Source organism: Diabrotica virgifera, chromosome 2 (assembly GCF_917563875.1).
Source record: "Diabrotica virgifera virgifera chromosome 2, PGI_DIABVI_V3a".
Taxonomy (NCBI): Eukaryota; Metazoa; Arthropoda; class Insecta; order Coleoptera; family Chrysomelidae; genus Diabrotica; species Diabrotica virgifera.
In genome coordinates, this window is record NC_065444.1 from 95,013,158 (window position 1) to 95,157,336 (window position 144,179).

A 144,179-nucleotide genomic window follows, 5' to 3' on the forward strand; every position below is an offset into this window, starting at 1 on the left:
AGTCGATAGTACTCAGTTTTTGCTACCACAAGGCGAGAAAAGCCAAAATTCATGAAAAAGTGACATTCCTTGTTTTTTCCCTGTACTCTTCAAATTGTAGACCTTTTAATTTCCTACAACTTTCTATTTGAAATTTTATTTCTAAAATGAGTACCTATCCTAAGCTGCAGAATTAAAAATCTCTAAAAATTTCAAATTTTACAACTTCAAAACGTTATAAATAAATAAGTAGGCACCCAAAATTAGGTGTTGTTTAGAAGAAAATATACCATATTAGTAGAAAATACATCCTCCTAGACAATTCCCAACATGCATCGTCATTTACAACGCCTGATATTGATATGTTTCAAAAATTCCTAAATTATAACACGTTTTGTCACACACGGTCTGGCCTAATCCAAAAGATTTTGAAAGTTTGACGTTTTACGTAGGCAACCAGTAATGCACCTTCGTTCAGATTTTATTGACATTTCACTTCCTTCACATTTCCTTGACTTGAGCTTGAGTGAATTAGTGAATGTTATGGTCATAATTAAGCTAAATTTAACAACACGCTGAACAATGAATATTAAATAAAATTGTGAAAGAATCATGGCCGGTGTTGTACCAAAAAAATCAGCATCTGGTCGAAAACAATGGACATTACGTGGTAATTGTACATAATATAATTGTTATTTCATGTTTGGGGATATAATATCCATTGAAGAGACCTTGTGATTTACAGTGTAATTGGTCAAAATAAAACAAATGTAAATTAATTCGTTAGTTACGTTCAAGACAGTATTATTGTCTGATGGATATTGTAAACCCTTGACCTATATCAGTTCTTACAGGCTGTGAAGGCCCAAGACTGTTGACAATTCCTCTCCAGACTCTTATTCAGTGCTTTAGTTTCCTGGTCTCTTATCTTAAGTTTTTTTAGATCTATCCATTCTACCGCATCTATCCATTTTCTTCTAGACCTCCCCTTTCTCCTCTCAGCATTTGTTTGGTTGCTCTTGGTTCAGAAAGTCTTTTTACATGCCCCAGCTATTTTAGTCTCTGGGCTTGGATTTGAACTATTATTGATGGACTATCATAAAGTTTAAAGTTCCATTAAATCTATTAGTTCTTCTAACCCATATTTCTCCTGTTTTCTTTCCTGTGTATATTCTGTGTCAACATTTTTCGTTCCCATACTTCTAGCTTTAGTATTTCTGCTTTATTTAGCATCCACAGTTCACACTCATAGACCACAACTGGTCTTATGACAGTTCTGTAGAGCCTTTCGTTTGATTATAGTATCTTCGATTTTAACATGTCTCTGCTTTCTATGTTTTTATTGTTTACGTTCACTTCTAGAAAATGAAATTTTCTTTATTCTCAAATTTGTAGATTTTTTGTTCAGCACTGTTATTAATTTCATGGTCCTCTTCTGCTTCATTGCAATTTCCCATCACCATGTACCTAGTTTTTTCTTCATTTATTTCTAAACCATGTCTCTTTACAGCGTTTATGAGCTTTATTGTTTAACCAACGGTTTAACTTCTTTCTTTGTGCTCGTTATTATAGCCAGATCGTAAATCCTTGACCTATTATAACACCGTAACATTTCAGGTATTTGCCTAAAGTAAGTACATTTTTCAGACAATTCCCAATATTCACTCAAAAGATTAAGAAGTCAGCTAGCATCAGATGGTTGTCCCGAGTCCCAAGTTGTCTTAGCTAAACAACTGTTGGATGAAGAATGCGGTAAGAACCAAAATATAAAATTATTAGCTTGTCTTATTAGCCATAATTATAATAAGTTCTAAAAACAGAAGGGTGTCATAAGTGTAAAGATAAAACCAGACATAGATAGAAAGGATTCGAAACATCAAAAGTTACTTTGGTTTGTTTTTAAACCAGGAGGAGTAAACTAAAAAGACAGATTCACACCCAAGAAAGGTCCTAGGAAAATCATTAAATACATCTTTTTTTTGGTTGATCATGTCAGCCTTCCACGGTAATCCATAAATATTATATTATACTAATATGTTGCTAAAGAGTTCTAAAAACATTTGCTTTTTATATAAAAGCAGACTAAAAATCGAAAAATTAAAGGAATAACGCAGAAAACACAAAAAATGCTGATATAATTAATTAACTTATGAAATGCCAATACTGTAAAAATTTCATAAATGTCAATAGTGGCAAAATTTCAAAACACTGGAGTAAACTTGCCTGTGGTTGGACCATTTACAAACAAGCATTACAGTGCTTAAACAAGCATGGCGATGCATAACAAGCATTAAGTAAATTTGAATTAGCCCTTCTGGGTTAAAAAGAGAGCATAAAAGTCAAAGACCTCATCAGAAAAAACAAAATAGAAATACAATGTTGTGACATACACATATATATGAATGAGATGCACTCAGAATCCTAAAATGCAAAATTCTTTAAAGAACTTAAGTGAAATGAGAAAATATCTTCTTCTTGTCCTTCTATCGTTCATTTTTGGATATAGGCATTACCCAACTCATTCCGTGGATCTCTATCTAGAGCAACATAAGTACAGTAAAACCTCGATATAACGGACTTATTGGGGGGACGGGACGGATTCCGTTAAAGCCGAAAGTCCGTTATATAAAAATAGGTTTAAAATAAATAAAAAAACTTCTTTTGTGAAAATATGTACACTATATTTAAATATACATAAAAAACACAAACAAAATTCTATTTAATTATCTTCAGAAATTCGTTGTGAAGTGACGTTGTTTGATATCGACACGCTTGTTTTCGATAATCCTGCAGTTTCTAGGTAGGTGTAGCATTTGGGCTCCACGGGGATCCCGTTGGTATTCAATGTATCTTGGGATGTAACAGGTTAAGCATGTATCATCAACAGGACGTTTTTAATTTTTTTACATTTGACCGGATTTTTTGTCCATTATATCCGAAGTCTGTTATATACAGGGTGTACAGAAACTCTACCGACAAACGAAGACAGGAGATTCTTCAGATAATTTTAAGACAATTTAGCTCAATTCACCTAGTCCGAAAATGCTTCCTAAAGGAGCTAGAGCTCTTTGAAGATGGCTTGTAATTAGTTTTTCTTAAATACCTCCAGAACGCCTCAATTTAGAAAAACGAAAATCGGTAAGTATATTTATCTTTCAGAGATAAATCGATTCCATCCATTGCCAATTTCTAGTACCGATCATAGGCGTCCGTTTTGGGTAGGGCAACGGTTATTTTATCACATAACTTTTTTGTCTTTAATTTTTAAGCATTTTTGACACCGGATTATTAAATTGTGAGGTATTCTAGTACTAAAAGGTACTCTTGGTTTAAGTCCGTAGGACACACGGTTTTCTAGAAAAATCGAATTGAAAATTTTTCGTTTTTTGAATTTGAATAAAAATTGAAAAAAACATTCAAAAAAAACGGTGTATTTTATCAACTTAAAGCAAGAGTAACCTTTAGTATTAGAATACCTCATAACTTAATAATTTAGAGTCAAAAATGCTTAAAAATTAAAGACAAAAATGTTATGCGATAAAATAACCATTGACCTACCCAAAACGGACACATATGACCCGTACTAGAAATTCGCAGTTAATGAAATCGATTCATCTCTGAAATATAAATAAACATACCAGTTTTCAGATTTCTAAATAGTTTTTTTTTTATTTTTTTTGGAAATTCAAAAAGAAATTCTCAAATCGATTTTTCTAGAAAACGGTGTATCCTATCGACCTAAAACAAGAGTACCTTTTAGTTGCAGAATATCTCACAATTTAATACTCTAGAGTCAAAAATGCTCTAAAGTTAAAGATAAAAAAGTTATGCGATAAAATAATTGTTGCCCTACCCAAAACGGACGCCTATGACCGGTAGTAGAAATTCGCAATGCATGGAGTCGATTTATCTCTGGAAGATAAATATGTGTACCAATTTTCGTTTTTCTCAATAGAAGCGTCCTGGAGTTATTTAAGAAAAACTACTTACAAGACGCCATCTTCAAAGAGCTCTAGCTCCTTTAGGAAGCATTTTCGGACTAGGTGAATTGGGTTAAAATATCTTAAAATTATTTGAGGAATCTCCTGTCTTCGTTTGTCGGTAGAGTTTCTGGACACCCTGTAGAGGTCCGTTATATCGAGGTTTTACTGTACTTCCAATTTATTTCGGTTATTCTTTTTACATCATCTATCCATCTCGTCTGTGGTCTTCGTCTTGGTTGTCTGCCTTTGTAAGATTTCCAATGTTTATTTATTTATTATTTATTATTATTATACGGGATAACCCCATTAACAGAAAAATTACAGTTAAATATTAATACATTTCCAAAAGGTAATAATAAATTCAATGTGTTAAATATGACTTAATTAATCTAAAAAATAGAGAATTAGAAAAGTATAAAAACACTGAAAAATTTCATATGTCACGAAAATTAATATATAACATAAATATTGACTACAAAAAAATATACAACATACAAACATAACACTTAAGAGTATAAAAATAACATCACAGAGCAAGAGATCTTTTTAATTGATTTAGAGTTATATTAAATAAATCAAGTTCGTAATTATTTAACAATCCCATATACCTATCAAGTGGGTTGTGAACGCCATACAATGTTCTATGGAAAGGTATTTTAAACATATTATGGTAACGGAGAGCTTGATAAGGAACATTAAAATTAATCTGACTCAAAAGATTGGGAGAATCTATAAGTCCATTTACGATCCTAAAAATGAAAACAGCACCTGCTATGTCACGGCGTACCTTAAGTGGAGGTAGGGACAACTGTTGTTCAAGAAAAGAATAATCATGATTGACAATGATAGTTTGTATATAGTAAGCACATGATCTTAAGAATCTATGTTGTATTCTCTCGATAGTATCAATATGAGTCTGGAAATAGGGTGACCAAACCACAGAACTGTACTCCAAGAGGGACCTTACTAAGCTACAGTAAACAAGCCTAGTAGATTCAATAGAGAAGAATTTGCAATTTCTTGTAACAAATCCCAAAAGTTTAGATGCCTTCACAGATAAAGCATTTATATGCTCCACAAAAGAAAGCTTCTCATCCAAAACAACACCCAAATCCCTAACGGAAGATACATATTCAAGTGGCTGATTATTAATGATGTAACCTGATTCAATTCTTCTGACTTTCCGAAAGAAGCTTATAAAACAGCATTTCCTGGCATTCAAGAAAAGTTTGTTTCGAACACACCACTCCTGCAGTCTATCAAGATCCTCCTGCAACAACGCCTGGTCCAACAAACCATCCACAGGTCTCCAGAATTTCAGATCATCAGCTAGCATTAAGCATTTACTATTCAAAAAGCAATTATTTATATCATTAACAAAGATGATAAAAAGAAGCGGAGAAGTATGGCCACCCTGAGCAACTCCGGAGCTTACTGTAATAATGTCAGATAAATAGCTACCAATCTTCACTCGTTGAGTACGCCCCGATGAGGAGTTCTTAATCCACTCGACAAAGTTAACATCAAAACCCACAGACACCAGCTTTTCCAAGAGTATCTGGTGATCAACACGATCAAACGCTTTCGAAAAATCCGTGTATATGGCATCTATCTGTTTACGATCCTCCATTTGACACAATAAGTCAGACTGATACTCGACCAAGTTCGTCGCAGCAGACCTTTTTATGCGAAAGCCATGCTGCGAATCGGAAATTAATCCGTTACACAACCAAGAAAGCTGCTTGGCCACCAGGCGGTCAAAAAGCTTGGGTATTGCAGACTGAATGCATATGCTGCGATAATTTTCAATGTTATCCTTTTGCCCATTTTTATATACAGGTTGTATTGTGTTCCAACATTGGTCTTTTTCTCTAGCAGTGTGGGCTCCAAAGCTCCATTTGAGTTTTGCAATTTTTGATGTGATATCCTCGACATTCTTTTTTGATCGTACCCAGTAGGTTATCTTTTTATCTGACAGTGGTATACCTAACATTGCTCTTTCCATTGCCCTGTCTGTTGTGGCTAGTTTATTCATTTATGCCTTGGGTAGGGTTGGGATTTGACAGCTATATGATAGAAAGGATGCACTGGTTGAACACTGTATGTGTTTAAGTATTGTTTATGTTTAGTATAAGTAGGTAAACTTTAATAAATGATGGTTTTGCTTGTTTTCGATTCAGAGGGATGCACACCCGCTGGACGGGCTGTTTCTACCATTGCAGGCGTCATCAGCAGCGTTCGTTAGCGTGCACTCCTCTGAATCGAAAAACAGCCGGACCATCAATTTAAAGGGAAAATCCCCATTAGGACGCGATACAGCGACATCTCTTAACAAATTGAATAGTCTCAGATGCAGAATCCACCAAAATTGGTAAATAGTTATTTAAATCCGAGACTATTCGTGTTTAAAGTTCTTTCTGGTACATCCTTAATCTGCGACTTTTTCAATTAATAAGACCGCAGACGACGAATATAGAAAACGAAAAGGAAACGATCACATTCTGCTTTCATTCGTCTAGGAAAAAAGGACAGAAGAGGAACTTTCAGTACTCAAATCCGAGTAAAGATAGAAAAATAATAAATGATGGTTTTGCTTGTTTTCGATTCAGAGGGATGCACACCCGCTGGACAGGCTGTTTCTACCATTGCAGGCGTCATCAGCAGCGTTCGTTAGCGTGCACTCCTCTGAATCGAAAAACAGCCGGACCATCAATGGTACGCTGCTGAATGAACGCTGCTGACGACGCACAGTGGTTCCAAATGCTGAAAACGTGGTCATGAGGCGAAAAAAGGAGTCCCTATTTAGGGATTTTCATGTTTACAGTTGTTTTCTCATACTATCGTAGAGTCCTAACAGCAGATATGAGGATCAGACTGGGTGTAGTCTGGTTCACAACTCAGGAACAAGTGGGCCATGTCCGGGGTTATTTTGGCCGGCAGCGAAAGTGAAAAAGAACTCGTATATTGAAAACGCTGTAAAACGTTTTGTAGTTTATCAATTTTATCGCTGTAAAGCAGATTATTCTTTTGTAAGTATGTAGTAATGTAAGATGTAACTTAAATCAACATTTATTAACAATAAATGCCGTAAATTTGTTAATGCATAAATAGTGAAAATATGCTTGAAATAATTAAAAATTTGTGAAGATGCATTCCAAAAGTACAAAATTCTGCATAATTCTGCGACTAATGTTTATTAATCTTAAAATATATAGTAAGGAGATACAGAATCACTTTGGTTTAGCTGCCTATAACTGCCTATGTATTGCTGGTAGTTGTTTGAATACAAAAGTGGAAAATGACGCATATTACATGATTCTGGCGATTGTTGAGTATGTATGGGCAGTTGTACATAAGTAATAGGTTCTGAATATTGTACTTCATAAAGAAAATGTATTGGTAATCAGAAGCTTTAAAAGTCCCTTATAGGATAACATTTTAAACAAAAATGCGGCTAAAATAAAATTTTCGGATTTCTTTCGTCCATACTGGATCCGCCATTTTGTTTAAAAAAAAAGTAATGTTAGATTTGTAATCAGCTACCTTAACCTACCAAATATGACAAAAAAATTTTCTTTTTGATTGATATTTTTAATTTAAATCCGCCATGTTGGATTCGCCATTTTGTTTTTCAGAAAAAATAATGCCAGATTCGTAATCAGCGATGCCAAAAACCATTATGAACGAAAGTACAGTGGAACCCCGATAAGTCGGCCCCCGATAACCCGGAAGTCCGGCTAACCCGGACCGATTTTCATCAGACAAAAATTTAACAAATAAACAATTTAACAATTTTATCAAATAAAAATGTATGTAGGTCAAATAATATTTGAGAGATAATGTGTATTTGTGTAATTTGAACACATATAAGTATGTACAACAGTAAAAATGATTCATGCACACGGCGGCAGGCAGAGCGACCGTCTCAGCTTATCGGAAAGAACAGGCACCTGTCTGTATTCCTTTTCCGTTATTTATGTCAAACTGTCTTAGCATTGTTTAAAATAGACGTGACTATTTAAAAATTCTTTTTTAAAACAATGGCCTTAGTCTGTTCTTAAATAACAACATTGTTTTAATCACTTCCGTTCTGTAATCGTGCTTCAGATTGTGTTTGCCTGATTTTTGTCTACGTAATGGTAACAAAACTGTAATGTTAACAAAACGTAAAAATGTTGTGACAATGGAAAAGAAACTAGAAACATTAGGTAGGATTGATAAAGGCGAATCTTTAAAATAAATTTATTGCAGCATCATAATATGATATTATGATACCATAGGTCTGGATCCCGCGTATGAAAAAAAAGTTGATTAATAGCAAGCTAAAAATTTGTTAATAGCTTAAGGGTGTCTAGTCGGATAAACTTTGATATATGAGAACACTGGAACAGGGGCAGTTTTAATTGTGGAACAGGTAAAAAATCTGGAACGGTCAGAACACGAAAATGGCACATTTATTTTGTCCGACAGAACAGACATAAACTCTCCGAACAGAGATTAAACTCTAATGCAAAAATCAGACTGCTATTTATCACCTGTCATAATTCCTGTCATTTGACATATTCTACATGTTCCACTCATTAAAACGCCAATTTGGTGATAAATAGCAGTCTGATTTTTGCATGAGAGTTTAATCTCTGTTCGGAGAGTTTAAGTCTGTTCTGTCGGACAAAATACATGTGCCGTTTTCGTGGTCTGACCGTTCCAAATTTTTAGCCTGTTCCACAGTTAAAACTTCCCCTGTTCCAGTGTTCCCATAGATTAATGTTTGTCCGACTAGACACCCTTAAGCTAATAACAAATTTTCAGCTTGCTATTTATCAACTTTTTTTTCGTACGCGGGATCCAGACCTACCATATTATGGTGTCGGTACATCTCTACAGTATGACTGAGTTTTTTACCAAGAAATGAACAAAACTCTACACTCTATACAACTATACGTAATTTAGATGTGTACTGTGCATATGTGTTTCATGTTTTTGTAATTATAATGGAGGTTATTTATTAATTTTTACTATATTCTCCGGCTAACCCGGATTTTCGATAACCCGGATCGGCCGCGGTCCCGATTAATCCGGGTTATCGAGGTTCCACTGTAATTCCAAAATTTATAAAAAATATACGCTTTTAAAGGTTCATGACCACGTTTTCGGCATTTGGAACCACTGTGCGACGCCTGCAATCAGTGGTGTCATGGCAAAATTAGCAGTGCGAGAACGCACTGCTAATTTTTGTTTACAAAACCTAAATTCTCTATTATTTTTTTTTCTTTTCTTAACCAGTGCGGGAACGGCGTTCCCACGCGTTCCCACACGATGACACCACTGCCTGCAATGGTAGAAACAGCCTGTCCAGCGGGTGTGCATCCCTCTGAATCGAAAACAAGCAAAACCATCATTTATTATTTTTATTTCCTTTACTCGGATTTGAGTACTGAAAGTTCCTCTTCTGTCCTTTTTTCCTAGACGAATGAAAGCGGAATGTGATCGTTTCCTTTTCGTTTTCTATATTCGTCGTCTGCGGGCTTATTAATTGAAAAAGTCGCAGATTAAGGATGTACCAGTAAGAACTTTAAACACGAATAGTCTCGGATTTAAATAACTATTTACCAATTTTGGAGGATTCTGCATCTGAGACTCTTCAATTTGGTAGGTAAACTTTGTTTATGTGCGGGCAACGCTGCTCCAGTGTTGATCTCATGAGTCTAATATTCCTCTGGCATATTGAGACTAACATCTTATTGTGGGTGGCGGCAGTCAAAACGTTAAGTATCCAACTGAGTTTTCCAAATCCTTTTTTATGCCAGTCTTGCTCTTCTAGTGATTTCCCCATTTTGGTTCTCATTGTTTAGTTTCAGAATTGAGTTTAGTTTCAGAATATGTATACAGTGAGCACGTAAAGGTTGGAATAAATTCATTTTCTCGAGAATGGACGATTTTGGAAAAAGATCCCAAAACAGGTCAATTTTTATTTTAAAATTACGACTTACTGGCATATATATCATACTAGTGACGTCACCCATCTGGGCGTGATGGCGTCATCGATGATTTTTTTAAATATAAGAATAGGGGTCGTGTGATAGTTCATTTGAAAGGTAATTCAATTCTGTATTTAGTAATATAAACATTAACGTAATTATTTATACAGGGTGTCAAAAAAAAATTTTGAATTAAATTTATTTACATAAAAAGAAGAATGTGTGTAATTTATTTAATTCAAAATACTTTTTGCTTCTATCAGAAAACAGGAAAAAATGTTTATTTGGCAAATAAATATTGTTTTTTTTTTTGCTTAAATTCAATATTAAAGCCGCCACCCACCAGCCTCGTGACAGTTTGAACATTTAATTTAAGCGAAAAGCAATGATTATTTTTCAGTTTTCTGAGAGCAGTTAAATGTATTTTAAACTAAATATATTACATACATTCTTCTTTTTATGTCAATAAATTTAATCCAAAAAAAATTTTTTTAGACACCCTGTATAAATAATTATGCTAATGTTTATATTACTGAATAGAGAATTGAATTACCTTTCAAACGAGCTATCACACGACCCTTATTTTCGTTTAAAAAAATCATCGATGACGTCATCACGCCCAGCTGGGTGACGTCACTAGTATGATATATATCCCAAAAAATCGTAACATAAAAATAAAAATTGACCTGTTTCGGGATTTTTTTTCCAAAATCATCCATTCTCGAGAAAATGAATTTATTCCAACCTTTACGTGCTCACTGTATAGATATACAGAGTCGGTATTTTCTTATCGATGGTATGGGCTTTTAGTAAGAGCAACAAAGAGACATGCATTTATTATACATTTAAAACGGGTTAGAAGATATTGGGCGGCCGAAGTAGGAAGAGCCACCAAAAAATTTCGCGTTGTAGGTATGGCTTTGTCAGACAGCGTTGCCGAATTTGGAACTTATCAAAAGAAAATATTAAAGTAGAAAAAATAATATAGTTAACTTTTTGTAAACAGATATAATAAACAAATTATTTAAAAATAACAAAATATTGTTTTCATCCATTTTAAAAAAATGTGAAAACGTTGAATTATAATTCAACGTTTATTTTTTTACTTATATTTTTCTTTTAAATAAATTGTTTAGTAGATGTACTTATTTGTTCACAAAAAATAATATAGGTACAGTAATGAGTGCGCTATTAAGAACTGGCAAAATAACGCAAAAGATGGAAAGCATAATACGTTGTGAAATAAAAAGAGATGAAACTAATAGAGATGTAAAATTATCGATAGGAACCTATAAATTTACATAACATTACATAGTTTCGCACCTTTAGACATATCTGAGGAGTATAACAAATCTAACCGTGACAGGAGAATTTTATAAAATTCTAAATGTTTTCTGTCACAGACGTCTAAAGGAGGGAAACTATGTAGGTACCTGATGTAATGTAAACTTATAGGTTCCTATCGATAATTTTACACATCTACTAGTTTCATCTCTTTTTATTTCACAACGTATTAAGTTTTCCATCTTTTGCGTTATTTTGCCGGTTATTAGCGCGCTCATCACTGTATTTTTTTTTTCTACTTTGACACAACACAACTTTTCCGTCATTAGATAAGACAGGACAAATGAGCTGTCGAATGAAAGTTCATTACCCAACGATCTTATTAAGGTGAGAAATTTGACCTTGCACTTCCAGTTTTAGAGTTGAAACTTGAAGTACTATTTTAAAGTCGCCCAATAAATATTATAAACGACTTATTATTGGACGCGCTTTAGCAAGACGAAAACCATTATATTTTTCCGGCTTTGTGCAAGTCTGTCCGTCCGTCTGTCTATCGAATATAACTCCTACGTTATTAAAACACTCAACTCCGGTAGCAAGATAATATAGCAGGAGACCTGAAAGCTACGGGCGTGGAGAACTGGACAGAGATTGTCTAAGACAGAGAAGAGTGAAGGCATGCTGTTGAGTGGGCTAAAACCCACGAAGGGTTGTAACGCCACGTAGTACGTAGTAAGTATGAGGTGTCGAATTAAGGATGGTATTAAAGCTGAGAAATTGGACACACATTGGATTCACACTTCCGGTTGCAGAGTTGAAACTGGAAGTAGTGTTTTAAAGCCGCCGAAATAGTACAAGCGACATCTTATTCGATGCGCTTTAGCAATACGAAGACAAGGTATCAAATTAGATCTTATAACCCAAAGATGGTATCAGTTGCAACCGGAAGTACTGTTTTAAAATCACCGAAATAGTACAATACATTTGTTTTCGTCTTGCTAAAGCGTGTTAAATAATACATTGCTTGTATTAATTCGGCGTCATTAAAACCGTACTCCCGGTTGTAACTCTATAAACGGAAGTCCGAGTTCAAATGTCTTACTTCTAATGCCATCTTTGGGTTATAAGCTCTCATTCGACACATCATTTGTCATTCTATTTTTTTGTCGGACTTGACTAATACCGGAAGCATCTTGCTACGGCGCGTCGAATAATATGTCGCTTGTTCTATTTCGGCGACTTTAAAATAGTACTTGTGCGATCAAGTTTCTCACTTTAATAACATCCTTGGGTTAAGAGCTTTCACTCTTACACCTCATTTGTCCTTCTGTCTGATCTTATGACGGAAAAGTTGTGTTTACAAAGTCTCTGGGACAGAAAAACTTGCATAATTAAAGTAGAAAACATATTATATTAATTTTTGTTAACAAATAGTGTAGGTACTAACCAAATTATTTAAAAGAAAAAATTAATAAAAAAATTAACGTTGAAATATAATTCAACGTTTTCACATTTTTTAAAATTGGCGAAAACAATATTTTTTTACTTAAGTTTTTTTCTTTTAAATAATTTGTTTATTATATCTGTTTACAAAAAGTTAAATATATTATTTTTTCTATTTTAATATTTTCTTTCGATAATTTCCAACTTTGGCAACACTGTCTGACAAAGCCATTACCTACGACCCGAAATTTTTTGGTGACCCTTCCCAGTTCCGCCACGTTCGACCGTCCCACATCTTCTAACCCGTTTTAAATGTATAATAAATACATGTCTTTTTGTTGCTCTTATTAAATGCGCATACCATCGATAACAAAATACCGACTCTGTATACATATCATCGTCGTCACGGCAAAACTCACTAAGTCCACTTTTGTCAAAATTGCGTTAAGTATCCTGATCATTTCAAAATATCAATTTTCAAAGACTGGCAGAAATAACGAAGTCCTAGAAAGTACGTAGAGATGGTTGCCTAAGTCACTTGATATGCATAAGTCCAAAATTATCATTTTGTTGTCAGGCAGAAGTCACTAAATGTTCGTTTTCTCAAATTTGTTATTTTGATTATATGAGAAGGTGGGTGTATAAAGATTCAAAAGCTAGAATCGTGACCAGTTATGTACTTGCTGCACTAGTAACGATCTATGATACGTCCATCCCCGTTTTTTCTAGTAAATGGGTATTTATGAGAGTCTGTCCTATCACCTACTGGAATTTAGCATTACTCATCTTAGGCATCTTACTCACCAAAGTATATCAAGAACACAAATGTTTGTAAAAACTTAAAGCTTGTTTGGGATCTGCTCATTTGTACAAAATCATTTTAACCCTTTTCTACATCCCTATCAGCTCATCTATTGTTTGTCAATTACTACATAAGTACCAGATGGTACCAAGACATCCATTTGCTTATTGTTTTGATCATTCAGATGAAGGATTAAATGAACCCAATTGTTGTCCCAGATATGCATTCTAATAAGCAGTTTCGCAGGTTTTCCAAAAGTTTGCAGAAAAAATAGTAAATATGTAGTTAGTTATTTGTATAATGATTTTGCAAATTATATTCTTTACTAAAGCAGTGATGAAACATGAATTACCTCTTGGGAACCCCATTAATTTAAATAAAAGATTAGTAGGTAATTTAAAACATTTTTGGTAAATTATAAACAAATTTAATGTAAGAATATTTTGTTGATTACCACAAAAATTTGTTTGGTTAGTTGACATGATTTATTTTATAAAAAATTTTGGAATATTAATTTAATTTTTGAAACTACTTATGTACCTATTGTCATTACACGCAGAATTAAACATGAGATAATATACGGGAGATAATAAAAAAGTTCCAGGACTTATGCTTAAAATATTTATGTAAAAACGTAAATGAGTCAACATTATCTCGTTTGAGTAACTCCACTTGTTAACATATACACTTCTGCTTAGAACGTTGTTTCCACTCCTGGAAGAAAACTGAAAACTCGTATTATTATTTTGGTATGATATTTAGCTCCTCCAGTGATGTTTTTTAACATTTATTCTCAATCGAATCAAACCTAGATCAACTAATTGTTTGAGAACTAGTAAAAAATAATCAGTGGCTATATCTATTTATTTCTCAGTAGGAGAATTGAGTAACAACAAAAACTGGGAATGATTAACACAGAAAGAGTCCAGTCTCCACTTTGTCTTAGCTGCAGTATCTGCTTTTGCACAACTAATAACAAATAATATATGTTTTTAAATGCTAAATTAACATGTAGTTATTTAAAAAGTGGTAAAACCATGTCAACGGGGTAATTTTAAATATTTTTAAGGGTTTTTGATTTCTTTTGATGTTTGCTCCGTGTTACATAACTTCTCTGAAAGAAACCGTGCGACTGTCTCTTTTGTTTCCTTATAATTTAGTCTTCTCATATCGCATTTTTGTTACTACATATTCTTTTTTGTAACTAAAATATAAATTTACTAACAACAGGAAAATGATCTGATGATATATTTGCACCAAATATTTGCTTATTTTCAATAAAAACACTTTAATTTCTGATCACTACAGTTTAAATATTTATTGACTGTAAATGTTATTGGAAACCTTCTATGCCAATAAATGACATAAAAGAGAAGTATAAAAACGTCCTTGGACATACGTTTGGCTCACATATTTTGGTTTATTTCCTATAATATGCATGATAACGATGTGCAAAGAGAGAGTGGAAGAACTATATAAACTATTATGTATATTTAAATTTTTTTATTTCTCTAATTAATTCTCTAAGTTGTCCTGTTTTATGTTTTAGGGTTGTTTCGTTTTAAACATTTTGTTTTAAACAACTGTTTTAAACATGTTGTAAACATGTGTATATGTTTAAAACACTTAAATTAAACAAGCGGTTTTTTACTTTATCGTACTATATACGTAGTATAGTATAATAGATAAAGTTATAGGATCGTGCAAAAAAAAATTTTTCAGATTTCACTTTTTTTCGACGTTTTGAGTCCCGCTGAGTCTAAAAAGCAAATAAAAAAAACATGTCGGAAGTATGTACGTACGTACGTACGTATGTCGCCACCGCCCAGCAAAAACTACCGGACCGATTTTGATGAAATTCGGTATGAGTAAGTTTAAGAGAATTTTGTCGAGAAACTAAGCTTTTAAAAAAAACCTCTTAAAGGGGGGCCGAAATAGGGGGGTTATTTAGGGCCCATTTTTGCAAATTTTTACCGAAATGAATGAAATTCAACTCAAAGTAAGCTCATCTATAGGTAAATAAAAATACGGAATTTGACATTTCCAAATTCAAAATGGCGGCCAACATGGCCGACCGCCCACCCGACACATTTCGCTACCTATCTAAAAACTTGTTTAAGATAAGTTTAATTTGAAAACGTCGTTATATAGCTTAAAGATGGGGCTATAAGAAGAATGTTATCGTTTTTCAGAGAAAGTTACGGGTTGCCTATATTTAAGGGGTCAAAATTTGACATAAATTTGAACTAGATTTTCTCAAAAATGGCTCCAAGGAATTTTTTTATTTTTTGATATGTTTTTGATATCCTATCGCTAAATTGAATGACATTAGTCAGATTTCTTAACTCCCTATAGGAGGCGAGTTATGTATTTTTTATAAAAAAATGTTTGAGTGCCCGTAACTTCCTTCATAATAGAAACTTAAATTTTAAATTTTGCAGACATATATGGTACTTTATTATCTATTATCACAATAAATTTTACCAAAAATATGGCTTCCGGTTGAACCGGAAATGAATAAAAAATCTTAATCTTTTTAGATGCATGTATATGCATGTATATTTTTACATATTTTGAAAGAATGCAAAATTACTTTTCCAATGACAAAATTCGTTGCTGTACCTCAAAAACTCGAAAAGTTACGGTAAATAGAAATTTTGCTATAATTTTAAGTGTGTCCTCTCTCACGCGATCATAGCAGAGCATTATTGTAGGGCACTCAATGAGGGTATTTGGCTCCGAATTCTATCCTACTACATTGATGTACTTGATATTTTCACAGTAAGTAGGGAATAGCTCAAGAAACAAAATCTACCCTATATACTATGGCGCTTTTATCTTGGGGCGGTTCCCACTTCTTCAAGGGGGTGGAAAATTTGTTGGTCAAAATAAGCACGGAAGTGGCTAAAGAACCTATGTCTAAGCAAAAACTGGTCTATACTTTTTTTTGAGAACTCAATACTTTTTGAGTTATGCGTAGTTGAAAATTGGCCATTTTCATTGAAAAATGACACCTTTTCGGACTGATTTTTTGTGAATACCTTAAAAATTATGCATAGAAATAAAAACAATATATAAAATATTATTTAGATTATAAATAATAAAGAGATTCGTTCATTCGTAAATGTTGTATTTATAATACAAAAATAGATATGGTAGGTGAAAATAGTTTGTTTTTTGGTGCATGCTCAAATTGGTGTATTCAACTTAAAATAACAGAGGAACGGTAGGTTTTAGGTGTATAATGCTACCAACACCTTTTGTAGTGTTTGAAAAGAGCACCGTTAAATGTCGGTTTCATACAAATTAAGCGAGATATGGTGTAAAAAAATATAAGACTAATGTACTTTAAGGAAAAATGAAAAGTATATACATTTAACTCCCCATCCAACATAATTTAAATGTATTGTTTTTCTTTTGCAATACCTTTTAATATAGTGTTACTTCTACTTTCAAAAAGTTGAACGAGTTTAAAATGAATGGTTTTTGTAGAAAATGTGATCAAATTATAGAATGAATTTTTAAATTTTCTTAAAAATCTTCCTTTTTCTACATGTAATTCGAAAATAAAAATATTTCACCCCTGAGAATTGGTGGGAACCGCCCCCATGATAAAAGCGCCATAGTATATAGGATTGACTTTGAATTAGGAGATTGGACTACTCCCAAAATTTCCTTAAAATCCATGCAGTAGGATAGAATTCGGAGATAATATCTTGACTGGCATAATCGAAATAGAATGAAATGTAAATAATATAAGCTATTAATTTCTCAGAAAAATGAACTAATTTTAAATTCTAAAATATCAAAATAACGAGTAACTTTGTTATTTTTATAGAATGCCAGTATCTAGTACCATAACGATAATAGATCGGTACGATAAAGTTCTCGGGCGACCCTTCCGTCCAGCGTTTTTTCATTTTCTTTATAGTAGTTCCAAGATTACACAAAATCTAGGCATGGGATAAGAAAGTTTATTTGAAGAAAGTGTATTTTTTTGTCTTTCTTAATGGCGGTACAGGCTCCTTTTTTCAATATTTTATTTAGTTGTAGAGTAATTTCCACATACCAACATATTTCTGAAATTGGGCTCTGTACCGCCATTCTTTATTATATTACGAATATGTGTGCCAAATATCTCGACAGAATATTCAAAATTAGAGCCGCAATCTTGGAACGCGTTTGTTGCTACCTGTTGATCGCTACTGTTTCCTCTTAAAATAATAAATGAATATGAAAAAAATTCTCAAATACATATTATACAAACTTTTTAATATACATATTTAGGTATTTATTCATAACCGGAACTTAACAAAATTGGACAACTTAAAACATTTTGCATACAAGAGTTAATAAATTTCTCAAAACTGTTCCAGTCTCATAGTAATCTCGTAATCTAAAAGTATTAATCTGATATCTGATCAGCAGGGCCGCCGAGAGGGCGGTACAACTGGTACATTTTACCGGGGCCCGGCGATGTAAGGGGCCCGGCGTCGACCAGACCAAATACGTAATTTTTACTGTTTTTTTTCGCTCTTCACTTTATGTCCATAATACGTTTAATTAATCCTCGGCTATATTTAACATGATCTTTAGTTGATTTGGTGTAAAATTTTAACAGCAATAAATCACAGAAGTCAAATCCTGCAGTGCAGTCAGATAACTATGGATATGGAGATCAAAAATAATATATCAGGGCTTCTAAAAGATTTACAAAAAATCAGAAATTGATTGAAGAATATAAAGGATCAGAATCTAAAGGGATCAGGTCTTCCATTGTTGAAGAATCTAAATTAGTTACCAGCAATTAAGCCTGTGAGATTTTTCGATGATTGCCTGGGCCTAGTAGTGATGCGACTGATAATTTTGAGCCCGACGCAATATTTCGCTGTGAACTATTTAATATTGTCAAATAATAAGCAATTTAACCAGAATATTTAACGCGGCAAATGAAATGCATTCGCTATTTAACAGTTTGTGGTCATTCCGAGATGACGATGACGAGAATATTAAGAAAAAAATTGATATATTGCGCGAGTTTTATAAAGAAGACATTAGTAAAGAATTGATAGATGAAATTTTTCATTTGAGAGTGATATACAAGGATAATATTGGTAAATCTCAACTTTCTCCAATCTTCTTCTTTACGTGCCATCTCCGCGACGAAGGTTGGCAATCATCATTGATATTCTAACTGTTGACACTACTTTATAAATATTTTCACTATTATAAATCATAATATAATCAAAATTTAATAAAATTTATATTTGAAATGTTTCTTATTACATATTTTTACTATTGATAATTTTATTTCTATAAAATTTGAACAATTTTTTTGGCTCTTCACTTTTTGTCGGGGGCCCGTTCGTCACTTCTTGTCGGGCCCGCTCATCCCTCTCGGCGGCCCTGCTGATCAGTCTCGTCATCACTGATGCTATAAGCTCTTTAAAAATTGAAACCAACTTAGCAGCTTTGACATTGACTAGCCGATTAGTTTGGAATGGTAAACTGTATGTTGAGGAGATGAGTATTTCTATATTGGCTGACAATGCATTAGCTGTTGAACAAGTTCCAATCCTGTAGTATTTAATTTTTCATAGAACGCCACCATGTCTATAGTATTACATTCTCAATTAAATGTTTAGAGAACGTATATGGTTTAAAGGGTACACACTTTGCCTGGTAATTAATAATAATTGGCAATGCTCCTGGATGATAATTTGTAATTGATGGATGATAAGTTTATTTCCACTAAAGCGCTTATCAAGCAAATTTGCCAAAAAATGAGCTTGGGTCAAAGCCATTGCCATACGCTCCTTGAGCTCCTTCGTATCATGTACAAAAATTCGCCATTTACATGTTTCAAAAAAACACTAAACACCACAAAATAACTTACAGTAGGCGTTATTGCAATAGCTAACCTGCAATGCGAATTGATAAATAGTAAATAGTCTGGGATTCCCCCAAGCAATAGCTCCTAATTGCAATTGGTCTTCTTATTATTATTAAAATCAAAGTTATTAATATTATGTTTAAGAAAATATGATTTAAACAATGTTTTTTTCTAAGTTTTATTTGTTTAAAACATAAAATTTAAAACAAAAAACGCATGTTTAAAACAAAAAACATGTGTTTTAAACGTGTTTTATTTGTTCAAAACAAAAAATTGAAAAGCAAAATAAAACATGTTTAAAACAAAAAAAACGTTTAAAACAAAAAAACATGTGTTTTGTATAAAATAAAAAAAACATGTTTTTTTCAACCCTGTTTTATGTGTACCTCTTACAGTCTGTATACCAAGTTAGTTTTAATTTTCTTTATGTTTTTAATCCAAATTATTTCCTGTGTTTCATTTATCTTTGTTAATAACAATTTAGATGCTTAACGTTCAATATCTCATGCACTTTCAACTCTTAATATTGACTATTGTGTAATATTGATTGAATTTGCGTTCTTATTTTTTAACAAACTTTTTGAACTGCTGTACTCATTTCCTAATGTATCTTCATGATTTGTAGAAGTTGAACCTGATAAAAAGGAAAATGCTTGCCTGGGAGTTTATTGGTTAATCAAAGCATCGAAACAAGGCAACATCGAAGCAACTAATCTTCTAAAAGCATGCCTTCAAAGTGGGAAAGGCATTACAGAGCACAATTACATGGATGTAAAATCATGTATCAATATGACCCAGGATGAGAAATTGGCCCGAAAAGCTGCTAGAGAAATGTTTGCAAGGTAATACTTTTTTAATTTAATAAAGGACTAGATATTTAGGTATAGTATCAAGGGCTATGGTATGTTCGCAATGCATTATGTTTATGTATATTATTCTCGGGTATAATATCACAAGAGAGTGAGAATAAACTGACAATAATGCGACAGTTTTTCGAAAATTTGTTGTCTGGCAATAGACACGAGAGCCTGCAGGGCTCGAGTGGCTGTTGCCCAATGACAAAAAATTTGAGAAAAAATGAAGCATTATTTTCTTATTTTTATTCTTACTGTCGTGTGATATTCGTAAGATTATTTTTTAATACTTACATAAATTCAAGTCTTTATATAAAAACAGTCAGTGACATTGATCCCAATTAATATGACACACATTTTTCAACTTGTCAAAGTGAAAAGCACAGTTTAGCAAATATTTAGATGAATATATTAATAAAGTATTAGTTAATTTATTTATAAATACAGTTTTATTCATGAAATAATCTTACCGAAGTAAATCGAGCGTTTAAATTTGCCTATTTGTGTTCTCCTCGTGACAATTTGACATTAGATGCAGAACTAAAAGTATATTATGGATATTTTCTTAAATGTGACAGTTGTCAAAACTAGGAAACTGGTTGCAATTAAACAGAAACAATCTACTTAAAAAAATTCTCACTGTAATTTTCTACAGTAGAAAATTACCAATATAACAATAATCTGATTGGACAGAATTAAACACGTGATCAAAAATCTTACTATACGATTGGAAGTTAAAATCATTAAAAAATAATCGGTGAAAATTTTTAACAATTACGATATCAAAGACAAACCAAGAAAATCAAATATCAACGTCTTGGAACTAGCCATCTACTAATATTTCTTGTGGTTTTATCCATTACTGAACTTCTTCTTAACGTGCCCTATCAAGTCCCCTTGACGTTGGCGATTAACATGGCGAAACTGTCTCTGTCTCGATCTATTCTAAATAGGTGTTCTGCTTTCTTTATTCCTGTCCACTCCCTGATATTCTTCAACCAAGAGGCCTGCTTTCTACCAATTCCTCTGCGTCCTTCGATTTTACCCATCATAATAAGTTGAAGAATATTATACCGGTCTCCTCTTACTACGTGTCCAAAATAGGCCATCTTTCTATATTTGATGTTATCAAGCAGCTCGCAGGCAGCATTTGCTCTCTTAAGGACTGCCACATTTGTCAGCATAGCCGTCCATGGTATTTTCAGTGTACGTCTGTGCAGCCACATTTCAAATGCCTCCAAACGATTAATGGTGGATATTTTTAATGTCCATGCTTCGACACCATACAAGAGGACTGACCAAATGTAACATTTAATCATGCGCTTTCGAAGTTGAAGTTGCAAGTTATCATTACAGAAGAATGACCTCATTTTTAAAAATGTCGTGCATGCTATCTCGATTCTACATTTTATCTCTTTATCTGAACTACTCCTAAAAAAATTTCTCCATTCGTCGTTATCTTCAGCTGCTCTAAGGGTTTTTTAGAATGAGTGGCCCACCGAATTCTTAATTTGGTCGGACCATCTAGTTGGTAATCGTCCTCTTGCCCATTAATAACTTATTTATTTCTCTCGGACAGGTCGGACAGGTCGATTTTTAAAATAATCAAAGTATTGGGACCGTGCAAGTTCGGCAAAGCGACCTCTATTTCTACGCTCTGTACTTTTATTCGCACTTTTAATTATATTGGCCAATTATATTAGTCCTGGTTGCTGGATAATTGTCAAGGCCATAGTCCAAAAAAATAATAAGAAGCAAAAATAAGATTTAGGTTGTGCAGGTTATTTTATGCAAACGTAAACAATTGTATGTAGTAAATAAAATGAGTTATTAAAATGCAGTACTGCAGGCAAAATACAATTAATTAAATTTACCTTTACATAATAATTGCATATCATATCAATATTGTGGAGCAATATATAGTTTTTCTGCTTCAATGACAGAAGGTATGAAATATACGTCAATTTGACAATTTCAATTGATAATATGAATTAATTATTTAAGATAGTTGCAATATTTCGACTCGCGCACGGTCGTTTCTCGTTTCCCTTCCAAGTACTTGCACACCGCGAATATTATATAATATATGATACCATCAATGTTTCGAACTTTATGCGATCCCTCTTCAATTGACAGGCAAAACTTTGATATTTTCAAATGGGAAAGTACATCATATGATAGCTCATTTAAAAGCGTTTGAAATACTGATTACAAAAATGTATAATACTTTAATCCTTTTTAAGAGCATAGGCGCAAAATTTCGATCGAATTGTTTTTAAACGCGTTCATTCTTTTCGAATCCTGTGAAAACTAATAAGTATTTTTGAAAAATTTAAACGCAGAATAAAAGATTACATTATTACCGAGGGCTGAAAGCCCTTTAGAATAAACAAAAATTTCTTTTGAATGATATATTTGAAATTAAATTTTCTTTTTTTTACCCCTGTGACTTATTAAAATAATGATTATAGAAGTTCTCAGGGACTTTTGACCCTCGATAATACTGTAATATTTCATTCTGCGTTTAAATTTTTCAAAAATACTTATTAGTTTTCTCAGGATTCGAAAAAAAATGAATACATTTCATAATAATTCGACCGAAATTTTGCGCCTACGGTCTAAAAAAGGATTAGAGTATTTATACATTTTTTCGCTGTTTTTGTCAGATGTTCCTTGAAGGATATGGTTATGTCAAGTGCCACCCCAAGGTGCTTTGGTGTTTTATTGTAAGCGAGTGTGGGGTTTTCGAATTGGATATTGAATGCGGTCAAAAGTCCACACATAAGTGAATATGCTATGTTCCTACGGGGTCAAAGAATAGGTTCCTTCCAATCTTTCGTAATAAGAAAATCTAAGATTAGTGCAGTCACTGAAGGTGGATATGATCTATTACCTCCGATTTCGTTGAAACTCCATCGATTTGCATGAAAATTGGTGAGTGGTTAGAGGATATCCCAAGGAACAAAGGTAACATGGTGCCAACTTGCGCTTTTACCCTGGGGGTGGATACCACCCCTCCTCGGGGGTGAAAATCATTGTATTAAAAATAACCCCACAATTCGATAGAGGGACAAATTATAAGCAAGATTTGTTAGATAAAGTTATTAAAATAAATCAAAACTTTTTGAGTTATTAAAGATCAAAAATTTTAATTTTTCGTGAGAAAAATGCATGTTTTTAACCGATTTTTCATAAATAACTTAAAAACTATAAGTTTGTACAAAAAAGTTATTATTATCAAAATTGAGGCTAATAAAAAATCAAATAAACTTCTTACTAGAAAAACCATTCCATGTTAACTGAAAGTAAGTTTTAGGTAATTGAATGTATATTTCTTTCGTCGAGTACCCAAATCTAAGTATTCAAGCTTAAATACCGGCAAAGTGATGCATTTTATAACATAAACTTATTAAACATTTGTCAAAGTTCATAGAAATATCTATCAAATATGCCCTCGAACAAGTCGATAGCGTTAAAATTTATGCACCAAAAATGTTTCAAAATGTATCTTTTAAAAATTTTTCCAAAAAATGTTATTGTTTTTTTGTAAATAACTCTGTTAATTTCTAAGATATCAAGTTTACCTAAAAACTAGTTAAAAGCTGATTCCAAGAGCTATTAAAAAATGTCGAAATTAGTACTTTAAATCTCTCACTTTTTTAACAATAAAAGGTTAAATGGCCCCGGTTACATGGTTCTCGCAGCAAAATTGAAATTTTAAACGTTTCTATCTCGGTTATTTTTTAATCTACAAAAATAGTAAAACGGGTAAAGTATTTCAAACAGAAAAAGCTAAAATTTAGTTATATATAATTTTTTACGTATATTGAGTATTTTTGGAGTTATTATCAAAAGAAAATGAAAAGTACGATAATTTTAAAAATTCTGATTTTTTTAAATTGTATCTTTTTTTCAAAAATATGCATTCTAAACCGGTGAAAATTTTTAAAATCATTAAGTATGTTAACCTAAAGAAATTCTTGTGAGGATTACTACAAATTTTAATTTTTGTGGAAATGGCGTATGTTTTATTTTTCACTTTTTCCTAAAAAAAAATCGAAAGGGTTCTCTTATTTTCATCATAACTTGCTTAATTTTGATGCTATTAACTTCTACTGGAGCTCATTTGATAGATACTCCAAAGTACTTTGACAAATTCTTAACAAGTATATTCTATAAAATACATCGTTTTCCCGTTATGTAAGCTTGAATACTTAGATTTGAGTACTGTCGAAAAAAATATACATTCAATTACCCACAACTTACTTTGAAATAACATTAGTTTAGTTCTTTAAGTGGGGAGTGTATTGAATTTTTTATTATCTTTAATTTTGGTAAAAATAGTTGTTTTACAAAAGCTTATAGTTTTTGAGTAATACGTGAAAAACAGCTTTAAAACATGCATTTTTTTAAAAAAACATGAAATTTTTGATATTTAATAACTCAAAAAGTATTGATTTATGTTAATAACTTTATATAATAAATTTTGCTTAGAAGTTGCCCCTCTATCGATTTCTGGTATTTTTTTTATTAAAAAAAAATTCGCTTACGAGAAGGGGTGGCATTCACCCCCAGGGTAAAAGCGCAAGTTGGCATCATGTCACCTTTGTTCCCTGAAGTATCTTCTAACTACTCACCAATTTTCATGAAAATTGATGAAGGTTCAATGAAATCGGAGGTGAAAACCTTCAGTGACTCCACTAGATTCATTCTAGTCATTTTTTATGCTTTTTAAGGTCACGCTTGAACAAAATATAGAGCGTATACGTTATAAGGTTTGTGGGTTGATCAAGGAGACTAATTCGTATAGAATAGAATAGAATAGAATAGAAATATGCTTTATTCACCCCTGTGATTTATCAAACACGTTATAAATAACGTGCACGTTATCCTGCATTTACGTTAAATTCTACAAATTGATGTGATGTATGACAAATAACGTTTCTCAAAAACGTTATCTGGAAACATAACAGGTTCATTTTAACGGGACCTATTTAACCTCTTGTTAAAAAATAACGTGTAGTATAAAGAATAAATAAATATAAAAACTGGACAATTTAGTCCAGAATTTTGTCAGATTGTAAACGTCGGGTTATTAAAATAATTAGATGATGCTATTAGAAGGTTTGTTAAGTTATTTTTTAGAAATAGTGTATTATTTTTTGAGGTTATTTGTAAACAAAAACATTTTATTCATATAAATGAAGAAAACATACAGACTATAGAGACCAGTTTGGCCAGATTGGGTAAATCCATTTGAATGTTCGTTTTGTAGTTTATTTCAATTCTTGTTTTATAACAACACCACGAAAGCAAAAATTAAATAAAATGCACATGCACAATAGAAAGAACACCTCACGGACCGAGGACTGGCGAGGACCGAGAATTTCAAATAACATCTTGGTCTTGGTTTTGGTGCCAATGGTGCCAGTGCCAGACCAGATGTGCAAGTGCGATGAACAGATGAACAAGATGCGTACTTCGTTGCACGCTGCATGTTTATGTCTGTCTTCCTCTAACTTATTGAATTTCTGTATACTGTTATTCTTGTCGCGCAAGACGATACTTTAACGTTTTGAAAATAACATGCTGGATAACGTGCACGTTAAAAATATGATACATCACATCTAATTTTTGGCAACACGTTATACAGGCTGTTATAATCAAAAGTTATGTTAACATAACGTGTACACGTTATTTTAACGGGTTTGTTACATCACAGGGCTGATTGTCACTGAAAATTATACAATTTTATGGACAAAGCTTAACGAGTCAGGAAAAAAATACATATTAACAATAACAAATATTTAAATACAATTTTCTGAAATTTGATAAATCGTCAATATAAAAAAAATTACAAGTTAATAAAGTAAAGAAAAAACAAAACCGATATATTGCAAAATTAATATAAATTGCAAAATGAACATACAACAAAATAAAATACAGACATAGGAACTATACTCCATCTAATTTACTTACCGTTGCATATCATCCGTGTCATAGCCCGTGACGTCACATAATACCAACACGAAATATTTAGGCGGTAGGTGTGTTCTTTTTTAGAATCACTTTGCCGAGTACACTGGCATTACAGCCATTAGACATGTTTTATTTTATACGCGTAGAAATAATATTTAAAGATTTCAATTAATGTTAACTTAAAGAAATACACAATAACATGTTTCATTTAATTTGTATAAATGGATTATAAAGCGTTTTTATAAAGCACATTTGTTCGAAATACACTGTAACTATAATCGAACGAAGGTGGTATTTTGGCATATATTGGTAACATTTATTTGACAGTTGCAGTGATGACACTTCATATTTGTTTATATTCTTTACTATAAGTATTTGTTTCATTATATTTACTGTTTTTATTATGTATTTTAACATAAGATTATAACTTAATTCTTGTTTTCTATTTCTAAAGTTTTTATTTATTTACATTGAATATTAATTTGTTTTGCTGTATAATCCACTTCCGCAAAAATTGTGTGATGTATTTGATTTAAAATGAATGCAAGAATTTTTTGTAATTGGGCAACAATGTCAACTTAGATCTCTAACGTAGATAATGACGTGCAACGGTAAGTAAATTAGACGGACTGTATGTAATAAGTTTAAACTGCTGCATGTGACACCCAAATACAGATAAATTTAGTTACTTGTACCTTACTGTAATTTCTTAATTAGTCATTAAGAAACTCTTCTACTAAATAATATGGTCTTTTAGATAGATGGTATTTTGTCATTATACGGAACTTGGGGAAAGATGTTGCAGATTTGAGTTGTAAAGGGAGATGGTTGTATTGTTTTTTTACGGAATATAATATAGATTTCTTTACTAACTCAGAGGACGAGATCGGTCAATAGACATCAAAAGTTGAATTTCTGGAGGGGTAGTCATGATGAGGCCTTGCTGGAAAGACATGCATGTGTTTACAAATTAAGCAAACAGTTTCTAAAATATATAAAGATGGCTGGGTTAAAATTCCTTGATCTTGGAAGTAACTTCTACAATGTGTTGTTCTTCTGAGACCAAACAGATACCTTATTGCTCTCTTTTGTAATTTAAAAATAACATCTAATTGGGCAGCTGTACTAAAACCCCAAAAAGGAAGACCACATCGAAGATGAGACTCGAACAAGGAAAAATATGTTAGTTTAGAAGATGCTAAATTAAGTTCTTTCGAAACAGATCTTATAGCATAGCAGGCTGAGGCGAGTTTCTTACTTAACAAATCGATATTAAGGGACCATTTGAGGTTGCTGTCTAAAAAAAATACCAAGAAATTTTACAGAATCAACGGTAGAGATCTGGCTGTTATTAATAAGCAGGGGTTGAAGAGCACTTTTATAGGATAATTCTACTGTCTTATCTACGTTAAAAGAGAGTAAATTAGAGTCAGACCAGGTTTTTATCGTAAGCAAATCAGAAGTTATAGTTGCATGAAGAGATGCAATAGTTGCTCTAAGTGATACTGGTATCATCAGCAAAAAGAAAAATTTTCCCATCGATTTTTAAATTAGTGATGTCATTTATAAAGATAAAGAACAGTAGAGGACCCAATACTGAACCTTGTGGTAGTCCACACACAATGTTTTTGAGACTAGAGTCAGTATCATTTGCTCTAATTAGTTGTTTTCTATTATTCAAGTAATATTGGAACCAATTCAAAGAAATACCTCGAATTCCATAGAAATTTGACGTTTCACGTAACATGTAACGTCTCGCTTAAAATTTCACATTCAACGTTGTCAAAGTTGTTGTTTTACGTCAAAAGTTACATACTTCAAAACGCCGTGTACAATTACACATTTTTTGGTACGTTTCACCTAAAATGACCACATTACACGTTTTGATAGAACGTGAGACTTTAAGGGCACCCGAAGTCCCATTTAACGACAATTTTAACATTATATCCCATAGCTCTGTAACCAAAGCACTTAGAGACCTAATTTTTGTGTTATTTTGAAATTAGATGTATTTTTTAGAGCCGCGTAGATTTTTGTAAAGTTAGAGTGAAAGAAACAGTTACTTTAAAATTTTTTAAAATACTCTTACAAAAAAACCCAAAAAAGTTTAGATTATATTTTTTATTTTACTTGTTTTTGTATAATTTTCAATAAAACTTTACGCGGCACTTGATATTGTCTATCTACAACTACTGTAAAAATTTGAACCTTCTATCTTCTAAGGATCCAGAGATATTTGACATCAAAAATTAAAAAACTAGTAGGTATTCGGGAAATCGCAAAAACATAAAACACTCTTATACGCTATAAAGCTACCGGTACACGGTAAGTTGAGTGCAGCCGTTCAAAAAACAAATAATTTTGTAACCATGGATATTTTATACTATAATGTGTTATAATATATCGTTGGAAAGAGAAGATTTCATAGAATAATTTTCAATCATAACCCAAAAAAACTTAAAAAATTCAATTTTCGGACTTTGGGTGCCCTTAACAAAATGTGACATTTCACGTAAGGCGTGATTTCACACGCGACGTTCGACGTGGAAACTGGTATTTTACGTGAAGCGTGACGTTTTATCAGTTTTTACATAATTAGACTTCTTGGTCCCGTGTCTTTCCAACGAAGAGACAGCTTATATGCCCTTCAAACAATCTTGACCTTGTATGGCCCCGTATTTACTCATATAACCAACGTATGTTACATATTCAGATATTCGTATTGACTTGAATAAAAATTTTACTTTGCATTATTTTTAGCCTGTCAAATGGAGGAGAATACATTACGTCCTACCAATTGAAAAGGAAGATGTTAGCGATTGATCGTGGGGAAACGTGCTCAAAATCTACAGAGACTAATGACATAGACGAAGATAATTGGGGACTAGGTAAATTAACCAATGAGTATGAGGAGTTTAGTAGCGAATCGGAAGAAGAAACAGATTGGTCACAAAGATCCGATAGTACCAATGAAAAACTAACCGAGGATCATCTACTAGCAGCCGCTGTCGACTACTCACATGGCCAGTTACCGGAAGTGAATCGCATACTATGTTTGTCGAACCCGGACCTAAAAGCTTTAGACCATATTCCTTACGTTCATAGGTCAATACTACATCCTTTGTTGGTTTTAAAAATACTCTATTTCAAATTGATTCAATTTCTAGGACAGAAGACTTGGCCGCTCTTAGGTCCTCTAGTCAAATCCGAACTACAAATTTTGCTGTTACTGATAGTTTACGTATTTTTTAGTTCCGATAATGTTTTGTATATTTTACCAATGTTGTTGTATTACATTTCGTTTGCAGTAATGGTTTGTACGACGTTTCAAATGTTGCAGAACCAAAAAGAGTTCACTGATTTTCGATTGTGGTCTGGATTGTTCATTTGTTACTCCGGTGGTAACTTGAATTCCAGTGAAACCGAGTACCAATATATCAGAAACAACATGAAGCCTTACGGTCAGTTTTTTGTAAGCCTTCTGGTGAATTTGTTTGTGTATTCTTTTATTTCTGAGCAGTGGATTCTACAATCTGAGTTAACCATAATTTCATTCCTGCTAACGTTCATGACACTGTTGGGTTTCATGCCAAAAGTAAGATCCAAAATGGTGTTTGATATGTCAGTGTTGTTCAGCTTTGCTATAAACGTCTTAGCGAAGTATCCATATGATACGGACCCAGTCGTAACTCAAGGCTGGAGGTTTCTAGAGCTGAATGTCCCAACTTTTCCTAGTTACATTATCGGAAACGGTATAGAGTTCTGCATTAGTTTCAGGTTTATCCTTTATGCCTGCATACCGCTCATATTCTTGAAGATAGCTCACAAGCAACACTGGAGAGGCACTTACAAGACTCTGATACCTCATTGTGTAACTTTAAGTTGGTTGCAGATTTGCATCATCAGCTCACAAGGCGCCACTATGTTTGGTTTCTTAAGAGGAACTCTCGCTCTGGTCGGCGCAGTTCTATTCTTACCTTTGGTAGGCATAACTAGCGTTATTCTACCGGTAGCAGCTTTAACGAAGTGGATAATCACTTCTAATTTTATTTATACTATTTGTATATTTGTTATTTTAAGTACTTTAGGTCTGGGGATATGTTACGTGTGTGCTCAGACAAGATATAAGAAGTATACAGCTATAATACAGATCGTGCTGATGGTTTTGGCGTTCTTTATACTTATAAATTCTTCGAAAGAACACATAAGCTACTACGATGATGAAGAGAAGTCTGCACATGTAATGAGCTGGGAGATATACCAAACGTTCTGTCATCAGCCAGTTTGGCAAGAAGAAAACATTGCCTTGTCTCAAATAAAATGTGTTGATCTAGAAGGTGTTACCATACAGTGGAATGGCTACATTAGCGAAATTAAACTAAGGTCAGTATCAAATAGATACAAGAGTATATTCGACAAATTGCCAAAAAGTCTCTCAGAGTACCTTTATTGTATGTATGGCGAAGAAAACAAATCGGACTGTGATCGAGTACCAGAAATAGCTAGAGACAACTGCCTGGCATTCTACGACATCGTCAGCTCTGTAAATAAATGCACGTTGCAGAAATACAACAAATACACTTTTGAAATTACATTGAAGATGCACTCGGGCATTTGGGCCAAAGCCACGGAGCTCACTTTAGTCGTTAACGAGTACTTCCAAGACTTCGTACTAAAATTGAAACCCACCGACCATATCAGGTTCAAGGGCAAGTTGTTTAACAACGAGGCAGACAGTTCGGATGCTATTTTGGGTGGTTTGAAACCGCACGTGCAATTGGAAGAGTTGAGTTGTTCTTCCTGTCAGGACACTACGCTCGATGAAATGAAACTAACTTATGAATCTAGTATTAATATTTATAGTGTGATGAATTGTGCCCGTGTTGGCGTTAAGTTTATATTGAATGTTATTTTTAGGCCGTTTTTGATCTTTAAGTAATTCCAATAAATGTTATAAAAGACTAATATTAAGGCGGTGTTTTATTTCTTGAACCTATACCCTAAAAATTGGGAAAGGAAAGTAGAGAACTTGTGTTTAAAATAAAAGGGTTGGTGATGAATATTTAAGATCAGAATATATACAGTGATTAGACCGGTGAACATGTATGGGTGTGAGGCGTTGACCAAAGCAATTGAAAAAAAAACTTAGATGTTGAGAAAAATCCTCAGAAAGAATCTTTGGACATTATCACGACCCCAATAGCAACTAATACGGCGGAGGTCAAGTAGATCTATACGGCGAGCGACGTAGTCCAAAAAATTATATCTCAGCATTTAAGATGGGATGACCATGTCCATCATCATCATCATTCTCTTTGCCTTATCCCTATGCGGGGTCGGCTTCCCTAATTGCATTTCTCCACACAATTCTGTCTTGGGTCATATCAATGTTAATCCCCTTTACCAACATATCCTGCCTTATCGTCTCCCCCCAGGACTTCTTTGGTCGTCCTCTCCTACTCCTTCCAGGAATCTGCACTTCAGCTATTCTTCGTATTGGGTGATTAACGTCTCGACGTTGAACATGACCAAACATCTTAACCTATGCTCTCTCATTTTGGCATCAATTGGTGCCACACCTAGACTTCCCCTAATATACTAATTTCTAATTTTATCCTTCTTTGTCACCACTCAGCCATCTAAGCATTCTCATTTCCGCCACATGCATTCGTTGTTCCTTTTTCTTTTTCACTTTCCAACATTCAGTTCCGTACATCATAGCCTTTCTTATGGCTGTTTTATAGAATTTTCCCTTCAGCTTCATTGGAATTTTTCTGTCACAACACACCACTCGCTTCTTTCCACTTCATCCATCTAGTCCTAATCCTACTGCATGCATCTCCATCTATTTCTCCATTACTCTGTAATACCGATCCTAGGTACTTAAAACTATTGCTTTTCACAATCATTTCACCATCCAAAGATACCATTTTATTTGTAGTAACTCCCATCTTTAAATGAACATTCCAAATACTCTGTTTTGGTCCTACTAAGTTTTAAACCTTTTTCCTCCAGAGCTTGTCTCCACTGTTCCAATTTTTGTTCTAAGTCTCTTTCACTATTTCCTATTAACACTACATCATCAGCATACATTAGGCACCATGGAATACCACCCTGTAGTTTCGCTGTTATCTGGTCCAAAACTAATGAGAATAAATAAGGACTAAGCACCGAGCCTTGGTGCAATCCTACTTTCATCTGGTCCTACTGCTTTTCCTTTCTTTATTTTTTGAAGCGTTTGAGCCACTTCCTCGTTTGTTATTCTGATAGCCATTGCTGTTACTGTCTCAGTTAACTCCACAGGCTGTCTGTCAAATTCTTCATTTAATAAACTGTCAAAATACTTTCTCCATCTCTTTTTAACATTCTTTCGTGAATTAGTATATTATTATTTTCATCTCAAATACATCTAATCTGGTTAAAATCTCTTGCTTTCTTTGCTCTTTGTTTGGCTATTTTATATATCTTTGCTTCGCCTTCCCTGGTATCAAGTTGATCGTATAGGTTTGAATACGCTTCTACTTTAGCTTTTGCTACTGCTGCTTTCGCTTCCTTTTTGGCGACCATATAGTTTTGAAGATTTATGTCCTATCTGGTTTCTTGCCACTTTTTATATAATTTTCCCTTCTCTTTTATTTTTCCTTGTACATACTTCATTTGACCACCACCAAGTCTCTTTATCCTCAAACTTCTTTCCTGACGTTTTCCCAAGTATTTCAATAGCCGTCTCTCTAATAATGTTGGCCAGTTTTCTCCAAATTGTGTTAGGGCTTTCTTTCATGTTCCAACATATTTTTTCTACTATTCTTTCCCTGATAATAATAATAAAGGCGCATAGAATAAGATGGTTGGGACATGTGCAAAGATTGGAAAACCATAGAATGGCCAGGATGATATTGAACAGGAAACCAGTAGGGAAAAAAAGGAAAGGAAGACCCCGTAAAAGATGGTTTGACAGCGTTCAAGCAGATTTACGAGAATTAAAAATAGATAACTGGAGAAACAAGGTATTAGACAGAAAAGAATGGAGAGGAGTGGTAAGAAGAGCGCAAGAGAAATTGTAACAGAAGAATGTGCCATGAATTGTAAAATGAGAGCTATATATATATATATATGTATATATTTATATGATGTATTTTTTAAATAGACTAATTAATATTGTATATTGTAGATATGTATAGTAAAAAAAATGTAATTGTGTTTTTCACGCCCAGGGCCTACATGGCCTGTTGAGCAAAATAAATATAATATTCTTTCTCATCTTTTAGCATCCACCACTTGATTTTTTGTGGTCCTCTGATATTTTTGTTTAGTTTCGCTTTTTACTTCGATGTCCAGAACAAGCAGCTTATGTTGGTGGCTTACTGTCTCACTATTACCTTGCAGTCCTTACATTCACGTATGTCTTCTTTCCTTATCATGAAGTAGTCTATTTGGGATTGATGTTGTCCACTTTTGTAGGTAATAAGTTGAGTTCTCTCTTTTTGATGACCATGTCCATATACTCCCTAATATAATACTTACCAAGTTAATCTGGGAGGACGCCCACGAATGCGATACAGACACACTATATGGTCAAACTTAAGAACAATGGGGCTACCAACTGACCCAACTATCATGGGCGACCGTTCGAGATGGAATAGAGTTTTGTTTGTGTAGTCGGCGAAGACCCACCCCAGGTTGTATTGCTACGAGACGAAGAAGAAGTTGGTGATGAAACATTCAAGTAGAATAGATGCTGAAGAACTAAATGGAACGGAAAGTGAAACATACAATATGTGAAAATCAAAAAAAAACTATCAGATTGAAATAATGATACATTAGTTCCAAGGTTTATAGTCCGAAGTTTGGAACGGTTTAGTTCTCATGTCGTATCGAGCCATCAATGAGAAATCGCAGTAATTCACTCACTTTTTCATGTGCTCGTCCGTTAAGGACATTGGTTGGCGATATGTTAGCGATCATCATGAAGACATTCATGATGATCGCCGTTCATCATCATTCTGAAGAGTTCTATTATTGTTTTTCCACACTTTCGGCTGCTTTAAATTTTTTAACCCGAACGTGTATCGTCTACCCGGTCCTATTTCCCTTGTATGACCAAAGTAGTTAATTTTTCTTGTTACGTGTTGTGTCCATAATATTTTTCACATTCTTCGATAACATCACATCTCAAAGCTGGAAAATCTTTGTTTAGTTGCGTCCGTAATTGTCCAGACTGCAACTCCATATAAAAGGACAGAGAATACGTAATATCTCAATACTCTAGTTCTAATTGCTATTCCCAGTTTTCCATTGCATTAATACACTGTTTTTATCTTATTGAAAGAGCTTTTGCCCATCTCAATGCGTGGTTTTATATAAAGCTTTTCCTTTAACGTAGATTGTGTAGTCTTCAATCTTGTTCTTACTGACAATCATGATTTTTGTTTTCTTGTTATGTTCAGAGCCATTATACAGCACCACTGCACATCCTTTCTCTACTGTCCGCAGGGAGTATTGTATCATCTGCATATCTGAGATTATTCGCTAGTGTTCCATTAATTGATACGACATGTATTCGTTGATGTCTTCTAGTGCCTCTTTTATCATCTCTTGTGAGCACATTTTAAAAACAAGAGGGGAAAGTACACATCCTTGTCATACTCTCCTTCTTATTTTAATCTCTTTAGATTTTTGTTGGTCTACTCGAATTATGGCTTTCTGATATCGGTATAAATTTATAATTCTCACATCCTGATTATGTGTTTTTATGTTCCGTAATAATGTTTGCAAGCCTTCTGCATTATTTTGACGCAGGCTTTCTTAAAGTCAACCAAACATATGAATACGTCACAGTTGACATCTCGATGCCGTTCTATGAGTGTGAAATAGTGCTTCTCTAGTAAAGCCTTTTCTAAATCTCAGTTGGTTTGCTGTTATGCTATCGTCTGGTTTTTGTAGACACGTTCATGGATCACTCGCAAGAAAACTTAAAACATGGTTCCAAAAACTGACCATCCTATTTTCCTGACAATTTCATTGTGTTGGGTATTGGAATGAACTCTGTTATTAGCCATCCTTTCAGACATACTACACCAGAGATGAGAAATAATATATTAGTATAATTCCCTGTCAGTAACAAGCTTTAGGACTTCCTTTCATGTTCCAACAAATTGTTTGTACTATTATTTCCCTGAATAGACCTTTTTCTCATCTTTTAACATCTACCACTTGGTATTTTGAGAATTATTAAGTTTCACTTTTTACTTCGATATCCAGTACAAGCAGCTTTATGTTGTTGGTTACTGTCTCACTATTTACATTCATCCTCACATTCATGTATACCTTCCTCTCTTATCACGAAAATCCTCTTCTATGTAATCAGTCGAGCTTCTCTCTTTTGAAAAAATGTGTTACTAACTGTTAACAATAGCCACATCTAATTCTATGCTGTTGCTGCTAATTTTTTACATCGTTGATATTGGTTGACAAAATTATGCAACATGTATTACAAATCTTTGATTTGTCTATCTGCGTCAAGGTCACTTGTTTATGTCACGGATTGGTCATGAAATTTTAGACAAATGACAGGAATTGATGTATGACAAAATGACAATGACATTATAAAAATTGTGAGGTTAATTTGAATTTTTGTGGTTTGCACGTGTGTGGAAGATTTTTTATTTTCAAACATTAATGGAAAACCAAACAAAATGGTAAATATTTCTTATTTATTCGGTGAATTGTACCTTAGTAAGAACCTTACAATAGTTCAAAATGTAAGAATCCCTTTTAATCGCAACCTTTTTTCAGACGAAGCTTTATGTTTTATTTGAACATGCCGCGGGGTATGGGGTCTTCAAAGTTGAAGAGTTTGAAGAAATCGGAATGTTGCTTCCGCAATTGGAAGCCGCAGTGTACGATATAAGTCGATTTAATAGCATCGTGAAACTTGTTGGATTTTGTCCATTTAGGTCAGCTGTAACAGCCTTGGAAAATGTTAATGCTATTTCCGAGGGTATTCTTCCTGAAGAGCTACAACAATATTTAGACGTAACCATTCCCAAGGGCAGCAAAAAGGACAAAGTTACTTTGGGCGTGAGTGACCCAAAACTATCTGCTGCCATTACTGAAGCTCTGGGGATTAATTGTAGCCATATTGGTGTAGTTCCAGAAGTTATAAGAGGTAAGCTTTAAAAATTTTCCAAATTTTTTAATACTATGTACTAGCTGAGGGAAGCAGTCGTTATTTTATTAAGATACTCAGCCTAGATACTTGGATGTCAGCAGCATTTTTGATTATATAAGTGGAACAGTTAGTTTGGTAGGTACAAATATTTTTAGTCAAAAATAATAATATCATAAACTAAGGTAATGAAAACTTCGGATACAAACAAATCTAAATTATTAAAAGATACAAAAGGTAGTGAAGTACCTATTTATAAATCTATAAAAATAATATGAAATAAATTCAAGTGTTACAAGGATATACATGTGTATGAATTATAAAAATAAAAACAAAAAATAATAGAAACAAATATTTGAATAGTTTATTGTTGAAATGGGGTAAGCACCATTTTGACCTTTTTGAGTTATAGTAAAAAACCCTTCTTTCTATATGCACGTCATTTGCTGTTAAATGCAGTTTCGCAGTGTAAACTATGTCCATGCAGTGCATCAGTGCTTGCTTCCTGTCAACACCAAATGATGCAGATAAAGAAAGAGAGAAGGGTTTTTTACTATAACTAGAAAAGTAGAAAACAGCACTTATCCCCTTTCAACAATAATCAATTCAATTAACCATTGTTAAACTTCTGAACTGGATGTATTAAGTAAATGTTTTTGCAAATTTGTATTTCCAAAAAAATTTAATTCCTTTTTATAGAACGGTGATTATAATAGAATGGTTTTTCAACATCTGGTTAACATTGAGCCCTATACTATGGTGGAGTCTACAGTCAAGCCTATCAGCCTTGATCAGCATATATGTAATTTGTATTGTTTGTATATTTTAGTGTATTGTTAATATATTTTTTTTAATATGTGATTGTTAGTAATATTTTTTAATATGTGATTATTAGTAATGTGACGTTATTTGCTCAGTTATGTTAAAAGTTTATGCAAATAAAAATTTACTCTACTCTACTCTACTTATACAACATACACAAAACTATTTTATTTTTTTTTCATTTTTTTTTTTTTAAGTGATTCCCCATCCCACAAATGATTGTTTTCCTCCTGGATTCATATCGATGGCCTGGTTCCAAAAGTGGCTAACTACAAAATCATCATTTTCGATTAAACGAAATTTTAAGTTTAACCTTCCACAAGGAAAAAAGTTTTCCTGTAGTTGGCTGTATACCATGTGATACAAAAACAATAAATGCTGTATAAAAGGTATATTTAAAAAAAACCCTCAAAAGGGCCACATCAATTCACATAACTAGTTTTCGACTGGTTTACCAGTCATCATCAGTGCTTACGTGCAATGTACATGTTAGCCACCAAAATGCTATTTTACAAAAATATGTGGGTCAAAGCCCATTTCAAGTAGTCCGTTAAGGAAACATAAGTATAAAAAGCTACCTTAAGCCTTGATGTTTAAAATATAATTTAATTTGCCCTAGGTAACATCTGAAACTTGGATGTGACTTGTTCACATGTTGGAAGTTTGACGGCAAGTCAAGACTTGCCGTCAAACTTCCAACATGTGAACAAGTCACATCCAAGTTTCAGATGTTACCTAGGGCAAATTAAATTATATTTTAAACATCAAGGCTTAAGGTAGCTTTTTATACTTATGTTTCCTTAACGGACTACTTGAAATGGGCTTTGACCCACATATTTTTGTAAAATAGCATTTTGGTGGCTAACATGTACATTGCACGTAAGCACTGATGATGACTGGTAAACCAGTCGAAAACTAGTTATGTGAATTGATGTGGCCCTTTTGAGGGTTTTTTTTAAATATACCTTTTATACAGCATTTATTGTTTTTTTTTTTTTTAAGTTTAACCTTGTCGATCACATCAGGTCTTTCAAATCAAATTATTGTTTTTCTATAAAATATTAGGTAGTAATACTGGGAAACACTTTAGATACAAGAATAATAAATAGTTCTTTAAATTATTCGTCTGGGGAGGATTTTTCGTAATAAAATACACGTAGCTACATTTGGAACTTAACTTTATTTTAAATTGAAAAATGATTACTGGTTATCTACAATATTACAACTACAGTAAAATTTATAAAAATAAGTAATAAATAAACAAAGGTGTAAACTTCTTGTAAAATAAATGTTTCAAAAAAATCTTGCTCTTCCTGGTTATCTATATCTGGTAATACCGTCTCGTTTGCGGCACTACTGATTTCTTTTTAAGTTTTGAAGTTTTGCAGCCGATATTTTTCTTTTTTCTTCAAACAAAGGCTTTAAACAATTTTCCATGGTGGACATTGTAACTCTTCGACCCCTACAGGGCACAATCAATATTTTGTGAAATACTTCTTCATCTAAATGGGTTTTAACATGCATCACAAAAGGATTAGCTTTTTCATAACTAATCCACTTAATTTCACGCCAATTAATCACAGTTCCATCTTCATGCAGCTTTGTTTCGATTAACCATTATAAGTTTTGCAAGGGGTTTCCAGTCAATAAAGGTAAGGTCAGGTGTTATATTATAAACTTCATATTTTGGAGCATTTCATTTTGCGTTCTTTGCAATAGTTACCCATTCATGAGGCAAATATACAGGGATATTTTTGACCGCGGTTTCTATTATAGCATGCATTGAGTCACATTCCATTTGACTGTGACCAGAGGTAAGAAATTTTTGATTGATTACTTCAATAGGTAAAGCCTGAATAGAGTATAGAAACATGGCAACAACAAATTTATTTTTGTTCTGACCACCGCAAGTGTCATTGAATAGTCTAACACTTTAATTGTTTGGGGAAGGCTCCTAAGCTGGTGAAACAAGCAAGACGCTACTTCTGAAGGCCCACATCCACCCTCAATCTCAGTCCACATGAAACATTTACCAGTATTATTTCCAGTATTGAAAATCGTAAAATTATAAGTAGCGTTTCTTAAAATAGAACCGGATTTGTCAGATCTGTTAGAACGTACAGGACCTGTTGCAGGTCAAAATTACAGGCGTGTATGGTCGAGTCATTTAATACAGCAGCAATTTTATCAGAAATTTTTTCATCTCTTGCACTGTTCTTTCGTTGTATGTGGTAATCATAGTTCTGCTGTAGTGTGTGCTTGTCTACAGGATTTGCTTTTTCATAAGTAGTATATGTCACACACTGGTCTTTCTTTGGTGTATGAAATAATAAATTAAAATGATTATTAAATACTTGTCGGTAGTACAATTCTTTGAGACAAGTTTTATTGTTTACCATGCACTCTGATTCATAAAGTTTGAACATGATAGAAATATTCAATTTTGGATCTAAGTAAAATCTTTTTGAGTTTTTGCAGCAATAATGAGATGCCATAGTGGGAAACTTTGATACATTCTTTCAAAAATGTTAGTGATTCATCAGATTTTTTTGATATTCCATAGCCGCCCGTTTTATCATGTTCAGTACTAGTACTATTGGGGAAACGTTTTTTAATTGCAAAATTTAGTACTCCTTTTTTTATGCCTAGAGTTTGTATAACATTGTCCTACATACTCTTAGATGAATATTTTCAATAAAGTTTCATTATTACTTAAATCTGCTTTATAAAACAAATGGCGCTAACTTCACCTACATCGAAAGATGTCCATTCCAAAGGTGGCTATGTGTTAATAGCTACATATGGAATTGCGAACTACGTTCATTGTGTACATAGATACTAATGGTTCTATATATTCTGGCGCCAATTTTTAAATTATTGCAATTCGCCACATTTGGAACAAAACTTAAAATAATTATGCGTGTACTGTGTAAATAGCTCAAAAATGGAAAAATTGTAGTTAGCCACATTTGGAACCAAGCCATCGATATATTCACCTTTGAGTATATACACAATACAATTAACTAGGATTTGACAACTGATTGATGCTAATATTTATTTTTAATAGGATTCCTATTCTATATATTTATTTTTTTAATATGTATGCGAATTGGGGTGTTATGAATAGGATCGTATCCAACTTGGTGTCGATGCATTTTGACGTTGCGACCCTGACAGAAATTGTGAGGACATCTGGTGACTGTCTCAATTTGAATCAAACATATTTACCTATTGGGCTGACCAACTATCTCCCTATATAAACAATGCCTATATATTGCACTAACTATGGATTTAACAACTTGATATTAAGAACTGCCAGACTAATCAATATGATATAGATTTCTTTGCAACCTTCAACTCATTACTGCATTAGGTTTTGTGTACTCTTGGGCATGAGTAATAGATATACAGTAGACTCTCTTTATAACGATAATTCCTGCATTTAGCAAAAATTTGGTGGTTCAAATTTTAATGTTGTGTGCAGAAAGTTCAGTAACACGCTTTTATCGTTCAGGCATTGTGCCTTACTGTTTTCACACAGATGTTGTCATCTATTGACGAATTCTCACCTCCAGTTTCGGTTGTATCTCAGTCTGTGAACAGTCAACATGTTTTCAAAAAAGCATGTAGTACTTTCGGTTTAAGTACTTTACGTATTATTAAAAGTTAACCTATTTTAAATAAAAATGGGTTATTTAGTACAGTATTATTATTAGAATAATGAATTCTGTCTCTCTTTCTGGATAACAATCTCTCCTTATAATGATGAAAATTCCTGGTCCCTTGCATATTGTTATAGAGAGAGGACTGTAGATAACTTTTTGTATTGTATAATAATACAGATTAACTTTTTGTATTGTACCCATAGATATAGGTACATACTGTTATGAATTTATAGTTATTTAACATTAATTGTAACTGGGCCTGCCCGTTGATAAATAAAATAAATATTAAAAATAAAATCTAAATAAGTACAAAAATGCAATTGAATCGCTTATTTCAGAAACAACCTAATCATCAAATGTGACTTCGGTCACATTTGGCGATTTTGAGTTTATTAAACCAACATTATATTTCTGTGAGTTACACACAATATAATGCAGCATACACCTATGTCCCATAAGCATAGTTGATTTTATAACGATTTAAAATATTCGTATATATTTCCGAATCCACCTTATTCCCACAGAAAAACATGTTGTGTAATAAACTCAAAACTGCTAAATTGTGACTTGGTTGTTTCTGAATTAAGCGATTCAATTATTATATTCTACAATATAATAAATCTTTCTCTGATTTCAATTTATTCAAGACATTTTTTGCTAATCATTTGGATCCTGGAACTTTTTTTATCTTTTTTGTTTTAATTTTACCTGATATTGCTGGAGTACTCTTCCAATATTTTCATCATCTTTGGCAATGTGTTAGAATGTAACTTCAATCATACACATATTCAGTCCCTCTTTATATTTGTTTCAGTTTTTGATTATTTTTAATTGTTGTGATTACTTTTAAGGGGAACGGAGCAAAATGCAAAATTTTAACGTATGTCAAAATTTTCAATGTGTTTTAAATGTATTCATTTTTTTCGAATCCTGAGTAAACTATTATTTTTGTAAAATTTAAATGCAGAATGAAAGACTGCTTTATTACCAAGGGCCGAAAGTCCCTTAGAATAAATAAAAAGTTTCTTTTGAATAAAGATATTGCAATTAAAAATCACACTAAATTTTCTCTTTTATTTTCACACATGTAACTTATTAAAATAAACATTATAGAAGTTTTCAGGGACTTTCGGCCATCGGTAATAATGTAATCTTTCATTCTGCGTATAAATGTTTTAAAAATATTTATTAGTTTTCTCAGGATTTGAAAAAAAATGAATACATTTAAAGCACATTAAAAATTTTGAAATGCTTCAAGATTTTGCATTTTGCTCCGTTCCCCTTAATAGCTGAAAATCTACCTATAGCTTTTATCAATTGTTTTATAATAGTATATTGATACATCGTTTGTATTTTAGGTATACGTGCACACTTTCATCACTTAATCAAAGGTTTTACCTTAAAAAGTTCAGGAGTTGCCCAATTGGGTTTGGGACATTCATACTCACGTGCTAAAATAAAGTTCAATGTCCACAGAGTAGATAATATGATTATTCAATCTATTGCCCTATTGGATCAACTTGACAAGGATATTAACACCTTTTCCATGAGGATCAGGTAGGCTAATTTTATAGGTCTCTTCCAACAAACAGTCAAATCGTCAGCAAACAGTTGGTCAGTGAGAGAACATTAATAAAGTCATCAGTCCTATCCCCTCTACTCACGCTGGTCGACTATTCACTGATAGTTTCTGACTGGTTTGGCCACTTATGAACTGTGATAGTCGAGACGTCAAATCAGTGTTGGCTACCCTGAAAAAGGTTTCCAAACAAAGCAAACAACTGTCAGGCACACGTGGTTTTTGTGGCAGTTTTATTTTCGTTTTTTATAAATGGAATATATATTGCTTGTATGTTATTTAATTTTTACAAAATGATAATGTGTTGGTTGGGTACCAAATTGTAATCACTGTTCGTAGAGGACAATTTGCTATATAGTATTTTAAGTTTCCGAAAGAGACTGATGTTCAAAAAAATTATTATCATTTGATATTGTAAGTACAGTAGAACCCCGATTATCTGTGCTCCTCGGGACTGGACGTTGGCACGGATAATGGAAATGCACGGATAATTCAAACATTTATTTCTCATATATAATACATGTGTACGAATATACATACATATATACATACCATAAAAAGATAACATAAAAAATAAATATTTCATTATGAATGAGTCTTCTTCTCGGCGTATAGGGTTTAAGTCAAGTGAATTTACGGTGACACTACTTTGATAAAACCTCAAAAATGCAATTTGAGTAATAGAAAATCATAGCACGGATAATCCGCACACGAATAATTGGGGTTCAACTGTACTAAAATATTATAAAAACTATCTTTAAAACAGTTCAAAATTTCATTAATTTTAATTAACTATTTTTTGCCATTATTCCAATTAATCAAACGCAGATGATTTTTAAAACAAAATAAAATTACAAATTTTTACACACACCAAGTGTATAATGACACAACATCTTTGTTTTGTTTGGAAACATTTTTGACGTTTTGACATCACACTATCACGGTCCATTGGAACAAACCTTATATATTTCTGTAATAAATATGCTGATGATTCTTATATTTTTAGAGAATGGTATTCCTATCATTTCCCAGAGTTGGTGAAAATTGTACCAGAAAACTACACATATGCCAAGGTAGCACAATTCATTAAGAACAGGAAACTTCTTTCAGAAGAATCTCTGGAAGCTCTAGAAGAACTCACAATGGACTCTGGTAAAGCTCAGGCCATCTTAGATGCTTCAAGATCTAGTATGGGAATGGACATAAGTGACATAGATTTACTGAACATTGAAATGTTCGCTACTAGGGTTGTATCTTTGTCAGACTACAGAAAGCGGCTAGCAGAATATTTAAGGACCAAGATGTCAGATGTAGCTCCCAATCTCGCAACATTGATTGGAGATCAAGTTGGTGCTAGGTTGATTGCTCATGCTGGTTCCCTTACTAATCTTGCTAAGTATCCAGCTTCTACAGTTCAGATTTTGGGTGCTGAAAAGGCTTTGTTTAGGGCACTGAAAACAAGAGGTAAGACCATTTTTTAAACTTTTTAAGCCATACTTATGTACAGGGTTGGCAGGTTTAAACCAACATTGTTAAAACCATGGTTTAAACCAACTGGTTTTTTAAGAAAAAAACCTGATTTTTTATTGAGCCTCTAAACCGATGTTTTTATTTAAAGTTTTTAATATAGCTGCCGCAAATGAAGAAAATTAAGATAAATAAATTCTATTGTTTTACTTTCGAGCTTAGTTATTTTGAATATTATTACGTTTGAAGATGTCTTTTTTGTTATATTAATTTGTTGTGTGTTTAAATAAAAGTAAAAGTTGTCTTAATCATTTTTTCATTGTTTATTACTACTTTTATTTTATAAAATAATTTATTCAATTTAAAGAACTTAGACTTATTATACTTTGTATCAAATAAACCTACAGTAGAGCGTCGATAATCCGAACCCTGGTAATCTGAACGCAAAAAAAATTATAAAATTAAAAAATATGATCGCGGACTGAATTTTTGGATTTAATATGACAATATGAGCAAAATATGACCGCGGATTTTTTGGTTTTGTTTATGCAGGAATACATACAATATATTTGTTTATTATGCAGGTGTTTTATTCCTTGTAACTAAAATGTATGTACATAATGTACATAATATGTACTATGTTTATGAGCTTTGTATGTATTTTGAACATTTATGTTCGATAATCCGAACTACCCCTGTACCAATTAGTTCGGATTATCGACGCTCTACTGTAGTTTAGCACTAGAAAGTCGGGCTTAGCTTACCTACCTAGAAAGCCGGAAGGGGTCAATTTGGCCCCACGTTCTTTAATCGATTAAAACTCAGTTTAAAGAAATTAAATCTACTCTAGACGATAGAATCTGATTTTATTTTTACTTTCATTGTTTAACAGTTTAACACATTCGCTGCCTATCAAAAACATTCGGAATACCATACAGTTTGGCAGTTTTTGATATTTGGCACACATCGCCTTGTTACAGCCGCGGCAATGATTGGAAGTATGATTTACCTTAGAAAATATTTTCATCTGATATTTTTGTCGCTTTCGGATAGTAACAGTGATAGCTGTTGTTAGACCTGGTGCTGCTAGGCGTAGTTCCAGATTTCGGGAGGCAAGGTATGGGGCCCATATTTCTTCACACAGCCGAAGAATAAACTTAAAAAGACTGAGTCGACTTCCAGGTATTTCTTTATAAAGAATCCATGCATTTATTGCTTCCAAGTCAAGAGTATTATAAAACACGTACATAGACCATCGTCTTGAAGTTACTTTTGTAGTATAAAGACGTGTCATTTGGTCCTCTACACCCACAATTGTATCTTTGTGTTCACCAACAATTTTATCTTTATTACGTAGATGATCAGTACAGTATAAGGGTAACCATTTACAATAAATATACATAAATATAATTTTACCCATCCGACAGGAATTTGAAAGAAAGCCTCGTTGAATTTCCCAGAAAACGATAATAATTTACACAGGGCAAATTTTGCCCCTTTAGACTTCTATGGTAGATTTGTTAGAAAAACCATTTAATAAATTTAGTAAACAATATTGTTTTGTGCTAAATAAGTCTTTGTATCAAAATATTAAAAGTCATAAAATATGAAATTATTATTGCCTCAAATAAAAAAACTACAATAATTTCAAATCGCAACAGGGGCCAAATTGGCCCCTCCGACTTTCTAGTGTTAAATCAAAAAACCTGGTTTTTTTGGTTTTTGGAAAAAACCTTGACTTTTGCCAACCCTGTTTATGTATAAATACGAGGGTCGTTTTTTTTTCAACCTCCGTTTGTCCATAAAAAATTCCCGTGAAGCGTTTCGCCATTGCGGTGCGCAGTGGGCGACATTGCATCTCCCCCGCTACACTCTACATTAATCCCGACTTCCAGGCATCAGTCTGTACTGTGCTACACACGAAACAACATGGCCGCGACAATTAGTTCTCCCGCCAAGTGTGAATTACGCGCTGTCATTCGCTTTCAAGCGACGGTTGTTTCTCACCGCTTCATCAACACGTTGAACAAGCTCATCTGTAACGACAGAATTGCGACCTTGACCCCCTTCGTCATGCATATCATTTCGTCCTTCTTTGAATTTTCGGCACCATTCACGCACAACTCCATCACTCATAAATCCTTCTCCGTACACTTGACACATCCTTCGATGAATTACAGCTGCACTATTGCCTTCTGCCTGCAAAAAGCGAGTGACAGCGCGTAATTCACAGTTGGCGGGAGAAATAATTGTCGCGGCCATGTTGTTTCGTGTGTAGCACAGTACAGACTGATTACTGATGCCTGGAAGTCAGGATTAATGTAGAGTGTAGCGGGGGAGATGCGCTGTCGCCCACTGCGCACCGCAACGGCGAAACGCTTCACGGGAATTTTTTATGGACAAACGGAGGTTGAAAAAAAACGACCCTCGTACATTGAATATGTTACATGCATATAAGTGATTGATTGGGTCAATTAATCTTGTTAGGGATCTTCCCTGTGGTCTTCTGTCTTATATTTTCCGGAGATCGAGATCTATGGAGATGGACCATAACATCATGACAACCACTACACTCCCTCTGGGGGTTCAAAACTAAAGAGAGAGAGAGAAAGAAATAGGTAGAGAAGTCTAACTGATATACTGAACCATTTGCTTCTATTATGTATTGTTGTGATCTTATTTTTGAGATCTGATGCTGTTCTCAGATGTAATTTATTTTAATTAATTAATTAATGATTATCTCATTAATCAAACAGATCAAATACCAATATAGTGTCAATCTCAGGGCTAAATTATAATATCAATTACTTACTTTCGTGGCTTCAAAATATTTCTCAGTGGATTCCTAATCGGGATAGATAAAAGAGAGTAAAATAATACACACATATGAATTTCAATTAGAAATTATAAAATCGTTTATTTTATCTAAATGGCATTCAATGCTTAATATTTCTTATATCTTATCTTTCTATCTTTATTTAATATAACATTTACAAACATGGGAATCTTATTTGTTTTTGTCTCCAAAGGTATTTTATTTAAAATGAACTATTATGATTTATCAGTGATAAATTGATTTAGGTTTGATAAAAAAAATTTTAATAATGATTGTGTGCCTCAATTTTCAATGTGGTATTTAATACATAAACCATACATTCATGTCATAACAAAATAGACTGACCTTTACTGATGATTTGACAATGTCTTCACACAAAACACGTTTCCTCCTATCTTGGGTTGCGATCAAACGACTCGTACCAGCTTCCCAGTAAAGCCTCTGCTCCTTTCTGAAAACTACGCCTCGTACCGCCCTCGTTCCTGCCTTCTCCTGATGCCGTGTTCTACCTTTTTCAAACACTTCAACAAAAACCGGGATACTCTAGACTCAAGGAGTTATATCTTATCTCGACTCGGCCTAACACTCGTTCCACGATATCTTACTTTTTAAATTTCAACAACAAACTAACTATACCGGCGTTTCACCTTTTTGTACACTCTTCTCGAACACTGGACTTCGCCTTTCGATCGCTCAAAACATTCTGCCCATCACTCTCATCCATTCTCCTACTTCCAAATTACCCCTTCCAGCATTCAAAAATCAACCAATCTCAAGCAACTTTCAATTATCCGTATTTATCAACACAACTTTCCTTTTTCTAAATATCTTAATGGATTTCAAGAAAAAATAATATTCCCCATTTCAATTTTACTTTCTACATTAATACAACATTTACAAATTTAATGACCTATTATCTTATTCACTAGAGTATTAGTTAGCGGTGGTTAATGACAAATCCTTCCGCGAACACTTTCTTTGTACACATCACTTTAATTGTTTATTTGAGTCGTATTGTTTCCGCGGTTCGTAAACACTTCTCCGAATCACTCTCTTAACAGCTACCTATACATAATTTGTTTTATACAGGGTGTTCCAAATTTACATGCCCGTGGTCGAGAAAAATGAAAACCTTTGTTTTAATTTGACTTTAATTTATAATTATAAACTTTTATTTCTTATATCAATTAGGAATATAACAGTATATTACGTTTATGTCTTTATAGTCTGTTGGACCTTAGAATTTCTTAAAGAAAATCTTTTAGGAAAATTAAAATTGTGTGTTGATTAAAGTTAGGGAGGTCCTTTGCTCATCTTTTCCTTACTTGCAACGGTAGTATGTTTGGGATATCTTTAGCAGAGACTATTTTGAAAGAATGTATCATAAGGGTTCATTCATCACAAAATCTGCATCCTTACATTTTATTGCTTTTAAGGTTACATATCATCTCGCTTACCAATATGTTCCTATACCTTATCCTTTACAGTTTTACTACTAATGATTACTAATAATCTTACTGAACAACAGTGTAAACCAAGAAGCACATTTTGTTTGTGTTTGATTTCAGAAACTATTTAACTAACTGTTAATTGCACCAAGTTAACATAATTTTTTAATTCGGCCTATTATTTTTAGGAAACACTCCGAAATATGGCTTGATCTTCCACTCCACATTCATAGGACGTGCTGGCACCAAAAACAAAGGTCGTATTTCAAGGTACCTTGCAAACAAATGCTCAATTGCATCTAGAATAGATTGCTTTTCAGAACAGCCGTCACAAGTGTTTGGAGAAAAACTTCGGCAGCAAGTCGAAGATAGGCTAAAATTCTATGAAAGTGGTGATATTCCCAAGAAAAACATCGAAGTAATGAAAGAAGCTATAGAAGAGTATGAGCAGCAAGTAGCACAAATCAAGTCTGAGAAGAAGAAGAAAAAGAAAAAGAGGAAGTCAGAAGCTGCAAATGAGACTGTTGAGGATGCAGAAGTTGAATCGTCAGAACCTAAAAAGAAGAAAAAGAAGAAATCTATCTCATTGGATGATAGTCAAGCTTCAGAATTGAATGGAACTGTTGAGGGTGAAGAGAGTCCAAAAAAGAAAAAGAAGAAGTCTATTTCTTTGGATGATAGTCAAGCTTCAGAATTGAATGGAACTGTTGAGGGTGAAGAGAGCCCAAAGAAGAAAAAGAAAAAGAAGAAAAATAAGGAACAAGATGAATAGGTTCCTATTATGTAGTTATTGATTTAGGTATTCTTTATTACATAAAATCAGAAATCTAAGCCGTTTAGTATATAAGTATATGAATTTTAGAAATTAGTATAAAAATTTATTATTAAAGCTTGATTTTATAGCTTGTTTGTGGGAAGGGAGTATTGAGTTAGCCTCATTGTATCTTTTTTGATCTTATATTTTCAATATATATATTATTGTAGAGTATTCTACGTGTATATAGTTTTCGCTCTTCAGTCAGTGAATGGCCACATACCGCATATTAACTTACGATTTTATATATGTCCCAACACAGTGGCAGATACAAAAAACCAATCATCAGCTGCTTTGGATACGTCTGCATCTGGAACGCCACAAACATCTTCACTGCCAAAACCTTCCTATCCGCCAACATCTGAAATGGTGAACAATGTTCACCTCAATGTCTCACGGAAAGAGGTGGTTGTTCTCTTTAAGCTATCAAAAAATATATCGCTAAAAATTACAAAGTTAATGCGGAAAAAGTTGCACCGTTTATCAAAAATATTTAAAAGCTGCAGTTGCTACTGGATCATTGGTGCAGACCAAGGAAAGGGAGCATCAGGATCTTTTAAGTTAGCGTTGACCTCCTCGTCGTCTTCTGAATCTGCCAAGCCTAGTTCAGGAGCAAAAAAAAAAGAAAGTTGGAGGAACAACTAAACCGAAGAAAACTGTCGTCGCTACCAAACGTTCTGCTACAGGCAAAAACCTATAAATAAAGTGACTAAGACTAAGAAACTGCATCAAAGACATACAAGGACAGAGAAAAAGCCGCAAATACGAAGAAAGTTAAAAAGAAGTCATCACATAAAACTGCGTTTTCATCCGCAGTTCCGACTTCCGCGTAGGCCAAAGTAACCAAAACACCAACCAAGGCGAAGAAATCAAATAAGGGCATGACAACGAAAAAGCCAAGGCTGCCGCAAGTTCACCTAAAGCTAGAAAAGCTGCTGCTCCTAAGAAGAAGTAATCGGGCCAATGGAATATCTTTAAACAATTATTAGAGTTATTAAAAACAATTAATTTTTCTAACAAAACAAGCTAGTTTTTCTCGTTTTCTAACGGCTGGAACCTTTCAGCAGAGTGTCTTCTACTTATTTTTAATATATTCAGTTATGTTACAGAAAAGATGGTTTTGTATAATATTGAGAAAAATCAATGTGGTCTATTATTATTTTTCTATTAATCAACGGCTTTCAATGATTGTAGTAGTGCAAATTCTATATAGAAACTAGTAAGTTTTAAGCAACTTTTGATGTAATTGAGAATTTTGGGACTACTGTTTTGATGTTTCAAAGATTATCTACGTCAATGTGCTAATATTTTTATACTATGTAAGTTTATATACTATAAATAGGTAAGAAAATGATTTTATGCATTTGTTGTAAAATAATATTCAATTTTGAATCAACATAATTAAATGTTTTGTTAGGTTATTTTATGTTTGGATTAAAATAAAAACCTTTTTTTATGAGTTTATTGTTTTTCTGTAGTAATTTGTGGTGACATTCCAGAGAAGAGAAGAGAATCCACATAATTCATATTCAGCCCTGTGATGAATTACTCACGTTAAATATAACGTAAAGTTGTCCTGTAGTTAAGTTATAATCCTCGAATAGGTGTGATATACATAGAAATATTAACCTATTGTGATATATCATATTTAACTTAACTACTTGCGTTATTTCTTGACAGTTCTCGAGTTATTTGATGTATCAACTGTCACTTTTTATGTATGAACAGAAAACAAAAAAGTTGTGACTGGCTAATTGACACCCAAGTCTATGCCATAAAAAAACTGTCACTTTATAACGCGACGTTAAACGTGCAGTTATGGATAACTTTGTATTCCGAAATTATATGGTTATGATTAAATAAAATTTGCATACAAGTCCACATGATATAATAAAAAATTTGTGTTTTATCATTAACTTAGAAACTTGAACAATCTACAGGGTGATTGATTAGTAGGGTAAAGCTCAATAGCTCCGCTATAGTAATAGATAGCAATAAAAGTTAATAACAAATTTTAGCCACCTTTGAGCTTCACATCACAAAATTAGTTAGAATGTTACAGGGTGTTAGATAACACAGTGGCAGACCAATTTTTTTAAATGGAATACCCTATATTTTATTTTAAATTCGAAATCCTGTTAACTTCTCCATCACAAAAATATAAAGGTTTGTTATGTTATACAGGGTATTTACAAAGTTATTATAACCAATTTTATATGAAAATCGTAACAAGTTCAACTCCCTGTATAAATAAAAATAAGCAAAACAACAATGGTTTATTAATGCCATATTTTTTAACCTATTGTCAAAATTTTCAAGAATGGTCGATATTGCTAATTTTCTTTATATTAAATACAGGGTGAGTCAAAACGCAAGTACATTATTTTCTCAGTAATTTTAAATGGAACACCCTGTATTTTATATCAATATTGAAAAGTACCATTACCGTACTTTAATTTTTAGATAACATTCCCTATGGCTAAATTTATTAGTTTTCGAGATATTTTCATTTTTCAATGGACCAGTAGCGTGGCCACCCAAATCACCAGAATTTGATAAATTGGACTGATTTTTTTTGGGGTTACGTTAATAATGAAGTTTATAAAATACCTCCAACAACAAGGGATGAGATGAAAAATAGAATACAAAGTGTATTTCGATGTGTTAATTTACAAATGCTCCGTAGATTAAGTAGCTCATTCAATGATCGTTTTTAGGCGTACATAAACGTGTTATAGTCTGTTCGCTAAACTCAGACGCAACTTTCTAGATATTTTAGTCGGTAATTTTGCCAATTTTAGTAAAATTGGCAAAAAATAATTACTAAATAGTTAATAATCACTAAATAGTTAGTAATTTTGCCAATTTTTGCAAAATTGGCAAAAAACAAAAAAATTATCGACTAAAATATCTAGCCAGTTGCGTCTGAGTTTAGCGAACCGACTATAGGAGATAATCTTGGACACCTTATGTAATTAAATATTAAAAATATTTTATTAAAAGTAGCTTCTAATTTTTTCAAACATGTTTTTTTGCGAAATGTATTACTGATAAATTATGTTTCGTTCTTTATTTGTTACATTTACATACAAAAGTAGTGTTTAATTGTCTTCACAAAATTTTGTGTTTGTGTGTTTTTTTTTGTAAAATTTATTACTAATTTTCTTTATTTGTTGCATTTACATAAAAAGATAGTTTTTAATGGTTTCAAAAATGTTGCATGTAGTGGTTGTGTTTTTGTTTGTAAAATGTATTACTCCAGTTAGCATCAGCAATCTTTTATCTTATTCTGACAAATCTATATTTAATATCTTAATCAAGTTTATAAATGATTCTAAGATAAAAATTTAAACATATCTATAACAAAATTCTGTGGCAAAAAGACGCTTTGTCTAATGCCATCTCTTTCTCTCCACACACACAAAATGTATTACTAATAAATTATTGTTATTTCTTTATTTGCTACAGTGTCACATTGATTACCGGATTGATAATCGGTAATCTTCAATTGTCAATTCAGTCATGGCTTACTTAAAATTTAGATTTTAAACACCTAAAATAATTTGCTCTGAAAAATGAAAATACCTATCTCTAAAACTAATAAATTTGGGCATAGGGAATGTTATATAAAAATTAAAGTACGTTAATGTTACTTTTCAATAATGATATAAAATACAGGGTGTTCCATTTAACATTACTGAGAAAATAATGTAGGTACTGTATTTGATATAAAAAAAATTAGCAATATCAATAATTCTTAAAAATTTTGACAATAAATAAAATATGGCATTAATAAACCATTGCTGTTGTGCTTATTTTTATTTATACAGGGAGTTGAACTTGTTACGATTTTCATACAAAATTGGTTATAACTTTGTAAATATCCCTGTATAACATTACAAACCTTTATATTTTTGTGATGGAGAAATTAACAGGATTTCGAATATAAAATAAAATATAGGGTGTTCCTTTTAAAAAAACATAAGTTAGGTCTGCCACTGTGTTATCGAACACCCTGTAACATTCTAACTAATTTTGTAATGTGAAGCTTAAAGGTGGCTAAAATTTTTGTTATTAACTTTTATTGCTACCTATTACTATAGCGGAGCTATTGACCTTTACTCTACTAATCAATCGCCCTGTATAAATAAATTATTAACGTAGACGTTTATGATGCACGATGTTATCTAAATGTCAGATAACGTACAAACATCATCCAGCCCTTTGCGTTCACTGCTGGACATAAGCCTCCCTCATTTTGTCCATTGAGCACTTTACATCCAATTTCTTGACATTTTCTTGAGATCGTCGGTCCAACGAGTAGGTGGTCTTCCTCTACTTCTTTTGTCTAATCTCTGCCCTCACTTAAGTAATCTCTTCGTCCACCTCCCATCACTGATTCGGGCGACGTGTTCGGCCCAGTGGCAATTCAGGAAATTACATTGGTAACTCCTGTTCTTCGTTTTAAGTCTTCATTTCTAACTCGGTCACGAAGCGATATACTCAGCATTGACCTTCCCATTTTCCTCTGAGCTATTTGCAGCATTTTAGAAGTTGTAGCTGTCAATTCGGCATCACAGGCAAACATTGGTCAAATGTTTTACGTTTTAAAGAAATTGGTATATCGTTTTTAAAGATGTCTTTGAGTTCTCCATACGCTGCCCATGCTACGTTTATTCTTCTTCGTAGTTAGCATGTTTGGTTGTCGCTTGTGATCTTTATTTCGTGTCCAAGGTATATTATGTATTTTTCCACTATCTCTACTTCGTTGTCTCCAATATTGATATTTCCGCTAGGTACTAGGTTTGTCATGAATTTTGTTTTGGAGATGTTTATTTTAAGACCTACACTGGCCCACACTAACTGGAGTTAATGTAGCATTGTACATATCTCCTTGAGGTTGTCAGAGAATAAAACTATGTCGTCTGCGAATTTCAAATTCGTTAATCTTCTACCGTCAATATTCAGGCCTCGCTCTTCCCAGTTAAGTTTTTTACAAGCATATTCTAGTACTGCGGTAAACAATTTAGGCGATAAGGTCTCGCCATGTCGAACTCCTCTGCCGATTGGGACATGGTCCGTGTTTTTATGTGGTTTCACCGACATAGTTGCGTTCTTGTATGTATTGTAAATTAACCTTGTGTATCGGTAGTCAATGCGGCTTGCTTGTAGTGCTTCCAGAATTTTGTCAAATTCTAGTGTGTCAAAGGCTTTATGCAAATCTACAAAAGTGAAAACGAGTGGTCGATTGTATTCGATAGTCTTTTCTATTACCGTTAATGCTCTAGGTGATCATTTGTTCCAAATCCGGTACGAAATCCCGCTTGCTCCATTGGCTGGTAGAAATCAAGTTTTTTCTCAAGACAATTCGTTACTATTCTTGTAAGAACAAGAATAGTAACGTACAAACATGCCGCCGTAAAATTGTATCATTTTACAGCGTTCAAGAATAATGTGCGAACACCGCAAAATAGCCCATGCTTGGGTTGGCAGGCGGCGGATTGAATTGCAGAAAGATAAAAGGTCAGTCAGATATTTTATACATCCTGCCTGACGGGCGCCATGTGCCGCGAAATAATAAAACAAACTGCTTTAATCAGAAAATAATTTAATTTGCAAATTTCATTATTGGCTTCATTATTTACTGTGACTGTGCACCCTTAACCTTCCGCAACTAAGGGTAAAAACATGCCGAAGATACATAATGAGCGCGGTGTAGGTCGCTGTCGACGTTTACCATAGAGAAATAAAAACATCCTTGTTTATTTCTCTGAGGTTTACATCGATGACGGGCAGAACATACCGAAGATACTTTCCGTATCCCGTTTTGGCATCGACAGCGCTGTAAACCGCGATGCAAAGTCGCGAGGGTGAACGGGTGACACATCCTTGGTATGTGCGATCTCATAAGAAAATGAAAATTGTTTTGATATCGATGTAGCGACCTACACCGCGCTCATCCATGTATCTTCGGCATGTTTTTACCCTATCATAGGTTTTCTGAACATTAAAGCTAACATCGGTGTCAGATACCGACGTAAAAAAAGTTTCCATTGACACGCTTTCAAGCGTAGAATTTTGTTTACTCCTTGAAGTAGTGAATTAAACAAGAATAATACCTATTTTTAATTTATTAAGCCTCTTACTTCATGAGAATTATTAACAACCGGTTGACCTACAAAATGGACAATTACCAACCAGTGGAACAGGCTGGCTTCCGCAAAGGATATAGTACATCAGACCATCTGCTGACAATGAGAACATTGATAGAGAAGGCAAATGAATACCAACTACCCGTATTTCTTGCCTTCGTAGACTATGAAAAGGCGTTTGATAGTATCGAGATGTGGGCCATAGAACAAGCTATTAATAATTGTAGAATAGATTCGAGATATAGACAACTAATACATAATATATATGAAAATGCAACTATGATAGTACAACTAGACGAAAATACAAATCCCATCCCTATTAAGAGAGGCGTGAGACAAGGAGACGTAATATCGCCAAAGCTTTTCAACCTAGCACTAGAAGACGTCTTCAAAACGACAAATTGGTCAACCTATGGCATTAACGTTAATGGCAAGAAGCTAAATCACCTCAGATTCGCTGACGACATTGTGATTATAGCGAGCTCATTCGAGGAACTGCAAATTATGATAGAGGAACTCGCAGGCAGCTCCCAATACGTCGGCCTAAAAATGAACATGAAGAAAACAAAAATAATGACAAACACAGATGACCCCAGACGCATAACTATAAATGGCAGTGAGATAGAAAAAGTCCAGGAATATATATCTACCTAGGCCAAATCCTGAAACTTGACAAAGAAAACCAAAGTGCGGAAATTAATAGGAGAGCAAGACTAGCATGGGCAGGATTTGGAAAACTTGGTTGGATACTTAAGAACCGCAAAATACCTCAATATTTGAGGACCAAAGGGTTCAACCAGTGCATCCTTCCTATCATGACATATGGGTGTCAAACCTGGACCCTAACCAAGGCAAATATGAATAAACTAGCTACAACAGAAAGAGCAATGTTAGGGATACGACTGTCAGATAAAAAGAGGAGCGACTAGGTAAGATCAAAAACAAAAGTCGAGGACATAACAACAAAAGTTGCCAAACTTAAATGGAGCTTTGCAGGCCACACTGTTAGACAAAAAGACCAACGTTGGAATGCCACGATACAACATTGGAGACCTTACCAAAGTAAACGACCGAGAGGAAGACCACAGATGAGATGGGTTGATGATATTAAAAGAGTAGCCGGAACGAATTGGAAATATGTTGCTCAGGATAGAGACCGATGGAAGGAGTTGGGAGAGGCCTATGTCCAAACGTGGACGATAGAAGGCTAAGAAGAAGCCTCTTACATTAACCCTACTGTCCCGTTCGAGTCAACTACACAAATGTACTGTTCGGGTCAATATGACCCAACTATGATTTACGCTCCTTAATCGAAATAAAATAAGCTAATGGTGATAAATGAAACATTATTAATAAGAAATTATGGTTAATTAAACAAAAATTATGTTGTTAATGTAAATTAAACCTTATTAACAAAAACAAAAGGCATTTTTTTCTTTCAAAAAAGCCTAGTAACAAATATCTACAAAAATTTAATTCAGTTTACAACTGGGACAGTAATAAAAAGAATGGATTTTACAAATATATTTGTGATATACAACATAATAATTAGTCTTGTTATCGTTTTACGGCAAGTTTACAGCGTGTTCGTTTATTAGGAGGAGTTAGATTTAATAGACGGTTCACTAGCATTTCCATCTTGTCTACCTACTTGTTCCTGCTCGTGTCCTTTTTACCAGTTCGTAAGAGCCTTTAGTTACTGGTATATTTTTTCTGGAAATGATGACTGAATTCATTAGTTTTTTCCCAATTCCTCAAGAAAAATTCGCCGTTTTCCCAATTGATTGGTATTCCATTGGATATTTATTGACGCCCATAACACCAACGCTTTGTAGGCAGAAATGTCCAGTAGATTATAAAAAAACAATCATTGGCCAGCGATTTATCTCTTCTCACATGTATACGTGTCAACAAGCTAATCTAGAGCATTCACTGCTCCCTTATTGGAATTGTAATCTAAAATAATTTGGGGCTTTTTCATTTGATGAAAGTGATGGATGATGCATGCATCGATTCATGATTCACGGTACTCATAAGAACAACATTTTTATTATTTTTGGGAATATTGTCAAATCTTGCATGAAGCAAAAAAGACGAGCTATCAACTTCTTTATTCGCGATGTTTGCTGAAAGCTTTGGCACAGTTTTTTTGCTATTCGAAACAGTTAGTTCACTCTAGTTTTTATGCGGTTCCTGCGCTTGCAGAAACTCCTAGCAGACTGCGTAGTAGACTAGGAGGAAAATGTTGCTGTTGCAAGATTTAAAATATTCCGATAAAGAATATTCCAAAATTATAATAAAATAATTATGATTATCGATTTTTTTCAAAAAGCTGAAAATTAAATTCATAAATGGTAAAATCCTTTACGTACACACTTGTATAAAATTTGAAAAATAATATTTTCTGATTATTGATTGAATGTATTCAAACAATTAATCACAAGTAACTATCTAAATTGGTGACATTTGGCAACAGTGAGTAGATCTGGTTTAGGTTTATTTATGTATGTTTATTCCAAACATAACCTTATAAACAAACAGTTGTTTATTTAGAGTTATTTATTATTGTTTTCTCATATTTTGCAATTGTTAAGTTGGTTTACTTCGAATTTAATGTGCATTACTGTGGTATTTCTCCAGTTTTCTAAGAAGGTTGGTGATTTTGAATTGGGATTATGATGAATTTAACCCAAAGGCAATGTGTGTGTTTATTTATGTGGCAAAATTCCAGGCAGCATAAAAATTTGAGTTTCTTCCTGTTGCCCATGGATGAAAATCGGTAAGGTAAGAACGTAAATTCTATTTAATATCATTGACATCATTTTTGACGTGCTGTCGTTTTAGGTTTGCAGAATGAAAAGAAATTGTTCAATGTGATAAACTTTCTATGAACAGTCCTCAGTGTTGTTACATTTACTTTTAAATATGCATCTTGAGGAGCAGGCCTTTGCAGAAATACTGAAAAGCGGGTTGCAAAACAACGCAAAATAAAATAAACGAAATATGTCTTGAGATTAAACATTCAAGTTGAAGGTGTGTTCTTTCTTAAACTGGAATGATAATTTTGTAATTCTGTAGGCACATCTATTGAGAAGTTACAACCAGTGGCAAAGTGCCTTAAGGGAATCTATGACATATATAATTGAAGGTATGAGTATATGTTTCAAATCGTTGGATGATTCTGAGAAAGTGTAAATTTTTTTCATGAATTTGGTACATAACCGTCTTTATCTAAACTCTAAAAATCATTGACATCTGTTTTGAAGAACCATGTTCCTAGAAACCATTGATAACAAATATAGACGGTTACCTCTGCATTCGTTGTATCATCTTACTACTCTATCCATAGTGAGTCTAATTTTTAAATCTATAATAATTGTTTACGTGCTGGTTTCATAAAGATGCTTCAAAAATCTATATGGGCCTTACTAGGCAGCACAGCCATGCCTTTAATAGTTTTTCCAATTATATTTTCAATATGCTTATTCTAGTTAAGATTGCGGGACAAAAAGACCACTAAATATTTGAGTTCATTTTTAGGTATCAGCATTGGCTCTACAGCCCATGGTGGGTCTTGGCCTGTTCCAGAATCAGCTTCCACTCTTTCCTATCCTTTGCTTGGATTTCCAATTTCTCACTCGAGCATGAATTTTTGGTATATATGGGATTATATTGTGATAACGACCAGATCTATGAAAGAATAGTATGTTGTTAAAGAAGATTGTGGTGACACTATTCATGAATATCTGATAATATTGGTTAATGTGAATGGAGTCCAAAATGGGGTTTAGGCTGTTATATAAAAAACTAGGTCATTAGCATATGGAAGTAGGGCGACATTATCTGGTATTAAATTATGTGAATGAGGAGAATTAAACCTAAAAACTCTATTTATTCTGCTAATCAATATGAATTTAATATATTTTAATATAAAACATATGTTATTCTTTCTAGGGACACCTCCTCTGAAGGAATTACAATTATTTGCCAGTATGTCAAATGAATTTTCAACATCAGTCATACTTTCATGAATTTATTGATAAAAATAAAACTAGGTACATGATTTATTATTTACTTCCAAGGGATTCTAAGATACTATGTGTAAAAAGTCCAATATGCAGTGATGAGCATGCTAATAACTGGCAAAATATGGGATATAACGCCAAAGATGGGAAACATGGGATGCATTCTGAAGTAAAAAGAGATGAAACTGAGAGAAATTATCGATATAAACATATAAATTAACATTGCATTACATAGTTTCCCACCTTTAGACGTATCAGATGAGTATGAGAACTGTCACTGTGCCAGGAGAATTTTATAAAATACTCCTGTCACAGAGATCTAAAGGTGGGAAACTATGTAATGTTATCGTCGGCTAAGAGTGTTAACCTGCTAACTCTATTTTTCACTGTGAGTGATATTGGGGTAGTTTCTAGGTCTGTGTACCTTCATACCATGTCCCACAAGCCCGCTGGTTCCACTGTAGTTTAGAGATAGCTATTTCTAAACTACATTGGTGTCGGCGGGTTTGTGTGGTGGTGTATGAAAATACACGGACCCAGAAACTAGCCCAATATCACTCAAAGTGAAAAATGGAGATTAAAACTCTTATCCAAGGTTATGTTAATTTATTCGTTTATAACGATAAGTTCCACTTCTACCAGTTTCATCTCTTTTTATCTCACAAGTTAATATGTTTTCCATCTTTTGCGTTATTTTGCCGGTTATTAGTGTGAGTGCTCATTACTGTATATTTACGATTCTGTGATTTCTCAATATGATGCTGAGTAGGTATAGATCTGAGTAGGTATATAGTAGGTATCTACAACCCTTTCAAAACAGAAATTTATAAGTTCATTTTATGTACCTATTAAACTTTATTTTAAGGATGAATTTGAAATGCTTGTAGGGAATATATCTGTAAAAAATAAAATTGGTATTGTAAAATTGAAATTCTCAAAATATAATTTATAATTCGAATGTATTATTATTTTTTTCCTCTATAGAAAAGTCCTCTTATTAGTTTTCTCATTAGCTCTTGACAAGACATCAGTACCTCGTTTTTTAGATTTCTCACAAGGATTCAGATCCGGAAGATCCTGCGTAGACGCCAGTACTTACTTAATTACTTATTCCTCTTCACTCCATGCGGAGCATAGGGCGTCAACTGTCTGCCTCCATTCTGTCTTATCCTTTGCACTGATCTTTATTTCTGTCCAGGTTTTCCCAATAGGGCTTTTCATTCACAGTCATTTGTTTCGAGCTTCTGTCATATGTTGTATAATCCGTGTATATTCATAGATATAACAGAATAGATTAGGCCAGTTCGAAAAATAGAGTAACGCAGAAAAGGTCGGGTTGGTGGTCTATCTTTCTCTCTCTACTGGCGCTCAGCTTTCTCTCTCTAGCATATGATGGCTGCCGCCTCTGTGTAACTGTTGTTCCATTACTCCCACCTCTTGGTAGATACACTCGCACGACAGACAAAGATAGCTAGACCACCGTACTTGATATCAGCGTTACACCCCGATGCATTGAGTGGCATATGACTAGCCTGATCTATTGTTGACATATCTCTGTGTATATTAGTATTATACACAGATTATACAACATATGACAGCAGCTCGAAGCAAATGACAATCAATGAAAAGCCCTATAGCATTAATTTCTTTTCCACATTTCTACGGGTCTACCTGGTCTTCTCTTTCCATGTGGTGTATATTCTAGGGCTTGCCTCGCTATGTCTGTGTCAGGTCTCCTTAGTGTGTGCTCCATCCAACTCCATTTCCTTTTGCATATTATCTTAGATATACATAGGTTTCTGGTTAGTTCTTGTCCATAGCTCTTGGTTTGATATACGGTTTGGCCAGTAAATGTTAAGAATCTTCCTTAGGCATTTATTTATGAATACCTGCATCTGTCCAATACATTTTCTTGACACTTTCCAAGTTTCTGCTCCATATAGTAATACAGTCTTCACGTTGCTGTTGAATAGTCTTTCGGTTTTAATTGTCATCTGATGTGAAGACCACATTTTCCTTAGCATATTGAATGCGTTTGTAGCGTAGACGCCAGTATTGTACTATTTATTTCCGTACTAAGACAAATCACAGAAAAGGCCATCGAGTACAATAAACCAGCATATCTATGTTTTACCTGACAAAGGCTTTCGATCGCATCCAAGTCGAAAGATACATGCCAATCAATATTATACGAACCATCGAAAACATCTATTTCCATAATCGAATACAGGCAAAGATAAATGGAAAACTAACACAGTTTATACCAGTACAAAGCCGAGTCAGACAAGGGAACCCGTTAAGCCCACTGCTCTTTAATGTATCTAATAATGGACGAAATAATAGAAGCAGTATTTAAAGATCATGGTTACAGAATGGGGAACAAAAAACTCCAAATATTAGGTTATGCAAACGACGCCGCATTAATCGCCAAGACAGAAGACAATCTCCAGATTAACACACATCTTCAATACAACAGCCAAGAAATACAATATCAATATATGATAATATCAGCAGAAAAAACACATGTATGACATCTAAATACCCACTACGAGGTAAAATCGAAATTGATGGGAAAATATTAAAGCAGGAAGCAAGGTTTAGATATCTGGGAATAGATATACCCAGTTACGGAGATGTTGAAGAGGAAGTACTACAAGAAAGCTTAAAAGCAAGTAAAGCGCTGGGATCTCTTAATCTCTTCCAATCTGGAAGAACGAACACCTAAGACAAGACACAAAAACAAGAATCTATAAAGCAGCATTTCGACCTATATTGACATACACGGCAGAAACAAGACCTGAAACATCTAAAACGAGACGACTACTAGAAACAACCGAGATGAAAATACTTAGACGAATATCAGGGAAAAGTCTATTGGATAGAGAGAGATGCGAAAACATAAGAAGATCATGCAATGTAGAAGACATACGTAAATGGATGAGTGACAAAACGGAAACTGGAGTGGAACGAACACATTAGTAGAATGGCAGAGGATAGGATAGTACGAGATAAGTCACCAAATGGATGAAGAGGTATTTGCAGACTAAGAAAAAGATGGTGCGATAATTTAAACAATTTAGGAGGCTAATATTGAAGAAGAAACAGTCTTTAAAGCCTACCTACAAGAAGGAAGACTCCTCTTGCTACGGTGCGTCGAATAATATATCGCTTGTACTATCCCGGAGAATTTAAAACCGTATTTCCGATTGCATTTTTAAAACTGGAAGTCCTTTGCCAAATATCTCACCTTTAGTACCATCCTTGGATTATATAAGCTTTCATCCGACACCTCATTTGTCATTCTATCTGGTTTAATGACTGAGGAGTTGTGTTTACGGACAGACGGACGTATATAATTCAACGCTTTCACATTTTTTTCAAAACAGTGAAAACAATACTTCTTTAGAAATCCATAAATATATTCGCTAATAATGAAACTAATTTGCAGTGGTTATAGCCAACCTTCATTAGTGGAGTAGGCATTAGAAGAAGAAGACTAATGAAGATAAAGTAGAGCCCATTGTTAGACTAAAATTTTGTTTATATAGAAAAAATTATTTAGTTGAAAATCGTAGGTACATAAGGTGCGTTCGCGGGTACAGTTGACAAATTGTCGCCGACAATTTCTAACCTCATTTAATATAAATAATATCGTTAATAGATAAATAAACAAGGTATATTTACTTTTAATTAATATTAATAACTAATTATTAAATTATAATAGGTAAATATACCTTGTATATTTATCTATTAACGATATTATTTATATAATTTTAAAGTGCGCATGCGTTTTGCTGCTAATTTGTCGCCGACAGGCACCCGCGAACGCACTTATTATCTCAATGAATCCATTAAAGCTAATACATTTAGTCTTCAGAACAACAGTAATAATTATTTATGAAACTATCGATAAATTGTCAAGAGCTTCGTAAACGTTAATTGTAGAAAAGTATTCCTTATTTCGAAAAATCTATTTCAAATTTGTCCTATTTATTTTCGAGCAGTGTATCAAAAATAATGTTGAGCAGTATAACACACGCTGTTATGCGCTTGCGTCCGGCTGCAAGGTCTCGATGCGCAGTGGGAAAAATGGAACATTTTTTCATAACGTACTTCACGGCAAGTGACTATACTGATTGTTGTATAAACCTATATACTGTGGCTTTGGTTTATTTTACTTATAATCCCCGGCATTTTATCTACTTTGTTTTAGAAGAAATTGTCCTAAATTTTACGATGTAAAAAAGTTATTATACACGTAATATTGTGGCATTCCAAATCACTATTACTCAAGTCACACATCACACGCATTTCTGTATAGATCTGCAATTTTAGAGCATAAAAGTTTTACTGTCCATAATTACATAAACCCCAAAGTTTTGTGCCATATTTCGCTGGCTTGCTGGAATGTACCATTTGAAGGGAGAGCGGCCTCTAAAGGCAACTAGTTGCTTATTGACGGTAACATTTTCATCAGGGTTAAAATTTCTTTTTACATTTTCTACCCATGTTTCATAAATTTCACGTATTGCCACGTTTATCAAAACGTCTTCTATCCTGTCTAATAGTTTTGTTTGTTATCAAAACGTATTGCATACTTGCAATTTTTTATAAATATATCAAGCGACATTGTTGATCGAAATATAGTACGACCAGTTTCTTCATTCCATAAACTTTTAGTTGATTCACCCTGGGACTTATAAACTCGAGCTAAAAATAAAAGACCAATGTATACTTAGAAACCAACTTTATTCATGTCTTTCCAGTTGGTTCCAAATACATGCTGTCCGTCCATGTTGGTCATATTTATAATTTGGTTTGCAACATCGTCCAGCTATACTACAGTTTATTTTACAAGTTTTAGCTTGCAGAAACCTGTTTTTATTTACATACGTGTCCGGCTGACAAACACACACAGGTACTGCTAATATAGAATACTGCCAACTAAACACACATACACAGGTAATTTTTAACGGTTTAAATACGCGGGTCACATTGACCCGAACGTACCCTAGGTAACAATTTCATTTTTATCAAAAAAATCAGGAAGTTGAATGTTTATCTCATATGCAATTGAAAGACCTCATATTAGGTAATAAAGTCACTTAAACCAAATCGTTACGCCGCATAATAATTTGTAAAATAAGAAATAAATTATTTTTTGGGTCAAATAGACCCAAACAGGACAGCAGGGTTAAAAAATACCAAATAAAATAAAAACAATTACATAACGTCCTCACTGAAACGTCAGAAACTTGGACGATAACAAAAAGTGATGAAGAACGATTAGGCTGTTTTGTACGTAAAATCCTCACACATATCTACAAAGGCGTGCAGGAAAACGAATTTTGGCGTAGTCAATATAATTTTGAGCTTTACCACCTTTATAGTAAGCCTAGTATTGGTAGATCTATCAAAATAAACAGGCTGCGGCTAGTGCACTTAGAGAGGATGAATTAGGTGGAGCCTTAGACACACATTTATAGCTAGAGACCGGATGTAGTGAGGAGAAGAGGCAGGCCCAGAGTAGTAAATTATTTCGTTTGCTTTGGAAATATTTCGTATACCTATAGACTAAGAGCCGCTATAGGTGAAATTTCTTAATCATTTTAGGCACGACGGGACCCTATAACTTAAATAGTAGAACCTAAAAAAAACGTTTGAGCACTGTGCCGTCACTTTTCAGTGGCACATGCGTCTACAGTGGCGCATCAAACTTTTCACTTATGGACGGGATACATAAATTAAAAAATACCCTCACTCATTACCAGAATTTAATTTTTTTCATTTTTTTAAGTTCTATGTGATTAAGACATAAGATTCATAGTAATTTTAACCCACCACCCCCTTCTCCCTGCCCCCACCATCAAAAATTTTATTTTTCGATTTTATTTTTTTTTTTTGGTGGGATGCAATCAATTTTAAAATTTCAAAAAATTCACACGCATAGTTAAGACTTTTATAAAACACGTCTATTTTTTATAGACCTGTAGGTTGAGTGTACATAACCTCAAAAAATTTAAAAAAATTTTTTTTGGAAAAAAGCATATAACTTTTTTTGGGGATATCTGCAGATCTAATTTTTTCTCAGTCTTGTGTATTTTATCAAACACTATATTTCTGATTTTTTCAGATTTTTCTGTAACGCTGGTCACCTTCAAAAATCCAAAAAACTGTTTTTTAAGGGGCTTTTGGGGGGTTTGAACGTGTTTTTCTGATTTTTAAATATTCTAAAGGACTCAGTTACTTCAAGTTACATATAACCTATAAAAACAAAATTGATTTGATATATTATGAAGTTTATAAAATAGGGAAAATCCCCCAAAACCCCCCAAAAAACAGTTTTTCGGATTTTTGAAGGTGGGGAGACTTACAGAAAAATCTGAAAAAAATTAAAAATATAGTGTTTGATAAAACACACAAGATTAAGAAAAAATTAGACCTGCACCTATTCCTAAAAAAAAGTTATACGCTTTTGTGAAAAAAAAATTCTTTTAATTTTTTGAGGTTATGTACACTCTACCTATGGGTCTATAAAAACTAGGCATGTTTTATAAAAGCCTCAGCTATGCGTGTGAATTTTTTGAAATTTTAAAATTGATTGCATCCCACCAAAAAAAAATAAAAACGAAAAATGAAGTTTTTGATGATGGGGGCAGGGGGAAGGGGGTGGTGGGTTAAAATTACGCTGAATCCTATGTGTTAATCACATAGAACTAAAAAAATAAAAAAAATTTAATTCTGTTAGTAAGTTCTGTTAACTTTTAATTTATTTATCCCGTCCATAAGTGGAAACTTTGATGCGCCACTGTCGACGCATGTGCCACTGAAAAGTGACGGCACAGTGTTCAAACGTTTTCTTTTAGGTTCTACTATTTAAGTTATAGGGTCCCATCGTGCCTAAAATGATTAAGAAATTTCACCTATAGCGGCTCTTAAGGCGGCTGCACAATTGACCGGGAACGGGAACGAGAACAGAAACGGGAACGAGAACGGAAACTGAAAGCATCAGCAGATTCACAATTAAATGGTAAACAGCTGTTTTGTGTCACTGTCACCTGTGTTATTAATTATTTTTCTTCTCAAAATAAATTTTGTGGAACGATCTTTTTCTAATTTTATTAAAAGAACATGTCTGTTAACTCTAAAAATATGGATTTATTTGATGACGAGCTTTTAATATTTTCGTTTTTTATGAACTTGGAACTAATTTACACAATATGTGTGCAATCGCAAAGGTTTGTCAGTATAAAGATAAAAAGCATATCATTTAAATATTTATATTATTATTGTAATCTAATTACCATATAAGTACGTACTATGATCTACATCAATCATACGGATGAGGACATTTTTCCAATAAAGAAATCAATCGTTCGTCATTTATTTTAATGCAAATTGTATAAAAATTGTCACTAAAACTTGGTCACACACTTCTAATAACACATTTTTATTGGGCATTTGACAGTATTTTTAATACTGCCTTCTGATTGGTTCCGGGAATACAACGGGAACGAGAAAGTTAAAACATGGTCAACTTTCCCGTTCCCGTTACCGGACAGCTTCTCGTTCTCAGTTATTGTGCATCTACAACATATTAATTTACGTAGAGGTAAAAGGCGGCTGCACAATTGACCGGGAACGGGAACGAGAACGGAAACGGGAACGAGAACGGAAACTGAAAGCATCAGCAGATTCACAATTAAATGGTAAACAGCTGTTTTGTGTCACTGTCACTTGTGCTATTAATTATTTTTCTTCTCAAAATAAATTTTGTGGAACGATCTTTTTCTAATTTTATTAAAAGAACATGTCTGTGAACTCTAAAAATATGGATTTATTTGATGACGAGCTTTTATAATATTTTCGTTTTTTATAATCTTGGAACTAATTTACACAATATGTGTGCAATCGCAAAGGTTTGTCAGCATAAAGATAAAAAGCATATCATTCAAATATTTATATTATTATTGTATCTAGTTACCATATAAGTACACGTACTATGATCTATATCAATATCATACGGATGAGGACATTTTTCCAATAAAGAAATCAATCGTCGTTCGTCATTTATTTTAATGCAAAATGTATAAAAATTGTCAATAAAACTTGGTCACACACTTCTAATAACAAATTTTTATTGGGCATTTGACAGTATTTTTAATACTGCCTTCTGATTGGTTCCGGGAATACAACGGGAACGAGAAAGTTGAGACATGGTCAACTTTCCCGTTCCCGTTACCGGACAGCTTCTCGTTCTCGGTTATTGTGCATCTACAACATTAATTTACATAGAGGTTAACTTTTTTCCCGTTCCCGTTTCCGTTCTCGTTACCGTTCCCGGGCAATTGTGCAGCCGCCTTAACTTTTTTCCCGTTTCCGTTCTCGTTCTCGTTCCCGGGCAATTGTGCAGCCGCCTTTAGTGTAGTGATATGATGCCAGTAGCCCAGCGTTCGGCAGTCTACAGCACCACTCCGGCGAAACCAAGGAGTGATGGCCATGCGCGGATACAGATAGGGTCAACGGGTCCATGCATGGACCCCCCTATTGCATTTAGTCTCTTATCTTTTACAGTTTTACAATTAACCCGACTTCAGCAAAGGAACATTACTACTATAAATTATCAATTTGTGTAGCTATTGTATGCAGAATGCTTTAGTTGAATTATTAATTTGTGCAATTATTAATTTATGCGGTTGCTGCAACTGAATATATGGAACGGCATGACTCAGTAGGACAGACTGCCAAAATTTTTGGGAGATACTCCAGCTTTTGATACCGTAAGTTTCTGGGATGAGTGAATTTTCCCCTGCGAAGAAGTAAGAGCCGTGTGGCTAAATCTGAAATAATGGAGTTATAAAATGGTCAATAACGGATATAGAAACTCTTCAGCATAAAACAAGAACACTTCTCGCAAAGGCACAAAAGTATCATCCACTCAGTGCAGTAGAGAGAATAACATTACCGCGGCACTACCATCTACTTTAAATAGCGCAATTTGCGCAGTAGATGAAACAGCGCTGCTTAAACTGATGGAACAAGCAATGAGCATAAACCACCTTTCTAAGCCAGAAAAAAATGCTAACCTGGATGTGTAAACCTCTGCATGGGCGACATCTCAATGAGATCAGCCAAAAATATGTCGGCAATATACCCACATAACAATTTCATGTTCTTAGTAGATTCATAGAACATACTTTTCAGAAAAAGTATATACTGAGAATGTGCGTAATTACCATTGCGAATGTGCAGAGCAGATACTGAGTATATACTACATTACAGTACTTAAACGTTCTATGTATATACTTAGAATGTACTACCGCACTTCTTTTCAGTATATACCAAGAATGTTCTTTTTAGAACATTCCAAGGACGTGCTATAAACCTTCTATGTGTATACTTAGAACATACTACCTTTATACCAAGAAGGTACTTTTTAGAATATTCCAAGGAAGTGCTATAAACCTTCTATTTATATGCTAAGAACGTACTACCGCACATCTTTGTATGGGAAGAACATTATATTTTTAAGAATATTCTAAGAAAGTGCTATCAAGTGCTATATTGCTTAGAAGTATGTTTTCAGCATCACCTAATCTCATCTTAGGTTCTACTGGTTCTACCAAATATCTATTTACATATTTTAATTGCAAATGAGAATGTAGTTAGTACCTACATTCTACAATATTACTTAAAAAGTAAGTACATATTTATAAATTTTAGTTATTTATATAAATCATTATATAATATTTAGCTAAACTAAACTATGCATAATAAGTAACTAAAATTTATGTAATACATACTTATATGTACTTACCTATTTAAGTAATATTGAGTTATCAAAATAGATTATATGTATTTTGAAGCACCGCAAACAAAATAAACAGATTATGTATGTTCTTTAGTCCTAGTACTACATCATTCGCCTTCATCCTTAACACTGCATAGATCCATAGATGATACAAATAATGAAATAATGCCTGTTTTCTTTTTCATATTTTACGGTTTTTTCCTATCCCTGATCCATTCAGGTAATAGAAATGGTCAGAATATGATGGGGGGAGGGGGGGGGGGGGTTATGAATGTATTGTGGAATAACAAAATCGGTGGTCAGTGTTGCCAAACGGAGAGAAATTTCCCTTTTTGCGGGAATTTTCAACATAAACGGTGATAAAGGGAAAAAGTTAACTCAAAAGGGAATTACTGTTCCAGTCTAAATTGTAAAATATTAAGAAAAAATCAAAATATTTGAAAATAATTCAACATATCTTCTCAGATTTTGTAAACAGGAGGGAAGTTTTTTTTTATAAAAGTGGGAATTTTTAAGGTAAGTTGACGGAAAAAGCTTACTCGACGGTTGGCAACGCCAAAGCCTTTGGCTGCTTTGGTTGTGCAGTTTGGCACGTTTTGGTTCTGCGAAATGGCCTACTGAATTGAATGTACCTAAATTCAAATTCCAAGGATGTAAAAATACCTACTGATGATTCATGATAAACTCGAAATGGTAAAGTCATTTCAATTATGAAAACGAATTTTTAATAGTATCTATGTAAACGTTAAATACAATTAATGTTTAAACTTTTTTACCCTACAACAATTTTGAAATGAAATTCGTCCAATACTACCTACATACATAAATTTTATTAATTATGTATTCTAAAAAATAACGAAGTTGATAATCTATAAGGCTAATATTATACTTCCTATACATACAAATTATTTTTAAGATATTTTAAAAGTATCTACTTATAAGTATGTGTTAAGAATGTACTTATAAGTATGTGTTAAGAATATTCGATAAAGGTATATTCTAAGAATAAACTTTTACGAATATTCCGAGATCCTACGTACACGAATATACTTTGAAGTATATGCAAAGAACATGAAATTTAGAATGTTTTTTAAGGTAGATGCTATGCTTGTACTACCATATACTAAAAAGAATATACTCCGACGAATGTTGGTAGTATATGCTTAGAACATGATGCGAACATCATTGTTATGTGGGTAGTGTCGAACTATTGGTTGACTTCAGGATATTTGCCGAAACAGAGAGTTTCCTACTGGCCATTCAAGATCAGGTTATTCCAACTAAAAATTACCAATGTAGTCAAATACGCTCAAGTCCAAAATGACAAATGGCGATATGGATGTCAAGCAAAAAGAAACTATCCAACATCTTACAGCGGACTCCCAGAGCTGTTAGTCGATACCGATTATAAAGAACGCCACGACTCAGTAGGAAATATTATGCACCAGGTATTAGCCAGTAAACTGGAACTTCTCCAAACCGACCATCTTCCTTGTTATAAATACGTCGCTGACAGAATGCTCGAAAACGACAACTACAATCTTTACTGAAACCGCACTGTGCTCAGAGCTTTAGAGGGAACGTGAGCTCTATGGCTAAATCTGGATGATAATAATTTTTTCGGTAAATCTGCCCCCCCCCCCCCTATTATGAATTTCTAGATCCGCGGCTGGTGATGGCTACGAGTGTATTTAAGACGAGCAAGGAGAATCATGAAATCAGTTCCTCACGGTGTAGTGAACCGGGAAGAACTCAAACGGCAGATATACAATGGAATGAATTGGAGCCTGCCGAGGTGGACGTGCCCTGTAGTGAGGAGGCGTTCCGCCGGAACCGTAACCGCAGCGAGCGGTAGCCGCCATCTCCGCCCAGGGCTGGTTGATGGTAACTGTGTGTCGATGTTTGATTGGGGACCACGAGTCTAAGTGTTTAAATATTTAGATAGAATGATTCCGTATAGGGATATTGCGATTATATCTACTGTGTTGTTATTATACAGGGTGTCCCGGAAAATAGTGCGTTCCTTAAAGGTATAGGTAGAAGGCACCATGTAGAACAAAAAACTCTCATAACATTTTTTTCTAAATTCAACCGTTTGACCAAAAAACTATAAAACATTTTGGAACGCAAATTCAAATCTGGCAACTCTGTGAAGTACAAGAATCTAAATGTAAATAGTCCCATGTTTAGTAAACAGATAATTTGAAAGAATCCTGTTTAGTGTCAACGCCGAAAATGTTTTTGAATCGTGTGTTCATGAGTAATATTATGATATTATGTTGTTTATTTATGGCAGATCAATAAATGGAGAGGCATAATACCTACTAAAATTCTTTCAAAATGTTTTGCTGGAATTTCTCGTCGTACGAGTGCATGTTTCTCTATGAATTCATGTGTTCGCAAAAGTGGTGGTTCAGTTAAAATATGTGTTTTCATCTTAAAATATGTAAGTATATTTCGTTTAAAATTATGCCATATTTCAACTACATTTTAAAAAAAATTATAGTAAACAAAGATAGTAAGTATTAGGTTGGATTATTTTAAATACTGTAAGACACAAACAAGTTCTTATTCACCAGTGCGTAACATGTTGCCAGATTATTTAATTTTCTGAAGATTAAAATTCAGGTATATGGAAACCAATGTAATCTTTTTTTTGGAAACGGCTAACTTTAGAAAAAAATGGTATAGGACTTTTTTGTTCTAAATTGTGTGTTCTATCCATACCTTAAAGGAACGCACTATTTTCCGGGACACCCTGTATTTTTTAATAATAGTTATTAATGCAATTTTATTTCTTTTGCAGAAGGCCATCTAGAGAGCTTCCTCCGGAGCGGGGCTAAGATAGAATGATATTTTATTTTATTATTTTTAATTTTGAACTGTATGTAAATATCCTGAATATATTTATTTTTTATTTTAACCTGTGTTTTACTGGGTTTGTTGTCGTAAATGAACTACCCGTCACATAAGGACCAGGTGAAAGATGACTTGCGAGTGTTTTTCTTCTTTTGGCATCATAGCCCTGGATGGGTCTTTGTTTGTCTGGCTATGTCCTTCCATTCAGATCTCTCTTGTGCCCTTCTCCATTGTCTTATATTCATGGCTTTCAGGTCGTCTTCCACGTCATCCAACCATCTCGTCCTGGGCCTTCCGTTTTTCGCCTTCCTACCGGCTTCCACTGTAATTCTTCTTTGTCGTTTTCATGTTTTCTTGTCGCTGAACATGTCCCAGCCATGACAGTCTTTGACTTTTCACAAATCTTACAATGGGTGCGTTCGGACGACCACAGCGGCTGGACAGCTGAGCCAGCGGTAGCGTTTAGACGACACCGATATACGTCAGCCGCTGAGAGTTACTAAGCTTTCCCTACCAGGCAGCGCTGGATACAACCACTCAGCCGATTTCTGCTGACAGTCAGCCGCTGTGACGGCTGACTCCGAACGCACCCAATATCCTACCCTTCATTCAGTTCATTAACCTCGTTTCTCCCGATTCTCCATATGCTGTCTTCCTCTTGCATCGGGCTATTACCAGAGAACGGCAGTTCTCGCCAGTGGCGCACACCCAAATCCCCCTACATGGGACACTATATATACACGAAATTTTGGATTTTCTAAATCTGACTGAATTGAAAATTAGACCAACTTCCATCTTAAAGTTCAGGAAAAGACTCACTCATTCATATGTCAACCATCCATTTTGGTCCAAGGGTGTGGATTTTACGGCCCTTCCTATTTAGGGTCTGTTTTTCGTTCTCGTCCCCAAAACTTCAATAAGTAATTTAAGTCCGGCCTTTGCGGCTTCTGATAGTACTGATCATTACCTTTCCAACGCATGTTTAATTTTGAAAATCGGTTACACCATTCAAAAGTTACCGAGCTCAGAAGTATGACTCAATTTTTATTTAAAAAAGGGAAAATGTTTGTGGATATGTATGTATGTATATGTGTTTAAAAGTTAAACCGATTTGAATTTTTTTTCTATGTTTGAAGAGGGGGTCAGGGCCGATTCAGAACCGGTGTAGTTTGTGACTTTTGATCACCCATAAGCCAGCTAAAGGACTTGGTAGGTACAAAACGGCATATTTTTTGGGGGTATATATCTTCGGATCAAGAAGAGACAGGAGAACCGTAAATACATCAAATCAATAGTGTTGAGTTAAGCTTTCAAATGGTGTCTAAGCCGTCAGGATCAGACATACACACGGCTCAGTATGGCAGAAAAACTGAAAAACTAAACTTTGAAAATTTTGGTTTTTCGACAATTACTCAAAATTTCAACCTACGAATTGCGCCAATGACTGAGCGTTTGTAGAAGGACTCTAGTCGAATCAAGCGGTGTATACCTCATATCCGGGAAAATTCGAATTTTTAAGTTATAGGCTTCATAAGTGTGATCAAATCTATTTCCTATGGGAAAAACGGTTTCTCAAGCTCAATAATTCCTGTAATAGCTTCAGTTATCATACTTGACCTTAAATCCATCAGATACTACTGGTTAATACGTTTCAAACTCATGTTTACTGATCAAAATCGGTTAAGCCGTTTAGAAGTTATTAAGATACAAAAGTATAATCGCGCCACTCATTTTTACGGCGTTTAGCGGTTTTTTATTCTTGTATACTTTTCTCAGTATCTTTCTCTCGAATGTTCTGAGTTGGGCTTCTCTTTTTTCGTCATTACCCAGGTTTCACAACCGTAGGATACTACGGGTCTAATCAAGGTTCTGTTCTGTAGTCATTTTGGTTCTTTTGTCTTATAATTTCGATGTCATCAATCTTTTATTAGCATAGTATGTACGATTTCCACTGGAAATACGTGCATTAATTTCGCTACTTAAGGAATTCATCTGATTGATTTCATGATTTCTGTGCCCAGATATGTGAAGGCATCCACACGTTTAATAGTGTAGTTGTCTATTGCTATTCTCAGGTGTTCTTTTGATGGTCACGTACTTGGTTTTTGTTTCGTTTATTTTAAGCCCTCTTTTTTGTGCTTCAGGATCAATTTCCTTGAACGTTTCCATTAGTCGTGTCTTGCTTCTACTAATATGTATCGACATCGTCTGCATATACAGTAATTTGTACTGTTTTGGTATTTATATGGCCGGTTACATTGGTTTTTCTGATGACTGTCTCAAGAACTAGGTTGAACAGCATGGTTGAAAGTGCGTCTCCCTGTCTCACCCTCATGTTGAGTCAAGCAGGGGAGTGAAGGGAGACAGAGTTCTTCATCTACTTCTAACTTTTTAGGCTTTTGAACCCTGCAACGTCATTTTTATGAGGCTGATATTTATTTGATATACCTAAATTACGGAGATCTTCCAGCATTGTGTCTCTTTTCACACTATCAAAAGCTTGTTTAAAGTCTATATACATATTATATAGTTCTATATGGTATTCATAAGGTTTTTCTTGTTTTGTTATTAGTATGAATATATTGTCTGTAGTGGCTCTATCTGATCTGAATCCATTTTGATAATCACCAATTATATTTTCGGAGTATTCTGACAATCTATTATAGACAATGCCAGAAAGGATTTTGTATTTTACATTTAGCAATGTAATTTGTCTGTAATTCTAGCATTCCCTCGTATCTCGTTTTTATAAATATTGGCTGTATAATACCAACTGTCCATTCCTCCGGCATTTGCTCCTTGGCCCATACCAATTTTATCAGACGAACACCCACTATGGGTTGTAGAGCCAATGATGATGATGATGAAGGAGAAAACTTACAGTCATATTGAGGAAGAAAAAAGAAAAGGATCTGAAGGTAAAATACAAAAAATAGAAGAGAACTTAATTTACTTATTTATGAAAACCCCCTAAAATAAATTTCATACTTGCGAGCTGTCACGCTGGTGAAATTTTTTTTCCTGTGCATTCTTAATTTTTTTTTGTTAAATTGGGTAATTCAGAAAATTGCTTAAAACAAATTCCGCACTTGTGAGGTTTTTCTCCAGTATGAATTCTCAAATAACATTTTAAATAACCTGCTTGACTACATTGCTTAAAACAAATTTCACACTTGTAAGTTTTGTCCAGCCTTACACCTAAAGGTAGAAAGGCTTAGGACTAAGTAAATAAGTAAGTTTTGTCGCCTGTGTGCGTTCTCAAATGTTTTCACACTTGAGGTTTTTCTCCCGTGTGCGTTCTCAAATGTTTTTTTAAATGCCCTAATGAAGAAAATGGCTTAAAACAAATTTCACACTTATGAGGTTTTTCTCCCGTATGCATTCTCAAATGTTTTTTAAAATCCGTTAATGCAGAAAATTGCTTAAAACAAATTTCACACTTATGAGGTTTTTTTCTCGTGTGTGTTCTCAAATGAACATTTAAATTACCTCTTTGTGAAAACCCCTTATAACAAATTTCACACTTGTAAGGTTTTTCTTTCGTGTGCGTTCGCATATGTGTTTTTAGATTACCTGCACCACTAAATTGCTTAAAACAAATTTCACACTTGTGAGGTTTTCCCCCCGTATGCGTTCTCAAATGTTTTTTTAAATCCGTTAATGCACAAAATTGCTTAAAACAAATTTCACACTTATGAGGTTTTTTCTCGTGTGTGTTCTCAAATGAACATTTAAATTACCTCTTTGTGAAAACCCCTTATAACAAATTTCACACTTATGAGGTTTTTCTCCCGTGTGCGATCTGAAATGTATTTTTAAAGAACTTATATGTAAAACCTGCTTAAAACAAACTTTGCATTTGAAAATTTGACCGGTATGTGTTCTCATAATATGTTTGTTCAAATTATCTTTGCAAGAAAACCGCTTAACACAGATGTCACACTTCATTGATTTTTCTTCATCAGGTCGACTCATAAGTTGTTCTTTACTACATAAATACCCAGGTGATGTTTTCATTATTTCCAATGTATTTTCATTTTGGGGAAAGCCTAAAATAAAAACCAAAATATAAAAATCGGTGGTTTACTAAAAGCTTTAATATAAAACTAACTATAAAACAGAAATTATCAAAAGTAGTTGGCTATTCACCGAATTTGTCAAAATTAAATTTTACAAGATCTAAAAGTTTGTTGAGTATTAAAGATAATGATCTACATCTACATCAATAGTAAAACATTTTAACAAAATTATTGCAACACTACAGTGGACTTTGGAATGCATTTCTAAACAATTTCTTTATATATTTAACAAACAGTGTTTTCTTAATAAAATCTTATCAAAAATCATCTTATCATACTTCTTCTTCTTTAAGTACCGTGCCCAAATTTTTAGGCGTGGGTAGCTTCCATAACAATTTGCCGATATCGTTCTCGATCTTGTGCGGCATGTAACAATTGATCTGCTGATAAGCCAGTCCATTGACGAAGGTTTCGGAGCCATGAATATTTCTTTCGACCAATTCCTCTTTTTCCGTCGATCTTTCCATTGAGTATTAACTGCAGCATCCTGTATCTGCTACCTCTCATTATATGCCCCAGATATTCAAGTTTTCTCTTTTTTATCATCTTCATTAAGTCACCTTCGCCTTGACCTACTCTGTTTAAGACTTCTCTGTTTGAAATGCGTTGAACCCAAGATATTCTGAGCATTCTACGATACGACCACATCTCAAAGGCTTCTAATTTGTTCATCATGTTAACCTTCATGATCCAGGTTTCACATCCATATAGTAATACAGGATACACATAACATTTTAGGAACTTGATTCTTAGTTGTAAGTTCAGCTGAGAGTTGCTCAGAATAGATCTAAGTTTCATAAATGCTCCTCTTGCAATTTCTATACGAGTTTTAATTTCTTCATCCGGATTTAGTGTCTCGTTTATCCAACATCCTAGGTATTTAAAATGGTTAACTTTTGTTATTGATTCATCATTGACAATTAGTTGCATAGGGCCGACGTCTTGTTTACTAACCACAAGTAACTTTGTCTTTGTTGCATTTATGTTAAGTCCGTTATTGGAGCATTCCCTAGTGACTCGATCTATAAGGAATTGAAGATCTTCGATATTTTCAGCCATGATCGCGGTGTCGTCTGCATATCTGATGTTGTTAATAGTTTCTCCCCAGATTCGAACTCCACATTGTCCTTCCAAGGCTTCATTAAAAATTATTTCTGAGTATACGTTAAACAAAGTTGGGGATAACACACAACCCTGTCTGACACCTCTTTGAATGCAAGTTTTGTCTGTTTCTTTGCCGTCTACCAGAATAGAAGCTTCTTGATACCAATATAGATGTTGTAAAAGTCTCAGATCTTTATCGTCTATTCCAATCATTTCTAGATATTCAAACAACCTATTATGTTGAACTCTATCAAACGCCTTCTCAAAATCTATAAAGCAGACGTAAATTGGTTTCTGTACTTCCCATGATCGTTGAAGTAATGTTAACATTGAGAACAAAGCTTCCCTTGTTCCCAATCCTTCTCTGAAACCGAATTGTTTGTTTCCCATTGTCTCTTCACATTTCTGCTTGATTCTATTAAGAATTATCTTAAGAAGTAGCTTGAGAGAGTGGCTCATGAGACTAATTAGTCTAAAGTCTTTACATGATTATGTATTAGGCTTTTTTGGGAGTGGAATAAATGTAGACTCTAATCATATCTGTGGCATCATGCCAGTCTCGTATATATGGTTATAAATGTTTGTTAGTTGTGAGACATTGTCGTCATCCAGAAGTTTGAGCCAGTCTGATGGTATTTGGTCAGGGCCTGGAGATTTCCCATTTTTGCTCTGTTTGATGACTTTCTCTACTTCCGCTTTTAAAATACTAGGACCAGTATTCGCATACTTTGTGGTGTTAAGTGGTGGCCTCGTATCCAGGAAGAGCTCTTTTATATAGTTAGTCCATTCTTCCTTTTTTTCATCCAAGTCGAGAATTATTTTACCTTTGGAGTTTCTCATAAAGTGAGGAGTTCTTTTTCTCTGAGTGTAGGTAATTTCTTTAAGCTTTTTATGTATATTAAACTCGTCATGTTTTCTTTGTAGTTCTTCCATTTCACGACATCTTTGTTCCATCCAGTCCTCTTTTGCTCGCTTAACCTCGTATCTTATTTGCCGATATATCTCTCTATACCGAATCTCGTCTTTGTTTTTCCAATTTCTTCTTTGTTGAATAAGGTCTAGTATTTTATCGGTCATCCAATCCTTTTTCTTTATTGGGTCTTTTTCTGGTTTCAAAACTTCGTTTGCTATGGTGACCATGGCGGAATTTATGATATCTAGATTTTGACCGATACTTTTATCATACAGAGATGTCAAAATCGGTTGGATATTTCATCGGTTGAGTCCTAATTGGGATAGTTAATTATCAGTTTATACAGTGCACAGGAATAAGTGTTACCCGCCCTTATTAACATATTTATTTTTAGCACATAAGCAAAACGCTCGGACAGGTTCATTTTTAAAATAATCATAGTATATTATAGCATCAATGTTTTGAACTTTACGCAATCCCTCTTCAGGTGACAGGCATAATTTTGATTTTTTTAATTGGGAAAGTACATCATGTGACACCTCATTTAAAAGCTTTTGAAATACTGATTACAAAAATGTATAATACTTTAATCCTTTTTGAGAGCGTAGACGCAAAATTTCGGTCGAATTCTTTTTAAAAGTGTTAATTTTTTCGAATCCTGAGAAAACTAATTAGTATTTTTGAAAAAATTAAAAGCGGAATGAAATATTACAGTATTATCGAGGGTTGAAGGTCCCTGAGAACTTCTATAATGATTATTTTAATAAGTCACAGTGGTGAAAAAAAGAGAAAATTTAGTCTGATTTTTAATTTCAAATATATCATTCAAAGAAAATTTTTGTTTGTTCTAAAGGACTTTTGGCCCTCGGTAATAATGTAATCTTTCATTCTGCGTTTAAATTTTTCAAAAATACTTATTAGTTTTCTCAGGATTCGAAAAAAAAATGAATGCGTTTAAAAAGAGTTCAACCGAAATTTTGTGCCTACGCTCTCAAAAAGGATTATTGTGTTATACATTTTTGCAATCAGTATTTCAAAAGCTTTTAAATGAGGTGTCACATGATGTACTTTCCCATTTAAAAAAATCAAAGTTGTGCCTGTCACCTGAAGAGGGATCGCGTAAATTGATGCTATAGGTAATATACTATCATTATTTTAAAAATCGACCTGTCCGAGCGTTTTGCTTATTGTGCTAGAAATAAATAAGTGTTAATAAGGGGGGGGGGGGTAACACTTATTCCAGCGCACCGTATAGTATACATACATAGGTATATACAGTACATACAGTAATTTATACTTCTTATAGTATATAAATTACGAGCTCAATGCTTTTTCCCCATACAAAAAGAAGTGCTATACCTATATCATATACATACGCGATGTGTATGCCCTATGCTATTTATGTATACATACACATAATTCATATACGTACAAAATTTATTTCAGCGAAGTGATGACGGTCGCCAATTTAATACTTTTTCCCATCCAAAAAGTGCACAAAGTTCACTTCAATACATATACGTACAAAATTTATTTCGCCGAAGATATGACGGTCGCGAAATAAATCCTTTTTCCCCATCCATAAATAGGTTTTACATTTATTTTAAATTTACATACTTCTATACAATTTATGTATAGATACACATAATATAGATACGTACAAAATTTATTTCGCCGAAGAGATGACAATCGCGAAAAAAAAAAATTTTTCCCATCCTAAAATAGGTTTTACATTTATTGTAAATTTAAATACTTCTATACAATTTATACATATATACATAAAAATAATATTAAGCAATGACGGTCGCGATAACGTTCGCGATGACGGTCGCGAATTCAATGCTTTTTCCCCTATCCAAAAATCGCACAACATCCCTAAAGAAGTTTTCACTTCAAAAAATAAGACATTCTAATAAGTAACAAAAAAATGGGAAAAAAGGATGCCAATACAAAATAGCTATATACAGAGGAGGAAAGATTTTCTCCAGAATACACTTATTAACTGCTTGGTGAAACTGCCTAAAACAAATTTCACACTTGTGGTGTTAACATAGAAGTAGGTTGAATGCTCGAATATAAGGAATCTATAGGAATAAAAGGCAGATATCGAGCATCTAGTTTTATTAAATCTGGCCCAAGTATACTTTCGCTAACTTAGCATCATCAGGGGCATTTCGTCAAATTGGGAAGATATCCCAGCAAAATGCAACATTGGCAAGAAAGAAATTTTTAAAATTTGCAACTAAAAAATAACGTATAAGACACACTCGACAAAGAACAAACAGATCAAAATTAATTAAAATTATGCCCGGTGCTACATCTTCAAGTCAAAATGTAAGAACAATGAATGCATCCTTAAATGACGAGATTTTTAAAGTTGTTATTCAGAATACTGTTTAAAACAAATAAATTCTATGCACTCTCAAATGTATTTTTAAATGACCTGCTTGACTAAATTGCTTAAAACAAATTTTGCACTTGTGAGGTTTTTCTCCGGTGTGCACTCTCAAATGTGTTTTCAAAGAACTAGTTCGGCTAAATTGCTTCAAACAAATTTCACACTTATGTGGTTTTTCTCCCGTGTGCGTTCTCAAATGTTGTTTTAAATTTGCTAATACAGAAAATTCTTTAAAACAAATTTCGCACTTGTAAGGTTTTTCTCCCGTGTGCGATCTCAAATGTGTTTTTAGATTACCTGCATCAGTAAATTGCTTAAAACAAATTTCACACTTGTGAGGTTTTTCTCCCGTGTGCGTTCTCCAATGTTTTTTTAAATTTGCCGATATAGAAAATTCTTTAAAACAAATTTCGCACTTGTAAGGTTTTTCCCCCGTGTGCGTTCTCAAATGTTTTTTTAAATCCGCTAATGCAGAAAATTGCTTAAAACAAATTTCACACTTATGAGGTTTTTTTCCCGTGTGTGTTCTCAAATGTGTTTTTAAAGAACTTATTTGTGAAAACTGCTTAAAACAAACTTTGCATTTGAAAATTTGACGGGTATGTGTTCTCATATGTTTGTGCAAATTATCTTTGCAAGAAAACCGCTTAACACAGATGTCACACTTCATTGATTTTTGTTCAGCAGGTCGACTCATAAGTTGTTCTGTATTACATAAATACCCAGGTGATGTTTTCATTATTTCCAATGTATTTTCATTTTGGGGAAAGCCTAAAATAAAAACCAAAATATAAAAATCGGTGGTTTACTAAAAGCTTTAATAACTATAAAACAGAAATTATAAAAGTAGTTGGCTATTCACCGCATTTCACACAATTAAATTTTACAATATCTAAAATGTGTTGAATATTAAAGATAATGATCAACAGTAAAAAAATTATAATTATAACAAAATTATTGCAACTGTAAAGTGGATACATACTTCATATGCAGTCATGACCGTGAATGTGTTAAGTACATGCAAAACAGTGTATATTTCAAAAATCTGACGATTTGAGCGGGGAGTAAGGAAATGGGTGTTCCAAAGTTTCACAAGAAAAATTCGAATATTTCGCGAAATGAATGACAGATCGGAAAACTAAAAAATACGTGGTTAATATTTTTCAAAAATCTATCGAATGATACCAAACACGTCTTCTCACGGAGAGGGGTGGGGGGTAAATTTAAAATTTTAAATACGAATCCCGCGATATGAACATCAGATCGAAAAACTGAAAAATACACGTATTCAATATTTTTGAAAAATCTATCGAATGGCATCAAACACGACCCCCACGGAGGTTGGGTGGGGGACACGACCCCCCACGGAGGTTGGGTGGGGGGTACTTTAAAATCTTAAATGAGAGCCCCCATTTTTTTATTGCAGATTTGGATTCCTTACTTAAAAATAAGTAACTTTTATTCGAGACATTTTTTCGAATTATTGATAGATGGCGCTATAATCTAAAAACGATTGTTGTAAATGGAAAATTAAATTAAACATGGAAAGTTCCAACTAAAATGGAAAACTTTACTTAACTTTTTTTGGTTTTAGGACTTACTCTTCACAACCCAATAGGTCCCCATAACGTTCGAGTGACTGCACGTTTAGCATACTTTTAGCATACGTTTAGCTCCCCTACCATAATCGAGACAGTTAATTATCAGTTTATATAGTACATATACACAGTACATACAGACATTTATACATGGAGCAAATGTTAACATTTTGGGATGAAATTTGAAATTGAGTGTTTATAGGCTAACCATCACCAAAAAACTGCCGGGGGAGATAAAAAAATGATAAGAGAAAAATAATTAAAAATCTTTAAAAAACCCAAAAAAAATTTTTTGGGGGTTTTAGACAAGGGCTAGGGTTAACATTTTGGGCTGAAATTTGAAATTAAGGGGTTTATAGGCTAACTTTCACCAGAAAACTGCCAGGGAGATAAAAAAAGAGAAGAGAAAAATAATTAAAAATCTTTAAAAAACCCAAAAAATTTTTTTAAGGGTTTTAGACAAGGTTTAGGGTTAACATTTTGGGCTGAAATTTGAAATTGAGGGTTTACATGCTACCCATCACCAGAAATCAGTCGGAGAGATCAAATCCAGGCGAAACCTGAAGATAAAATACAAAAATATAGAAGAGAAATTAAAAAAAAAATAAGACAATTCTAATAAGCAACCAAAAATTGGAATAAAGCATACCAATACAAAATAGCTATATATAGAGGAAGAAAGATTTTCTCCAGGATACCTACGCTTTTTGTTAAACTGCTTGGTGAAACTGCGTAAAAGCCTATTATCAAAATCGTCTGGAAAGCTCTAAAAGTGTTGCAAAAGAAACTTGGTCTATAATAAACGATCTTCGAAATTCAATCATTTTCCCTTCCAAATCCTGAAAATCTAAACGACTACTTCGTTAATGTGAGTAAAAATATATTATCAACTATTTGGCCGCAACAAGATCCCATTTTCTAGCTCCCTAACTCAAGAAAGGTCTCGAATTCATTATTTTTATTATTTAACAGTCAGACCAGTCGATAACTCTGAACTGATCCAAACAATCAATAGTATCAAAAGCAAATCATCTTGTAGTACTGATGGACTATCTATAAAAATTTTCTCTAATCTCACAGAAAATGTGTTTCGTCTTTTTAATTAATGATTCCTTCAAAAAAGGTAAATTTCCAGAGTGCCTAAAGACAGCCATTATTATTCCTCTTCATAAGGGTGATAAAAAATCTGATGCCTGCAACTATAGACCTATTGTCTTACTACCGGTACTCTCCAAAATTATTGAGAGATTCATTAAAACTTGACTTATGTCCTTTATCGTTGTTAACAACATTTTATCACAAAATCAGTTCGACTTTTTAACAAATAATTGTACCACTGATGCCATGTTTTCTGTACTACATGAGGTTTACCAATCACTAAACAATAATCTTTATAATGCCACTGCTTTCTGCGACTATGCCAAAGCTTTTGATTGTGTAAATCACGACATATTGATTACAAAACTAAATTTCTATGGAATTCGAGGTATTTCTTTAAATTGGTTCCAATCCTACTTGAATAATAGGAAACAACTAGTTAGAGCAAATGATACTGACTCTAGTCTCAAAAACATTGTACGTGGAGTACCACAAGGTTCAGTATTGGGTCCTCTTCTGTTCCTTATCTTTATAAATGACATCACTAATTTAAAAATCGATGGGAAAATTTTTCTTTTTGCTGATGATACCAGTGTATCACTTGGAGCAACTCAACTATTGCATCTCTTCATGAAACTATAACTTCGGATCTACTGACGATAAAGACCTGGTCTGACTCTAATTTACTCTCCTTTAATAATGACAAAACAGTAGCATTATCCTATAAAGGAGCTCTTCAACCTTTGCCTCTTAATAACAGCCAGATCAGTACCGTTGATTCTGTAAAATTTCTTGGTATTTTTTTAGACAGCAACCTCAAATGGTCCCTTCATATCGATTCGTTAAGTAAGAAACTCGCCTCAGCTTGCTATGCAATAAGATCTGTCTCAAGGAAACTCAATTTAGCATATTCTAAAATAACATATTTTTCGTTGTTCGAGTCTCATCTTCGATATGGTCTTCCTTTTTGGGGTTCTAGTACAGCTCCTAAATTTGATGTTATTTTTAAATTGCAAAAAAAAGCAATAAGATATCTGTTTGGCCTCAGAAGATCTACACATTGCAGAAGATACTTCAGAGATCACGGAATTTTAACACTTCCATCTTTATATATTCTAGAAACGGTTTGTTTAATTCGTAAACACCTTCGTGTCTTTCTAGCAAGGCCCAATAATCTTTACTCCACCAGAAAGTCAATCTTTGACATTTATTTACCGATTCCATCCACTGAGTTAGTAAAGAAATCTATATCATATTCCGCAAAGAAACTGTACAACCATCTCCCGTTACAACTTAAATCTGCAACATCTTTCCCAAAGTTCCGTAAAATGACAAAAGCCTATCTATCTAAAAGACCATACTATTCAATAGAAGAATTTCTTAATGAATAACTAGGAAAATTGGGTTTCATACGCAGTAGCATAAACTTGTCAGTTCCTTATGTATTTTATTTTATTTGTTGTATGTTCAATTTGCAATTTATATAAATTTTGCAATATATTGTTTTTGTCTTGGCTTTTATATCTTATATTATACTGTACATATATTGACGATTTATCTAATTTTAGTAAATTGTAGTTGTTTGTCCATAAAATTGTAAAAATTTTCAGTGACAATAAAGCATATTTCTATTCTATTCTAAAAAAAATTCACACTTGTGATGTTTGCCACGTGTGCGTCCTTAAATGTATTTTTAAAGTTGTTATTCAGAAAACCGTTTAAAACAAATAAATTCTATGCTCTCTCAAATGTCTTTTTAAATGAAATGCTTGACTAAACTGCTTAAAACAAATTTCACGTTTGTGGTTTTTTTCCTGTATGCACTTTCAAATGTCTGTTTAAACTAACTGCTTGACTAAATTGCTTAAAACAAATTTTGCACATGTGAGGTTTTTCTCCGGTGTGTACTCTCAAATGTTTTTTTAGATTACCTGCTTCACTAAATCGTTTAAAACAAATTTCACACTTGTGAGGTTTTTCTCCCGTGTGCGTTCTCAAATGTTTTTTTAAATCCGCTAATGCAGAAAACCCCTTAAAACAAATTTCACACTTATGAGGTTTTTCTCCCGTGTGCGTTCTCAAATGTAGTTTTAAATTTGCTAATACAGAAAATTCTTTAAAACAAATTTCGCATTTGTAAGGTTTTTCTCCCGTGTGCGTTCTCAAATGTTGTTTTAAATCCGCTAATACATAAAATTGCTTAAAACAAATTTCACACTTGTGAGATTTTTCTCCCGTGTGCGTTCTCAAATGTTGTTTTAAATTGGATAATACAGAAAACTGCTTAAAACAAATTTCACATTTGTGCGGTTTTTTTCCCGTGTGTGTTCTCAAATGAGCTTTTAAATTACCTATTTGTGAAAACCCCTTAAAACAAATTTCACACTTGTGAGGTTTCTCTACTGTATGCGTTCTCAAATGTATTTTTAAAGAACTTTTATGTAAAAACTGCTTAAAACAAACTTTGCATTTGAAAATTTGACCGGTATGTGTTCTCATATGTTTGTTTAAAATATCTTTGCAAGAAAACCGCTTAACACAGATTTCACACTTCATTGTTTTTTCTTCATCAGGTCGACTCATAAATTGTGATGTACTACATAAGTACCCAGGTGATGTTTTCATTATTTCCAAAGTATTTTCATTTTGGGGAAAGCCTAAAATAAAAAACCAAAATATAAAACTTGGTGTTTTACTAAAAGCTTTAATTTACAAACTATAAAACAGAAATTATCAAAAGTATTTGGCTATTCACCGAATTTCGCACAATTAAATTTTACAATATCTAAAATGTGTTGAACATTAAAGATAATGATCTACATCTACATCAATAGTAAAAAAATATAATTATAACAAAATTATTGCAACTGTAAAGTGGACTTTGGAGTGCATTACTAAGCAATTTATTTATATATTTTCCAAACAGCGTTTTCTTAAAAAATTATACTAAAAAATCATCCTATAATACAGAGATGTCAAAATCGGTTGGACATTTCATCGGTTGAATCCTAATGGTAGGGGAGCCCAATCGGGGATTTTTGCAGTTACTCGAGCGCGCCAGATTATCACATGGGGAGAAACCTTGTACCCTCAAAATGTGCCTCTACCATATATTGGCTCTTAATGCATGTTCGTTATGTTCGTTAAGGGGGGCCGAAAAAAAATATATCCTTAGAAAAACTCTAAAATCGTCAGATTAAGATAAGGTAAGTTAACACATTCACGGACACGCTTCACATGTAGCCACGTCTTATGGAGTTTTTGACTTCATATGCAATCATGACCGTGAATGTGTTAAGTACATGCAAAACAGTGTATATTTCAAAAATCTGAAGATTTGAGCGGGGCGTGAGGAAATGGGTGTTCCAAAGTTTGACAAGAAAAATGCAAATATTTCGCGAAATGAATGACAGATCGGAAAACTAAAAAATACGTGCTCAATATTTTTTAAAAATCTATCGAATGATACCAAACACGACTTCTCACGAAGAGGGGTGGGCGGTAAATTTAAAATTTTAAATAAGAATCCCGCGATATGAGTATCAGATCGAAAAACTGAAAAATACACTTATTCAATATCTTTGAAAAATCTATCGAATGGTATCAAACACGACCCCCCACGGAGGTTGGGTGGGGGGTACTTTAAAATCTTAAATGAGAGCCCCCATTTTTTTATTGCAGATTTGGATTCCTTACGTAAAAATAAGTAACTTTTATTCGAGACATTTTTTCGAATTATGGATAGATGGCGCTATAATCTAAAAACGATTGTTGTAAATGGAAAATTAAATTAAACATGGAAAGTTCCAACTAAAATAGAAAACTTTACTTAACTTTTTTTGGTTTTAGGACCTACTCTTCACAACCCAATAGGTCCCCATAACGCTCGAGTGACTGCACGTTTAGCATACTTTGCTCCCCTACCATAATCGACAGTTAATTATCAGTTTATATAGTACATATACACAGTACATACAGACATTTATACATGGAGCAAAGGTTAACATTTTGGGATGAAATTTGAAATTGAGGGTTTATAGGCTAACCATCACCAGAAAACTGCTGGGGAGATAAAAAAAAGTAGAGAAAAATAATTAAAAATCTTTTAAAAAACCCAAAAAAAAATTTTGGGGGCTTTAGACAAGGGCTAGGGTTAACATTTTGGGCTAAAATTTGAAATTGAGGGTTTACATGCTACCCATCACCAGAAATCAGCCGGAGAGATCAAATTCAGGAGAAAACTGAAGATAAAATACAAAAACCTAGAAAAGAAATTAAAAAAAAATAAGACAATTCTAATAAGCAACCAAAAATTGGAATAAAGCATATATAGAGGAAGAAAGATTTTCTCCAGGATACGCTCTCTGTAAAGCTGCTTGGTGAAACTGCTTAAAAAAAATTTCACACTTGTGATGTTTGCCCCTTGTGCGCCCTTAAATGTATTTTTAAAGGCATAAAAGAAGTATCCATGATTCACAAATGTGGTCTGGATAGAGGTAACAAAATACTCGACTCTAAGAATGTACCACAAGGTTTATTAAAAAGTTATTTGTTAAAAATATTTGTTGGACGCGTTTCGTACGCGTATCATCAGCAATGTACAGGAAATACAACACAAACTGACCCAAACAGGAAGGAGAATGAAGCGATTAAGCCTGGATGACAAAATGTACTACACAAACATTTAAAATGACTATTCTTGAGCTATTATATTACATGCTATCTCTCCCTCTGGTTGTTCACAAGATGGCTCCTCCCGACTAACATGTACCTATAAATTACACATTAAACCACCATCGACTGAGAGATACCATGTAATATAATAGCTCAAGAATAGTCATTTTAAATGTTTGTGTAGTACATTTTGTCATCCATGCTTAATCGCTTCTTTCTCCTTCCTGTTGGGTCAGTTTTTGTTGTGTTTCCTGTACATTGCTGAAGATGGCTCTTGTTGAGCCGAAACACGTCCAATAAAGATTTTTAACATTAATTTTTTAACAAACCTTGTACATTCGTAGAGTCGAGTACTTTGTTATTTTTAAAGTTGTTATTCAGACCACCGTTTCAAACAAATAAATTCTATGCACTCTCAAATGTCTTTTTAAATGACCTGCTTGATTAAATTGCTTAAAACAAATTTCACATTTGTGAGATTTTTCTCCGTTGTGCACCCTCAAATGTGTTTTCAAAGAACTTGTTCGACTAAATTGCTTCAAACAAATTTCACACTTGTGAGGTTTTTCTCCCGTGTGCGTTCTCAAATGTTTTTTTAAATCCGCTAATGCAGAAAACCCCCTAAAACAAATTTTACACTTATGAGGTTTTTCTCCCGTGTGCGTTCTCCAATGTTGTTTTAAATTTGATAATACAGAAAATTCTTTAAAACAAATTTCGCACTTGTAAGGTTTTTCTCCCGTGTGCGTTCTTAAATGTGTTTTTAGATTACCTGCATCAGTAAATTGCTTAAAACAAATTTCACAGTTGTGACGTTTTTCTCCTGTGTGCGTTCTCAAATGTTTTTTTAAATGCCCTAATGCAGAAAATTGCTTAAAACAAATTTCACACTTATGAGGTTTTTTTCCCGTGTGTGTTCTCAAATGAGCTTTTAGATAACTTTTTTGTGTAAACCCCTTAAAACAAATTTCACACTTGTGAGCTTTTTCTTCCGTGTGCGTTTTCAAATGTGTTTTTAAAGAACTTATTTGTGAAAACTGCTTAAAACAAACTCTACATTTGAAAATTTGACCGGTATGTGTTTTCATATGTTTGTTCAAATTATCTTTGCAACAAAACCGTTTAACACAGATTTCACACATCATAGTTTTTTCTTCATCAGGTCGACTCTCAAGTTGTCCTTTACTACATAAACACCCAAGTAATGTTTCCATTATTTCCAAGGTATTTTCTTTTTGAAGGAATCCTAAAATCAAAACCAAAATATAAAGATCGGTGTCTTACTAAAAGCTTTAATTGCATACTATAAAACAGAAATTAGCAAAAGCAGTTGGCTATTCACCGAATTTGGCAAAATTAATTACAATACCTAAAAGTTTGTTGAATATTAAACATAATGATCTACATCTACATCAATAGTAATATATTTTAACAAAATTATTGCAACTATACAGTGACTTTGAAATGCATTTCTAAGCAATGTTTTTAATATATTTTCCAAACGGCGTTTTCTTAAAAAGTTATAATTAAAAATCATCCTGCAATACAGAGATGTCAAAATTTGGTTGGATATTTCATCGGTTAAGTCCTAAATAAAAAATACCTTATTTGTGAAAACCACTTAACAAATTTCACACTTGAGAGGTTTTCCTTCCGTTTGCAATCTCAATTTTTTTTAATACTTGTGAGCTTTTTCTCCTGTGTGTGTTCTCAAATGAGTTTTTAAGGTACTTATTTGTGAAAACCCCTTAAAACAAATTTTACATTTGTTAGGTTTTTCTCCCGTGTGCGTTCTCAAATGTTTTTTTAAATCCGCTAATGCAGATAACCCCCTAAAATAAATTTCACACTTATGAGGTTTTTCTCCCGTATGCGTTCTCAAATGTGTTTTTAGATTACTTGCATCAGTAAATTGCTTAAAACAAATTTCACACTTGTGAGGTTTTTCTCCTGTGTGCGTTCTCAAATGTTGTTTTAAATTTGATAATACAGAAAATTCTTTAAAACAAATTTCGCACTTGTAAGGTTTTTCTCCCGTGTGCGTTCTTAAATGTGTTTTTAGATTACCTGCATCAGTAAATTGCTTAAAACAAATTTCACACTTGTGAGGTTTTTCTCCTGTGTGCGTTCTCAAATGTTTTTTTAAATGCGCTAATGCAGAAAACCCCCTAAAACAAATTTCACACTTATGAGGTTTTTCTCCTGTGTGCGTTCTCAAATGTTTTTTTAAATTTGATAATACAGAAAATTCTTTAAAACAAGTTTCGCACTTGTAAGGTTTTTCAACCGTGTGCGTTTTCAAATGTGTTTTTAGATTACCTGCATCAGTAAATTGCTTAAAACAAATTTCACACTTATGAGGTTTTACTCCCGTGTGCGTTCTCAAATGTTGTTTTAAATTTGATAATACAGAAAATTCTTTAAAACAAGTTTCGCACTTGTAAGGTTTTTCTCCAGTGTGCGTTCTTAAATGTGTTTTTAGATTACCTGCATCAGTAAATTGCTTAAAACAAATTTCACACTTGTGAGGTTTTTCTCCTGTGTGCGTTCTCAAATGTTTTTTTAAATGCGCTAAAGCAAGAAAACCCCCTAAAACAAATTTCACACTTGTTAGGTTTTTCTCCTCTGTGCGTTCTCAAATGTTGTTTTAAATTTGATAATACAGAAAATTCTTTAAAACAAGTTTCGCACTTGTAAGGTTTTTCAACCGTGTGCGTTTTCAAATGTGTTTTTAGATTACCTGCATCAGTAAATTGCTTAAAACAAATTTCACACTTATGAGGTTTTACTCCCGTGTGCGTTCTCAAATGTTGTTTTAAATTTGATAATACAGAAAATTCTTTAAAACAAGTTTCGCACTTGTAAGGTTTTTCTCTCGTGTGCGTTCTCAAATGTGTTTTTAGATTACCTGCATCAGTAAATTGCTTAAAACAAATTTCACACTTGTGAGATTTTTCTCCTGTGTGCGTTCTCAAAACCCCCTAAAACAAATTTCACACTTATGAGGTTTTTCTCCCGTGTGCGTTCTCAAATGTTGTTTTAAATTTGATAATACAGAAAATTCTTTAAAACAAGTTTCGCACTTTAAGGTTTTTCTCCCGTGTGCGTTCTCAAATGTGTTTTTAGATTACCTGCATCAGTAAATTGCTTAAAACAAATTTCACAGTTATAAGGTTTTTCTCCCGTGTGAGTTCTCAACTGTTGTTTTAAATTTAATAATACAGAAAATTCTTTAAAACCAGTTTCGCACTTGTAAGGTTTGTCTCCCGTGTGCGTTCTCAACTGTGTTTTTAGATTACCTGCATCTGTAAATTGCTTAAAACAAATTTCACACCTGTGAGGTTTTTCTCCTGTGTGCGTTCTCAAATGTTTTTTTTAAATGCGCTAATGCAGAAAATTGCTTTTAACAAATTTCACACTTATGAGGTTTTTCCCGTGTGTGTTCTCAAATATTGTTTTAAATTTGATAATACAGAAAATTCTTTAAAACAAATTTCGCACTTGTAAGGTTTTTCTCCCGTGTGCGTTCTCAAATGTGTTTTTAGATTACCTGCATCAGTAAATTGCTTAAAACGAATTTCACAGTTGTGAGGTTTTTCTCCTGTGTGCGTTCTCAAATGTTTTTTTGCAAAATGCCTTAATGCAGAAAATTGCTTAAAACAAATTTCACACTTATGAGGTTTCTTTCCCGTGTGTGTTCTCAAATGAGCTTTTAGATAACTTTTTTGTGTAAACCCCTTAAAACAAATTTCACACTTGTTAGCTTTTTCTTCCGTGTGCGTTTTCAAATGTGTTTTTAAAGAACTTATTTGTGAAAACTGTTTAAAACAAACTTTACATTTGAAAATTTGACCGGTATGTGTTTTCATATGTTTGTTCAAATTAACTTTGCAAGAAAACCGTTTAACACAGATTTCACAAGTCATAGTTTTTTCTTCATCAGATCGACTCTTAAGTTGTCCTTTACTACATAAACACCCAAGTAATGTTTTCATTATTTCCAAGGTATTTTCATTTTGAAGGAATCCTAAAATGAAAACCAAAATATAAAGATCGGTGTTTTACTAAAAGCTTTAATTACATATCTAAAACAGAAATTACCAAAAGTAGTTGGCTATTCACCGAATTTGGCAAAATTAAATTTAACAATATCTAAAAGTTTGTTGAATATTAAAAATAATGATCTACATTTACATCAGTGGTAAAATTTTTTAACAAAATTATTGCAACATAACAGTGGGCTTTGGAATGCATTTCTAAGCAATTTTTTTTATTGGGACCGTGCAAGTTCGGAAGAGCGACACCTGGTTTCATAGCTCAGCAACATTTTTAACACTTTTAATTATATCTGTCCTTGACAATTATGACAATTATATTAGTCCTGGTTACTGGATAATTATTCTCAAGGCCATAGCCAAAAAAAGAATAAGAAGAAAAAGTAAGATTGAGGTTATGTTACCGAAAATTTCAATGTTACCAAGATAAGATATTCTATGAACATCGATTGATGAAACTCAGAAAAGCTTTTTGCAATACAATATCGAAAACCCCTTTGTTTGTTAATTGCTAATCAGGTGGGCGCGACACTATTTTCAACCGTTACATGTATGTATTTATGTAATCGAAAAATATTTTAAGTTTAAAAAAATAATCTGAAAAAATTTTTGACCCTGGCAGCATGCAAATTTGTTAATAGGGGAACCTTTTCAAGCGAGATGCTGAAAAAAAAATTGAATTAGAATATTCTTCCGCACATATTTTTACGCATATTACATACAATGCACCTGTTGAAAATAGTGTAGCGGCAGCTTGATTAGCACAGTGATGTTTTTCAGCACTTTTGAGGGCTGAAAACATTCGCGAGTGGACCGGGTCAAACACAGAGACGCTTTTAAGAAAAGCAGAAGATAGAGACGAATTTGCAATGGTTATATTTAGCTAAGCTCCATTAACGGAGTCGGCACTAGAAGAAGAGGTCTTTCTCCCATGTGCGTTCTCAAATTACTTATGTGTGAAAATCCCTTAAAACAAATTTCATATTTGTGGTTTTTCTCCTGCATGCACTTTCAAAAGACTTTTTAAACTACCTGCTTGACTAAAATACAAATTTTGCACTTGTGAGGTTTTTCTCTCGTGTGCGTTCTCAAATGTATTTTTAAACATGTAAATGCAGACAACTGCCTTAAACAAATTTGATACTTGTGAGGTTTTTTCTTCTGTGCGCGTACTCGATTTTTTTTAAATCTCCTAATACAGAAAATTGCTGATCAAATTTCACACGTGTAAAGTTGTTCTCCCGTGTGCGTTCTCAAATGGTTTAAATTTTCCAATTCAGAAAATAGCTTAAAACAAATTTCGCACTTATGATGTTTTTCAGCACTTGTGAGGGCTAAAAACATTCGCGAGTGGACCGGGTTAAACACACAAACGCTTTTAAGAAAAGCAGAAGATAGAGACAAGCTTCATTAGTGTAGTCGGCACTAGAAGAAGAGGTCTTTCTCCCATGTGCATTCTCAAATGTGTTTTCAAATTACTTATTTGTGAAAATCCCTTAAAACAAATTTCATATTTGTGGTTTTTCTCCTGCATGCACTTTTAAATGACTTTTTAAACTACCTGCTTGACTAAATTACAAATTTTGCACTTGTGAGGTTTTTCTCTCGTGTGCGTTCTCAAATGTATTTTTAAACATGTAAATACAGACAATTGCCTTAAACAAATTTGATACTTGTGAGGTTTTTCTTCTGTGCGCGTACTCGATTTTTATGATGTTTTTCAGCACTTGTGAGGGCTAAAAACATTCGCGAGTGGACCGGGTTAAACACACAAACGCTTTTAAGAAAAGCAGAAGATAGAGACAAGCTTCATTAGTGTAGTCGGCACTAGAAGAAGAGGTCTGTCTCCCATGTGCGTTCTCAAATGTGTTTTCAAATTACTTATTTGTGAAAATCCCTTAAAACAAATTTCATATTTGTGGTTTTTCTCCTGCATGCACTTTTAAATGTCTTTTTAAACTACCTGCTTAACTAAATTACTTAAAACAAATTTTGCACTTGTGAGGTTTTTCTCTCGTGTGCGTTCTCAAATGTATTTTTAAACATGTAAATGCAGACAACTGTCTTAAACAAATTTGATACTTGTGAGGTTCTTCTTCTGTGCGCGTACTCGAATTTTTTTTAAATCTCCTAATACAGAAAATTGCTTATCAAATTTTACACGTGTGAGGTTGTTCTCCCGTGTGCGTTCTCAAATGGTTTAAATTTTCCAATTCAACAAATTTCGCACTTGTGATGTTTGACCAAAAAATAAAAAATAAATATTTTTTAACCATGAAAAACTGAAAAAAAACGGGCGATTTTTCACAATTTTTTTCAAATTTCCGCAAAATCTTTTTTTGCAAAATTCTTCACTAAAGGTGGTAAATTGTCACGTAAGAGACTTTTCTTTTTCCAATGCCGTATGATTTTTTTGTTTCAGAGATCCCAATCCTGAGATTAACTGTCCGCCATCGGAACTACTTTTTTTTGGGGCCTCGACTTTGGCGCCCTCTACAATATTAGTGTACATGCGTAAATGTAAAAAGATATATTTTTTGTATTCTCTAAGAGTTACGTATTAATATGTAAAAAGTTTTTATGTTCATTTTTAATAAGAGTTCTGAGAAAAAAAATCTTGAAAAAATGCTTATTTTTGGTCTTCTAAAGTGTACTAGTACCTTAAAACAAATTTCATATTTGTGGTTTTTCTCCTGCATGCACTTTAAAATGACTTTTTAAACTACCTGCTTGACTAAATTACTTAAAGCAAATTTTGCACTTGTGAGGTTTTCTCTAGTTTGCGTTCTCAAATGTATTTTTAAACATGTAAATGCAGACAACTGTCTTAAACAAATTTGATACTTGTGAGGTTCTTCTTCTGTACGCGTACTCGAATTCTTTTTAAATCTCCTAATACAGAAAATTGCTTATCAAATTTTACAAGTGTGAGGTTGTTCTCCCGTGTGCGTTCTCAAATGGTTTAAATTTTCCAATTCAGAAAATAGCTTAAAACAAATTTCGCACTTGTGATGTTTTTTAGCATTTGCGAGGGCTGAAAACATTCGCAAGTGGAGCGGGTTAAACACACAGACGCTTATAAGAAAAGCAGAAGATAGAGACGAATTTGCAATGATCCATTAATGGAGTCGGCACTAGAAGAAGAGGTCTTTCTCCCGTGTGCGTTCTCAAATGTGTTTTCAAATTACTTATTTGTGAAAATCCCTTAAAACAAATTTCATATTTATTGTGGTTTTTCTCCTGCATGCACTTTTAGATGTCTTTTTAAACTATCTGCTTAACTAAATTACTTAAAACAAATTTTGCACTTGTGAGGTTTTCTAGCGTGTACGTTCTCAAATGTATTTTTAAACATATAAATTCTGACAACTGCTTTAAACAAATTTGATACTTGTGAGGTTTTTCTTCTGTGCGCGTACTCGAATTTTTTTTTTGAAATCTCCTAATACAGAAAATTGCTTATCAAATTTGAGGTTTTTCTCCCTGTGCATTCTCAAATATTCTTGAAATTGTTCTAATTCAGAAAATAGCTTAAGGCAAATTTCGCACTTGTGATGTTTTTGAGCACTTGTAAGGGCTGAAAATATTCGCGACTTGACCGGGTTAAACACACAATCGCTTTTAAGAAAAGCAGAAGATAGAGACAATCTGCATTAGTGTAGTCGGCACTAGAAGAAGAGGTCTATCTCCACTGTGCGTTCTCAGATATGTTTTCAAATTAAATATTTGTGAAAATTCCTTAAAACAAATTTCACGTTTGTGGTTTTTCTCCTGTATGCACTTTCAAATGTCTTTTTAAAATTCCTGCTTGACTAAATTGCTTAACACAAATTTCACACTTGTAAGATTTTTCTGCGGTGTGCACTCTTAACACCCTAATGCAGAAAATTGCTTCAAACAAATTTCACACTTATGAGGTTTTTCTCCCGTGTGCGTTCTCAAATGTTTTTTTAAATGTGATAATACAGAAAATTCTTTAACATAAAATTTCGCACTTGTAAGGTTTTTCTCTCGTGTGCGTTCTCAAATGTTTTTTTAGATTACCTGCTTCACTAAATTGCTTAAAACAAATTTCACACTTGTGAGGTTTTTCTCCTGTGTGCGTTTTTAAATGTTTTTTAAATGCCCTATTGCAGAAAATTCCTTAAAACATATTTCACACTTGTGAGGCTCCTCTCTCGTGTGCGTTCTCAAATGTGTTTTTAAAGAACTTTTTTGTAAAAACTGCTTAAAACAAACTTTACATTTGAGAATTTGACCGGTATGTCTTCCCATATATTTGTTCAACTTATCTTTGCAAGAAAACCGTTTAACACAGATTTTACACTTCATCAGGTCGACTAAGTTGTTCTTTACTACATAAATACTCAGATAATGTTTTCATTATTTCCAATGTATTTTCATTTTGGAAACATCCTAAGAAATCCAAAATATAAAAATTTGTGTTTTACTAAAAGTTTTAATTATTACAAACTCTAAAACAGAAATTATCACAAGCAGTTGGCTATTCACCTAATTTGGCAAAATTAATTGCAACATCTAAAAGTTTGTTGAATATTAAACATAATACCAAAGTAACAAATAAACAAAGTAAACGTAGTAACAAATTTTAATAAAATTATTGTAACTCTAAAGTGGACTTTGGAATGCATTTCTAAGCAATGTTTTATACAGGGTGTTAGTAAATAAGTATGAAAAACTTTAAGGGCTAATTCTACATGAAAAAATAATGCCGATTTGCTCGATAAACGTATGTCCGCAAATGCTTCGTTTCCGAGATACGGGGTGTTGAATTTTTTATTTCAAACTGCCAATTTATTTATTCTAAGACCGGTTAAGCCATGAAAATAAAATTTGGAGCGTTTTAGGAGCTAGTTATTGCGCATTTTTTGGCATACAATTAAGAATGTTGTATTTATCATTGGCGCGCCTACGGGTAATGGTCTGAATTTTTTAAAGAAAAAAAAGTATGCCACTGAGATATTTCAAATTAAAAATTATTTTTAAATTCCACGTCTAATTTATGATAAAAAACCTTTCTCGCCTTTTTTTCATATGGTGCATCGTTTTTACGCAGAAAAATAAAACATCTTGACGCTTATTTTTCATGTTTTAATACATTATCAAGAAATATCCAATTTAATAATACTATACTGGAACAATAACAGAAAATATTACTAATAAGATTAGGTGTACTAATACTATAACTAATAGGTGTAGAGCTACAACAAATGTTAAAAATGACCTCCTCTAGAGGTTACAGAAGAATTTGATATTCATCACTGGCGCTCATACGGGTACTGGTCTGAATTTTTTTAAGACAAAAATAGTACGCCACTGAGATATGTCAAATTAAAAATCATTTTTGAATTGCTGGTTCAATTTAGGACAAAAAATCTTTATTGCCTTTTTTCATATGCAGCGCCGTTTTTATGCAAAAAAATAAAACATCTTAACGTTTACAAAGTATCTGAACTAAGTTTCTATGCATATGGAAACTACCTCAAATATTTTGTAAGCGTTAAGATGTTTTACTTTTTTTTGTATAAAGACGGCGCCTCGTATGAAAAAAAAGGCAAGAAAGATTTTTTGTCGTAAATTGAACGAGGAATTCAAAAATGATTTTTAGTTTGACATATCTCAGAGGCATACTATTTTTTTCTGAAAAAAATACCCGTACGCGCGACAATGATGAAAATAAAATTCTTGTTATCTGTAAAGGAGACCATTTTAAACATTTCTTGCAGCTTTGCACCTTGTTAAAATCTAATTAGTAATATTTTCTGTTATTGTTCGAGTTTACTATTATTATTATTGATAGTTGTTCTTGATAATGTATTAAGAAATGACAAATACGCGTCAAGATGTTTTATTTTTCTGCATAAAAATGGTGCACCATATGAAAAAATGGCAAGAAAGCATTTTTATCAAAAATTAAACGTGGAATTTAAAAATAATTTTTAATTTGAAATATGTCAGGGGCGTACTATTTTTTTCTTTAAAAAAATTCAGACTATTACTCGTATGCGCGCCAATGATGAATGCAAAATTCTTAACTGTATGTAAAAAAATGCGCAATAACTACCTCTTAAAACCCACCAAATTTCATTTGCTTAACTCAACCGTTCTTAGAGCAATAAATAAACTGGCAGTTTGAAATAAAAATTTCAACACCCCGTATCTTGGAAACGAAACATTTGCAGACAGATGTTTATAGAGCAAACTGTCATTATTTTATTATGTAGAATTACCCCTTAAAGTTTTTCATACTTACTTACTAACACCCTTTATATATTTTCTGTTTTCACGGAACAGCGTTTTCTTAAAAAGCTATAATTAAAAATCATCCTATAATACAGATGTCAAAGTCGGTTGGATATTTCATCGGTTGAGTCCTAAATAAAAACTACCTATTTGTGAAAAAGCACTTAAAACAAATTTCACACTTGAGGTTTTTCTTCCGTGTGCGTTCTCAAATGTTTTTTTAAATTTAATAATACTGAAAATACTTTAACACAAATTTAGCACTTGTAAGGTTTTTCTATCGTGTGCGTTCTCAAATGTCCTTTTAGATTACCTGCTTCACTAAATTGCTTAAAACAAATTTCACAATTGTGAGGTTTTTCTCCCGTGTGCGTTCTCAAATGTTTTAAATTTGATAATACAAAAAATTCTTTTAACACAAATCTCTCACTTGTAAGGTTTTTCTTTCGTGTGCGTTCTCAAATGTATTTTCAAAGTACCTGCTTCACTAAATTTCTTAAAACAAATTTCACACTTGTGAGCTTTTTCTCCTGTGTGTGTTCTCAAATGAGTTTTTTATTTGTGAAAACCCCTTACAACAAATTTCACGCTTATGAGGTTTTTCTCCCCTGTGCGTTCTCAAATGTTGTTTTAAATGTGATAATACAGAAAATTCTTTAGCACAAATTTCGCACTTGTAAGGTTTTTCTCTCGTGTGCGTTCTCAAATGTATTTTTAAAGTACCTGCTTCACTAAATTGCTTAAAACAAATTTCACACTTGTGAGGTTTTTCTCCTGTGTGCGTTCTCAAATGATTTTTTAAATGCCCTATTGCAGAAAATTCCCTAAAACATATTTCACACTTGTGAGGCTTTTCTCTCGTGTGCGTTCTCAAATGTCCTTTTAGATTACCTGCTTCACTAAATTGCTTAAAACAAATTTCACAATTGTGAGGTTTTTCTCCCGTGTGCGTTCTCAAATGCTGTTTTAAATTTGATAATACAAAAAATTCTTTAACACAAATCTCTCACTTGTAAGGTTTTCCTTTTGTGTGCGTTCTCAAATGTATTTTCAAAGTACTTGCTTCACTAAATTGCATAAACAAAATTCACACTTGTGAGCTTTTTCTGCTGTGTGTTATCAAATGAGTTTTTAAAGTACTTATTTGGGAAAACCCCTGAACACAAATTTCGCACTTGTAAGGTTTTTCTTTCGTGTGCGTTCTCAAATGTATTTTTAAAGTACCTGCTTCACTAAATTGCTTAAAACAAATTTCACACTTGTGAGGTTTTCTTTCGTGTGCGTTCTCACTCAAATGTTGTTTTAAATTTAATAATACTGAAAATACTTTAACCTTACGATGACCAACCTTTTTTTGTTACACGGATGACCAAGGGGGGGGGGGAAATGACCTCAGGTCGAAAATGTCAAAAATCACAATTAACAAAACAATGAAGTTTTTTTTTCTTCTTTTTTTATGGCATGGACTTAATGTCATTCAGCCAGTCACAACATGAATATTAGTGTCATATGTGTAGTGTGTATGTTGAGTAAGTGTCTTGTTACTTTGCAAAGTCGACGTCATTAGCGTAAAACTACTTGGAATTACACATAAGAGACGGTATTTTACTAAACATCAACTTCAGAATATATTTTTTATTCGTAAAATATAGGGAATTTTTTTATTTCAAAATTTGAGGATATCTAGAATGATATTAAAGTCAAATAAAAAAATAATGAGTTAAAAATTGAAAACACTTTTGAATTTATTAAAGAAAAACATACGCTGGGGTCACAATTTCCCCGCTTGGTCATCCGAAGGTTAACACAAATTTAGCACTTGTAAGGTTTTTCTATCGTGTGCGTTCTCAAATGTCCTTTTAGATTACCTGCTTCACTAAATTACTTAAAACAAATTTCACACTTGTGAGCTTTTTGTCCTGTGTGTGTTATCAAATGAGTTTTTAAAGTACTTATTTGGGAAAACCCCTTAACACAAATTTCGCACTCGTAAGGTTTTTCTTTCGTGTGCGTTCTCAAATGTATTTTTAAAGTACCTGCTTCACTAAATTGCTTAAAACAAATTTCACACTTATGAGGTTTTCTCCCGTGTGCGTTCTCAAATGTTGTTTTAAATTTGATAATACAGAAAATTCTTTAACACAAATTTCGCACTTGTAAGGTTTTTCTCTCGTGCGCGTTCTCAAATGTCTTTTTAGATTACCTGCTTCACTAAATTGCTTAAAACAAATTTCACACTTGTGAGGTTTTTCTCCCGTGTGCGTTCTTAAATGTTGTTTTAAATTTGATAATACAAAAAATTCTTTAAAATAAATTTCGCACTTGTAAGGTTTTTCTTTCGTGTGCGTTCTCAAATGTGTTTTTAAAGTACCTGCTTCACTAAATTGCTTAAAACAAATTTCACACTTGTGAGGTTTTTCTCCAGTGTGTGTTCTTAAGTGTTTTTTGAAATCACTAGCAGTACGAGACTGTTTCGAATAAATTTCACACTTGTGAGCTTTTTCTCCTGTGTGTGTTATCAAATGAGTTTTTAAAGTACTTATTTGGGAAAACCCCTTAACACAAATTTCGCACTTGTAAGGTTTTTCTCTCGTGTGCGTTCTCAAATGTCCTTTTAGATTACCAGCTTCACTAAATTGCTTAAAACAAATTTCACACTTATGAGGTTTTTCTCCCGTGTGCTTTCTCAAATGTTGTTTTAAATTTGATAATACAGAAAATTCTTTAACACAAATTTCGCACTAGTAAGGTTTTTCTCTCGTGTGCGTTCTCAAATGTTTTTTTAGATTACCTGCTTCACTAAATTGCTTAAAACAAATTTCACACTTGTGAGGTTTTCTTTCGTGTGCGTTCTCACTCAAATGTTGTTTTAAATTTAATAATACTGAAAATACTTTAACCTTACGATGACCAACCTTTTTTTGTTACACGGATGACCAAGGGGGGGGGAATGACCTCAGGTCGAAAATGTCAAAAATCACAATTAACAAAACAATGAAGTTTTTTTTTCTTCTTTTTTTATGGCATGGACTTAATGTCATTCAGCCAGTCACAACATGAATATTAGTGTCATATGTGTAGTGTGTATGTTGAGTAAGTGTCTTGTTACTTTGCAAAGTCGACGTCATTAGCGTAAAACTACTTGGAATTACACATAAGAGACGGTATTTTACTAAACATCAACTTCAGAATATATTTTTTATTCGTAAAATATAGGGAATTTTTTTATTTCAAAATTTGAGGATATCTAGAATGATATTAAAGTCAAATAAAAAAATAATGAGTTAAAAATTGAAAACACTTTTGAATTTATTAAAGAAAAACATACGCTGGGGTCACAATTTCCCCGCTTGGTCATCCGAAGGTTAACACAAATTTAGCACTTGTAAGGTTTTTCTATCGTGTGCGTTCTCAAATGTCCTTTTAGATTACCTGCTTCACTAAATTACTTAAAACAAATTTCACACTTGTGAGCTTTTTGTCCTGTGTGTGTTATCAAATGAGTTTTTAAAGTACTTATTTGGGAAAACCCCTTAACACAAATTTCGCACTCGTAAGGTTTTTCTTTCGTGTGCGTTCTCAAATGTATTTTTAAAGTACCTGCTTCACTAAATTGCTTAAAACAAATTTCACACTTATGAGGTTTTCTCCCGTGTGCGTTCTCAAATGTTGTTTTAAATTTGATAATACAGAAAATTCTTTAACACAAATTTCGCACTTGTAAGGTTTTTCTCTCGTGCGCGTTCTCAAATGTCTTTTTAGATTACCTGCTTCACTAAATTGCTTAAAACAAATTTCACACTTGTGAGGTTTTTCTCCCGTGTGCGTTCTTAAATGTTGTTTTAAATTTGATAATACAAAAAATTCTTTAAAATAAATTTCGCACTTGTAAGGTTTTTCTTTCGTGTGCGTTCTCAAATGTGTTTTTAAAGTACCTGCTTCACTAAATTGCTTAAAACAAATTTCACACTTGTGAGGTTTTTCTCCAGTGTGTGTTCTTAAGTGTTTTTTGAAATCACTAGCAGTACGAGACTGTTTCGAATAAATTTCACACTTGTGAGCTTTTTCTCCTGTGTGTGTTATCAAATGAGTTTTTAAAGTACTTATTTGGGAAAACCCCTTAACACAAATTTCGCACTTGTAAGGTTTTTCTCTCGTGTGCGTTCTCAAATGTCCTTTTAGATTACCAGCTTCACTAAATTGCTTAAAACAAATTTCACACTTATGAGGTTTTTCTCCCGTGTGCTTTCTCAAATGTTGTTTTAAATTTGATAATACAGAAAATTCTTTAACACAAATTTCGCACTAGTAAGGTTTTTCTCTCGTGTGCGTTCTCAAATGTTTTTTTAGATTACCTGCTTCACTAAATTGCTTAAAACAAATTTCACACTTGTGAGGTTTTTCTCCTGTGTGCGTTCTCAAATGATTTTTTAAATGCCCTATTGCAGAAAATTCCTTAAAACATATTTCACACTTGTGAGGCTTTTCTCTCGTGTGCGTTCTCAAATGTATTTTTAAAGTACCTGCTTCACTAAATTGCTTAAAACAAATTTCACACTTATGAGGTTTTCTCCCGTGTGCGTTCTCAAATGTTGTTTTAAATTTGATAATACAGAAAATTCTTAACACAAATTTTGCACTTGTAAGGTTTTTCTCTCGTGCGCGTTCTCAAATGTCTTTTTAGATTACCTGCTTCACTAAATTGCTTAAAACAAATTTCACACTTGTGAGGTTTTTCTCCCGTGTGCGTTCTTAAATGTTGTTTTAAATTTGATAATACAAAAAATTCTTTAAAATAAATTTCGCACTTGTAAGGTTTTTCTTTCGTGTGCGTTCTCAAATGTGTTTTTAAAGTACCTGCTTCACTAAATTGCTTAAAACAAATTTCACACTTGTGAGGTTTTTCTCCAGTGTGTGTTCTTAAGTGTTTTTTGAAATCACTAGCAGTACGAGACTGTTTCGAATAAATTTCACACTTGTGAGCTTTTTCTCCTGTGTGTGTTATCAAATGAGTTTTTAAAGTACTTATTTGGGAAAACCCCTTAACACAAATTTCGCACTTGTAAGGTTTTTCTCTCGTGTGCGTTCTCAAATGTCCTTTTAGATTACCTGCTTCACTAAATTGCTTAAAACAAATTTAACACTTATGAGGTTTTTCTCCCGTGTGCTTTCTCAAATGTTGTTTTAAATTTGATAATACAGAAAATTCTTTAACACAAATTTCGCACTAGTAAGGTTTTTCTCTCGTGTGCGTTCTCAAATGTTTTTTTAGATTACCTGCTTCACTAAATTGCTTAAAACAAATTTCACACTTGTGAGGTTTTTCTCCTGTGTGCGTTCTCAAATGATTTTTTAAATGCCCTATTGCAGAAAATTCCTTAAAACATATTTCACACTTGTGAGGCTTTTCTCTCGTGTGCGTTCTCAAATGTGTTTTTAAAGAACTTATCTGTGAAAACTGCTTAAAACAAACTTTGCATTGGAAAATTTGACTGATATGTGTTCCCATATGTTTGTTCAAATTATCTTTGCAAGAAAACCGTTTAACACAGATTTCACACTTCATTGTTTTTTCTTCATCAGGTCGACTTATAAGTTGTTCTTTACTACATAAATACCCAGGTAATGTTTTCATTATTTCCAATGTATTCTCATTTTGGAGAAATCCAAAAATAAAAATCAAAATATAAAAATCGGTGTTTTACTAAAAGCTTTAATTTACAAACTATACGGATATTGATTGGTGTGATAAAGCTCAGTAGATCCGCTATAGTAATAGATAGCAATAAAAGTTAATAACAACAATTATATCCAACTTTGTGCTTCACATTACAAAATTAGTTAGAATGTTACAGGGTGTTCGATAACATAGTAGCAGACCAAACTTATGTTTTTTTTTAAATGGAGCACCCTATTTGGTGGTTTGTAATTGCTAATTTTCTTTATACCGAGTACAGGGTGTCAAAACGCAAGTACATTATTTTCTCAGAAATTTTAAATGGAACACCCTGTATTTTATATTTATATCACAATCGAAAAGTACCATTACCATGCTTTAATTTTTATATAATATTCTCTATGTCCAAATTTGCTAGTTTTAGAGATATTTTCATTTTTCAGAGCAAATTACTAATTAGGTGTCTAATCTAATAATAAAGTTATGCCTATTAACTGAACCGTTTTTATGAAAGGTAGGTACATATCCAAATAGTACATTATCGAAGAAATCTCTGTCAATTGATTTTATCTAAGGCCCAATAAAAAATAATATTCACTTTTCAGAATCTTCCTGAATTAATTCTTGGTAGAATTAGTGTTGGAAAATTCTCGAGAATGAAAAATCGGAGAATATTCTCGAGAATATTCCCGACAATATTCCCGACAATATTCTCGATATGGAGAATTTTCTGAGAATGAATTATGACGCACTTAGGGATATTGTTGAAGATGAAATAGGGTATTAAGAATAATGAAATGATATGAGACGAAACAACAGTGTTCTTTATATTATAAAAAAATACAAAAACAAGAGAAAACACAAATTTTATTTGACAAAAAAATGAAATTTTCTTCTTAACAGCAAATAATGGATGTGGTGATCTAATCTGAAAAAGATTAGCCTCAGATTCAGAATCTGTTTCTATCATTAGCTCATCCTGGTCATCTACATTCTGCATTTCAATTTACTGATGAGAAGTTGTGGGATTTTGATTTTCGCGAGTCGCCAGCTCAGTCATGGGTTGTTCTACGTCTCACAATTTTAAATTATGAGCAATAAAAGTTTCCTTACCAGCCTGTTCATCAGTACGCCGGTTTCTTTTAGAGGAGTGGATAAAACCATAAGTACTGAAACTTCTTTAGTTGCTGCACTGGATGAAGGCATATTTAATATATCAACTGCTATGTTAGTTAATTTTGTTCCGAAACATGTACCTGTTCATCATATGATTTGATTGGGTCTAGTTTTTCAATTGATTTTACAACGTATGGTTTTCCAAAAAAATTCCTCCTTAGATCAATAAAGTGCCAAATCTGCCATTATTTCAGCCGAGTCATCACCACATTTTAAAGTTGCTAATATTATCTATAAACTCAGTTATCTCAACTTTACAAAAAATGTACAATAACTACGTCTTAAAAACCACCAAATTTCATTTGTATATCTCAAGCGGTTTTAAAGCAATAAATAAATCGTCAGTTTGTAAGAAAAATTTCAATACCCTCTATCTCAGAAACGAAGCATTTGCGGACATAGGTTTATAAAGCAAACTGTCATTATTTTTTCATGTAGAATTACCCCTTGAAGTTTGCCACACTTGTTTAAAAACACCCTGTGTTCATGAAAAACATGGGTAGGTAATTGTTAAAGTACCTAATTTTTTTGTGGTCCAACATAAGCGAATGAATCAAAAAACAGAGTGTTGAGAAAACATGAATCTATAGTTGGGTTTTAATTTCAGTATTTTATAAATGCTAGAATATTCCACAGGGTGATGCGAAATTTGAGAAAAAAACACAGTGCCATTGGTACACCTGGTATACAATGAAAATATATACCCGTTTAGTAACAATATTATTACAGCGACATTGTTAACGAATAAGACTATAACATATTAAAAAATCACTTAAATCGGACAACGGTTTTAGGAAATTCGAGACATAAAAAATGACCCATTTTTAAGGTGTCCGGTTAATTTTGCACCCCAGTGTATATGGGTAAAAACCCTTTACAATGGATCTGCCATGGAAACATAGATAAAATATGTGAACTTAAACAAGGATGTTCAAAATATTCCATGTAATATGCTCGAGGTACCATATGAGCTCTAAATTGACTTGTTCACATGTTGACTGTATGGTGGCAAGTGACAATTTATACAGGGTGTCCAGAAACTCTACCGACAAACGAAGACAGGAGATTCCTCAGATAATTTTAAGACAATTTAACCCAATTCACCTAGTCCGAAAATGCTTCCTAAGGGAGCTAGAGCTCTTTGAAGATGGCGTCATGTAATTAGTTTTTCTTAAATACCTCCAGAACTCTTCTATTTAGAAAAACGAGAATTGGTATGCGTATTTACTTTCTAGAAATGAATTGATTCCATTCATTGCGAGTCTCTAGTACCGGTCATAGACGTCCGTTTTGGGTAGGGCAACGGTTATTTTATCGCCTAACTTTTTTGTCTTTAATTTTTAAGCATTTTTGACTCTGAATTATTAAATTGTGAGGTATTCTAGTACTAAAAGGTACTCTTACTTTAAGTCGATAGGATACACCATTTTCTAGAAAAATCGATTTGAAAATTTTTCGTTCTTTGAATTTCAAAAAAAAAGATTAAAAAAAAAACTATTTAGAAAGATGAAAACTGGTACATTTATTTATATTCCAGAGATTAATCGATTTCGTTAATGGTGAATTTCTAGTACCGGTCATAGGCGTCCGTTTTGGGTAGGTCAACAGTTATTTTATAGCATAACTTTATTGTCTTTAATTTTTAACTATTTTTAACACTAGATTATTCAATTATGAGATATTCGAGTACTAAAAGGTACTCTTGCTTTAAGTTGGTAAAATACATCGTTTTTTTTTTTAATTTTTTTCCATTTTATTTTTCAAATTCCAAAAACTAAAAACTTTCAAATCGATTTTTCTAGAAAACGGTGTGTCCTACCGACTTAAAGTAAGAGTACCTTTTAGTACTAGAACACCTCACAATTTAATAATCCAGTATCAAAAATACTTAAAAGTTGAAGAAAAAAAAGTTATGCGATAAAATAACCGTTGCCCTACCCAAAACGGACGCCTATGACCGGTACTAGAAATTCGCAATGGATGGAATCGATTCATTTCTGGAAAGTAAATATGTATACAAATTTTCGTTTTTCTAAATAGAAGCGTTCTGGAGGTATTTAAGAAAAACTAATTACATGGCGCCATCTTCAAAGAGCTCTAAGAAGCATTTTCGGACTAGGTGAATTGGGTTAAATTGTCTTAAAATTATCTGAGGAATCTCCTGTCTTCGTTTGTCGGTAGAGTTTCTGGACACCCTGTATGCTTAGTATTTTAAAGATATGTGTTTAAGTTAATTTATGTGTATAGTAAACAATTAAAATGTTTAAAATAAATATATTTGTTTCGTTGAAATCATATTAATAGAAGTATAACTTCTTAAGTGCGTACAAAATACACACACTCTTTTTTATTTTAATGTTGGCTTTTGTAAGAACCTTTTGGGGGTTAATTAATATCTTTACCTGAGTACCTACGTTGGCACTTTAAGCCCCACGAGGGGTTAAGGCACATGCTGCCACATTACAATAATTTTTCTTTATGAGCATTTATGTTAACTTGTCGAATTTTTTTGTTCTATTTAAATATGTATTTAAGTTAAAAAAGCGTTTTTATTACATTTGATAAACGACCTCCATAAAAAAGTATAATGCCATCAAGGTACCATAATACATACCATAATACATAATGAGCATTTATGTTAACTTGTCGAATTTTTTTGTTCTATTTAAATATGTATTTAAGTTAAAAAAAAGCGTTTTTATTACATTTGATAAACGACCTCCATAAAAAAAGTATAATGCCATCAAGGTACCATAATACATACCGTATATGGTAGGTAGTTAAATGACTCTTTGTTTGACAATGCAGCGAAAAAGAGGAGGGCAGTCAACCTGTTAGAGCCGTTATGACCGAGATTTACTTCGAAACTGACGCTGATAACTACCATGAAAAATTATCTAATAAAAATATTAGATGTAAAACACAAGATTTACTCTGAAATTTACCATGATAATTTTCAATATAAAAATTTAGAACCTGTTCTATATTCTAGAAAGTTTTCAGAGTAAACTGCGCGAATTTCTGCGCAGAGCGTTAAATAACGCGGTGGTGTTTACGATAACACCTTTATAATTACAACAGGTGCTTATTTGTTTATTCAGTGTTCAAATTAATTATTTTCGCACACGAATTTACTTGCCTGTCCAAATATAGTCCGTCCGCTATAACTTTTCCCATGCGGTACGATTCATTTTCAATCAAATTAAGTCAAAACAGAAAGTGAGACGTACGCCGATGTGTGTAGTATATAGTATACAGTATACAAAATGTATACAGGGTGTTAGTAAATAAGTATGAAAAATTTTAAGGGCTAATTTTACATGCAAAATTAATGCCGGTTTGCTTTATAAACATATGTCCGCAAATGCTCAGTCTCCGAGATACGGGATGTTGAAATTTTTATTTCAAACTGCCAATTTATTTATTGCTCTAAGACCAGTTGAGCTATAAAAATGAAATTTAGTGAGTTTTAGGAAGTAGTTATTACGCATTTTTTGACATACAATTAAGTATTTTGTATTTATCATTGGCGCGCCTACGGGTAATGGGCTGAATTTTTTTAAAGAAAAAATAGTACGCCACTGAGATATTTCGTATTAAAAATTATTTTCAAATTCCGCGTTTAATTCTTCATAAAAAACTTTTCTTGCCTTTTTTTCATATAATGCACCGTTTCTATGGAGAAAAATAAAACATATTGGCGCCTATTTTTCATTTCTTATAGTGTAGGAAACAGAGGTTGAACCTTGCAAAATGGACACAAGTCTGGTTTTATTTTTTTTCTGGCATATCAAGGGGTGCTTATTATCAGACTAACTTTTTCTGAAAAAATTTCGCCCCGGAACCCCCCTTTTCACCCCTTTAAAAGGGGTAATTTATGGTTTTTGCAGAACGTAGCCCTTCCTGTACCTTTTACAAAAAATTTCTTTTATAGAAATATGAAGAGGACTATATTTTCTACGATTTGTTTCCGACAGCATCTCTCTATCATCCACCGTTTAGCAAGGGTGGCGCCCCAAAGTTGACAAGTTTTTAAAAAAGATGTTTTTAGAAAAAAAAAATTTTTCGCAAAAAGTAACGGAAATTAAAAAGAAATGCTACGGAGATTATTCACAAATATATGATTGATTTTTTCGTATAGGTTTCACTTAAGGGCAATTGCCCTTTTTTTTAATTACAGGGTGTAACATTTTAAAAAACCCCTTTTTATACCATCTGAACCGTTTATGCTAAAGTAAAAAGACTTTCAGCGATTACCCATGTACTGGTGTTATTTACAAATTTGTATAATGCACCCCCATTTTTTCCCCGGAACCACCCAAAAAAGAAGAAGAATTAATAAATAAAGTGATTTTCTTGGAATCCTTCAAACACAATGCCCTTCATTAATATGCTTCATATATCATTTTGTGCAAGTTATTATTACCCATGCATGGACACTAAACGCGATTTCCTAGTGCAACCCTTGTAGCCAAAAACAATAAATAAAATGGGGGGTTAAAATTTTTTTTTTGTTTTTTGCTTTTTGATCCATATGGGCATATGCTTCATCAATAGTGCTTTTCAAAAATATGTATGGTTATTGCAACATCCCTGCGCAAACCACCCCTATCCTTGAAAATGTACTGCAGAAACTACCCCTATCCTTTGGCGAGCATGTTTTTACGATTTTCTCATTACCTATGTATTATTTTTAAACAAAACTTATACAAGGTTAAAGACCACTATTTATTCTAAAAATTAGGTCATATTCATTTTTTTTCGTTTAAGCAACCGTTACGGCACAGTGGCGCCGTAAAACTCATATATGCTTTGACGGGCTCCAGTTTTTGTTTATTTTTTTGTTATCTGTTTGTTTTATTGATAAAGTACTTATGTAAAATAAAACAACACAGTGTAACCTACAAATCATGGCCTATGCACATTTTACATTCTTTGCTCCCCAAAGCTACAGTGGTGGCCCAAAATAAATTTTTTCATATTTTCGCCACCTACACGCATTTTATTGCGTTAATGCTACCTTAATAGCACAATATTCACCCCTAAGTGGTCGCTAAGCAGTGGCGGATCCAGGGAGGGGTGATGGGGGCGATCACCCCCACCCCTCTCAAACCAAGTGATATTATATTTGAAGATTATAAAAATATTCATTTTTTTTATAGAAATACTTATATAATATTAATATTATTTTTATAAGAATGACTTTTTATGCTTTAGCGACAGTAGCGGATCCAGCATCGTTAAGAGGGGGGTGCCAATGGGTTAAATTTCTATAAAAATAAATGAATATTTTTATAATCTTTGAATATAATATGACTTGGTTTGAGAGGGGGGGAGGTGTTCACCCCCATCACCCCTCCCTGGATCCGCCACTGCGTAGCGACCACCTAAGGGTAAATATTGTGCTGTTAAGGTAGCATTAATGCAATAAAATGCATGTAGGTGGCGAAAATATGCAAAAATTTATTTTGGACCACCACTGTGGCTTTGGGGAGCAAAGAATGTAAAATGTGCATAAGTCATAATTTGTAGGTTACACTGTGTTGTTTTATTTCGCATAAGTACTTTATCAATAAAACGAACAGATGACGAAAAAAAACAAAAACTGGAGCCCGCCAAAGCATATATGAGGTTTACGGCGCCACTGTGCCGTAACCGTTGCTTATACGAAAAAATGAATAGGGCATAATTTTTAGAGTAAATAGTGGTCTTTAACCTTGTATAAGTTTTGTTTAAAAATAATACATAGGTAATGAGAAAATCGTAAAAACATGCTCGCCAAGGGATAGGGGTAGTTTCTGCAGTACATTTTCAAGGATAGGGGTGGTTTTCGCAGATATGTTGCAATAACCATATATATTTTTGAAAAGCACTATTGATGAAGCATATGCCCATATGGATCAAAAAGCAAAAAACAAAAAAAAATTTTCAACCCCCCATTTTATTTATTTTTTTTTGCTTAAGGGGTTGCACTAGGAAATTGCTTTTGGTATCCATGCATGGGTAATAATAACGTCCACAAAATGATGTATGAAGCATATTAATAGAGGGCATTATGTGTGAAGGATTTCAAGAAAATCAATTTATTTATTAATTCTTCTTTTTTTTGGGGTGGTTCCGGGGAAAAAATGGGGGTGCATTATACAAATTTGTAAATAGCACTAGTACATGGGTAATCGCTGAAAGTCTTTTTACTCTAGCATAAACGGTTCAGATGGTATAAAAAGAGGTTTTTTAAAATGTAACACCCTGTAATTAAAAAAAGGGCAATTATCCTTAAGTAAAACCTATACCAAAAAATCAGTCAATTATTTGTGAATAATTTCCGCAGGATTTCTTCTTAATTTCCGTTACAGTTAGGGAAAAATATATATTTTTTAAAAACATCTTTTTTAAAAACTTGTCAACTTTAGGGCGCCACCCCCGCTAAACGGTGGATGATAGAGAGATCTTGTTGGAAATAAATCGTAGAAAATATAGTCCTCTTCATATTTCTATAAAATAAATTTTTTGTAAAAGTTACAGGAAGGGCTACGTTCCGCAAAAACCACAAATTACCCCCTTTAAAGGGGTGAAAAGGGAGGTTCCGGGGCGAAATTTTTTCAGAAAAATTTAGTCTTATAATAAGCACCCCTTGATATACCAGAAAAAAAATAAAACCGGACTTGTGTCCATTTTGCAAGGTTCAACCTTTGTTTCCTACACTATTAATAAATCATCAAGAACTATCCAATATAATAATACTAAACTACAACAATAACAGAAAATATTACTAATAAGATTTCAACTAGGTGCAAAGCTGCAAAAAATGTTTAAAATGATCTCCTTTACAGGTAACAGAAAAATTTTATATTCATCATTGGCGCGCGTACGGGTAATGGTCTGAATTTTTGAAGAAAAAAATAGTACGCCACTGAGATATGTCAAACTAAAAATCATTTTTGAATTTCTCGTTCAATTTACGATAAAAAATCTTTCTTACTTTTTTTTCATACGAGGCGCCGTTTTTATACAAAAAAATAAAACATCTTAACACTTACAAAGTATTTGAGGTAGTTTCCATTTGCATAGAAACTTAGTTCAAATACTTTGTAAACGATAAGATGTTTTATTTTTTTACATAAAAACGGCGCCGCATATGAAAAAAGGCAAGAAAGATTTTTTGTCGTAAATTGGACCAGCAATTCAAAAATGATTTTTAATTTAACATATACTGGTATCAGTGGCGTACTATTTTTCTCTTAAAAAAATTCAAACCATTACCCGTATGCGCGCCAATGATGAATATAAAATTCTTCTATAACCTCTAAAGGAGGTCTTTTTTAACATTTGTTGTAGCTCTGCACCTAGTTAAAATCTTATTAGTAATACTCTCTGTTATTGTTCCAGTTTAGTAATATTATTGGATATTTCTTGATAATGTATTCAAAAAATGAAAAATACGCGTCAAGGTGTTTTATTTTTCTGTATAAAAACGGTGCACCATATGCAAAAAAGGCAAGAAAGGTTTTTAATCATAAATTAGACGTGGAATTTAAAAATCATTTTTAATTCGAAATATCTCAGTGGCGTACTATTTTTTTCTTTAAAAAAATTCAGACCATTACCCGTAGGCGCGCCAATGATAAATGCAAAATACTTAATTGTACGTCAAAAAATGTGTAATAACTACCTCCTAAAACTCACCAAATTTTATTTTCATAGCTCAACTGGTCTTAGAGCAATAAATAAATTGGCAGTTTGAAATAAAAATTTCAACACCCCGTATCTCGGAAACTAAGCATTTGCGGACATATGTTTATAAAGCAAACCGGCATTAATTTTGCATGTAGATATAGCCCTTAAAATTGTTCATACTTATTTACTAACACCCTGTATACACATCGACGTTCCTTTCAATTTATGTTTTGACTTAATTTGATTGAAAATGAATCGTACCGCATGGGAAAAGTTATAGCGGACGGACTATATATTACTAAAAAATAAACAAATGAAAGTTGTAACTTATAACCTTAAAATGTCATTTCACATTTCTTCTTTTCTTATGTTACCTCTAACTTAGTTTTCTTTCATCAGCGGCCTTTTATTTATAACATTCTATTTAATGTTAGTCACATTACACACTACGCATGCGTTTCACAACAATTATGTTAAATGTTAATATTTAACTGTACGTGTAAAGCAAGGAACAATGGAAAAATTGTATAATTTTACTACATAAATTTTAGTTATTATTCTTGAAATAATTTTTGAAGTAAATCTCGGTCATGTAAAACGGCTCTTCAGGACAATTATATAAAAAAAGTTTAAGAGTTTTCCATTGTTTTTAAAACCAGAGAAGGTTTTCCATTGTTTTTAATCTGGTAGAATATAAAATGGTATTTTAAATATCATTTTATGTGCTATTAGATTTAAAAACTTTTTTCTAGCAGATGTCGCTAACACATCGATGCCATTTCGTTCGTTGCAATCCGTGACGGCACGAGAAGTATTATTCTAGTTCATTCAGAGAGAAAAGCTAATAGATCTCCTGATGAGGGGATAAGAAGCCACGAAACCGGTAGAGATTCTTGGTGTACTTTCTGATTGAACTAGAAATATAATGCGACAGCGGTTTCGGATTGCAACGAGATTGAAAATGTTTATTCATTTTTAATTGTTAATTATATAATTTTTGTTGGCTTGTCACGTACATTTTTTGTTATGCTACTAATTTTTTTCTGCATTTTTGGGCACTTTTACCTGTTTCCACCAAAGAAAACATTAACATTTGAGCTTTTGTTTAATTGTAAGGCAAAACTCACGAAAAATTGAGCATTTTTGGTCATACCCAGTTAGTAAATATTTACCTGATTTATTAATCTCTCCCGAGTAATCTGCTTCTTCTGATTCGGTTTTATAGTCTTCAAGATCTATTGAGGTGGATGGCTGATTCTCCATATATTTGTGTTCATGTTCCTCAAATTCCTCCTTGATTTCAAGTTTACCTTCCACAACTAGAAATTGGAAAAAAATATGTTAAGGAAATACACCACTCACACGATAATCTAAATCACTTTCTTGCAATCTAACAGTTCTTATGTTGGCTTAATTTTAAATTTTTCATTATTAATCTCACCTGAGTAATTTGTTTCTTCCACTTTGTTTTCACAATCTTCAAGATCTATCGAAGCAGATAGCTGATTCTTTATACATGTGTGTTCATGTTCCTCAAATTCTTCCTTAATTTTAAGTTTATCTTCCATAACTAGAAATTTAAACAGATATTAAGGAAATACGCCACATACAGTTGAGTCCAGGGTTATTTACCCGTGTGCCATCATTTAAAGCATACGAAATAAGTCGGAAACACTTTGGCGGAAATTTAAACACAACCATTCCCTTAACTGTGTGAATGAGGTTAGCTTTGTATGCTGTAAAAATGAATGGCAAAATAAAATACACTTACCATAAAATTCCAAACTCCAATATAAAATTAGTTGTGAAAACAACTGTTTGTGTAATTCAATAAAACAGCAAAAAATTCAACGGACTGACAGCCACAAAAGTAAACAAACCAGAAACGTCACAAACTGTACTTAAACTCTGAAAACATCCCCAAGCATATTTTTTGTACCTATCTCTTTTCAATGTAGTGAGTCTAGAGCGTTTATAAAAAAGACATGTTTTTACTTAATAACAGGCGGTAGCTGGTTTGTCATGAGTTTCATGCGTGGATGCTAGATAAAAAGTATGTATTTTATCTCTCCGGGCATTAATGATGCACGGGTAAAGAATCGTGGGCTCAACTGTATACATGATAATCTAAATCACACTGCTACTAGTATGGTATAACTAGACCCAAACCCAAACATCCAAAGTGAAAGTTATCCTCCAACACCAAATTGTTCTATATGGTCCACATAATGTTCAGAAAAAAGTCACACCATTTTGAGCGTCCGGTTTGGGGTAGGGGGGAGAGGGGGGGATAAATCGGTAAATTCAGTTTTTTACGTTTTTCGTCAATATTTCTAAAACTATGCGGTTTAGCATGAACAACCTTCTATACAAAAATGTTCTACATTAAATTAATAAAAAAGGCCCTATGCATAATCCTTATAAAATGAACGGTTCCAAAGTTACGGAGGTAGTATAGTATAATTGGTCCAAAAAAGTCCTAAAACAGACATTCAAAGTAAAAGTTTTCCTCCAACACCAAATTGATCTATATGGTCCACATATTGTTCAGTAAAAAGTTACACCATTTTGAGCGTCCGGTTTGGGGGGGAGATGGGGAAGAAGTCGGTAAATTAGTAGTTTTTTTACGTTTTTCGTCAATATTTCTAAAACTATGCTTTAGCATAAACAATTCTACACAAAAATGTTCTACATAAAATTTAAAATAAAAAAGGTCCGATATATAAAATTGATATAAAATCATCGGTTCCAGAGTTACGGAGGGTGAAAAGTGGAGGTTTTCGACACTTTTTATATTTTTTGGGCAATTTATAATATTATTACTGATGAAAGAAATTTTCTTTAACAGGATTGTGTTTTGTAAATAAAATTTGCTATTTCAGTGATGGTATGTTAGTGATAAGCCCTTGAAGAAACGTCAACCTCACCACCCAAAATCGTCATCGATTGCCCAAATATAATAAAAAGTATCGAAAACCTCCACTTTTCATCCTCCGTAACTCTGGAACCGTTGATTTTATAACAATGGGGAACTTGCACATTTTTTTTTATTACATAATAATGTTCAGTTTTGTATAAAAATGAGATTTCCAAAATTTCCCGCTTCAAAAACTCATAATAACTTAGAAATCCAAATTTAAAGTCTTCTTTATTTTAAAGTAGTTCAGACGGCCCGTGACGTCACATAGTTTTACATTAGTTTTTTATATGGTTATACGCTGTGAGCTCGTACGTAGAGGGGATATTTACAAATTCGCGAACGCCAGTAGTGACAAGTTTGTAAACGTTTACCGGAAATTTGACATAAATGTCAAAGTGATTAATTTAAAATTAAAATTAAAAACATTAATTATAAACAATATTAGTTGGTCAAAGCTGTGGTATATATTTTTACCTTAAATATACTTACGTTTTAAATACTGAATTTAAGTTTTTTTAATGTTCCGTAATATCTAATTATAAATAATCTATTATAATCTTAGCGCCATCTACACGATTATTGTCAAAGTATCCGAAGTAAGAAATTGATATTTTATAAATAGAACGTCAAAATGATTAGAAAAATCTTTAAAAAATCTATTACAATTTAATTAGTTTTTTGCGTTGTAAATATTAAGCGATAACAATTATTTAATTATTAAATAATAAATTTAAAAATTACCAGTAAAAGTTGAATTAGTAACCGCTAGGAGCGACACCAGCGAAGCTCAGAGCGTATATCAGTGATGTGGGAGGGTTATATGTAAGTATATTCTTCTTCTTCTTCTTTAGTTTATTGACCTCCACCTACTTGGGTATTTGGCCACAGCATCGTCGCGAAATATGGGAAAATATTTATATTATAATGACATTTTTTTATCGTATGTCATTGTAATAATATAAAAAATATACCAGTTTGTTGGGATTTGAGTTTACAGTTTTTGAAGGAAAAAAGAGAAAGATTAATATGGAAAATAAAGAAAAACTTTATAAGTATTATTTAGTGCCATTCTGTACAAGTACAAGCATTCAAAACCCCAATAAAATATTTATTAGATTACCAAGGGATAAAAAACGCCGTTTAAAGTGGTTATTTGCATGTCGAAAAAATATATTTCAGATAATACACAAGGTCTTCATGTATGTCAAGATCATTTTATCGTAAGTAGTATGTTGTCTGCTTAATAGTGTTAAATAAAACAAGTATATTTTTTCATATTTCTGTGTTTTATAATATTGCCACTATACTTAATAGGAAGTGTGTACCTACTAAGTTTTATCGTTAAATACTTATGAGAATAATAATCAGAATAAAATCACAGTATAAAATTAGTAGGTATAATGGGAGTGTAATATACATAATATATGTACTTACTTATCTGCTTTAACTCCCCGAACTTCTCCGACGGAAAAATTTTCACTCTTTTGAAAATATGTAGCCACCATACACATATCAACTATAGGTAAGTTATCAGACTGCTCTTTACAAAAACCCTCTTCGGTCATTTTAAAAAATATATCTTAAAAACACTCAAATATATCAGAAATAGAAATTATCAAATATATTTATAAAACTTAGTGTCAGTGTCAAAACGAATGCCAAACCTATGAGGGAACTTACACATTTTTTTATTATGTAATATTATTCAGTTTCCTTTAAAAATAATATTTCCAAACTTTCACGCGATAAAACCTCATAGTAACTTAGAAGATAATTTAAAATCTATATATTTTTTCTGTTTTCTGGCCTTGGTTTAGAAGAACCCTTAGCCAATGTAAAATAGTTCAAACGATCAAAAACGCTTGTGACTTTATATAACTGTATTTTCTACTGACGTTTATAATGTCTAATTTAAAATTATATACAATTTTGTTTACTTTGTTGGTGCAGAATGTACATGCACAACTATATGACGTCACTATGCGTTTTGGACCACCTGTTTTAATTTGAATTTTTAATCGTCTTTAGGGGCCAAACGAAAGACAAACAAAACTTTTTTTATCTTTGATACATGTTTTAAATTATGTTCTGTTGTGATTTATAACATTTTTTTCGAATTTAAAAATTTATGCAAGTTCCCTATTATGTATGGACTTCTTTTGTTTTAAATTTTATGTAGAACATTTTTGTGTAGAACATTGTTTACGCTAAAGTATGGTTTTAGAAATATTGACGAAAAACGTAAAAAGACTACTAATTTACCGACTTCTCCCCCACCTTCCCCCCAAACCGGACGCTCAAAATGGTGTAACTTTTTACTGAAGAATATGTGGACCATTTAGAACAATTTGGTGTTGAAGGAAAACTTTTACTTTGGATGTCTGGGTTAGGCTTTTTTTGGACCAATTATACTATACTACCTCCGTAACTTTGGAACCGTTCATTTTAGAAGGATTATGCATAGGACCTTTTTTTATTTCAAATTTAATGTAGAACTATTTTGTATAGAAGGTTGTTCATGCTAAACAGCTTAGTTTTAGAAATATTGACGAAAAACGTAAAAAACTACGAATTTACCTATTTCTCCCCCTCCCCCACCCCTTAAACGCCACGCTCAAAATGGTGTGACTTTTTTCTGAACATTATGTGGACCATATAGAACAATTTGGTGTTGGAGCTTTCACTTTGAATCATTTGTAGCATACTATACTTCTTTTCTTTTCTTACAATCCAATATTTCTTATGAAGGGTTATGTTTACAATTTCCATTAATAATCTCACCTGAGTAAGTTGTTTTTTCTACTTCGCTGTTACAGTCTTCAAGATCTATTGAGGCAGACAACCGATTCTCCATACATTTGTATTCATGTTCTTCAAATTCTTCCTTAATTTTAAGTTTATCTTCCATAACTAGAAATTAAAAACAAATTAAGTGAACACTCCACACACACATTATAATCTATACTAAAATCACAATAACGACACACTAGAAATGAACAATTCAAGACACATTGAATGTTATGAGGAGCACTCCCGAATCATGATTTACAATGTATAAACTTTGTAAATCATGATTTGGGAGTGCTCCTCGTAACATTCAACATGTCTTGGTTTGTTTATTTTTACTGCATCTTTATTGTGAATTTAGTTTAAATCATGATGCTACTTCATTTATTTTCTTGCAATCCAATATTTCTTATGAAGGGTAATGTTTTTACAATTTCCATTAATAATCTCACCTGAGTAATTTGTTTCTTCTGCTTTGTTTTTACAGTCTTCATGATCTGATGAGATGGATAACTGGGTCTCCATACATGTGTGTTCATGTTCCTCAATTTCTTCCTTAATTTTAAGTTTACCTTCCATAACTAGAAATTAAAAACAAATTAAGCGAACACTCCACATACACATTAAGGCCCTTATCGACAGGCGAGTAAAACCGTGGTTTTGTGGCTCGTCGGTAAAGCTCGCCAGTGTAACATTGCAATACCGAGGTTTTATTTACCGACAAGCCTGGCTCGCGGCTCGTCAGTTTGTTTTATTTTTTACTTGGCTCATCGTTCAAAACTGCGCGTGTATCACGGCTGGCGAGCCAAGCCGGCAGTTTTCGGCGACCGTTAAAGTGAAAAGACCAGTTTTTAATCATGGATATGCGAACTCTGAGCCACGACTTTTAATTAGAATTTATATATTTATTTATTTACATAAAATCCTTTATAAAAGGTATATTTGTTAAAATCCCTATACAGGGCTACATCAAAGACATAACTAGTTTTCGATCGGTTGACCGATCATCATCAGTGCAATCTTAGAATCTACATGCAAGCCACCAAAGTAAAAATAACAGGGTAAAAACCCTTTACAATTGATCCGTCATCGGAACATATGACAAAGATGTGAATTATAACATGGATGATTAAGATATCCAATGTTTTTCGCCCGAGGTACCAATGAGCTCTGAGAGTACATCGCCAGAGTACAAAAACAAAGCAATTCGACTGACCGCACATGTTAAACTCTTAAATATCGTAAAAAACATGAACCCAACTCAACTAGTAGTCCATTATTTCACGGTTTTTGCTCTAAATTTTAAAGAACCGCTTAGATTGACATGAAATTTGGCATGCGCATAGCTTACATGTCAAAGAAAAAAAGTTATATTATGCCGATGTGTGCTTTTGCCCTGGGGGTGACTTTCACCCCCTGTTGGGGGTGAAAACATATATGTCCAAAATAAGTCAGGAAATGGGTAAACTGACTAATTTTAATTAACTTTTGTTCAATAGAGCTTTTTCGCCAAGTCAACACTTTTCGAGTTATTTGCGAGTGAATATGTTCATTTTTCAACAAAATAACCACATTTTTAGACGATAACTCAAAAAGTAAGTATTTTGTCGAAAAAAACGTTCTTAGCAAAAATATAGCTTATAAAAGCGTAAAAAAAATGGTGTACGCGTTAGGTCTCTGTATCTCGTAGAACCAGAGTTGTAGCCAATGAAAAATAGATTCATATTCACCAAATTTCAAATAGAATATTTCGACGTGAAATATCCAAAAAATTAAACACTTTTTGGGGAAAACCCATTATAACTTTTTTAAAGTGTTTAAAAAAAGCTTTATTTCTGTTTTTACAAAAAGTTTCTAGCATTAAATTTAAGCAAGTTACGCTCAAAATAAAGTTCGTCCCTTTTGTTTTTGCAAAAAAAAATCGGGAAGACCAACCCCTAATTAGCAACTTAAATGAAATTAATCGTTACCGCTCCACAAATTATTTTACTTATGTTGTGTTTATATGATCTGTAAGTTTCATCGATTCAAAGTGCTTATTTTTGAAATAATTTGGTTTCAAAGTAAAATTTTTAAAAATTTAAATTTTGAGAAATATGCTTTGTTTCAAAATAACTTAAAAATTGTTAGAGATACCAAAAATCTCAAAAAACAAAAAAAGTCTGATTTGCTTTTCTGAATATCATGTATTTTTTTGTTTTTCTGTTAGACAAAAATTGATTAAGATTTGGTGTTTCTAAATTTGCATACATTCGTGATCAGTAACTCGTTCAACCCTTTTTAACTACAGCCCTTTCAATAATAAGGACTTTGAACCGATGAAACTTACAGATCATATAAACAATATATACACGAGTCAAGAAACTTGTGAAGTCGTAACGATTAAGTTCATTTAAGATACTAATTAGGGGGTGATTTTCTCGATTTTTTTACCAAAACCAAAAGGAACTAACTTTATTTGATACTAGAAAATTTTTTTATAAACAAAAATGAATTTTAAACACTTTAAATAAGTTGTAATGAGTTTTCTCCGAAATGTGCTTCATTTTTGGTTATTTCACGTTAAAGTGTTTCATTTGGAATTTGACGAATATGAACCTATTTTTCATTAGCTATATCTCTGCTTCTATTAGGTGTAGAGACGTGATGTATACACCATTTTTTTAAATTTTTTACAGGCTATATTCTTGCTAAGAATGTTTTTTCGACAAAATACTTACTATTTGAACTATTTGTGAAAAACCGTCTAAAAGCGTGGTTATTTTGTTGAAAAAATGAACATATTCACTGCCAAATAACTCGAAAAGTATTGACTTAGTGAAAAAACTCTATAGAACAAAAGTTACTTAGAATTAGCCAGTTTATCCATTTCCTGACTTTCTTTGGACGAATATTTTTTCACCCTTAAGAGGGGGTGAAAAGCACCCCCGGGGCAAAATCACATATCGGCACAATATCACTTTTTTTCCTTGACTTGTTAGCTATGTGTATGCCAAATTTCATGTCAATCCAAGCGGTTCTTTAAAATTTAGAGGTTTTGCAATATTTTACCGTTAAAGAACGGACTATAGAGCCGATGTAAAGAAAAAAAATTCAATCATTGCAAGCTTCCTATAGGAAAGAAAGTAACAAGGTTACGACATGTTGGCTGTGGACGGCTGATCAGCACCAACGAGCCGCGAGTAAAACTGTCGTTCTTAAAACCGCGGTATTATGGCTCGCACGTCGATCACCCACTTTATAATATATTCTAAAATCACAATAAAGACGCACTAGAAACAAACAAACCAAGACACATTGAATGTTACGAGGAGAACTCCTGAATCATGCCACGCGGGCCATCGCCGCGTTTGCGCCACTGTTTCGACCGTTCTTTGGTTTCCGGTGTGTAATAATGCACCAGGTTTCATCAGCAGTGATAAATCGGCGAAAAAATCCTTCGAATCGCGCCGTATCATCGCCAAAAGCGTCTACGAAGTGGTCACACGTTTTCGCATTTGTTCGATTGTCAGCAAACGCGGCACCCATCGCGCGTATAGCTTTTTCATGTCCAAATTATGGTGAATAATGTTGTGTACGCATTCGTAGGAAATGTTTAGGGCATCTACTAACTCGCGGAGCTTAATTCGACGATCTGCCATAATCATGTCATGGACTTTGTTGATCATTTCCGGCGTGGTGACTTAATTTGGCCTCCTGGGACGTTCGTCATCAAAAACACTCGTACGACCACGAACAAACTCGGCTTTCCAAAATTTTACTGTTTCTAACGAAGGTGTAGTCTCACCATATACTTCGTCCAGGTCAGCTTTGATTTTCACATTCGTTTTTCCCTTTTTGTGCAGGAACTAATGCCCGGTTGCACCAACAGATCTTAAGCTTAAGTTGAGAATATCATAAGAATTAATATAATATAATTATAATATATTACAATAAGAATACCATATTATAATAATAGATATAATTGAAAATAAGGTAAGACTCTAAAATTATGGTGCAACGTAAGTGATACTCAAGGAGGCCCTATTTATAAGTAGAGCTTAGCTAATCTGGAACTTAAGATCTGTTGGTGCAACCAGGCATTAATCACCGAACGATACTCGATTTTTTCGAAAATAAAAGTTGTTTGTTTCTATACGCTGTAAAAACCAAACTAATAGTTTTTAAAACTTAAAATTTTGACAGACGTCATGTCATGAATGGCAAATGTCAAAACCAAGAGCAATTCTGTATCAAGTAACACCGTCTATCAGAGGCTAGTTTTATATCAATCTATCCTCGTACCCGTACCGTACATTGTAAATCTCTTTATACGCTCTGAGCTTCGCTGGTGTCGCTCCTAACGGATTACTAATGCAAATTTCACCGGTAACTTTTAAATTTATTATTTAATTGTTATCGCTTAATATTTACAACGCAAAAAAGTAATTAAATTGTAATCGATTTTTTAAAGATTTTGCTAATCATTTTAACGTTCTATTAATGAAATATTAATTTCTTACTTCGGATACTTTCACAATTATCGTGTAGATGGCGCTTATATTAATTTATAATTACATATTAGGAAATATTAAAAAAACTTAAATTCAGTATTTAAAACGTAAAAGTATATTTAAGGTAAAAATATACACCACAGCTTTGACCAACTAATATATTATTTCCTATTAATGTTTTTAATTTCAATGTTTTAAATTAATCACTTTGACATTTATGTCAAATTTCCAGTAAAAGCTTACATACTTGTCACTACTGGCGCTCGCGAATTTTTAATTATCCCCTCTACCTACGAGCTCATAGCGTATATACATTGTAAATCTCCCATACACTCCCAAATCATGATTTACAATATATATCCATTGTAAATCACGATCCGGGAATGCTCCTCGTAACATTCAATGTGTCTTGGTTTGTTTATTTCTAGTGCATCTTTATTGTTTGTGATTTTAGTTTAAATCATGATGCTACTTCTTTTCATTTCTTACAATCCAATATTTCCTATGAGGGGTTATGTTTTTACAATTTTCATTAATAATCTCACCTGAGTAATTATTTGTTACTTCTGCTTTGTTTTTACAGTCTTCAAGATCTATTGAGATGGATGACTGGTTCTCCATAGATGTGTGTTTATGTTCCTCAAATAATTCTTCCTTAATTTTAAGTTTATCTTCCATAACTAGAAATTGAAGAAAATATGAAGACAATGTGTACACAAGAGACTTATTTGCAACAGCACTTCCGACAGTAAATTCCACTAAAGTTTACATACAAGCAAATAATTGGAGCAATTTCTTGTGGTAACTGCTACTGCTATACCAATACAACCTCGTGCATACTTTTAGCAAATTATCGCGTACCTATTTACACGATATAGTAAGACAGTAGATAGTGGTAAAATGTATCGTTATAGAAAGAGTTGCAGCAGCTGCTGTTGTTATTACAATGTTGCGTTAAAAAAAAACAAAAAAGAGAATAATCCAGAAAAAGATTATGGGTTAAAGAGTCGATAGCTCGGAGGCCAACTATTGGTGCTGATGCAGTGTTATTATCTGAATTGAAAAGTGAAGATCAGTGGCGGCTCGTGGCTTTAGGGACAGGGTCGGAAAAGTTTTGTCTCCTCAGATAGGTATGTCATCTAATTCAAAGGCTTCAATTTCATAGGAGATTTTTAGTTTTTGTTTATTTTTATTTTTTTTTCTTGTTTTTTTTTTTTTGTTTTTTCCTATAAATTTAGAACCTAAACCTGTTTATAAATTAACTCTAGTCTATGTTGTTTCGAAGTAGCAAAATAGGTTATAACGTCATTGTAAAATTTATTATTGTTTTGGAGAGATTTTAAAAGTTTTTTTTTATTGACATTTGAGACAAGCTTCATAGGTAAAAGTGTAGGATTGGATAGAATGCGATCTTACTCTTCAAAAAATATGTCACGTATTTCAGCGCCACCTGGTTAATTAGAAGGGTACCATAATCTAACCTCCACGCTAGGTACTTCGCAATACTTCCAATATTTAATATTTTATTCAAGTGGACAATAAAGGTTAAACACAAACATCTTTTGTTTCTTAATTATTTATTTACATAATGTGACATTTTACATAGAAATAATATGAGTATTTAATCTGGTTTAAATATATGTTTACTTGTTGAACTTTTCCACCGTCTGCACAAAACAGCTGATCGGAGCCATTTAACCTAACAAGAAAAAATGCAATAAAATGTGTATTTTAAACCCGTTGGATAAACTATACTCTACAGTACAATCAGAAAATCTTACCTTTAGATTAAAAAGATTAAAAAGAAAAACTTTAAAAAAGTACTCGGTTTCAAAATAACAAAAATATCAAAAAACACGAATGAATAATGAATTCTTTTTATGGTGACACAAACAAACAAAATAAAACCATAATGACTGAACACAGACAGCGCAGAATTTGTCAAAAGTCATGTTCCACGACGCTACGATGCACGAAATCAGCGCCTCGCACAGCCTCAGACGACTTGGAAGGAAACTAAATACGATTATATTTTTTACTAGAGTGCGCGGGGCAAGACAAGCTTGACATTCTCTCTTGTTTCATGGTGTTTCGACAATACGTTTTGACTCTTTTGAGACAAGAGAAATCCCGTTCATTTGAGGCAGAATATGCCAACATTTAAGGTGAAACAGTAGCGATCAACAGGTAGCGAAAACGCGTTCCAAGATTGCGGCTGTAATTTTGAATATTTTTTCGAGATATTTGGCACACGTATTCGTAATATAATAAAGAATGGCGGTACAGAGCCCAATTTGAAAAATATATTAATATGTGGAAATTACTCTGTAATTAAATACAATATTAAAAAAACGAGCCTGTACCGCCATTAAGAAGAACAAAAAAATACACTTTCTTCAAATAAACTTTTTTTATCCGATACCTAGATTTTGTGTCATTTTGGAACTACTAATGAAATAAAAAATTTTAGTAGTTCCAAAATGACACAAAATCTAGGCATCGGATAAAAAAGTTTATTTGAAGAAAGTGTATTTTTTTGTTCTTCTTAATGGCGGCACAGGCTCGTTTTTTTAATATTGTATTTAGTTGCAGAGCAATTTCCACATATTAATATATTTTTCAAATTGGGCTCTGTACCGCCAATCTTTATTATATTACGAATACGTGTGCCAAATATCTCGAAAAAATATTCAAAATTACAGCCGCAATCTTGGAACGCGTTTTTGCTACCTGTTGATCGCTACTGTTTCCTCTTAAGAACAACAATTTATTAATTTCGGGAAGTTTGTTGTACCTAATGCACTGCAGTATATAAAATTATACATATTTTGTAACTTATCCCACCTTCCGAAAATATTTGAATCAGCATATAAAATTTCATTTTCTTATTTTATTTGATTCAAGATTGATGGATAAATTTTAATGAACTTGTCTAATAGATATTTTGAAAATTCTTTGGCGTAACTTTTAAATTTTGAATCGTCAAAGAGGTGACTTATGACAGTGAGTAAATAAATCGGGGTGTTATAGTTTTAAATTTTGCCTGGAGACCATACAATTCACCGGACATCAAGGCAGTGCCGTCATAAATTTGACTTACCAATTTATGTTTGATGTCAAAAAATTTTAATCTGTCCTTTAAAACACCAAAAATATAGGTATTCTGTTTTATGGCTTCTACTCACGTCTGAGAACCTTAAAACCTCTCATAAATATTAGACGTAACGTGTATCGAAGAACAATTGATAATTGTGAATGACATGTTACCTCTATCACTAGTTTCGTCTACTTCTACCGAAAAGGATCAAAATGTAACCACTAATTTATTTTTTCATTCTGTGCTGTTTTAGGTACGCCGCTAAATCTCTTCGAGACAAAAAGTAAATTAGAAAATTCGAGATCGTATTTGTTAAACAATTTTATTTGTTCTCTATAATTAGCTTGATTTAACGAATGCTCCGATTCATCCTGTTCCCTAAATGGTAATTCCTGGCAACTTAATAAAACTGCAATATCAATAATTAAACGACGTAAAACTACTTACTTCATAGTTTTATCCCGGGCGCGCTAGCAAGGTACGTGCCTTGCTGCCGTTTGCAGATCACCGATCGGCAGATTGGTATCCGCCGGACTTGCCATTCAAATGAATACGGGGAATATATAATTGGTTGCCTATCTGCTAATATTCCATGGCTTCTTATTACAAGCAAATCGTCAATATGGGAACGGCTTGTCGAAGCGGGCCTCTCACAATGGGGTGCATGACTATAGGATCATTAATTTGAAAAGTCTCTTTCGTATAGCGCACAGGGATCACTTAACGTATCGGAGCGATCGAATTATTTTAAAAACAATGAATAAAATTTAGTCTGTATTATCTCACAGATATTTTTTATTTCACAGAAACGAATATCATAAACTCTGATTAAATTAAATATTAAAAAAAATCTATAATGTGTCCATAAATGTGTGGGTCGGCACTGCCGACCTTGATTAGCCGCCACTGGTGAAGATCTGAATCAGTTAAAACATTTTCTGTGTATGTCAAAAGCCGACTTTAATTTTTTGATAATGTTAGTATCTACTAAAATATCAAAAATTGAACTGAATTGAAAAAATTCTTTAAAAATTCTTATTAACCCATTAAATGCTGATGACACCTAAAGACATCATACCATTGTCAGGTGCGCATGACAGCTTCAGGCATTATATGTACATAATATGCACAACATTCGTTTAGAGGTTAGTATTTTTTGTTTGACTTTGACTGAAACAGTTGTATTTCTATTTGAAGGGTACAGGCAAAGAAGGTGCTATGTCAATTTTTGCACAAAATCGCTTTCCGGTCATATCTGTTGGCCAGCGATCTCGACTACCATTCTATAAATCAATTACCGCTATTAATGTGTTCAGTCAGGAATAACAACATATATTAATTTCTCTAGTCAGGCTAAGAGAGTGGTAAACCCTCGCTGTCCCGGAGAAAACAAATTTCTTATTTCGTGTTGTACATATAGGCTGATGCCATCGCTGTAATTCCAGCAAATTTAGTAAATAGACGAGTTTTTGTCAGTGCGTAAATAATAAACAAACACCAGAGAGTCTTACAGTCGGTTTCATAATCAGTTAAAGTGGACTTTAAATTTCAAGTTGGTACCTTATCAATGCAATTCATGTGGGTCAATATCAATGCAATTCATAACGTTAAAGTGAACTTTAGTTAATGTTCACTTTAAGTTGATTATGAAACCGGGCGTTAACCTTTAAAACCATTTTTCTTGAAACTTATTATTTTGACATATCTCCTACTTTGCCTTTACCCTTCATTAAGTATGTAGATAAAAGTGTTTTTGTAATGTCAGTTTAGATTCATATTATGAATGAAGCAATTCCAGGGCCATCTAGACCAAAACACTACAACGTAAATGCAGCGAAAAATCGAGTTAATACCAGGTCATGTTAGGCATATTTCGTCAGCAATGAAAGAGTTAAGGCATATATGTCTCGTCCTTTGTCCAAACAAGCTTATTGTCTTCCATACCTCTGTTTTCACTTGCAGTGAACTTTCCACAAAACCGACATAAATACGTGATTCCTAGAGCACTCTCCAAACTCGTTTACATTAGTGCAAGTGCAAGATTCTCGCCGCAACCGCTTGGCATAAATTATTTGACTTGGTGGGAGACTACTCTCAGAGAGTGTTTACATGTACAAATATATCGCACCTCCGCTAAAAAATAGTCACAACTCAAAAATCGCCATTATTGAGATGAACATGCTACAAGAATTAAAATAAGTCGTACTTTCTTCCATAAAAGCATCACTCTTATATTTGAACTATTTACCGCGAGATGGCGATGTGAAACTTTTGTTTTTTACAGGTTAGCTCAGCATGCATTCCTGTACAGTGTCACCTTTGACTTTATAACAGTCGACACGTAGTACTTAATCCTGAAAAGAGTCACATTTAGAATTGTGACAGTTTTTTGTGAATTATTAGTTATATATGATTATTGCAATAAGTAAAATACTGTTCTTTTTTATGTTGTGACAGTTTTTTCGAAGTTGTAAACGAGGAAAGTACTTTTGGGTAGTGCGGAGTAGTGTTACATTTTGAGTTGAGCCAGTTTTTTTGAATATGTAAGTATATTTTTTAAACTATTCTTGGAATATGACTGTTTTGCAGAACCGGCAAATACGATTTTCAAATCCACTGACGTTTTTTTTTAATTATGACGCTTTTTTAGAATTATTGACTGTTATTTTCTTGTTTATGACTAAAGTCCGGATTATAAGCATTTTGCTTTTTTTTTACTTTTTTTGCTTATATAAATAACAAACTACTATTTGTTAATAATACGATAATTAAAAATAAATGTAATTTAATGTTAACGTCCTTTATTCATATTTATATCATTATATCCATGTTTAAATACAGGTTTTTTTCTTGAACCTTGCTTATTTCATAAAAACTTTGCTTATTTTTGCGACATTTTTTTGCTTATAATAGTGCTTATTTTGACCTTTCTGTCATGTTTATAATCCGGACTTTATTTATGACTGTGTGTTATCCTCCCTAGTTTTTATTTATTATTATTTTTGTTGCAGCAAACAGGCTGGTTCCATAAGATGCAAGGTTCATCGAGTTCAAGGACATACAGAATTATGGCCCTTGCAAAGAAAATAAAATCAGAGCGTTATGCACCAGATCAAGTGCGAAACTCAGATAATCTGATACTGAATAATAAAAAAAAATAGCGTGCCTGTATAACAAAGTTTTTATTTTAGCTATAATAATGTTTCTTCTTTTTCAGAAATCTTAGAGAGACATCTTTTACAAAAGGAAAATGTGCACTTGTTACTTATGATAATGCAAACTATGTTATAGCTACCGATAACGATAATAATACGCCTGGTACATCATTATTAGGGGTTGACCTTTCACCAGAAATGAAAGACGACCTCCAGATCTCGGACTTCGTAAGCGATAATGATGATGATTCCATAAAAGATCCAAACTATGAATCAGATTCTAGTAGCTCTAGTTCGTCCTCCTCTTCTACATCAAGTGATAGTTCTAGCTTAAGCAGTAGTGATAGTCCAGGTTGCAATGATTTCTTGTCGAATTCAAACAATGTAAGCCAGGTAGCAGACACTCCACTTGTGGACTTTCAAGACATTGAAGTTGCAGACACTCTAGAAGCAAACTTACAAGCATCAGGACCTGAAGTACCAGAAACTCAACTAGCAGACACCCAACCAGCAAACACTCAACCAGCAGACACCAAAATTGCCAGTCCTAAAAAAAGAGGGAAAAAGCGAGTAGCAGTGGCAGAAAACTGGTTAAGTAACAAAGCCAAGAAATTACGAAACTCTGGTCAAGCATATACCTCAAGATCTATATCACAAAAACCTATTGTTGCCAGGAGTATCAGACCTGCTTGTGGAGATAAATTCCGGCTGAAATACTCTAATAAAATGGATGAAAATACCAGGAAAGATATTTTTTTTTAATATTGGGCCCTGAAAAATATAAATAGACAGAGAGATTTCATTCACAAATGCATGAAACCAGTCAAACCAGCAGTGCAGAGAGGCCTAGACAACATAATAATGCATACTATTTTCATATAAATAATAATGAGCAAGTTCGCATATGCAAATACTTTTTTATGGCTACGCTAGATATCAATAATCGAATTACAAGGACGGTCGTTGACAAAGCTGAAAAAGGGTTTCTGCAAGTAGACTTAATAAGAGGTAAACACAAAAACCATAAAAAACTGGATCCGTCGATTAAAGACGGAGTTCGTGAGCACATTCGATCGATTCCTTGTATTGAGAGTCATTATCTTCGCAAACAAACCAATAGGGAATACATCGAAGATGGAAAAAATTTAACTGATATACACTGCGGTGCAAAAAATCGATCCACTAAAAATTTGGTCATTTTTGATGTTTCAAATTTTCTTAATCTGTTGTCCGATTTAAGTGATTGTTTACCACGTTATAGCCTTATTAATTGACAATATCGCTGTAATAATATTGTTGCTAGACAGTCAAACTGTCATTGTATAACGGGTGTACGAATCAAACTGTGTTTTTTTTCTCAAAGTTCGCATCACCCTGTGGATTATTCTAACATTTATAAAATACTGAAATTAAAACCCAACTATAGCCTCAGGTTTTCTGAACATTTTGTCTTTCGATTCATTCGCTTATGTTGGATAATAAAGAAAGTTAGGTACTTTAACAACTGGCCATGTTCGTCATCAGTACAGGGTGTTTCTAAATAAGTGCGATAAACTTTAAGGGGTAATTTTACATGAGAAAATAATGACAATTTGCTTTATAATCATATGTCCGCAAACGCTTTGTTTCCGAGATACGGGATGTTCAATTTTTTTTTTACAAACTGACGATTTATTTATTGCTTTAAAACCAGTTGAGATATGCAAATCAAATTTGGTGGGTTTTAAGACGTAGTTATTGCACATTTTTTGACATACAATTAAGAATTTAATATTCACCATTGGCGCGCAAACGGGTATAATGACCGATAATATTACCCGTACGCATGCCAATGGCGAATATACAATTTTTAATTGTATGTTAAAAAATGTGCAATAACTACGTCTTAAAACCCACCAAATTTCATTTGCATATCTTAACTGGTTTTAAAGCAATAAATAAATCGTCAGTTTGTAAAAAAAATCGGAAACGAAGCGTTTGCGGACATATGATTACAAAGCAAATTATCATTATTTTCTCATGTAAAATTACCCCTCAAAGTTTGTCGCACTTATTTAGAAAACACCCTGTACTGATGACGAACATGGCCAGTTGTTAAAGTACCTAAATTTTTTATTATCCAACATAAGCGAATGAATCGAAAGACAAAATGTTAAGAAAACCTGAGGCTATAGTTGGGTTTTAATTTCAGTATTTTATAAATGATAGAATAATCCACAGGGTGATGCGAACTTTGAGAAAAAAGCACAGTTTGATTCGTACACCCGGTATACAATGACAGTTTGACTGTCTAGCAACAATATTATTACAGCGATATTGTCAATGAATAAGGCTATAACGTGGTAAAAAATCGCTTAAATCGGAGAACAGGTTTAGGAAATTCGAAAGATCAAAAATGACCAAATTGTTAGTGGATCGATTTTTTTGCACCGCAGTGTATTTGATGACTATAAACAAAATTGCCAGGAAAACAATCTACGGGACGCAAATTTAGTGATGTTCTCAAAAAAATTTAACACAGAGTTGAACATTAGTTTCTTTATGCCCAGAAAAGATCGCTGTGAGTTGTGTGATGCGTATGAAAATGCCATAGGAGAAGCTAAGGAAATATTGGAAAACAAGTATGTATTACATTTGGAAGAAAAAGATTTATCGAGAAAAGAAAAGGACCCAGAAAAGGCGAAGGCGAATCCCAATTACATTGTATCAGTCTATGACTTGCAAGCAGTGGCGGCTCGTGGCCTCAGTATGCGGGTAGGCGACACATATACCTTTATATATACTCTATTATACTCTACTATACTCTACATATTATATACTCGTATACCTATTTACACAGTTTGTCGCATTTAAGATGAAGACACCCCTATATTGCGGCTATCAAAATAAATACAGATTTAAAATTTTGCAGTCAAGCAAGTGTGATGGTTCATATTTTTTAAGATAGTCATAGTCAACTCAAATTTAAATTTTAAACCGAGTTTTAAACGCTATCTACTACGAATCTACAAACAGGGCAAATTTTCGATATTTTGCTTCGCGTTAGAGATATCGGAAAAAGTTATTTGGAAAAGTTGTTCCAAATATTATTCTAACTCCACGTACCAAATTTCATGACAAAATTCGCACTTTTAGTTTTTTCAGTATTTGTAGTCAGGATCCTAAAACATACAATTGGCTATCCCGAGATGCTGCTCGGGACAACCATTGCCGAAGGCGCAAACAAATGTAGCCTAACCTAGCCCCAAAAAGTTCCCGGAAATTCTCGTCCACTATGGCTAGACAAGCCACAGAGCGCTGTGCTTAGCGTACAGAATAGAGACGCATAATATCATTATGTTCTGTTCTTTAGGTTAGGCGGATTTTAAAGTGCCTGACCATAGCACAGTATATAGAGGTTCTTTATACTGTGACCATAGGGTAGGGCCATAATAATAGAAGTCAGTAGTACTACTACGAGGAGCGTACAATAATTACAACTTCGAAGAAAAATTAAAAAGTAGCTTTTTTATTTTAGATACTTACGCATTGTGTCAAAATTTATAAATTACAATTTTGAAATAAGTAATTTATATTAATAAATAATTTATTATTATATTGTACATTTGAAGAGGTTAGGCAGCGCCTACCTTGCCTACCCCGACGGGCCGGCACTGCTTGCAAGCAGATCTTCCTACGCCGCAAGGAACTGTATCTGTTTTTTATTATAAATCGAAGGTGAATTGCTACAACTTCACGGTGTCTGATTTGAAAACTGGTTCAACGAAATGCTACTTTTGGCATGAAGGGCATGGAAATAGGGGGAGTGATGAAATAGGTTCATGTGTACTTAATTTCATACAAAAAAAACTGAAGCTGGGCTTGAGGTTTTCTTTTCAGATAATTGTTGTGGCCAACAAAAAAATAGATTTTTAGTTGCTATGTATATTTATGCTCTGGGTAAATACCCTAAAATACGTTCAATAACCCATAAATATTTGATAAGTGGACATAGTCAGAATGAAGGAGATTCTGTTCATTCAACTATTGAGAAGGCTGTAAAGAAAAGTTTAAAATCTGGTCCTATCTATGTACCAAGTCAGTAGGTATGCACAAATCATTCGTTTGGCAAAAAAGAAGAAAGAACCCTACCATGGAAATGAATTCGGTTATTTGGATTTTTATTCGCTTAAAAAATTGTGTGACGATATAGGCATGACAGGCATAAAATCTTTGAAGATTACTGAAGTAAAGGTTTTTAAGTTAAATCCAGAAAATCCTACCACCCTCTATTATAAAACGTCCTATAAAGATGAAGAGTTCAAGTAAGTAGATCTCTGCCGAAGAAAAAACAATACCATTCCAAGTACCTTACAACAGGCTTACAAAAGTGTACTTAGCATTAAAGAGAATAAAAAAAAAGATCTCTTGGATTTAGTAAAGCATAATCACATTCCCAGTTGTTATTCAGCATTCTATAACTCTTTGTGATAATAAATAAAAAATTTTGTGGGTTTTTCTTTGTGTTTGTTTTATTATACTCTAACAACGTGATTTTTAAGATGATAATATAATCTTGTTTTAAAAAAGTGTCACAATATCGGCATGTTTCTATTTTTTCACTAAGAACTGCAAAAATTTAATTTTCTGAGAAAAATAATGCACCAATAACATTGAGCTAATATCCGTAGCTGGCGCGAATATGTTGACATGTCTAAAAACACAGTTTTTCAGGGCATTGATTTTAATTTTTGAAAATTGGGTGTGAAAAAGATTATTAACTTTTTTTTAGTTTAGTGTCGTAAATATAAGTAATTTTAGTCGATTTTTCCAAATCTGGAAAAAAAGTGGCATTTCCTTTGGTTATTTTATAGAAATCAGACTTGTCACATTGTTCACCTAGTACTTGTCAACTTATTCACCATAAGCAACTTACTCTGATTCAAATAAATCTGATGAAATACTAGGTCTGGATCCCGCGTATGAAAAAAAAGTTGATTAATAGCAAGCTGAAAATTTGTTAATAGCTTAATGGTGTCTAGTCGGATAAACTTTGATATATGGGAACACTGGAACAGGGGCAGTTTCAATTGTGGAACAGGGGTAGTTTCAATTGTGGAACAGGTTAAAAATTTGGAACAGTCAGACCACGAAAACGGCACATTTATTTTGTCCGACAAAACAGACTCAAACTCTCCGAACAGAGATTAAACTCTCATGCAAAAATCAGACTGCTATTTATCACCTGTCATAATTCCTGTCATTTGACATATTCTACATGTTCCACTCATTAAAACGCTCATTTGGTGATAAATAGCAGTCTGATTTTTTCATGAGAGTTTAATCTCTGTTCGGAGAGTTTAAGTCTGTTCTGTCGGACAAAATACATGTGCCGTTTTCGTGGTTTGACCGTTCCAAATTTTTAACCTGTTCCACAATTAAAACTTCCCCTGTTCCAGTGTTCCCATATATCAAAGTTTGTCCGACTAGACACCCTTAAGCTATGAACAAATTTTCAGCTTGCTATTAATCAACTTTTTTTTCACACGCGGGATCCAGACCTATACAGTAACTTTACAGCCAAATAAAACATGCACTTCGGTTTGGAATATTTATTTCAGAAACTAACGGGAACGAAATAAAATAAATTGTAATTAAAATAAAAAAAACAATCTTCTTTGTCACATACAAATAAAATTAAAAACAATAATCGTTTTTGTTATTATTCAATGCTCTCTTCATCTGCATTGTCATTATCGACATCATCTGGATCTCTTTCGTCAATTTCGGGATCTGTTGATTTGGTTTCAGTTGTTTTTTTTTATTTAAGGTGGTATGACACAATGTTAACATTTATATAATTTTTAGGTACAGTTACCGTCACTATTTCAAAACCAATTTTCAACTTGTGGGTATGTACATGAACTGAAAACTTTCTAGTTTAATAGTATCTAGTTAAAATTTCCAAAGAAAGCAGTAATTTTTTTATAACTGTACTTAAAGGAACCCATGTCATAACTTACTTGGTATCCTGTCCTAAAAATTGGATTTATGTAATAATTTTTGAACTTCGGTACAAAATAACTACCATAAATGATTAACTGTGCAATAAGCTTTATTTTAAGCAAAGGTTCATTATTCATACTGATATAATTTTTAAATTTCACTGTACCTAAAGATGAAAATTATACTTAAAAGCTGCAATCTAGGGATTTTGTTGATACAACCGTAACAAGTTGGCATTGTTCTAGTGATAAATCAGTTCGGCTATCACTTAATAGATGATAAACTGAGTTCACGTGTCATTTAGTAGATGGCAGCAGTGATGTATTAAATGGCGACAGATGCGCGTTTGCCGGATGTTAAAAAATCTGCAAAACATTGAAAACGAGTTTTGTAACCATGGAAATACGAACCACGTGGTTTTGTTTAGAAAAGTGACCCCTCCCCTGCCAGTAAACATTTTGGACTTTGTTTGAGTTTTAATCATGATTGTAACCCCTCTGTGGCTCAGTGGTAATAACGCCTACCTTTGGACCTAAAGGTCGTGAGTTCAAATCTCACCTTGGTGGAGAATTTTTCATTTATTAAAAATTAACAAATGAAAATAGTTTCTCTCCTTGTGGGATCGGTACTCACCGGAGGGACCGCAGACGTTCGGATACAATTAGTGTTTCTTTGCAAAAACAATGACTTGGACTTTGCTAAGTAACAAAACATTTACCCAACACACATACTACACATTACACTGATATGTATAACTTGGAACAGTTGTCAACTCGAAATGGGATCAATGGGATCATTGCCCGTTCTACTTAAGACCTCAACATTAGTCACACAACCCATCCACGAAATTCTTAAAATGCGTCTGTAATACCACATCTCGAATGCCTTGAGTTTTCTTAAAGAAGCTTCGGAAAGAGTCCAGGCTTCTACTCCGTATAATAATCTAGAAAATACATAGGATCTGATAATAGAAATTTTGTTACCAAGTGGTAAATGTGACTTCTGAAACGAGACTTCATCATAATGAACGCTGATCTCGCTTTTCCTATGAGTTGTTTTATTGCACTAGAGTGGTCCCATTGACTGTTTATGTAGGTACCAAGGTATGTGTAGCTGTCCACTCTGTCAATTGGTTGTTGGTTAACCAAAAGCTGTGTATGTAATATATTTCGCTCTTACTGACTACCATTACTTTCTTTTTTCATATTGAAATTAAGTCCATGTTCACTATATGCGCGACATTATTCTTTGCAAATCATCTAGCTAGGCTATCTGCAAAAACTACTGCGTCGTTGGCATATCTAATGTTGTTTAGATCTATCATCTAATCCAGTTTCCTCCAAGATGGTTATGAGTATGAGCTTATCATGTTGTACTCTATCAAATGCCTTTTTGTAGTTGATAAAACAAATATATTGACATATCTGCACTTCTGCATAAGCACTTGGGCAGTCAATAAGAATCCAACAGAATCCAGATAGAATCCAATCTTTATCCATGATACTTGTTCTTCGCAATTTTTATATATTCTGCTGTGTATCACTTTTAAAAATGTTTTAAGTAAGTGGCTCATTAGGCTAATTATTATTCTGCCTCGCATGTTGAAATGAGAAATGAAATGAAAATGTGAAATTTTCTGAGGAAAAAACTTCCCCTGTTGAAAAAACATTCAATATGAAAAAAGTTATTGTAGTGACGCTGTTTTTCAATTGACTTACGTATTTTACATTTACATTTATTAAAAATACTAATTTTATACTCGATCTTCATTCTGAGTATTAGCATAATTCTTTTTTGGTCATTTAGATAGGCACTTACTTGAAGGGTACAGGGGAAGAACGGCAATAGTCCGTTATTCTTTAAATTTGACTGATTATTTTTCTTTAAATTTGATTTTATAAAAAGTTAATAAACCTTAAAGTTCAGTGTGCTCGAGAAAAATCCAAATGGACTATTGCCGTTCTTCCCATGTACCCTTCACTTGTATTTCAAATAATTGCAAATTTCTTTAGTTTGAAATAAATCTTTTTGAGCAGGTAAATAATTACGAATTGCTGTATGTAAATACAATATTAAATAATACAATAACCTATTTCCAAATGATTGAACGTTTAGTATGTATTAATGAGAATTTACCCTAGGCAGGTAAAGAAAGGATTAAAAATTGTCATCTGTAAATACAAAGTACGATTGAGAGCGAGCTGTGCCGAGCTTAAGTTGCAATACATGGCATCAATGCTGGGTCGTTCAGAGAACTAAATTTAATAATAAAATATATGTATGTGCTGCCATCTATTCAAACAATTGTTAAACTTTAGTTTACAAATTCGCCACCTATTTTTACCGTAGTGTGCTAATAGCCCCTTAAATAGAAGTCGTGGAACAACTGATTTATTAGACTCAAAATATCCAGATCTTCTTTCTTTTCTTATTGGTAAAGGTTTATTCGTTATAACGTTTAAATGAAATGAGTGTGTAGGTTTTCCTCTTTTTTTTTGACAGTAAAACAACTAAAGGGGGTATTATCTTCGAGATTATCTTTAAAATGAATTTCGCCAACGGATTTTTGATATTGCAGCCATTTATCTGGTTGCCATAAAAACTTATCTCCAGCAACATCCTTTTTTCTAATTGTGAAAGGTCCTTTTCTTAAGCCAAGCTCAGCAAAGTTATAAAAATTGTTTAAACTCATATGAACAACTTTAAATGGGTTTTTTTTTATCTTGCATGATCTAACCAGTTGAATCCAATCAAGAAGATGGTTAATTTTCATTTGTGTTTTTTTTTAGTTTTCTTAATAATGGCCTGCTCAGTCACATTCCATGTGACTATGACCACTAAGGAGAAATTTGTGATTAATAATTTCTAAAGTTGGGTGCTTTAGAAACTAATCTATTAAAAATGTAAACATCATTGCCACGATGTTATTTTTATTCTGCCAACAGCAAATATCTGAAAAGAATGTAATGTCCTTGACAACTGGTGGAAGATAACTTAAACAAAAGTGCCACAGACTGGATGCGGTTTGATTTGCACCACATGCTCCAATTGTCTCATCCCACATGTAACACGTAGCTTCATCCGTTGCCAAGTCGTGAACTGTTAAATTAAAGGTCCAAAGCTGCCTCTTGTAAAAGGCAATTGAAGTTTGTAAAAGTGGTGTGACTACACACTGTTGGAGGTCAAACGCATAAGCCCGAAACGAGGAATCTTCTTGTGCTCTTGCTTTACTGGTGCGTTTTGCAGAATAAGCCTTTTCAGTCTGCAAATGATGCACAGCTAATTGAATTTTTAAATCTCCATTTTCCTCAGCTAACTTCATCTGCATCGTTATCATATCACACGTGTCTTTTGAAGGTTTTTTAAAAGACAGTTTTAAGTCGTGAAAACAATTTGAGTACAGTTTTAAAGAAACCAGCTGTAAGCAAGTTTCTTTATATAACATATACATTTTTGCTACAGAAAGATCAGGAGATAAATATTTTTTATTTGTGGATTTTCTACAGTAATGGCTTTGGTAGCTAGGAAAAGATAGAATATGATTTTTGGTGAACAACTTTCTATTCTCTGGAATACTTGCTATTCTCTGGAATAACAGAAATTCCTCATCATTACTTGGTACACAACTTTCTTTGGCATTTTTGTGCAGCCCTCTTTAAAATTGCACCCGCTTCGCCATTGTAACAGAGGTAACTGAGGTTACCAACATTAACATGTGTGATTAACTGAACAACTGAAGAGCAGCAAACAGAAAACCGTTAACTGTATGTTCAGCACGTGACCCACGCATCTAATTGAAGCATCCCGATATTGAAGGCGGGAAATGTACAAATTGTGCATTTCATTTTATCAACTGAAGATCATATTGTACCCAAAATGACAAGGCGAGATATCAAAATACCTACATAATAGTCATAAACGAGACGTCAAGTTTCACATAACTAGTTATAATTTATTATTACAAAAAGAGGAGCAGGAATAACTGTATAAGTCAAGGTATCACATTAGATATAGTGGCATTCTAACAAGTGAAACATCACAAAATGAGTTATAAAAATATGTAAATTAATTTAAAGCAAGGATTATGTCAACAACTCGACTGGTCAAATTTATATTTTGTTTTATCAATTTGATATCTATAGATATTAAATATATCACGGCTTTCAAAGAGTTGTCAGTATATTCACTGCATAAATTCATTAATAAACAATTTGTTGTAATAAATATCAGAAAAATGCAAAATTTCGATTTGTCAAGTTATTCACGCCAGCCACGGATATATTCCCATTTACAATAAAATAACATATCAGCTTGCATTTAGTCATGGAACTGACAAATAGATGTTCACCTGAACTAAAATCTTTAACATCGATTTTCTCAAAACAACGTTTTTTTGAGTTCTGACTCTTTTTTAGTGGAGGTGTGATATGTGGAAGTACCCTCAGACAGTAACTTGAGATAATTTTGCTTGCTCCTGTAGCACACAGCTCTTAAATCACGATGCTACTTCCGTTCTTTTTTTGCAATCGAATATTTCTTATGACCGCTTATGCTTACATTTTTTATTATTAATCTCACCTGGGTGATTTGCTTCTTCCAGTTCAATTATTTTATAGTCTTCAAGATATTATATTGATGTTGGTAGCAACTTTCAACCTTCAACCACAGTCTTCAACTATAAAGTATAATATGATAAATGAATAAAAATTAGAAATATCAAAGAAATACTAAACTTGCTATAAAATCAACTTGTATCTAAGATTCTAAGGTTAGGTTATAAGTAGAAGTGAGAATTTCTTCTTCTTCTTATTCATCATCACGGTACACAGAGAACCGATATGTTCGCACGCATGGAAGGCGAACGCGTGACGTCATATGGGAACCTTAATTTTCATCCGGCAATGCTAAATGAAGCGGTAATATTTGGGTGCGTTCACCAGACCAGTGCGCTACGTCAGCGCTCTGCAACTGTTTAAGATTTTTCTGGTGAACGTCATGTCAATTTAGGCTAAACTTCAACGTGTTGACGAAGCGGTCGCCATTTTATTGAACGTAGTATTTGTATCGCTTCAATATTGAACGTGTTTAAGAAATATATTGTAATGGCGCGATTATTTGAAAATATTTATTTTACAATGGTTTTAATTATAAAGTAATTGAAAATTAGGAGATACATAATTGTATATGCTCACGAAATTGTAAATCTGTGTATTAAGGAACAATATTTTCAACATAATTCATATTTACGTGATAATTATTATTTATTTATGGTGGGTCATCCAATGGTTCTGCTCTGCCAAGTCCAGAGTGCGTCCAGGGAGAGTGTAGCCAAGCCCGGAAACCAGAGCAAAATATGGCCGCCCTCAGTGATCACTGGTTGCCCTAGTCGCACACAAAAATATAAATTTTACGTAACTGTCAGTTGTAAAAAGAAGATTGAGGTTATGTATATAGTAGGCAATCCCATAGATATATAATACTCTAGATTGCGCCCTGCGATCTTAAAATGGGTGACGATTGCGACAGAGATAAATGAGCCTATTTGGTCGGTAGTCTCTTTTTAATTTAAGGGGAATATCGACGACGTGAATATCCCACTTTATCGAGTAATATGTGTTGACAGTTGGAGCGGGTGGTGACGGGAAATGGTCTTTGGTCTTCGGACGTGGATAATCGTGGTTCGAATCCCATACCAACTTTACTTTTTTTTATTTTTATTTAATCAATATTGCGTTTATTAGATATTTTTACATCTGAAAAATGGACCTAAGTAAATCTAGCAGATAATAAATGTATGTATAGTAAGTTAATATTGGAATACATAATTTGCGAACTGCATAGTAAAATAAAAGTCATTCGTTAATATAAATTCGTCCTTATTCGAATGATGTGAATGTTTGTTTTGCTTCTACTTTTTTAAAAAATTGTAACAATAGTTTCATAAATAAAAATAATGTCTAATTACTTATAATTGAATCGGTCATTTCAAAAACAGCAAAGTCCACAATTTTCAGAAACTAACTTTTTGAGAGGAATAGACTCCTTTAATATAAAAGTTGTGTGCAAAAACGACACCAGTCCAGTAAAAACATTAGGAACAGAACTACAATATAACTCTGAATTTTGATGTCATCCATTTCATCCATCTTTCGACTATAGTTAGTTTTCTTTGCTCTTCTGTAAAATTAGGAATATGTGACTCATGTTGTTTTTGAAATGACCGATTCAATTAATAAATCGATGGTACATTATGTTGATATTAATTATTGGTAATTTTTTACGAATATTTTTAACAATTACTTTATACTATTCTACAATTAACTTATTAAAAAAATAACATTGGCTTTTATATTTTTAAAAATCTATAGGTACCTACACAGTTTTTCTTATTTGTTATATATTTCTTTGCATAGATTTACTTTAGAGATGTAATAATATCTAATAAACGCAATATTGATTAAATAAAAAATAAAAAAAGTAAAGATTGGTATGGGATTCGAACCAGGATTATCCAAGTCCGAAGACAAACGACCAGTTCTCGTCGCCATCCGCTCGAACTGTCATACCATCTAAAATACTCGACGACAGAGTAGGATAGTGACGTCGTCGATACTCCCCTTGAATTAGAAAGAGACTACCGACCAAATAGGCTCATTTATCTCTGTCGCAACCGTCACCCATTTTAAGATCGTAAGGCGCAATCTAGAGTATTATATATCTATGGGCAATCCAAACCACGTGACCTCTGGTTGGCACACAAACTAACAAAGAGGTTATGTTTGTATCTATTTTTCAATAATTTTTCATTGTTTATCGTCGTATTTTGGATTCATTTGGATTTCGTTTCCTGTTTTTGCGAACTTTATAAACTTTACCACAATGCAAACTGATTATTTAAGGAAATTATTATTGGAAACTCCAGATGTTGCGAGAAAGGTAGGCGAAACAATTTTTTTTACTGTTCATTTTGCCCCGATATTTTTATCAATAATGATGAATTTTGCAAGCAATAACATTATTTCTTTTAATGTTCTAGATATTTATTGAAGCTGAAAATAATTGGGGATTTAGATCCATACGCAATTCAGTCAGAATTGGATTTTACAGTAAAGTGCAGTCCATCAAGTTACTATTATAGATATTTATACATATACATATCTGGTGGAGTCTGATATGTCACAGTTGCTACTCTAAGCAGCAGATGAAAGCATACAAAAGCCTTCAGGCACATAAATATTTTACAGCTGGATTTGTTTTGAATGGAGTAAAAATTGTTAATGATTTCCTGATTTCCATATTATTGTCGGAAAGGTATGCCTTTATTTTATTTATTCACCATTAAGAAATATATGGATAACAGTATTAGTGTCTTTTGGATAAATTGGTTTTAAATATTAGATTTATTTACGTTTATATATCTGTATGAAACCAGACATATCATCCAATCTGTTTATCGTCCTAATCTGTAAACTGTGAACTCCATAATTCTCTGAAAATGATTTATTACTGCCATATATTTGAATTACTGTCATGATTGTTCTAGAATTATATTATATGAATGTCTGATTTTAAATAAAATATTCTCAATCATTGTAAAGAACGCAAATACTCTAATAAAAATAAATTTTTGTAGTTGAAGAATTTCCAAAAAAATAAAATATTTTTTTTAGGTGAATATTTCCAAAAATCTAATGCTAAATGACTAAATGCTTGGGTGGGGTGATAGCCAGTTCTGATGACATAGCAAATTCACATTGTATGCGTATGGCCGGTAATAGTGAAGTCTGTAGCCATATTGCAGCAATCCTATTTTTAGCTTAGTATGCTCAGGGCAAGACAGACGAAGAAGAACCCAATGTATGTACATATGTTACAGCTACATGGTTTGGAGATAGCAACATATGCATTCTCTGATGAAAAACTAATGAATTTTGAAACTGTTCGGTCAGAGTGCTTGTTGCACTCACTAAATGAATTGAAATATAAGATGGCTTTGGCATTGTGTTTTAGTGATATGAAAATGGTTATTCATTTTTAATTATAATGTACTTCTTCATCATGAGTAATTATGTATTGGTCTTTTAAATGTGTATTTATTTTTGTAATTAGTATCAACTTGTAATGATAATATACATTTATCGTTTAAGGTATGACTATGTTTTGACTCTAAAATAAATGTTTTAAAAATCAAATCCTGCCTCTTTCTGTTAGTAACTACCCATGGATATCACAAATTGTGCTTACTGATAGGTTTGTTCGTAGAACGATCAGCAACTCTTACCAACCATCAGACACATGCGCATTCGTAGTCTATGAATGCTAACTATTAACTGCACAACGCTAACTGTTAACTGCTCATGCATCTGATGGTTGGCAGCAGTTGCTAATCATTTGTGTCGTACTATGAACAAACCTATTAGGTCTGGATCCCATGTACCAAAAAAAATGATTAATAGCAAGCTGAAAATTTGTTACTAGCTTAACGGTGTCCAGTTGGACAAACTTTGATGTATTGTGACACTGGAACAGGGGTAGTTTTAATTGTGAAACAGTTTGGAAACTCAGATTTGGAACATCAGATTACAAAAACATCCCATATATTTTGTCGGACAGAACATCCAATTGATCTGTTATCCTTTCATTAAATTCTCATGCAAAAATCAGACTGCTATTACTAACCAACATGATTCCTGTAGTTTGACATGGTCTTCGTGTTCTACTCATTAAAATGCCCAGTTGGTGATTTTTTCACCAGTCTGGTTTTTGCATGAGAGTTTAATGAATTGGTAGCAAATCAATTGGAAGTTTTATCTGACAAATTACATAAACATTTTCGTAGTTTGACATTCCAAATTTTAACCTGTTCCACAGTTAAAACTTCCAGTGTTCCCGTACATCAAAGTTTGTCGGACTAGACACCATTAAGCTATTGATAAATTTTCAGCTTGCTATTAATCAACTTTTTTTTGGTACACGGGATCCAGGTCTATATGGAATAAATAAATAACAAAACAAATTCCCTGTCAAAACTGCATTTATTTTGAATAGAATGAAAAACAAAATAATATTGTTTTAACAAAATAGGGGATAAATGTTAAAATTTAGTATTAATAAAGTTTGTCACATTGGCCTAAAAATGAATGTCACTAGTTACGTTAGTGTCACATATAAATAATTGTAATAATATT

The 144,179-nt window shown here is 33.1% G+C and overlaps 5 protein-coding genes and 5 long non-coding RNA genes across 22 annotated transcripts in view; 7 read left to right on the forward strand and 3 right to left on the reverse strand.

Annotated features, from left to right (window-relative positions):
• Positions 1–457: 457 nt before the first annotated feature.
• LOC114330396 (wolframin) lies at positions 458–31,166 on the forward strand. Its single transcript, XM_028279741.2, has 4 exons — positions 458–649; positions 1,627–1,731; positions 19,988–20,204; positions 28,956–31,166. The coding sequence occupies exons 1-4, from the start codon at positions 592–594 to the stop codon at positions 31,132–31,134; spliced, it is 2,559 nt and encodes an 852-aa protein (XP_028135542.1). The 5' UTR covers positions 458–591; the 3' UTR covers positions 31,135–31,166.
• A 4,582-nt stretch (positions 31,167–35,748) lies between these two features.
• Positions 35,749–50,453, forward strand: LOC114330395 (nucleolar protein 56). The gene is made up of 5 exons (XM_028279739.2): positions 35,749–35,893; positions 35,991–36,363; positions 42,209–42,407; positions 43,436–43,893; positions 48,369–50,453. Exons 1-5 carry the CDS (start codon positions 35,891–35,893, stop codon positions 48,950–48,952), a joined length of 1,617 nt encoding a protein of 538 aa, XP_028135540.2. The 5' UTR covers positions 35,749–35,890; the 3' UTR covers positions 48,953–50,453.
• A 6,903-nt stretch (positions 50,454–57,356) lies between these two features.
• Positions 57,357–60,129, forward strand: LOC126880137 (uncharacterized). Its single transcript, XR_007696434.1, has 2 exons — positions 57,357–57,925; positions 57,991–60,129. It is a non-coding gene; the product is annotated as an uncharacterized LOC126880137 (long non-coding RNA).
• Positions 60,130–81,199: 21,070 nt separating this feature from the next.
• Positions 81,200–140,420, reverse strand: LOC114330393 (zinc finger protein 112-like). Of its 4 annotated transcripts, XM_050643885.1 has the most exons (7): positions 139,570–139,925; positions 123,300–123,434; positions 118,714–118,842; positions 118,256–118,384; positions 113,996–114,124; positions 113,727–113,873; positions 87,918–88,951 (listed from the first exon to the last, which is right to left on the reverse strand). In XM_050643885.1, the coding sequence occupies exons 2-7, from the start codon at positions 123,430–123,432 to the stop codon at positions 88,083–88,085; spliced, it is 1,536 nt and encodes a 511-aa protein (XP_050499842.1). In that variant the 5' UTR covers positions 123,433–123,434; positions 139,570–139,925; the 3' UTR covers positions 87,918–88,082. The 4 variants fall into 4 exon arrangements, with proteins under 4 accessions (XP_050499844.1, XP_028135534.2, XP_050499843.1 ...); XM_050643886.1 differs by lacking the exon at positions 118,256–118,384 and having other exon boundaries at positions 87,915–88,951; positions 139,570–140,419; XM_050643887.1 differs by lacking the exons at positions 113,996–114,124; positions 118,256–118,384 and having other exon boundaries at positions 81,200–88,951; positions 139,570–140,420.
• Positions 89,518–91,304, forward strand: LOC126880144 (uncharacterized). Of its 2 annotated transcripts, XR_007696443.1 has the most exons (5): positions 89,518–89,646; positions 89,815–89,898; positions 90,235–90,403; positions 90,795–90,962; positions 91,214–91,304. It is a non-coding gene; the product is annotated as an uncharacterized LOC126880144 (long non-coding RNA). The 2 variants fall into 2 exon arrangements; XR_007696444.1 differs by lacking the exons at positions 89,518–89,646; positions 89,815–89,898; positions 90,235–90,403 and adding an exon at positions 90,439–90,571.
• Positions 90,219–103,805, reverse strand: LOC126880138 (zinc finger protein 235-like). Of its 4 annotated transcripts, XR_007696436.1 has the most exons (4): positions 102,882–103,175; positions 102,415–102,547; positions 91,005–91,039; positions 90,219–90,836 (listed from the first exon to the last, which is right to left on the reverse strand). XR_007696436.1 is itself a non-coding variant. In XM_050643889.1 (3 exons), the coding sequence occupies exons 1-3, from the start codon at positions 103,657–103,659 to the stop codon at positions 90,790–90,792; spliced, it is 405 nt and encodes a 134-aa protein (XP_050499846.1). In that variant the 5' UTR covers positions 103,660–103,805; the 3' UTR covers positions 90,219–90,789. The 4 variants fall into 4 exon arrangements, 2 of the variants coding, with proteins under 2 accessions (XP_050499846.1, XP_050499845.1); XM_050643889.1 differs by lacking the exons at positions 102,415–102,547; positions 102,882–103,175 and adding an exon at positions 103,337–103,805; XM_050643888.1 differs by lacking the exons at positions 102,415–102,547; positions 102,882–103,175 and adding an exon at positions 103,337–103,790 and having other exon boundaries at positions 90,219–90,613.
• LOC126880145 (uncharacterized) lies at positions 98,775–103,467 on the forward strand. Of its 6 annotated transcripts, none has more exons than XR_007696449.1 (4): positions 98,901–99,041; positions 100,354–100,605; positions 101,583–101,666; positions 103,344–103,467. It is a non-coding gene; the product is annotated as an uncharacterized LOC126880145 (long non-coding RNA). The 6 variants fall into 6 exon arrangements; XR_007696446.1 differs by lacking the exon at positions 103,344–103,467 and adding an exon at positions 103,176–103,306; XR_007696448.1 differs by lacking the exon at positions 103,344–103,467 and adding an exon at positions 102,422–102,539.
• Positions 123,462–129,768, forward strand: LOC114330388 (uncharacterized). Its single transcript, XM_050644805.1, has 2 exons — positions 123,462–123,502; positions 129,069–129,768. The coding sequence occupies exons 1-2, from the start codon at positions 123,462–123,464 to the stop codon at positions 129,766–129,768; spliced, it is 741 nt and encodes a 246-aa protein (XP_050500762.1).
• A 1,300-nt stretch (positions 140,421–141,720) lies between the features above and the next one.
• LOC126880141 (uncharacterized) lies at positions 141,721–143,183 on the forward strand. The gene is made up of 3 exons (XR_007696440.1): positions 141,721–141,927; positions 142,028–142,302; positions 142,662–143,183. It is a non-coding gene; the product is annotated as an uncharacterized LOC126880141 (long non-coding RNA).
• Positions 143,184–144,007: 824 nt separating this feature from the next.
• Positions 144,008–144,179, reverse strand: part of LOC126880146 (uncharacterized) — a 1,222-nt gene continuing 1,050 nt past the window's right edge. Inside the window, exon 2 of the long non-coding RNA XR_007696451.1 lies at positions 144,008–144,179. This exon is cut by the window's right edge and continues 441 nt beyond it. This is a non-coding gene — a long non-coding RNA (uncharacterized LOC126880146).

Coding starts and splice junctions, on each gene's coding strand:
- LOC114330393 (XM_050643885.1), bottom strand. CDS start 123,432: ATGGAAGATAAACTTAAAATTAAGGAAGAATTATTTGAGGAACATAAA. Junction 113,874..113,995: donor GGAAGAAACAAATTACTCAG/GTGAGATTAATA, acceptor TCCAATTTCTAG/TTGTGGAAGGTAAACTTGAA. Junction 88,952..113,726: donor GGGAGAGATTAATAAATCAG/GTAAATATTTAC, acceptor TTTTGATTTTAG/GATTCCTTCAAAAAGAAAAT.
- LOC114330388 (XM_050644805.1), top strand. CDS start 123,462: ATGTGTACACAAGAGACTTATTTGCAACAGCACTTCCGACA. Junction 123,503..129,068: donor TTGCAACAGCACTTCCGACA/GTAAATTCCACT, acceptor CTTCTTTTTCAG/AAATCTTAGAGAGACATCTT.
- LOC114330395 (XM_028279739.2), top strand. Junction 36,364..42,208: donor AGTTCCAGAAGTTATAAGAG/GTAAGCTTTAAA, acceptor TTTGTATTTTAG/GTATACGTGCACACTTTCAT. Junction 43,894..48,368: donor TAGGGCACTGAAAACAAGAG/GTAAGACCATTT, acceptor TATTATTTTTAG/GAAACACTCCGAAATATGGC.
- LOC114330396 (XM_028279741.2), top strand. CDS start 592: ATGGCCGGTGTTGTACCAAAAAAATCAGCATCTGGTCGAAAACAATGG. Junction 650..1,626: donor AAAACAATGGACATTACGTG/GTAATTGTACAT, acceptor TACATTTTTCAG/ACAATTCCCAATATTCACTC. Junction 20,205..28,955: donor GCTAGAGAAATGTTTGCAAG/GTAATACTTTTT, acceptor CATTATTTTTAG/CCTGTCAAATGGAGGAGAAT.
- LOC126880138 (XM_050643888.1), bottom strand. CDS start 103,659: ATGAAAACATTACCTGGGTATTTATGTAGTAAAGAACAACTTATAAGT. Junction 91,040..103,336: donor ACAGGAGAAAAACCTCACAA/GTGTGAAATTTG, acceptor AAAACCTCACAG/GTGTGAAATTTGTTTTAAGC. Junction 90,614..91,004: donor TAAGCAATTTACAGATGCAG/GTAATCTAAAAA, acceptor TTACTGATGCAG/GTAATCTAAAAACACATTTG.